The 121,896-nt window shown below is 45.1% G+C and overlaps 5 protein-coding genes across 10 annotated transcripts in view; 2 read left to right on the top strand and 3 right to left on the bottom strand.

Annotated features, from left to right (window-relative positions):
- Positions 1-208: 208 nt before the first annotated feature.
- On the bottom strand, positions 209-26,898 carry LOC149371879 (uncharacterized). The gene is made up of 11 exons (XM_089566177.1): positions 26,816-26,898; positions 24,906-24,941; positions 20,830-20,942; positions 17,797-18,207; positions 16,126-16,357; positions 12,651-12,810; positions 7,360-7,487; positions 5,684-5,810; positions 4,611-4,787; positions 2,484-2,612; positions 209-465 (listed from the first exon to the last, which is right to left on the bottom strand). Exons 3-11 carry the CDS (start codon positions 20,858-20,860, stop codon positions 253-255), a joined length of 1,608 nt encoding a protein of 535 aa, XP_089422303.1. The 5' UTR covers positions 20,861-20,942; positions 24,906-24,941; positions 26,816-26,898; the 3' UTR covers positions 209-252.
- Positions 26,899-30,746: 3,848 nt separating this feature from the next.
- LOC149371878 (chromatin accessibility complex protein 1-like) lies at positions 30,747-36,089 on the top strand. Of its 2 annotated transcripts, none has more exons than XM_089566180.1 (4): positions 30,747-30,951; positions 31,443-31,619; positions 31,694-31,814; positions 34,493-36,089. In XM_089566180.1, exons 1-4 carry the CDS (start codon positions 30,916-30,918, stop codon positions 34,552-34,554), a joined length of 396 nt encoding a protein of 131 aa, XP_089422306.1. In that variant the 5' UTR covers positions 30,747-30,915; the 3' UTR covers positions 34,555-36,089. The 2 variants fall into 2 exon arrangements, with proteins under 2 accessions (XP_089422306.1, XP_089422305.1); XM_089566179.1 differs by lacking the exon at positions 34,493-36,089 and adding an exon at positions 34,206-34,486 and having other exon boundaries at positions 30,749-30,951.
- On the bottom strand, positions 34,379-60,522 carry Ku80 (X-ray repair cross-complementing protein 5 Ku80). Its single transcript, XM_089566169.1, has 20 exons — positions 60,460-60,522; positions 58,031-58,144; positions 56,534-56,714; positions 56,008-56,179; positions 54,345-54,467; positions 53,044-53,158; positions 50,976-51,227; positions 50,477-50,539; positions 48,251-48,388; positions 47,515-47,605; positions 46,372-46,432; positions 43,816-43,885; positions 39,999-40,085; positions 38,382-38,491; positions 37,195-37,291; positions 36,832-36,901; positions 36,285-36,397; positions 36,009-36,102; positions 35,617-35,750; positions 34,379-34,525 (listed from the first exon to the last, which is right to left on the bottom strand). The coding sequence occupies exons 1-20, from the start codon at positions 60,472-60,474 to the stop codon at positions 34,511-34,513; spliced, it is 2,115 nt and encodes a 704-aa protein (XP_089422295.1). The 5' UTR covers positions 60,475-60,522; the 3' UTR covers positions 34,379-34,510.
- Positions 60,523-60,831: 309 nt separating this feature from the next.
- On the top strand, positions 60,832-83,841 carry Cndp2 (Cytosolic non-specific dipeptidase 2). 2 transcript variants are annotated; one of them, XM_089566176.1, is made up of 13 exons: positions 60,832-61,062; positions 69,931-69,999; positions 71,420-71,543; positions 72,891-73,061; positions 74,754-74,909; positions 75,902-76,059; positions 77,609-77,683; positions 78,271-78,415; positions 79,019-79,118; positions 79,805-79,976; positions 80,377-80,462; positions 81,869-82,035; positions 83,523-83,841. In XM_089566176.1, exons 1-13 carry the CDS (start codon positions 60,950-60,952, stop codon positions 83,568-83,570), a joined length of 1,584 nt encoding a protein of 527 aa, XP_089422302.1. In that variant the 5' UTR covers positions 60,832-60,949; the 3' UTR covers positions 83,571-83,841. The 2 variants fall into 2 exon arrangements, with proteins under 2 accessions (XP_089422302.1, XP_089422300.1); XM_089566174.1 differs by lacking the exon at positions 60,832-61,062 and having other exon boundaries at positions 83,523-83,591; positions 83,625-83,841.
- A 4,514-nt stretch (positions 83,842-88,355) lies between these two features.
- LOC149371875 (WD repeat-containing protein 48) overlaps positions 88,356-121,896 on the bottom strand; it is a 55,923-nt gene continuing 22,382 nt past the window's right edge. For 2 of the 4 annotated variants that reach the window (XM_089566170.1, XM_089566171.1), the window contains exons 8-19: positions 121,225-121,344; positions 120,024-120,089; positions 118,019-118,106; positions 114,686-114,783; positions 113,677-113,784; positions 111,472-111,568; positions 110,783-110,860; positions 110,208-110,298; positions 108,497-108,611; positions 107,944-108,020; positions 105,345-105,549; positions 88,356-99,088 (exon numbers count right to left, since the gene is read on the bottom strand). In XM_089566170.1, the coding sequence (XP_089422296.1) occupies positions 98,996-99,088; positions 105,345-105,549; positions 107,944-108,020; positions 108,497-108,611; positions 110,208-110,298; positions 110,783-110,860; positions 111,472-111,568; positions 113,677-113,784; positions 114,686-114,783; positions 118,019-118,106; positions 120,024-120,089; positions 121,225-121,344 (1,236 nt within the window). In that variant the 3' untranslated portion in view covers positions 88,356-98,995. Of the gene's footprint in view, positions 99,089-105,344; positions 105,550-107,943; positions 108,021-108,042; positions 108,417-108,496; positions 108,612-110,207; positions 110,299-110,782; positions 110,861-111,471; positions 111,569-113,676; positions 113,785-114,685; positions 114,784-118,018; positions 118,107-120,023; positions 120,090-121,224; positions 121,345-121,896 lie in introns of those variants that run through there. The other 2 variants (XM_089566172.1, XM_089566173.1) reach the window with 2 other exon arrangements.

The following is a 121,896-nucleotide window of genomic DNA, read 5'->3' as shown; positions in this document are numbered from 1 at the left end:
TGGGTACCATTGCCGATTCAAAGGTCCTGGGTTCGATCTAGGTTGCAGCGGATGCAAACTCTTCGATGGCCGCAACTGATCCAGAATCAAGGCGCGCCTTATTAAACCCTATAGTGTTGCTAAATGTCGGTCGACTGAGCTCCGTCGCCTGTTCACCGAAATCAAGCAAATTCAAATTCCCATTTTTAGAGTACGACAGGACAGCGAGGAAGTAGGCTATTATTTAATGACGCCTCCGAAGCACGGCTGTGGCTAGGGCGGCGCCTGGGCGCAGTCTCGGTAGCGTCCCCCTTGCCGGAACTGCTCGCTGGTCACGTACTGCAAGGTGCGGCGGCCCGCGCGCACCAGCGTGTAGTCACCGTACTTGTTGCGGCTGCTGCACGCGTTGGTCGCGTCGTCCAGCTCGACGTCGAACAGCGCCAAGCCGTACGGGACGCCGTCCAGCTCCCGGCGAGCCTTGCACAGCTGTAAGAGCATAAGTGCAGAGAGACAAGTCTTCATCACGTATCCACTGGAAGACAGTATTCGAGATGGTGCTACCTGTCGAGGTCAAGACAAATAGCATTGTTATCAAGACCTCGTACAACATTGTGTGCGTGTACAATTCAAGGACCCTTGTACTAAAAGGACGAATTCAGTGCCCAGAAATGGGCTGCATGCCTCCAGCTAAGCCAGCACGGTCACGCCTGCCTGGAAAGCAGAAACTCGTGTCAGTCAGTATTCGGCATACAAAACAAAAGACAGGAAACAAGCGCGACGCACCGACGTTTCACCGACGCTGTATTTATTTATTTATTATTCCGGCTGCGCTGTTGGAAATGTTGCTGCGCTGAGCATGGACTGCTTGGTTTCAAAAAAGCGCAAATGCCGAACCTCATGTTTCTCCGTCAAACAATGACACAATGAAAAAAACGGAGGGGACCCTTAAGCTCTGCCTTAAGGTTATGACGCCACAGCGTAATGGGTCAATTCCCATATATGCAGAAGGTCATTCTCTGCTTTCCATTCATAGATCCGTGGGCCGGAGTCCTCAGACCCCTCCTGGCGCAGTGGTGCAGCGATACGCCACTGCCCTGCGATGACGGATGCTCTCAGCGGTGGACCTTGTGCGGCCCAGGTTGCTCTTCCCAAGCGACCAATCACTTATTTAAATGCAGTCTGCCTCGGTCATTGGGCAGTTTGCTCACAATCCGGTGGGCAAAGTGTGATGACGCCGCAAGGTCGCGTGACCTAGGTGGCGCCGCCCTTTCCTCCTAGGTTGATCTCTGGGCACTCCCTGCCAGCGTCCCGGCCGGATTTTCTGGACAACGGGGCATTTAACGCTATCGCGTTATCGTGACGACAGGCAGTCAGTAGAAAATACCAATGGTGCCCACTGACCGCTTTGAACGCTTCTATTGTTGACCTCTAGATGCTGCTATTCACGAAATGTGCACCAGATGTGCACGAGTTGTGTATTCACAAAACGAGGCCCCATTTTGAGCAAGCGTTTGCTTCCTACACTTAGGGAGAGCTTTCTGTCGCTACGCGATCAAGCTACGAGTGCTCGCCGCGTAGCTTCCGCTGCATAGCCACAAAGCTGTTCTCGAGTATAGAAAGGGAAATGCGATTATCAGGAGCAATGTTACGGTACACTGCAATATATATATATATATATATATATATATATATATATATATATATATATATATATATATATATATATATATATATATATATATATATATATATATATATATATATATTACACCCTTAAAGGAAACACAATGACCAATACACGGTGACACCTACAAAATAATAGGACTTTTTATTACACATGCACCCCTAATGCATCCTACGATTATTTCGGTAATCGCGAACGGGTGTAGTATACCTGCGTTGTCTGAGTTCAGAGGGAAAGTGATTAAACAGGAAAAACCTGTCGTGTCCGTTGACCAAGCTACGCAAGGCCGCTCCAGCAGCCCTTGCCTCCTTAGCGCATACAAGCCGGCCGATTACAAGAAACTATAGCACGGGCCGGCCGTTTCCACAAAAAACTAGCAGGCCTCTCCCCCGACGACACCTGACCCCTACAGCACCACCGATTGACGCATTCACCATTCCCTCTGACATTTTTTATGGGCACCATGCCGTGACCGTCTGCACACCCACAGCACAGGAAGTGCTTTCTTTCACACTCTCCCCCTCTATCTCCCCCTCTACTGCAATAAACCTCTCTAGTCTCCACCCAGCAACTGTGTTGAGAGGTTCCTCGCATGCGGAGTGCACGCCCCGAACTAACACAAACATTTAACAACCTACGATGGCTTTGCTCCCAATGGTAAGTGTTAGGGTGCATGTGCCGTTCAGTATTTTTGAGCACATCTCTACAAGCATGTATGCACGCTTTACTCCAATTATCGCTTTTCATTCGGCCAGCATACATTAAAGCGAGTAGGCCACCGAGTCTCGCTGTTATCGCGAGAAAAACTGCGGATGTATACCTTAGCGAAGATAGTGTCTTCACTGTCGAAGATGATGGCCAGCCGACGGGGTTGCGTTCTCGCGATCCGCATCACCTCGTACTTGCGAAGCCGTTCCACACCGTCCACGTATGCCCCGTCTTTGCAGTTCTGAGGGGATAGGCGAAACTTCGTTCAAGCAAGTTAACAATAATCAATAGTCAAAACATGATAATGATAGTGAATTTTTATGGCGCAAGGGCATCTGCGGCCAAAGAGTGCTATGACCACGGTGGCACAAGGTATTTTCGTTTGCTCAAAGTGGGGTCAGAGACTCGTTTCCCAAGCATTTCACCCTGATTAAGCCGAGCACCTGGCCAGGGGAAAGCTTGTACCCATTGTCTCACCGGTGGGTACCCGGCGGCACTGGGGATCGAACCCCGCACCTCCCGCAACCAGTAGGCCACCGTAGTGGTGAAAGTCGAAACAGAAGACATATCTGTTTAACTCTACTTTTATGGCGCATGACAGCCTACAACACAACTCAACTTCGAAATGCGCATCGATAATTAACCTCGCGGCGGAAGGATGCATGTAGTGCTGTGTTTCAATTCCACCAATACCCCGCCTCACCAGAGAGCCAGAACTCAGAGCACACAGTCTGGGAGCTTTTACAGCGAAAGTAGCCCTGCATTCCACCGTAGAATCTACAGCGTCAATCATATCTTAATTACTGAGTGAGTTAATTAAATTTACATTAATTAAGTTAAATTAAATTGAACTTAATTCAATTTAATTCAACATAATTGAATTTAACTTAATTGGAATAAATTTACCTTAATTTGATTAAATTTAGCTTAATTCAATTGAATTTAACTTAGTTATTTTGCATTTGGATGGATGGATGGATGGATGGATGGATGGATGGATGGATGGATGGATGGATGGATGGATGGATGGATGGATGGATGGATGGATGGATGGATGGATGGATGGGAGCGTCCCCTTTGAAACGGGGTGGTGGCAGTTGCCACCATGTATGACTTTTTTTTCTTCATTTTTATTTACTGTGTCGTAAACTAGTCTTAAAATTTTCTACTCTCTTTAAATACGTTTTCAGTTTTACGCTTGTAACCTACACTTGTAACCTACACTTGTAACCTACACTTGTAACCTACACTTGTAACCTACACTTGTAACCTTGTAACCTTGTAACTTGTAATTTGTAACTTGTAACCAATCTTCTAATCGCTTTTTGTTAACTTCCAACGCAGATTTATTACATGACCATTGTAATCTCTGAACCCTACGGCATCGGAAAAATTGACTGCAGGCGCCTCCATCGACATCATGAGTGGATACCGTTACATTCGAGTACAACATATTTAGTAATTTCGACAGAAGTTACCACTCACAGCACATGTGTCATCTTCTTCGTTAAGTTTCTTTTTGTAGCTGCGCGTTCGAAGACACCCTGATCTAGCTTCAAAGACTGCCTCGAGTTATTATAGAACGATTCCTTCCTGATCTGCCTTTTCCAGTCTCGATATAGTTCTACACTGTGCTTCGTTTCCATTGAATAAATCCAGCTTTTACCTTCTGTAGAAAGAATGGGAGGAAGGGGTGGGTGGGCTGGATGTCGTCGGGGTGCGGGGGGGCTCGGCCCCTTCCTTGGATACGTGTCTGCGTTTAATGCTCTTTCTTCCTCCGTCCATGTGTCCTGCATACTTACTGGTTAGTTTCGTAGCTATTTTAACAAATTCAGCAGCCACCGCCTGCATGGTGGCAAAGTGGAAAGGAGAAAATCTCCATCTCCACGTTTAGGAGAGAAAATGGATAGGAAAGTGCGAGAGGGAAGAGAGAGAAGGTGGTAGGCGATGGGTGGTCAGATCAGATTTCGTCGATTCGCCTTAGCACGGCTAGGCTTTCTCTAAGGGCTGACAATGTAGATTCCACGACCAAATGCAAGTCTAAATGGCTAAAACAAAGCTATAACGTCTTTAGCTCTTAACTGTGCTGTTAACTTTAACCGTGTTCAAGGAAAAAATAAATAAAGAAAATGCTACGTCTGTAAGCTTAGCATTAAATTTTTTTTTCTGTCTCCTGTCGTACGCGTTACTAGCAGCATGCATAACACGATCGCGAAATGAACGAGACAGCTGCGCCTACCTCGGCAAAGCTGCCGACACCCAGGCGCTTTTCGGCGTCGTCGAGCGCGATGCACTTGGATCCCGGGTCGAAGGAGTCCAAGGGCGCGTAGTAGCGTGCCGCCACCGACATGGATATCATCGCGACGGACGTCTCCAGCGAGACGTTCTGGACCCGCAGGAACTCTAGCGTCTCCATCTGCAGTAGCCGGAAGGCCCAGCGGCCCCCAGTTTGGCTCAATAAAGGTCTAAAGCGCTTTGCGAGATTCGTGGTATAGGAGAGCGGGGCTAGTAGACACGTGCGTTCTTCGTGTTGTCGTGCCTGACTGCACAAGGAGCTCTGAGGAGAGCACAAAGGCTCGTTCAATCACTACAGTCTCTAGTCATGATCACCTGAGCCAAATAATACACTTCTACACGCAGCAGACAACCCACAATCTCGTGCGAAAGTTGGCGCGTCCTTTCCGGAAACTTTTCCATGCTGGCACCCTCTTTCAACGTTCACACCTGCGCAATTCTGTTCAGAGATGGCTATTAGTTAGATTCTTCCAAGCGTCACACAGCTACCACGGTCGCGGCGTAGGCGATGGGGCCGTCGATCACCAACCTTTCAGCATGCAAAAAGTGACGTGAGAAGAAAAGGCGCGAAGACGCTGAAATTAAAATTTTGGCTACAGATAACTGACCTTCTACAAAACACACTAAAAAGAAATTCTTGCTCGAGGATACTGCACCTTTATTGAGAGCCTCTTTCAGAACCCTTTTAATCAACTCTAAGAATATGGTAAAAAGGACCACGTTAACGATACCAAAGAGCATCGACCAGCGTATTTGGGCTTATGCGACTGTTAGCTTTGATATATTTTGCGTTACTACTTGATCATTAAATTGAACGATGCATCAACTGACTGCTAGGATCTTGGACGAATGGGCACGTTTGGCTTATAGATATAATCAGCCAAACGATCCGAGAAACGACGAAAAGATGATGTTAGCACGTGCTGCGTCAGAAGAGAGAAGATCACAACAAACGCCTGAGCCACGTGATGCATTTCCCCGTGACCTGCAGCAGCGTTGCGTCACGTGTGCACTCACGATGTTCGGGTGGTAGTGGGCGAGTGGCTCCCCCCAGACGCTGGAGCCCGTTATGGTGCACTCCGGGCTCGTGTCGTCGCGACTGGACAGGTGAGTGCGCAGCACTAGCAGCTGCACTTGCGTCAGGCTGAGGACGGAGAGCAGTGCGTACTCAGTTCGACGTATACGCTGAAGGAGAAACCGCTCAAGCGGACTACTCTCGTCATTTCGAACTTTCGCTTTATTCGAACTAACGTAACTCGAACTTCAGCTTCAGCTCTCCCCGCCCGCAGGAAAACTGCAGTTCTCAGATTGCCTGAGGAACAATGAACAACGTGCCTTGTACTTCGCCGACTACGTTTTTCCGAGGTTGAATTTGTCTAGGACATAGTCCGCAGGTCGTTTCCACGGTTATATTTAGAATACCCTGAGAACAAAGCAAGGTGTACCGAGATTAGCGCCGGTCACATATGAGCAAAAGGAGCTCCTTCAACACGAAGGTACAAGAAAGAGACTGGCGCTGTGTGCTTTCGCCATTTCTCTGTGTGTCATTGCGCAACTTTTGCGAGCCCACATCCTGCTGGCAGATGCGAGCGTTCTCGGTGAGCGCGTTCCGCATCACGAAGGAATGAGAAGAAGCGAAGCACGCTCGCATTTTTTCCCAAGTGTTACTACAGCTCTATAGGAGGTGTGCATAGTTTTCCTACCCGAGGTGGTGACTGAAGCTACGGAAAAGCTCGTTGTCGCTTCGTTCCAGGAACGCATTTTTTCCCAAGTGTTACTACAGCTCTATAGGAGGTGTGCATAGTTTTCCTACCCGAGGTGGTGACTGAAGCTACGGAAAAGCTCGTTGTCGCTTCGTTCCAGGAACGCATTTTTTCCCAAGTGTTACTACAGCTCTATAGGAGGTGTGCATAGTTTTCCTACCCGAGGTGGTGACTGAAGCTACGGAAAAGCTCGTTGTCGCTTCGTTCCAGGAACGCATTTTTTCCCAAGTGTTACTACAGCTCTATAGGAGGTGTGCATAGTTTTCCTACCCGAGGTGGTGACTGAAGCTACGGAAAAGCTCGTTGTCGCTTCGTTCCAGGAACGCATTTTTTCCCAAGTGTTACTACAGCTCTATAGGAGGTGTGCATAGTTTTCCTACCCGAGGTGGTGACTGAAGCTACGGAAAAGCTCGTTGTCGCTTCGTTCCAGGAACGCATTTTTTCCCAAGTGTTACTACAGCTCTATAGGAGGTGTGCATAGTTTTCCTACCCGAGGTGGTGACTGAAGCTACGGAAAAGCTCGTTGTCGCTTCGTTCCAGGAACGCATTTTTTCCCAAGTGTTACTACAGCTCTATAGGAGGTGTGCATAGTTTTCCTACCCGAGGTGGTGACTGAAGCTACGGAAAAGCTCGTTGTCGCTTCGTTCCAGGAACGCATTTTTTCCCAAGTGTTACTACAGCTCTATAGGAGGTGTGCATAGTTTTCCTACCCGAGGTGGTGACTGAAGCTACGGAAAAGCTCGTTGTCGCTTCGTTCCAGGAACGCATTTTTTCCCAAGTGTTACTACAGCTCTATAGGAGGTGTGCATAGTTTTCCTACCCGAGGTGGTGACTGAAGCTACGGAAAAGCTCGTTGTCGCTTCGTTCCAGGAACGCATTTTTTCCCAAGTGTTACTACAGCTCTATAGGAGGTGTGCATAGTTTTCCTACCCGAGGTGGTGACTGAAGCTACGGAAAAGCTCGTTGTCGCTTCGTTCCAGGAACGTTATGCCCAGCGCCAAGTAGGGCCACTGGTCGAATCTCCGCGTTGTCATGCGGAGCTGCAGTTCCTTGAGAAGCTGCAAAAAAAAAAAAAACCCAAAAAGTTACGGCCGATTCAGCCGACTTGGTCAAATACGAAGTATGTGCGCAAGCATGTCGCGTGTCGTTCGCTTTCGGTTCGAGGCTAAGGTTCCAAGGTCAGGCTTCAGGCAGAGATCAACGAAATTCGTGATTGGGAACCTCAGTAGCAGCGAGCACATGATAGTAGTGTGTTCTGGATCCAATGCGCACAGATGGAAGTTGATGAAGACAACATGCAATGCACAGCGCTAGAGTGTGGCAGTTAAACACGAGAGGTGATCGGCTGCGGCGATAGCATTCATAGTACTCTCGTGTAGTGGCCACGAAGCTGATCTGTACTGAAAATGCATTGAAAGGTTCAAAACGAATGCCTGTACTTCCTGCTCTGAAAACTTGCTTCTTTAAACTGCATGTCGACGTTCTCCCCGCAAAAGACATGGATGGCGGAAAAGGGAATTTTTGTACCATGGGGCGCCGATTTTCATTTGCGCAGAAGTACGGGGACTGTTGAACACAGACTGTTAAGAAGGGGTTTCCTTTTGGGATGTTTTACAGCATTCTTTGATGAATGATGTCTCCACGGTATTCGATTTTTGCCAGTCTATAATGATGATGTGGCGTATGATATGCTCATGCTATTAAGTTTACATATCATGTGGAAACGCTTAATGGCTGTTCGACATGCTGATGTTGTGGGGACGCTTTCGTCCCCTGCGTTCGCTTTCCCTCAACGCGCTAGTTCCCTGTGGTTAGCTCCTCCGCAAAGCACTCCTCTCGGTTCGGTGACTTTCCACTAACAGGGGAGGGCGCTCGCGTCGCAGCGACACCAGCGCCACGGATGGCGTTTTGCTGCGCGCTCGCGGGGAGCTACGGGGTCTCTTCTCCCTCGGCAACGGGAAGCGAACGGACGTTTCGCTCGCAGCTTCGCTCTTCGTCGACGGGCGCCCCTCGGCCGGAACTTACTCCCGCCGAGCCCGTTCCGCTCGACCTCGGAGTTTATCCCTTTGCCCTACCGTGGGCGGACGTTCGCTCGTAGCCGTGCTGGTGAGTCGGACATCCTAGATTCCTCAGTGTATTTTGTTGCTAGCTGGCGTTATTGTTGCTATAGCAATAAATGCCTTGTTTGTGTCAGCCAGTGTGTCGTTCCTTTGTTCCCGTAGAGCACGGCCCGCCGTGGTCGGCGTGCGCTCAGTAGCGTACGCGACCACGGGGTGGGGTCCGCGCGATTCTGAACTGAGTCAGCCGCGCTTAAACGGGGAGAACGTGTTTATCTCCCCCATTGTAACCCCACATCTGGCAGCCCAACGTGGGGCCTGCTCTTGGAACATTGGACGACAGTCTGTTCGGTTCGAGGAACGCTCTTTGTCCGGACTTGACAAGTGCTAGGCCTAGAGTGAATTTTGATCGCTAGGACCTGCGGCATGCTTTCTTGAGTGCGAGGTCTATTGCGCTGCAGCATGTTTGAACTTTTCGACATGCTCAGCATGTTTTTTTGTGAAGTTTTCTTCCTGGAGTTCCTTCAAGAACCACTTGGTCCGCATCGAGGGAGCGCGAGGCCTAGCGCCCGCGGAGTTGCCGAGCCCGAAGCGAGTGAGTACGGAAGCCGCGTGGGTGGTCCGAGTTTTCTGTATATATTTTCTCGCTGTCTCTTTTTCGACTCTGGGAGTCGCGGCTCTGGGAGCCGGGTGGCCTGGGGCCACGGGTGCCATAACGAGCTCGCTGGTATTGCAGCTCGGCACCGGGCGTTCCGACACCGTCCGATACGGTGGGCGCCGATCACTCAGCAGCTGCTTCGTGCAGTGAGCGGGGAGGACCACCCCACAACGCTGATGTCTCCTCGCGGCTGCGAGCACGAAACCCGTTTCGGGTCTTTCTTTTGTTGGGGGTCGTCGACCTTCACAGTGGCATTGAGGCCTAAGGCTATTCATAGCCGCCTGCACCTTGTCAAAAGTGACACGACCACCGGACCGTGGTATTGAGAGGGGGCGCACTTTGCTGGCCCACCCGTTTTTTTTAACCTCGCATGAACCGAGCATTCTCGTTCAACTCAAGAAAGGGCTTTGTTCACTCGAACTTTGCGTTGCACAGCCGCCCGACACATTTTGCTAGCGAGTTGAGCATTGAGCCACCAGGCCCTTGTGTACACCGTTTCCCCTCCCGTGACCTACGTTAAAGGCATGCGGAGTGTGTTTCGTAAATTTTACAGATCTGGAGCCACTGCGGCTTGCTGTCCTGTGCACATCGTCTCGCTGCCGCCTGCTGCGACGGAGCGGCCTGTATCCTGTTCGCCGCATCCATCCGGGGCAGCCGTGGCGAGACCAGACAGCAGCCACGTCTGGCTGCTGTTGCCCTGGCGACTACTGCGGAATCTTGGACTGCAGTGGTCAACCGGCCCTCCTCTTCGCGGGCCTGCGGGCACATAGCCCGCGGGCCATGCGAGTCGCCCCAGCGGAGACCTTCACGCCGCCTTCGGAATACCGCGGAAGACTGCGTGCACCCTGTCGGCGTGACCTCCGCTGCACGACCTGCCTCAAGTGCATGAAGACCAGGAGACTCCTCCATAGCATGTAACTTGCAGGCGCGTGGGTCTATTTAAGGTTGGGGGGATGTGGGGACGCTTTCGTCCCCTGCGTTCGCTTTCCCTCAACGCGCTAGTTCCCTGTGGTTAGCTCCTCCGCAAAGCACTCCTCTCGGTTCGGTGACTTTCCACTAACAGGGGAGGGCGCTCGCGTCGCAGCGACACCAGCGCCACGGATGGCGTTTTGCTGCGCGCTCGCGGGGAGCTACGGGGTCTCTTCTCCCTCGGCAACGGGAAGCGAACGGACGTTTCGCTCGCAGCTTCGCTCTTCGTCGACGGGCGCCCCTCGGCCGGAACTTACTCCCGCCGAGCCCGTTCCGCTCGACCTCGGAGTTTATCCCTTTGCCCTACCGTGGGCGGACGTTCGCTCGTAGCCGTGCTGGTGAGTCGGACATCCTAGATTCCTCAGTGTATTTTGTTGCTAGCTGGCGTTATTGTTGCTATAGCAATAAATGCCTTGTTTGTGTCAGCCAGTGTGTCGTTCCTTTGTTCCCGTAGAGCACGGCCCGCCGTGGTCGGCGTGCGCTCAGTAGCGTACGCGACCACGGGGTGGGGTCCGCGCGATTCTGAACTGAGTCAGCCGCGCTTAAACGGGGAGAACGTGTTTATCTCCCCCATTGTAACCCCACAATGTTCATGCCAGAATTATTCGTCAGTATTCTGGAGATTGTGTTCGTCAAAACTTAAGAGGTTTTGAAAACTCAAACATGTGTACCTAAGTGGATAAGTGCACTGGAGAAAGTGACAAACTTCAATCATTTATGGTTACAGCAGTTGTTTGTAAACCGGCTCATCCTTTCAATTCGTGCAGTATGTATTTTGTTCTGTGAAATACAGGCAGCAAAGGGAAAAAAAGGCCTGCGTGGCTTAGTCGGCAGTGTGCCTGGCTGGCTGGCGAGCTCGAATCCCGACTACGGTTTATAGAAATTTTTCTTTTCGTAAAGCCAACTACTGTATAAAGTTAAGTATAGTTTGAGACACGCGCCGAGCCTTAATGCACATTACAAGTCGTCTTTTCAATTATTTTCATTCCAGACCTACACGCGTGACGTGGGTTTTTCGACACAACAACGCCGCCAGCCGACGCCGGGTTTTCCGCTGAACGGAAGCCTTAACTTTGTCGCGTTAAAACCTCATTGCGATAGACGCGTACCGACCTTTCGCGGAATCCATGATTTTGAGCGTAAGCTCGATTACTCAACGGGCAGTCTTACAGTGCTGCCACGGACCGAGCCAACGACGCACACAATACAAGAGGATCCATCCACGGCATTCAAAACCAAATATTCCATCCCACAAGTGTAAACAAGGGACTCCTACCCGCACAACCTGTAGAAACTGCAGAATAAAGAAGTACGGCATCAATTCACCATTTAGTATGGAGGCGATCGATTTTCACGGCGCTGTACAGCCTTAACAAAAACAGCGCACCTGGCCTTAATGGCATAACCCATAGGCAACACTTATAACCATCCCGAATAAACTAAGCTTGAGAATCTGGCAACATGCCATCAGAGTGGAAAAAGCTACAGTCATACTTATACCCAAAACCGGCAAACCCCTTCTGAACTAAGCAACCTCAGACCCATTTCTCTTACTTCATGCCTTCGAAAAGTAATGGAAAAAATGGTTTGGAACAGGCTAGCATGACACATCGAGGCATCTCAAGCCCTTCCTTACTCCATGACAGGATTCAGGTCATCACAGGATTCAGGATTCAGGCTTCAAGATTTTTTCCTCCATGGGTTCGGGGCTGAAGATGACTCAGCTAGGGGCTGACATTGGTCTGTGACTTCCCTTACAAGCGGCCACGTCAGCCGCCCCAAAGCGCAGTTGGGTACAAAACTTGGCAGTTGGCCCAGCTCACATGGGTAAGTTGGCATAGTGGGCTGAATTGCAGCTTCGGCGAGAAAGGGTGGCGTTGTGTGAAAATGGCGGGAAAATCTGGTTTCAAGCGGTTCGTGGCGGGAAACGATGGTGCAATATATGTGCGGCGGTGGGACGCCGAGCGTCCCTCAGCCAGGAACTCACGAATAGGCAGGCTGCATGTCGGTGTTTTTCTGAAGTGGTTATTTGCGTTTGTGTCTAAATAAAATAATGATGGCGAAGGGCACAAATTTAATCGCAGGAAACAACGCAGACGACAAAACCGACAACCTAAATGCTACCGCACTTCCTTCGTTAAGAAGGCCCATAATTTTTGTGGTTGTGCACATCGCAAAGCGCTAGTCTACAGCAAGTTTGTAGCGAAGGAGTTCCTTGCAGCACAGGCAAACTAGCAAGAAGCTTCAGCACATGTCTTAATTTTTGGAGATAGTTAAGATCCGGTCAAATGTTTAAGGGAATCCCCCGCGGTGGAGTAAATTTGCAATAACGGAGCAGATTACTCACTGGCATCCACCCAAGATCGGCCATACGGCTACAAAGGAAAGCTATGCAGCTTCCACACAAACTTAGTAGTTAAAGAAAAAATCGTCCTGGTCCAAGATACGAACTCGGGACTACCGCTTCACTGGAGCAGCCGCACTACCAACTGAGCTAACCAGGACGGTTAGCATTTTTCTTTAACGCATAAACTTACGAACATAAGGTCGAAGATGCGGTCCACGTGTTCGGGCGTGGTGCCGTCGACGACTTCGAAGTCGAGCACGCCGAAGTGGACGACGCCACTGTTCCACAGCTTCCGAAGAGTGGGCCACGTCTTGGGCGAGGTAAGTTCCTCCTGCGCCTTGGTGTTTCCCCTTGAGGGGCATGCATGTACAGCGAATGTGCCATCGTGTTAGAGCACATGCGCAGAAGAAAGTGGTCGAAAAAAATAAAAGAAATGAACAAAAAGGCGTATACATTAGAATGGCATGCAGAGAAATTTAAAGGGAGCTCTGAAAGGGGCTCTCAATACAAAGTTGTGACATGCCTTGGACGTTAAAGGAGTATAGACACCTAATTTTGGTGAGATGTTTTCATCTTTGCAGTGATGCGTAAGACGTTACTATACATGGATCCCCTCGTGGTATTCGCCTACGAACGCTTGATAACTTATAATCGAATTTTTCTCTCATGCTGTCTCCGTTTCGGTTTGAACAGCCCTACGACGTCAAGATTGCGTTTAAGTCACGTAAAAACTGCAATGTAATTGCTTTTTCTTTATTCATTGTCATTCCAGCTATTGAGGCAAGCTGACTTTAGCTCCTGCCAGACCCGCCGCCTCGGCCCTCAAAAGCATCGCACGCTGCTTGGGGTTGATGTCGATGAAGTGCAGGCCGCAGCTCTTTGCGAGAACTTCGCGGTCGGGATCATGAACGAGATCTATCGTAACACTTGTGCAAATGCAAACGAAGCGATGGTAGCGACGGCTGATAGAGGCCTTCAACGTCCGGCCGGCGGTAGTTTTTATTTCGGCTGCTGCTATAGCTTGCACATTGAGTCCATGTTTACGCCTGATTACGTCACTTTTAGGGTTTTTCGTCATCAGAGAGTCCCGAGTTTGAGTCAGAACGGCGGGAAAAAGTTTTTCAACTTCGAATCCAAATCTGCAATAAATTCACTCTCGATCCCGGACAAGCAACAACAAAGGCACGAAATGCCGAACTATCGACTTCGCTTTGAAAAAAAAAAAAAATGATACCACAGTGTCCATTTAAAAGACGCACTCATTGTACATACGGACTTCTGGATCGAAGCAGGAAGTTTGGATTTCCCAAAGGACCATGAACAAGTTGGGTATAAACTCCGAAGCAGAAATGACTGCACCAAAAACTCCCGCTATAATGTGTGTCATACCTCGGCGCCGCGCGCGCTTCAGTGTTTATGGAGCGCGGTTTCTCACCCTAAAGACGCAGGTTCGATCCCGGCCGCGGCGGTCGGGTTTCGATAGAGGCAAAATACTAGAGGCCCGTTGTGCGATGTCAATGCACGTCAAACAACCCCAGGTGGTCGAAATTGTCCGGAGCCCTCCACAACGGCGTCCTCCATTGCCTGAGTCGCTTTGGGACTTTAAACACCAGAAACCATAAACCCATAGCTTAAAACCGCGGCGTTAGTCGCAGCTCTAAGAACATTCGCAAATGTACCGAACCGAGTAAGAGTTCCAAAGGCTATCGCTCTTCCCTGCGTATGTGGCATGGAAGTGAGAGCGAAAGCTGTATCGTATCTGTAGCCTTCAATATTTCCCAGTTAGATACCTGGCGCGCATTGACCACCGCCAACATCTAGGGAATAAACTGAACTTCTTGCCCCAAATTGACCACAACTGGATTGCACTCTTTTTGGTGCCGGGTTGTAAAGACGGATATTTTCGGTCTTTGCACACTTACGAATATCCCGACGGGCCAAATTGCCTTGTGTGCGCGCTGCAAAAAGTAATGACTGGGGCTACGAGCGAAAGTTATAGGGTCTGGATGCCTCGATGCAAGAGCCGCCGTTTCGGATGATGACATCAACTGTTCGGTAGGAAGACGCCATTTCGAACCTCAGAGGTTGCCCAGACTTCTGTTATGAACCTTCCACAATTTTTCTTCTCTAGACCCTCCATTGTCTCGTAGTCAATGTATCAAAAATGCTGTCTTTCGTAATATTACTGCGGCAGCAGAAACCCTGGGTTGCTGCATCATAACGGCGTTCATGCGTTCACCTTGAACGGCGCGGGTGCACTCTAAACAAGAATTCCCCTATACGGGAGTGAAAAGGGAGTAAGCAGTCCTCTAGAGCACTCCCTTTCATAAAAGGGAGTGAGCTACACTCTAAAGACGAATACGCCTATATGAGAGTAAAAAGGGAGTAAATCTGTCTCGCACACCCTTCTTAAAAGGTTGTGCGTTAGAGGACAACTTTACTCCCTTTTTACTCCTTTCCATTCATGGTGTAGAGGACAACTTTACTCCCTTTTTACTCCTTTCCATTTATGGTGTAGAGGACAACTTTACTCCCTTTTTACTCCTTTCCATTTATGGTGTAGAGGACAACTTTACTCCCTTTTTACTCCTTTCCATTTATGGTGTAGAGGACAACTTTACTCCCTTTTTACTCCTTTCCATTTATGGTGTAGAGGACAACTTTACTCCCTTTTTACTCCTTTCCATTTATGGTGTAGAGGACAACTTTACTCCCTTTTTACTCCTTTCCATTTATGGTGTAGAGGACAACTTTACTCCCTTTTTACTCCTTTCCATTCATGGTGTAGAGGACAACTTTACTCCCTTTTTACTCCTTTCCATTCATGGTGTAGAGGACAACTTTACTCCCTTTTTACTCCTTTCCATTCATGGTGTAGAGGACAACTTTACTCCCTTTTTACTCCTTTCCATTCATGGTGTAGAGGACAACTTTACTCCCTTTTTACTCCCTTCCATTTATGGTGTAGAGGACAACTTTACTCCCTTTTTACTCCTTTCCATTCATGGTGTAGAGGACAACTTTACTCCCTTTTTACTCCTTTCCATTCATGGTGTAGAGGACAACTTTACTCCCTTTTTACTCCTTTCCATTCATGGTGTAGAGGACAACTTTACTCCCTTTTTACTCCTTTCCATTTATGGTGTAGAGGACAACTTTACTCCCTTTTTACTCCTTTCCATTTATGGTGTAGAGGACAACTTTACTCCCTTTTTACTCCTTTCCATTCATGGTGTAGAGGACAACTTTACTCACTTTTTACTCCTTTCCATTTATGGTGTAGAGGACAACTTTACTCCCTTTTTACTCCTTTCCATTTATGGTGTAGAGGACAACTTTACTCCCTTTTTACTCCTTTCCATTTATGGTGTAGAGGACAACTTTACTCCCTTTTTACTCCTTTCCATTTATGGTGTAGAGGACAACTTTACTCCCTTTTTACTCCTTTCCATTTATGGTGTAGAGGACAACTTTACTCCCTTTTTACTCCTTTCCATTTATGGTGTAGAGGACAACTTTACTCCCTTTTTACTCCTTTCCATTTATGGTGTAGAGGACAACTTTACTCTCTTTTTACGCCTTTCTCTTTAGAGTGTGGATGCATCGAGGCTCCTTTGATAGGGCTTCCCTATTGGGCCCTGCTGGAGTCCGGGGGCGGCGCTCACTCGGTAGCCACGGCGACGCCAACCTCGGTGAGGCGGTACTTGGCCGCGGCCGAGACGAAGCGCTCGAAGGCGGCGCTGTGAGTTCGCCGCGCGAAAGTGTTGAGCAGGCCGGCCCGGTAGAAGGAGTCGAAGTAGGCCAGGTCGCACAGGCCGTCCGGTGGCAGTGGCGCCTGCTGCGACCGCTCGTTGCCCCCGAACACGCACATCAGCGGCATGGGGGGCAGCCGCTTCCCTGGGCGAGGCAGCGGACAGGGCACCGGGCTAAAAATGACACCCAACACCCCTAGACAACGGCCATACGCGGTATCACAGGCGATGTGTTCGGCAGCGCTATGGAGAGCAGCGAAAGAGTTGCCGGCTGCGTCCCGATAGTATATAGAGAGCATGCTCTTCAGAAGAAAAGAAGTTGCTGAGATAATACACGAGGTCGAGCGAAGCCAAATGGGCATTCAAATGGAGGCGCCTCGCCCCTGCATAGCGAAGCAGCTGCGTTATAATTCCACTTCATTTGCTCCGTGGCACACTGTTCGAGAGAAGCGTGTTCACCTCTGAACTCACCTATGAGGCAGAAAATGGAAAGTGAAAATATACATGTAGGTGCAAAGTTATAAGGAAGAGAGCAGAGTGGATATAGAAGAGAGTCAAAAACGCAGTAAGGTTGACGATGACGGTAATAACGGGTGAGAAGAGAGGTTTAAGTTTGGCCATCATTCTCCTCGGCGTCCACAGACTAGCGTGGTGCTGTACTGTGGATAACACGGGGGTCACTATTATGATAACGTGGCGCACTTTCACGGGTGTCGCAACCGAGATGATTGCTTCACTGTCATAATTAAACAGAATAATGCCTAGTAATAGAAATAATGATAAACTTTATTTGCCATAACGGGGCACGATGGCAGCGGCTTGGAGCAAAAGCTGCAGTAGCCTCTATAGCTGCAGTAAGGCAGCTTGATAGAGCCTCAAGCCCGCACTTTGGCAGCGGCAAACTAGCGGTCACAAATACAACTACCAAGAGTATTTCGATCAGAACATGCAAGTACAAACAATACAATGCAATTATGAGTAATGGGGATCACAATCTAAAGCTTACAAAATACTAATGAATACGATGCATGGTGTGTAAGAGTATAATAACTATCATTTCCTGGGATTTGATTCTTGCTGTGCAAAAGAGAAACTTCTAAATAATTTCAGTTTGATCACAATAACCTCAGATATGGAAGACGCGGGCAGGCAAGTAAAGCGGCATGCAGTGACAGTTGGTCACTTTAGCGAGAAGGTTTGTCAAATGAACGTGGGCATGGAGCACCAGGGCACGTTGGTCCTCCAGGTGGTGTGACGCTAGCCAGGTACCCCAAGTAGGGGTAGGGATGGGAGTTTGGAGGGCTACTGGGCACTGACAAGCGCTCTCGGCTGGCTTAAGGTGAGGGGCAGTTGAAGTGAGACCAGTTGCGCATGAGGTGCACGAGGGCCGCGGGGTGAGAAGAGTGCTGGCGTCAATCTTGTGACGCACATGTGTGATATCACGCCCATGCGGTGAGCAAGGGAAGCAGTATATGAAATTTCGTTACCAACTTGCTTGTACGTTAACATCAGTCGCGACGCGTATGTGCATACGGCAGTCAGGTAGTGGTAATCCCGACAATGAATCTCGGCGACATGACTTACGCTTTCGTGATATAAGCTCCACGCCTACTTCGCCGCCAACGTCGCCCGCGGTCGTGAGGTCCTCGGTAGTGGTTGTGGTGGTGGTGGTGGCGTCCGTGGAGGCCGTAGTGACGGTGGTGGCGTTCTCGGAGGCCGTAGTGGCGGTGGTGGCGTCCTTGGAGGCCGTCGTGGCCTCGGTGCTGACGGTGTCCGTGCTAAAAGCTTCGTAGTAGTCGTTCGCCAGCGGTGGGTGAAAATCGTGCGACTCGGATGTCGGCATCGCCGGCAGCGTAACCTCGTCGCCTCGATCACCGTTCCGCTCGAAGCGGTTCTGCCGGTCGCCCAGCCGACGCACTAAGTACATGTCCTTGTCAGTTGCGTCGACGGTAACTTCACTGCCTGCGTCCTGGTTCTGCTGACCTGTCTTTTCAGCTGGAAGCGCGAGATTCGAGAGAAGGAGAAAGCACACCGGGTTAGATGCATGCGGTGACTCATGGACGCGTATTTTGACTTTTGAGTAATGCTAGGCATCCATCCTGTGATGTGCTTAGAATTTTACAGCACTTTCGCGTGAGCACTGCAGAGCTGACATGAAGGACTAAGCGCACCATATCTATAACAATGAAGAGGACATCAAAGGCACAGCCGTGCGGATATACGAATCTACGCTCGTCCTGTCTGCTTCTTTTCTGTGTCCTGCTTCCTGCGTAGTTTTGTGTCTTCAGTATACGAAGACAGCCGACCCCTGCTATCGCGGAAGAATAGGAGAGGTGGAAAAAGTAGTAAACGAAGAAGAAAATAGCTTCGATAGTAACAGTGGATTCTATGGCTAACCGCGGTCGGTTGGACTTTACAGTGTTTTAATGCTTCCCTGTACATTCGAACACCGTCAAAGGTGCCGCTTAGTGCACTCAAGGCCGCGCGACCGATGCCGTCAAACACTTATAAATGCTTTTCGGACGCTTTGCGCGCATCTGTAAAGCCTTCGTGTGGGACGTGCGGTCATTAGGAGCTTCCAATGCCATTCGCTCCGTCGTATGAGTAAGCGCCAAGTAAAAGGCGCAGCATGACCGCCTGGATCGGACGAGCGGTGGCAACAGTGCCCGAGATAAACTCAACCAAACGGGTGCACGAAGATTTGCTTACTAACAACGCTTGCCGTATTCATGCAGTGGGGTAGCTACAAACATATATAGCACGGACTAGACCATTATTTTAATGCGTTCGCATTATATCGGCAAAAATTGACCGTCCGCCATGACTTTGAGGCTTCGGCAGGAGTGGAATACGGAGAGGAGGAAAGTAAAGTCGGAGTGCGGTGCGTGGGACGGGTGGAAAGGGTGATATGAAAGGAGGAGGTTGGCGAGGTGCGACAAAGCGAGTGTGGTGATGGTGGTGGTAGATGGACACCAAAAGACGGGTCAGGTGAGGGGATGGTGCGGTACATGGGAGACGGAGAACTAACTATGCAAGCTCCATGCATTTCCAAGAGCAATGGAGAGGGAGGGACAATCGTTGTCCAGAAAAGCAGGCGAGGAACAGACCCACGCGAAAAAGGAGCAAAAGAGGGGAGGAGGTCGCGCGGAGGCGGCTCTGCGGTGCTTTTTAAGGGGCTTTACCACCGCCAGGCATGGACCGCCCCACGAAGGATGCGCGCCGCGTAGAGAACTCGTGTACACGGCGTGCGCCTTTGCCAGCAGCGGTGGTGGCAGACCGCTCTCTCGAAGTCGCTCCCTTCTTTCCCGGCTGCTGAGCGCGCGCCCTGCACCTCTGAGCACATCGACCACCACCGCTTTCCAGGGTGAAGACTCTGCCACATGCTAACGCATACTTTACCGCATGAATCGCATTGATCATCGATGATTTTTTTTATACTCGATCCCCCGCGGACGCGGAAGTACGCAAGGTGGTGGTGGAATACTGGAAAGCGCACTCTTGTCAAGTACTTAGCGAATGTTTTAGCTAAAACCGGGTTGCGGACGCCTACATTCGATAAAAAAGAGTAGCAGCAAAGGTAGCGAAGACAACGATGAGTCTTGTACGACATAAAACGCGGTTACATGCCTTCGGCTGAAGTGCGTCGGAGCGAGCTGGAGCAGCAGTCGCTGCGATACGCTACCATGTCGCTGTTTACATGGCTGCGCATTGATGCTTCAGAAAGCCGTTGTGCTAGCTTGCTGCGATGCGCTTATGCCACAGGCATGTAACCGCGCTAGCTCATGCTTCGAGAAAGCTATGCCGCCGACTTGCCCGGACCGTCGGAATTTTTTTTTTGTTTACCGCTCCATCAGAGCTCCGCTCCTCGCTTCGCTGCGACGTGCTTTCCCGTTTACATGCATTTCTGGAAGGAGCAGTCGCGCCTCGGTACCTCTGCTGGCGCAGCGACTCCGCTGCGGCTACTTAGCGAAGTGTATCGTTTACATGACATCGACACGAGAAAAAAAAAAATCTGTCGCTGCCACTGAAACACCAGAACAGAAACGACAGGCTATTTTTGATGTGATAGCCCGTGTAATATATATTGTAATCAGCGCGTCCACATACATTTTTATGCGCGGAGTACAGATACCTGGCCCGTGCGGACAATGCGGGTGCAGGAAACCCCCCCCCCCCCCCCCACAAAAAAAAAAAAAGCAAATGTTTTCAGCAAAAACTGAGCCTCGAGAACTATACACCGCGTTCGAAACTGCACACCGGAAATTGGGGCATATTAGTAAAATGTGTAAAAAGGAGTAAAATGTGCGCAAAATGTGCAAAGTGCGCAAAATGTAAAAGGAGTAAAATGTGCGCAAAGGTGAGCATTGAAGGACTAATGCGAGACCGATGACCTTTACGTCAAAGTGAGAATAAAATAGCGCTTTTGTAGCACCAGTTAAAAGCGACTTGGAAGAGAGGTCCGAACGACAGCAGTGCGCATACGTGTTATATCTGCAGCTCCATAAAGGGATCTTCAGATCCGCCATAAAACTAGTGCCCGACGGTTGTCGATCCCGAAGCAGTGTTGTTGCGAGGAACTGCACGCATAAAAGGAGGACCGACAGAGACGTCACTCACTGTTCACGATGCCCATCAACACCACCGTCATGAATCCCGCCAAGGCAACGGCGACGCATGCGAGGACAGCGTTCTTGGGCCAGCTGGCAGTGCCCACTCCTTCCGAGATGAGCCTGCAGTCAGTGAGTGGTGCTTGCCCCAGTGGTGTTCGCTTCGCAAAAACATGGCGACTCTTACAGCCCTCCACCTACCGCTCTTTCGGGGAGTCCATTTAGGGCACTTTTAGAGGAGGAGGAGGCGATCCTCCTTGCCCAAACATGCCGCTACGCCTGCCACTTCTCGCTCATATAATGATGCCTATAAAAGACATCCATGCTCTGTGACGCATATCCAGCTAAAACAGCGCTCAGTGACAAAGAGGCACGGTGAACATCAGGTACAGGAATGCTAATGGATCGCCGAAAGAGCACGTGCGGCTGCTGTACTGAGCTCAGGTGTTCAAAGCAGGATGATAACGTGCGTTTATTCGCCACGTTCAAAAGGTATTCGCGCCGCATTCATGGTTGACTCTTTTTCCATACAGCGATCGTGCGCAATTGACACTGTATACTTATCTTGCAAAGAAACGAATATCAAAAGGCAATGAGCTAATTTCTACTCGTTCTAAATAAATACTTACAAACCCTCTGAAATTGAATCAAAATAAAGTTATAATTCAAAATAGTTTGCATCTTTGTGCTCAATACACAGTGTACAGAATGACCGACATGAATTGCAAGGTGCAAGGCTAAAAATCGATGAAGACACTTTTTAAAAGGATTGGAGGATTTCCCCTCTATACGATTAGCGGTAAGATGATGCATTTTTTTGTATTTCAAAAATTGGACATGCTAGAAACAATAAAAAAGTCACGCAGAAACCATCGAATATGATCAAGTAAACGAATGCCTTCGTAATCTCGTTAAATTTTCCGTGAATGCCCGCAAATCACTGAAATCCGCAGCGTTCTTCCAATTGTGCTTTGATGGTATTTTCAGGAACTTTCCATTTTCTACAGCGGGCACGAACGAACACTACCAGTGCAGCACACCGCATGCAAGAAGACACACAATCGTTCCCTCTCACTCGCCGCTAAACCCCGTGACCTCGCTCACTCCTCCGACTCCGCCCACCATCGAGATCCTTTTCCCTCGGCGCTCTCCCTCGCATCTTGGTGACGTCATTCGGTAAGATGAAAGCTGCCACGGAGTCGATCCCGGCTAATTCGAATGTTGGCTATATCGAACACACAAATTATTCCCTTGAAAATCCTGCGTAAAAGTATAGGAAGGTCTCCCATTACATCGAAATCCAATTTCGCCGGCCACTCGACATATCGAATGACGCGCCGTGCCCCGGCAAGTAGCACTTCTCCTAACGGCGTTTTCGAACACTTTTCGCGTGCGTGGCCCCGCGCATCAGCTGCGAAACCACATTACGAGCTGAATGTGGGGTGGGCTTGAGGGTAGCCTGCAGTCCCTTGCACTCATTTTCCAAGCCTTATCGCTGTCATGGGGTGAAGCCAACCTAACAAGATCCTAGCCGCGGAGCTAGCCTGACGTGCTTGGCTCGTTCCGCTGCCAAAGGCGTTGCGGAAACCAACTGTACCTTTAACCGTTCGGCATTGGTGACGTCATTTGACGCCACAACACAAATATTTCGCTCGCGCCTCAGTAACGGACGAAAATACAATTAATTTTTGCTTTGCTAGGATAGTTGTTCCGAGATTCATGTTGATTTCAGCATCACTGTTTTCGCATTCCCATTGAGCTGTGCGGTCTAAGGAAGAAGCGCAGTAGTAAAGGGTGAAGAAGCCCCTAGAAGCACCCGAGCACTTCGATGTATTGGACACCGCGCTAAGCGTTACAGAAGCGCTTTATGAAGCTCGATAGAAGAGGGCGTTGCAGATATGGGGAAAGCCTTCATCTTGTCATCAGACGCCGTCCAGCATGGCTATGCAAGTTTTTAACACATGTGTTGCTGATCGAATTATCGATATATCGCACTATTTCGCAATCCCTTCGAATTCCGATTATTCGGGTTCGATTGTACCGTTTTGCGTGACAATTAGTTCATTGCCAAAATATTTGATTTTACTGTGTGAATGACTTATGAACAGATCATAATGCAGATATTAGCCAAGTGGCCGTAGAGGACAGGGTATGCCTTATAGACTTGTCTTTATCAGCGATAGTAAATTGGGAAGAAAAAGATGACGGGCAGTGACATCAAAGATATGCTCGCACACAACTGATCAATTTTTATCATAAAAACTATGCTCGCAAGCAATCTGATCAATTTTTATCACAAACACTATGCTAACTTACGAAAATTCGGAGTCCCATTTTTAACCCGTCGTTTTTTAACGCGTCGCCACTTACATCTCTTGTCTCCATCGCAACCAGCTACACTGGTGGTTTCCGGGGACACTTCTTGCTCCACCATCCCCAGGAGGTCCAAATACAGTGACTGACTCTGAGAACTCCTTCTGAATACAATCTATGTAACCATTAATGGGATGATTGAATAAACTTGATTTCATTCATTAAAGCTGTATAGTTGGAGAAACTGGAGCTTTGATCTGAATGCCTCAAGCGGCGTTACAGTCAAACATATGGGATCCGCGTTTTTGATCAATCAGAGCCCCACATTTCACTTTAACAAATCTCTTATGGTCCGGAGCAAATAGTCCGAAGTATCACATCCTCCGTGGCGTGAGACCGAGGATAACAGATGCACCCGACAGACGTTCCCGACACCTTGACTCAGAAGTAAAACGGGTTTTGTTCAATGTTTAGGGAAATCTCCCAAGGTGAAGTGGTTTGGTTCGGTTTATTGGGGTTTACCGTCCCAAAGCAACTCTGGCTATGAGGGACGCCGTAGTGAAGGGCTCCGGAAATTTCCACCACCTGGGGTTCTTTAACGTGCACTGACATTGCACAGTACACGGGCCTCTAGAATTTCGCCTTCATCGAAATTCGGCCGCCGCAGCTGGGATCGAACCCGCGTCTTTCGGGTCAGCAGCCGAGCGCCGTAACCATTGAGCCACCGCGGCGAGTCAAGGTGAAGTGGACCTGAAAGACGCGGGCCCGATCCCGGCCGCGGCGTTCGAATTTTGATGGAGACGAAATTCTAGAGTCCCGTGTATACTGTGCGATGTCAGCGCCCGTCAAAGAACACCAGGTTGGTCACAATTTCCGGAACCCTTCCCTACGGCGTCCCTGAGTCGTTTTTAGACGTTAAACCCCCATAAACCAAACCAAAGGTGGAGTGGTTTAGTAATAAGGGAGCAATTACCCATTTGTCAGCTTACAAGCCAATTACGATACCCGTTCTCAGTGTTCCAGCCCAGTGGTATAAATATTACAGCGAATCTTTGTACTGTTTGTTTGTTCATTCTTCAAATGATGCCAGAACCGACCAGATTTATCTCGATTGATTGCATCCAGGCGGAGCCGCTTCTGCGTTGTTCCAGAATGCTCGAGTAACTTTGCACGCTTTATCTCGAAAATTCGCTATCAGCTTTAAATTCAGCACGACCAAGAGCGGCGGGCATTCGGTTCGACGACCACCTAGCACGCTTGATGCTACGCCGCCGCCGACTCGTTCTATTATTTGCGGGCGCAAGTCAGCCCAAATAAAGAGTTTTGTTTAGAAGCCATTTTCACCGTATTCCTGCTCTCCGGACTGCAGTCGTCACTACGTGAAAATGTTTACCTCTTGTACACCGCACTCCGCGGGGGGCTCATTTTCAGCCTCTATGCATCGCATATAGCGTCTAAACGTACGCACAAGCGTATCCGCCAAGTCATGGATGCCACGCGGATTGGAGAGCTGCCTGAGCACGTTCCCTCTTGAAATATGAGGATTCTGTCATCAACAATGAGTTTGTCACGATTTGTCACGAATTGTCATGATTTGTAAATCGGGGTGTAGGTCTTGTCAGGAGGCATGCATGGTCTATCTCCTTTAGCCTCATGCACCTCGAGGGCATATTGTACATAATATGGCCAAATAAACATACTACTACTACTATACTACTACTACTAATTAAATTAAGCCGTCTACCGTAAAGCCTTTACTGAAATACAGCGCACCTCCGTCCGGTGACGTGTCGTCAGTGCTGGGTTTTTCTGCAAGACGAACAGACGTGGGTTATAGTTAATTCGAGCTGAAACGCATGGTGCATACAAGTGATTCCAACTTCTATGGCGGAACGGACCGGCACTTTATTTTATTTATTGTTTTCTGCCCAAACTAATCTCTGTTCACGAACAACGAGTCCGTAAGCGGTTGCACACATGACGCGTTGTAAGCGTCGTAGCACATGCGCTCAGCCAAGACAATTTTGTATCAATTTATTTTAAAAATTATGAGTACGGAAACATATTGAAAAGTATAGAGGAGCCGTTGAGACACACAGAAAGAGCACAAATCTCTTTTTAGGACCTTCTTTTCGCTGGATTAGAAAAAATTCGTATATCCTGAAATTTCTTTGAAAAAAGCGACGCCATTCTAGAAGTTTTTTTTTTTTTCGTACGCACAGTTTCAGTGTTTTCACAATGCCGTCGTGTTTTGGGGTTCGCGAGGCTATAGACGCCCGTCGATGATGGTGCACTGCGCTTCCGCGTTTGCAAGGTGCAGCTTTAAAGAAATTTGATGCTTTCTGCGACGATTGATTAGCTCAGAGTTATTTGATCAAACCAGTCGCAAGGCTTCATCCGGAAACCCAGCCGTTCCCCGCAGCCACTTCGCAAAAGTTGACAGACGGTAAAGCCTCCTATATATGAGTTGGGCAGCCAGCCGCTGCGGGTGGCATCCTGCAACCTTTTGTTTCTCAATGGGCAGCTTGTTTGAATGGCGCGGAAGGCGCGTCGCTAACCTCCGAGCTTCGGCCTAGCTAGAACGCCAGATTTTGACTCAAAGATTAAATGGGAAGTTTCGCAACTGGCCTATATCGACGTCACTTCTTCGCCAGGGTAGAGGGCGAAAAGTCTTGATGTTCGGTGTGTTTCAATTACATAGCTGGACAGCGCACAATAAAACAGATTTCTTCCGAAGCTGTCACTGCGTGCGCACGAAAGAACACATGCGACACTGAAATGCATACGAGATCGACGACCCAAATTTTTTTTCTCTCTCTTTCTTTTTCCTTTCTTCATAGTAAAATATGCCTTGTACAGTTAGCCATCACTTACCTCCGATCGAGCAATCCATCTCAACTTCGTTCTCTGTGAAAAGTTGCAAAACATTACCCGAAGGAAGAAAACACGCAAGAAGGGGTGCACACCACGGAATGGTGCTTCTATCTTCCTGAGGCATTGTAGTAAGCGAATCCGAGGAGCGCGTCTGCGTTTTTGTGCGCAACGCACAGCAATGACATGCGTTAGTCATATGATTCTGCTGGAACGGCAGGTCTCTGATGATCTGTTCGTTAAGGCTGTTGCGTATTCGTGACAAGCCCATTCCACGCAATGTCGCCCCTCTCGCGATAGTTCCTTTGCGGACATGTTGCTAAACGTTTCGACATGCGCACGGCAGGTCTTGCGTTAGACAGCGGTCGCCGGTTGCCGTTATTTTACAGCGATGATACGTGATATACCTTGTGCGACTACCGCATCACAACTCACCCGTTACAAAGCTAAAGCTATAGCTACAAAGTAGATGTCATGCATGACCTTGTCATGATACCGTTTTTCGAACTGCTTAACACGCGGCAGTGCAGGGACCGTAAAAATGCTTAAGTTGATGGAAAAACATGTGTAGTAATCACCAGGCTATTACAGGCAGGCTGACAGCATCAAAACATGTGATTTCAAGCGCAGATGGCTTAATATGACTAAATTAGCCTCTGAAACTGCACGTAAACAGAAACGCGTCGCAAACGGTCGCCATTGCGGAATATATGCCAGATCACTGCATCTATATGGTGGACGTGGCGCGGATTGTCACGACCAAGGAGCAGCTGCTAGAAAGAATAAGCACTGGTGCGCGCAAACAGACTTACCCATGTCGACGGTCGAAGTGCAGCTCTCGCTGTGCTTCCCGTGAGCTGCAGTGCCCTGGCACGAGACAGCGGTCAGCGCATACTGCCCCAGAGCTCGGCCAATAACGAGAGTAGGACGCCACCTACGCCAACGGAAGCAGAGAAGAAAGAGGAAGGTGAACGTGGAGGAAACTCGCAGTGCGCGAGTAAGAGCGAAGAGTTCTCACAAAGAGCAGAAGCATCGCCATAGAAGCGCTCAGTTTTACGGAACATTTCGAGGCTGCGGCAGAACAGAACAACACAGAAGGGCGCGCTCATGACTTGACGCCACTTTGGCATAGTGTCATTGCAACGATTGTTTTCGCGCTATAATAACTTTTTTTTTAGTTATTTCTTAACGGTATGTGATAGCAAAAAAAAAAAAAAGTGGAGGGCAGATTACACTCTCGTGTAAGACTGATGACACAACGATGCTGTTTGAGTTTGGTTCGACTAAGTTAACCGTGATTATGCTCATTTCTATCATTTCTATCTATTCTAGAAAAAAAAAATACCGATGAATTTTGCAATTGATAGCAAGATGACACCACATCGCGACGTCTGGAAGAAATGAACGATGTAATGGCGAATAAGAATTCATCTGTAACGTGCAGGCTGTCAAGCGAATTTCCAGCAGCACAGGGCGGAGCGCTTCCACAATACGCTGCCCATCCGCTTGCTTCTGTTGCGTCTGTGAAGCGCACCACATTCACACTGATGCTGCCCAAAAAGCACGCCACACGGTCGATAATTCTGTTTACGTTGCTTTGCGCCATCGCAAATATGACAGCGACGGCTCGTTCCAACCTGACGAAATAAAAATGGGGGGGGGGGGGGGGGGGGGGCTTAGCTTTGGTTAAGCCTGGTAGGTTGCGAAAGCAGGTGTTTTATACTGCATATGCAGCGCCTCTTGTGGGAAGAGAGCGGCGCGCCGTGCCAAGCGGTCGCCGTTACCCGACGAGCCAAGTTGGTAGCCCGTCTCTCATCGCTCCTGGTATGACGTCACATTGTGACGTCACTAGGCATGGTATGACGTCAGGGGTCATTGTAAAGGTCAAACGTGCCAAGCGGCCGCCGCAGGCCGTTCTTGGGAGTAGTATTGCTTTCGCAATAAAACTATTTGTCATGTGCACCTCTATTGGAATTATTTATAAAGATATGGGCACAAAAAACCCACCAAAGAAACGAACGAACGTATTCTTCAGCCGTCTTCTGCGTATACGCGGGCCTCCTCCATGGTGCTTGGAATAGGAAGCATACTTTTCGTAGTCGGAAATCAATCGATAGCAGACGTTCTTGCTCACCCGGAAATGCTTTCCGAGACTTCCACTACAGCACCTCTTTCTCTCTTTCACTCCACCTTCCTCCCTTCCCTTACGGCGCGGTTCAGGTGTCCACCGAGATATGTGAGACAGACACTGCGCCATGTTCTTTCCTCAAAAACCAACTGCAACTGCAAGTAAACCACATATTTCATGCGGCAGTGGCCCTGCGCACTACTTGGCCAGCAGTAAACAATCGTAAACAGACTGGTCCTTCACCCCTGTGTGGTCGATGCGCCTGACGAACCCTTTCTACAAACACCATGGCATGAAGGAAAGGGACACCATCCGCTTAGTGCAAGCTTTCGTGATCTCGCGGATAATGTACGGGACGGCATTCCTTAACCTCTCCAGGTCGGAAATTGAAAAGTTGGAGACACTCATCAGGAAAGCCTACAAGACGGCACTGGGGCTACCGAACTCCACGCCAACGGCCAAGCTCATGACTCTAGGAGTACATAATACCCTCAAAGAGATGTGGGAAGCACAATGGCTCTCACAACTCAATAGGCTCGCACTCACAACACCCGGCAGAGAACTGCTCGAGAAGATCCATGTTAATCAGCCCTATACAATTGACCAAAGGAAAGAGGTCCCACGCGACGTGAGAAGACGCATCAACGTGCACCCCATTCCGCGGAATATGCATCCCGCATATAACATCGAAAGGAGGAAGGCAAGAGGGGAAGCCCTGCAGAAGAAATGGGACAAGCAGACTAACACCCTTTACGTGGACGCAGCAGGACCACAGAATGGAGTCATGACTATTGTAGTCTCAACGCCTTCAGGGTCGATGGTGAACTGCGCCTCGGTGAAAACATCTAACCCCACTCACGCAGAGGAGGCAGCTATTGCATTAGCTGCAGCATATAACCCCAACGCCGTTGTGCTCACTGATTCCCAGAACGCCTGTCGCAACTTCAGTTACGGATTAATTCATAAGTCAGGGTTGTCATTGCTGACTAAGCATCCACCCAACCAAGCCTCAATCATCTGGTTTCCCGGTCACCTGGAACTACCAGGAGGAAACGAAGCCGCTCACAGGCATGCCCGAGCTCTTCTATACCGGGCGTCTCCCCCTGATGACCATGAAGGGTGCCGTGACCAATAGGTTTAGCAGTGTATGCTGACAATCTCGCGCCATACAGAACAGCCAGAAAGGAGTACCCAACACCACACAAATCCCTCAATAAGTTAGAAGAGAACACCCTTAGGAGACTACAAACCAACACATACCCAACACCAGCTAAATTACACCTGTGGTACCCTACACTATACTCTCCGCAGTGCCCACACTGTGGAGAGGTAGCTAACCTCTACCATATGGTGTGGGCATGCCAATTTAATCCCTTACTTGACCCCATTCCCAACCCCTCGGAGGAGCAGTGGGAGGCTATTCTGCTCAGCGATGATCCTGACCGTCAGCACTGGCTGGTAGGGAGGGCCACCGCAGCAGCAGCAGCCAATGGACTACCGGACTAGGCGGCCCACCCACATGTTCTGAAAATACTGAATAAATAAAGATGTTTTCAATCAATCAATCAATACGAACTTTCGGACGCTCTTCACCGTACTTCCTTTAGACAAGGGTGATCAGCATGTCGTCTTCTCTAGTTAAAAGAACAATTGGGGCCAATTAGATTTCCAACTGGTTCCAATTGGACCAACTGAGTTTCCAAATGGGGAGCCCAATTCAGTTTCCAACTGGTCTTACCAATTGCATCTAATTGGTCTGTCCAACTGCATCAAATGTATCCATGTGAACATTTGCATATTGTGGTCAAAATTAAATTACTGCTCAGTGGGCAAGCTCCACAGGCCCCAGCATGAAAGCCTCATAAATGGGGTATATAAGTTGTAGAGGAAGTGTATTCTCTGCATGAACACATGGAGTTAATACATGCTATTAGTGTCTGAATGTGTAGTCTTCCTTTTGTGTGGTGTATGCGTGTCCGTTGGCCTACAGTTCCATAAAAGCTATTGGTCTTCAATTCCATAGTAAAAATGTTGATTGGCACTATAAGTGGATTGTCTCCCTGCAGTCTTCACAAATCAGTTTTCCTTTAGCAAATTAATAATATGTCAAGTTGAAGAAATATTTTTCACATCGTGTATTTTGCGCAACTTAATTGTGAGGCATATTTTGTGAATATTTTCAAGATGCAACTGCCTATAGGCCTCATGGGTCCATTTGTTTGGTCCAGTTGGGTATAATTGGTCGGATAGCTAAAAATCCAATTGGAATCAAATGGAATGGCCAACTGGTTCCAATTAAAACTTCAAATGTTTTTTTCTTTATTTTAATTTTTTTTTGTTTTACTGGTTCGCTATCAGACGAGTTTGAGACGCTCATTGATTGCGGCGACCAAGCAGCGGTTGCTTTTTCATAGCCGCCATCTCTCCCAGTTAACTGCGTTAGCGAGCAACCGCAGCCAACGGGTCAGAGCCACCAGAGCATCCGCGGCATAGTTCTTCCTTTCCTTCATGAACCGCGAAATATATTCTTACATCGTGACCGCGGTTTATCGGCTCCGCTTGCGCTGCGCAGTACGCGCGCGCCCTGCGTGAAGCCCGCGCCCCGCGCTGCTTGATGGGACACGGCCGGTCAAGACCGGCCGTGGCTGGGATTGCACCCCGGCGCACCGCCGAATTTTCTTGGTGCGCGACGGGGCAACGAAAACCGCCCCAACAGGGTACGCTTCGGTGATCGAGAATGGTAGGTGCTGGTCGGTGCACACCGGTGCAGTAGATCGAGGATGAATGTGCGCACCAAGGCGCCCCGGTGCGCTGTCGGAGGTAAGTCGGAGCCTTTTTCCTTCCTCCATAGTCGGAGCCAAGTTTTTATATAACCTCCTTGGTCGGAGCATCGGAGGCATAGTAGGAGGTCAAAGCACGCACTTCTCTTTCTTCCACCGTGCACAGAACAACGTTGCGCTCATTCTGCAACAAGTACGCTTTATCCAAATTTTTATACGCCAAAAGTTGAACACATCGCCAACGCGGCTAACGTTCATTTGCGTTCGTTGGGAGCGCAACGGAACGCAGCGCAAGAGCAGAAAACTTCGATGTCTGACGTCACAGAAAATATTTTGCCACTGAATGTGTATTACGTAGCACTTGCTTTATGAAGTTTGTAAATGATGTTTATGTTTTATCCTAAGTATTTACATTATTTTATAGATGTATTGATAATATTTGTTTAATAAAAGACAAATGTGCGTTGACGTCATTTTTTCAAAACAAAAAAAGCCTGCGGCGATAGTCAAAGCGAACGCATCGAAACGCAGACGACGTTTTTGGTACCGGCAAAACTTTTGAAACGGCGTGACGGCGTCTTCGGCATGGAAGCGACTACGACTCACCGAAGTGGTTTCCCAGTGTCTAGGGTGCGCATGATCATGCGGAGTTCTCCGGAGGTGTCGTGCATAGGACAGGACGCCGTGCAAATCACTACCAAAGCGGCGGTAAGTACCGAGAGTCGTCGATCCAGTCGTTGACGCACAGCAGCGATCCAGGACTTTGATTCCTCTGTTTTCAGGAAAAATTTGTGGTGTTCTTGGCTAGGGAAGCCCTCAAGCACAGCAGGGATCACAGAACGATCGAATACTCCGACTTGGCAGCCGTCATCGACGCTCAGGAGCGACTGAATTTTCTGAATGGTAAGCAAAGACCACGCGCATGACTCGTTTGAGGCGGGCACAGAACGATACATGGCGTTGGGCATGCTGTACTGGGCCTAGGCGTTCATTAAAATGACCGCCAACGTTCAGCGTATGCTGTAAACATTCTAGTCACAGTGGCTCACGAGAATTCGGCGGTAGTCAAATGTGTGACATATTGCTGGCCGTTGCGAATTTAATACTCATAAGTTGTGAGCCCACGTTTCATTTCTGCGCTGTGAGCGTGAATGCTGAACTTGGTCTGTGTTGCTCCGCTTCACGTGAACAGAAGAATGAACGCGAACACCTATCTGCCGAGTCTGCGCATCATCGGCGTGTTCTAGCTGAGGCGCTCGTTTTCTCACGGTGGACGTTTTCCCCGATACAACTGCGCAAGTGCTCTCCTGTCTTGTCCGTTCACCCCGTTTTAGTTTCTGTGCGCCGTTTTTAGATGGATACAACTGACTGAAGAGGTAAACGCTCGACCAGTGTTTCAGAGCGTTCGCCGACGATAGCTTGAAGAGCTTGAAAATAGGTCTCATCACAATTAAGTCGTAGCAACAAGCTCAAACTGTCGCGTTAGTTCCAAAGAGCAGCCACTTCGTGCAGAAGCGGTCGGAACGGCAGCGGCGCGGTCATTCCCAATGCTAAAGCTCGCGGTATATATGCTAAATACTTGGACACCATCTCGTGGCATTATCGTGCGCTTTTCACATGTTGCCGAGGTTATTGCCCGCTGCGTTTCTGCGCCAAGGTGCTGGAAAGCAAAGCCGATAAGAAATATAGCCTGCCTGTAGCCAACTTAATGATTACTTAAAGCTGCGAGGCTTATAGTCGAGCTTACGGTTGAGGCCCATTGCAGATTTGTGCAACAAATGTCATTTTTCACGAGGACAACAGTGGTGTCTTCAGTGCGTTGAATCCTGCCAGAGCGCAATGCTTAAATATTGTTGGAATAAAGCATACCTCTCTAAAAATTTCATTTCTATGATGTGCATAGCAATATACAGGTACTAAAGCTGTACGAAAGTCAACACCATATTAACACACAGCCCACAGTTACTGCCCAAGTAATTCTTTTTTAAGCTCAATGTACAATTATAAATACGTTCAGCTCTAAGATATGAATGAAATCTTCCCTTTAATTTTGCTTGTAGGTGTTCAAGCAAGGAGTCATTCCTCAGTCGAATTGCAGCCCACTTTGCCTTCTTGGTGCTTCAGGTCTTTACTGTTACCAAGCAGCTGTTAGCAGTCACAACAAAGTGCAAAATACAGTCACCTGCAGTTTCCCCGACAGGTTGACCCATGGCCTCACTGGGTAATAGAGTGCGGCAGAAACACGCACTTTGACAACACACAAGGGATGGCATGAGGCAGAAATGCAGTGCTTAATCTGTAATGCTGCATTTAAACATCACCCAAAAAAGGAGGCTTGAGAGTAATTTTCTCACAAAACTGCCCTCTATTTAGGTTTTGCATTCACTGTAGAAATTGCTCGAAAGTGGACATTACCCAACTCTCCATTGTCAGCATGAAGGCATCATCTGTGCTTCTCAGGCATGGGGACGAAAGCAGTGTGCATCATAGTTTCAGGATTTGCCAACAAACAGCTGAATTATTAAAGTTGCTCCAAATTATCCTTATAAAAGCTGATGTTTCTTTCACTCAGCCTTTGTCCCTTTTTTAGCACAGGCAGTGTGCAGTTACAGCAACGCGCGCAGTGCCACTCGTGCAGCATGTGCAACCTTCCCAGTCATCGATAAATCTTATGTAGATAAACTTCTAAGAGGGGGACCCTTGCCTTTGAAAAACGAAAAAATTAATGAAGTCGCAATTATGCCATCTTCTGGGATCATTAATTTTTGTGTGCTGATTCTAAACATGTCATTTAATTTTATGTTATACAAGTCTTTGTTCACTTATGCAATATGTAAGTCTTTACAGCAGGGAACTTGCTGAAATGCATGCCGTTTGTTTGTCTTGACATCAAGGAATGCAATAACGGTAAAATTATCATCCTTATGGCTATGAGGTTTTGATGTCATCACTTCAAAAACTGGAAGTTTCTGTCCCTGTTTCTGTAGTGGCGACAAAAATCCTATAGCTCATGTTCTGTGATAGGCAGGATAATAATTTCAAAGCTACTGCATTCCTTGATGTCACATAATATGCATTTAAGCGAGTTTTTTACAGCAATATTTCTTAACATCTCTCCAAAAAATTACATAGCATATATTACATAAGTGCACGAGGACTTGTGCAAGGCCCGGGCTTTCATCCATGATTGTGCTCTGATTAGAAGCAGCTTGGCTTTGTAAAAACAATGCTTCAAAGAATAAGTGCTATTTGCTTTGTATTGAATGACACCTGCCATAAATAATTCTTTTACAGACATTGTGCCACAGAAGATCAAGTACAAGGAATACCTGAAGCTTTTAAAGGAAGCAGAAGGCAGAGAAGCGTTGAGGGAAAAGCAGGCAGAAGTGTAGCTAGAGAAAAAAAAAAGCAGTGCCGTACCCATGTCTCTCCTGGCATTGCAATTGCACCATCATACCACCACTGTATTATATCAGCTAAATAAGCAATTTCTTTATTTTCTTGCTAACAGAGAACATTTTTCTTGCTATTTATCTCTAACATTATACGAAACAAATAAAATGTTTTCCTTTCCACTGCAGTTCTTGTTGCTGCAATCCTCACATCATGTCCAACTGCAAAAGGTAAAGAAAAAATATCTTAATGCAGATGTCATCAACAGCACACAGTGATAACGGTAGCAGAAAGTGCCTTTACACAAGAAAGAAAGGACAGGAATTATATTGCACTTTAATTCAAGTAAAATTTTGCTGCTCAATAACACAAAGAATAAGGAATTTTCAATAATTTCGCTCCACACATGACAAAATGCTGTTCAAAGCCTCTGCTGCTGTCTGTGCATTCACATGAAATCGAGTAGCATTGATGAACTCAACTAGGGGGCGCAGAGGAGAACACAAGTTGGCTTGTATCGATAGGGTACAGTGTTCTAATCGCAAAAGAGATCGCTGTCAATGAAAACAGCTTTCACGTTTCTTAGAAAAGACCAAAAATGAAATAAGGGTGTCGCCATCACCAGCTGATTTCATAAGTGCTTGCGTCAACACCGCATTTTCAGCCTGGATCCGAGTGGCTATGCTAAACTACATTCATTTCCAAACTGTGGTAACCAGCCCTTCTCAACGTGCGCGTCACGAGTGAACCGAGCAGCGTCAACACCGCATTTTCAGCCTGGATCCCAGAGGCTATGCTAAACTACATTCATTTCCAAACTGTGGTAACCAGCCCTTCTCAACGTGCGCGTCACGAGTGAACCGAGCAGCGGAAAAATTTTTAACATTTTCTCAGCCGTAAATTGGGTTTTTGCTGCCGTACAAACATTGACATATACTCAAAAAGAGCCAGAGAATCAATTTTACCAGGAACAACTGTCTGGTGGAGTTGCCGTCGGAATCTTTTTAAGCTCGTGCTACTGTTGTGCACTCAAACCTTCCGCAGCAAAGAAACTTCAAAATATAAAGTGTGGAGAACAAAAACGTGATGTGTTCTCAGGTAATTATTTCCTGACACCGCATTTAGTGTAAAAAATTCTCTCTGACCATGTTGCAAGAAGAGGCTGTCAGTTATTTTGGAACACACTGCCGCTGTCAAGTCGATAAAGAAGTTTTGTTTGTGCTAAAAAAGAGATCTGAACAGTGATGAACTGTGATTGAGGACTCTCGTTCAATTCTTGCTACTACTACAGTGTTATAAGAGTGACACTCACCAAGTCATCTTCGTCTTTTGCAGGCTGTTCCTCTTTCTCTGCACTGTGCTTTTCAGCAGCATAGAACTGTTCAACTTCACTGTCTGGCCATGTGCTCCGTTCACACTCTTTTTTCCCAATAGGTGGCACCGCCTCTGCACAAGAGGGACAGCAGTACACTTTGTAAACACTATTACCACTGGCAGCAGATTTCGTGACTGACTTGCAGTTCCTCACTAATCATGGGAAACTCAACAAAGAAGTTTCCTTTGCAGTGAAGATGGAGTGAGGTTGCACCACCAAAGCTGAGCTAAGAGTCAAACCTAACACTTCAGAACAAGCCAGCAGTACAGAGCAAGGGTCTAGTCGCTGCTTTACTGCAGAGCATGTATTCTGATTCTTGGTTAGCCCACCTTTCTTCAAGAGAGTCCACACATCATCCTGGTCCCCACTGTACAGTTCCTTCAGCTTCTTTAAGAAAGTGTTGAACAAGTCGGGACTGGTTTTCTGCAATGTCAAAGAGACACATCAACATTTCAGATTAATGCCTACAGGACACAGCACTTCTACACAGGCAATCTCAGCTATCTGGGAAAGGCTTCTGTGAGAAGGCACAGAAGCTTGGTTTGTATATTTTTCACACAATATACAAATACTGTCAAGTGGAAGGAAAGAAACAGCAGAGGCACCTCAAGAGCAGATTCCCGGTAGGCACGCAAGCACCTCACTGCTTTGCTGTGAGCTGCGCGCCCAAGGGCATCCTTGAACAACTTCAGGATGACTTCTTCAAGTTGGCGGCAGACTGGGCAACAGTGTAAGACAGCAATCACTACACACACCAAAGGCACTGCTTGTTACACACTTATTCTTTTCCCCAACTGACAGAATTCTTTTTTTTTTTTGCTTCATAGGTCCCACTATGTGAAATACAACAGGCTGTCATCATCCACAAAGTGAAGTAGCTTGCTCAAGATGAACAAGTTATATTCAGCTGATGCTAAAAAGTAGATTACTACAAACCTTTTGTCAGATGTTGCCAGTTCTGTTAAATGGACAGTGAGGACAGCCTATTGAATTCTACAACTTTTCTTATTTTCTGAATTTCAAATAAATTCAAACAAATGAAGTGAGAGTGCATGGAAGCAGCTCCAAAAGTAGGTAAAAACAGAGTCAGGTGAGAGATTGCAAGCAGCTCTTGAAGGCAGACTGCGCTGCTTCTGTCAAAGTGTCTGTTACCTTCTGAATAGGACTGCTCTTTGCTGCTGACTAGCTTCTTAAAGTCCTCCACTGGGTTGACCACGTCGACCTTGAAGAGAGAGAAATGTCTTGACACATGACCGACCCACATCTAGTGCAGAACATTCCCCTGTTGTCAGATCAAACGCAATGTGCTGCTGTTCACAAGGCAGGGCAATTTAGGTTTAACATTACAGTTTCCGGAATTAACGATTTCATGCATTGTTTGCCATAATACTTTTTCTGCACTGCGCCCCTACCTGTCAGAATCATGAATACTTCCCCCCCGACATTCAGGCTCCGATACTTCCTTGAAGACATATGCATACTCTTAACAGTTCCATAAGTGCCCTATGTTCTCACCTTCGTTGTTGCTGTGGCAACCAAGTCAGCCATGCTGACATCGGTTCGTGCTCTCTTAGCAGCAGGCTCATCAGAGTTGGTGACCTGGCCCTTGTCGCTGAAATCGAAAACATAAGGTGCACTCAGCAGTTGCAGAAACACTCACACACAGAAATTGCTGATCAATTTTAACAGCAAATCTCATCAGAACAGTCCAAGAAACTTAGTCCTTTGTAAAGGACTAGACACCAAGTTTTTGCTTGTGTGTTTTCTGCTGTCAAATGATGCATTAGACATTAGCATATGTGGATCACCGGGTGGTGGTAACCTATGACTGCTAAATAATTTACAATTGAATTTCTTCTTGACGTTGTTTCGGTTTCATCAACCAAACGATGGCTATGGCATCTAGTTCACATTTGGTAAGGTGAGACATGAAAAAAAAACGGCAATATAACTGCTGACAAGTTGTTCGTTGTCATTCTAGCTCTTGAAGCAGGCTGGTTTAAGTTTTCACTTTTTGGGCAAGTAAGGCTTATGCCTTAACTACGTACTATGTATCAGCGTTCATATTTCAGGTTTTTTCATGTCTCATGTGACCTAATCAACTGCACGTCACAGCCATCGTTCAGTTGATAAAACTGACACCAAAATAGCATGAGAGAGGAAATTGAATTATAAATTATTTAGGGGCCATAGGTGAACACCATGCGGTGGTCCATGTATTAAGGCATAAGCCTTACTTGCCCAAAAAGTGAAAACCCTCCTCTCTTTTTCTGTCTGCTTCTCTGTGCTGCCTGTTGTGCGGGCTGGGCACTTTTATTCTTATTTCTTCTTTTTTTTGCCCACACTAATTTATGTTCCTCTGTGTGCCCCTCCTAAATCAGTGCCATGACACGATCTTCATGGTACTGCAGAAATCCATGCATGACAAAAGTGTCCATTTGTGTTCTCCGAGAGGCCATACTGAGACCATGACCACTTTTGCTGTTGACAAGGTGCGTGCATGTGCTCGTATCACTGCATTATGCAACTCGAAATGGTGCTTTCGGCAATGTGGCAGAAATGAGGATGCTTCAATTCTCTCTTTGCACTGCTGTAAGGAAAAATAATTGAACCTGAACACATGGTGCCCCTGCTTCAAAGAAAAGGTGTAAAATATGCCTGCAGCTAGTCATATGCAGCAGAGAAACCATGACTATACTTACAGGTCAGCAGGCCCAACTCCGTTGTCTTGAGGGACGATCACCGGTGCAACCTCCTCCAATGGAAACTGGGATGCAATCTTTTGCAGAATGGGCTCTGCCAAGTCCATAACCTGCGCCAACAAATAAATAAAAAGTGGTAGTGCAGTCTATGATGAAACAAAAAGCCTTGAGAGAACACTTAAACTTCACCTTGAGGGTCATATAAAACTGATGTTTTGAACTTGCCACCACAAATTCAAGTCTGCGCTCCTGGACAAGCTGTGCCATCTAGTTTGTGTCTATAAAATCAACTCTTTGATTCCAGTCTAAATTTTTCATTTTATAACGCAAGGTGGAGGTGTGAAAAATGAAACTTTGACCGGACATAGTCCGCTGGTCGGCAAACGTGGCATCCGTTTCACCGTGCGCACCTCAAAGGCAAAAGGCTACACCGAGCACTTTTAGTCGGTTCTGATGCTGTCTTTTCTTTTAGAGCAGCAGTGGTGAGTGACAACAATATAGAATGATCGGATTTCAGTTATGATGAACAGAGTTCGTTTCAGAGGCCCGAGAGATAAGCACGTGCTAGCATGTGTTTCGTTTTACCAAGCAAGTTTTTAATGTAGTGCGCTTGATTTGTAAATGATGAGTGGTTTTATTTGGTGCTTTGGGGCCTTCGCAACATACAGCGAAGATAATTTACCAAATGGGCCAGCAGAATTTCGATTACGATGATGTCAAGGAAGGCCACTCCCCCTTTTCACCCATAGAACCATTCGCTACCAACCAAAAAAGCTAGCTTCTCAAAGATCTTGGCCCTTGAGCCAAAGCATGTAGCACGCTCTAGCGAGAAAGAGCTGCTACAAATGTGCAAAAAGGCGGCGCAGGTCACTGAGAAAGAAGAGAAGGCAGTGAAATGGCCATGAGGTGCATGGAAGGGAAAAAAAAAGGGGTGAACGGGCACAGAACTGTGCAGTACGAAACATGAAGATGCAAGGCAAGATGCAGCAACATGGAAGTTGCTGCTGCGTGAAAAGCTTCCCATGGAATGTTGCAGATTCTCTGTTTTCAATTCGCAGAATTTCCAATTTCCCACCGCAGAAATTTAGGAGCCTTATTAACCATCCACTAACTGTATTTCAAGCATGTTGTAGCCACTGACTGGTGCCAATGACGTCGCACAAAACACCAATCATATCTGACACATGTTAGTACAGAGAGTCATATGAAAGCAGACACCTGATTGGTCCCTTGTTCCTCCAACCTCTTTCACGTCTTCAATGACAGACATCACAATTGGGCATCATGGCTCTCCAAGTGGACATACTTGACAAAGTGTGAAATGAAGACGTTTAATCTCTCCAAGTATGCAGCCCTAATTATGAGGAATGCTAAATGTGCTATCTACATTCCATGCATCCCAATGATTCTTTATGTACAAGAGGCTATACTGTAAGATCAGAACAATAGTTACCTCAAATGACACCGCCATCCCCCCATCCCCCTGTGCCTTGAGAAAAACAAATGTCGCAAATGTGGCGACAGCAGCACTGGAATAAGCCAGCGCGCTGATCAGTGCTTGAGCTGTGACAAAAAGAAAGGCTCCGGGAACAGTTCGTGGTACAATGCTTTACTCACCGCCTTGGGCGTTTTGATGGCATCTGCAATATGCTGAGGCATGGGAGGCAGGGGGTCTTTTGGGTGCATCGCTCTGTGTTGAACACACTGAAAATGAGAGAGACAAAATCTCAATCAGCCAAAGAGGGATGGAAATAACGGCAACCAAAGAACAAATAAACTACCCATGTGGCTTTACACATGCCAACACTACAGCAACAAGGGATTTACAGACACACAGACACAGTATTGTATTACTTGTGATCACTAGCTCCATGGCCTTTCTCACCATCACGTCTCACTTTAGGCACGAGATTATGGATACACCTGAATAGGAATATTGAGAGGAAATTGCAGCAATACATGGATTCTAGGCATGTACGAATATTCTGAGAATATTTGATAATTTCGGATATTCAGTCGAATAGCACGGTATTCTATGCTAGTCTCGATCTGAATGTCTGGTATGTCAAATTTCTCCGTCTCGTATCGAGCTAATAAGGTTTCTGGAACTCTTGCTGCATGTTGTTTCGGCTCAGCGTACCTCCTCCAGAATGGCACCGAGACATAAGGATATAGGTGCCCCTTTCCGACGCCTGACGCAGGTTTCATGGAGTCATCGCTTAAAAGCAACAACTGTGGCACAAATAGATTTCACACCCTGCAAATATGTCGGCATCGCATGTAGGTCGGCTCCTCCAATTTTTGATAGCCATATTTGCAGAAAGTCGACACAGCTTCAATGAGTGTGACAAAGTTTCAATGCACTCTCTCTTTTTTTCATGTAATGAACTTATCTGTTCGAAAAGGACACGTTTTTGAAAGTGCCTATTGTGACGTTCAACCTTTTTTGTGTGCTAGGAGGATTCGAAATATATTCATTTCGAAATTATTTGAAGAAAATTGGCTTCAAACCATAAAACCTGTTCGCCCGTGCGTAATTGGTTCTACTGAATATGTTTCAGTGAAGCGAGGCTGATCGAATGTGAAAGGCAGTACAAATGAGCTCAGCTTCACAAAACTTGATTTTATAAACCATCATCAGCCTGACTACGCCCACTGTCGGACTAATACCTCTCCCGTATCTCACCAGTTAACCCAATCCTGTGCCACCTGCTTACACCTCATCCCCGCAAACTTCCTAACCTCGTCTGCCCACCTAACTTCCTGCCACACACTGCTATGCTTTCCATCTCTTGGAATCCAGTCTGTTGCCCCAAACAACCATCACATAACATTCACTGCCCGTGCATATTTCTTTCTGATTTTGAGCAGGATGTCATTAATTAGCATTTTTTCCCTGACCCATCCTGCTCTCTTCCTCTCAATTAATATTACATGCATCATTTTCCTTTCCACAGTTAGTCATGTTGTCCTCAGATAAAGCAGAACCCTTAGCCTCCATATTTCCACACCTACTGAGTACTGGCAAGATACAGCTGTTATATACTTTTTCTCTCAAGGGATACTAATAAATTTATGATCCGAGAGTATCTTCCAAATGTGCTAGTTATATCTATTATCTAGTTATTTCACTCTTGTAATCCAAATCTGCAGTCACTACCCGCCCTAAGTAGATGTATTCCTTTACCACTTTCAACGCCCTGCCACCTATCGCAAATTGCTCCCTTTTGAGCCTGTTGAACATTACTTTAATTTTCTGCATATTAATTTTAATGACAATATTAACGACCTGTCTAGGTCACTGATCATGCTTTGCAATTCATCCCCTGGATTACTTAGCAAGGCAATGAATGTCATCAGCGAATCACAGACACCAAGCAATTCTCAATTAAGGGGGGATGAGGGTCTTAAAAACTTGTTTACACTGGGCATGCAGGTGTATCATAGAATGCTGATTTCAAATATCTCACCTGGAAGAAAATTTATCGCAAAATAACATCCAAATTAGGCCATTTCTTACGGGCCTTTGCAGTAATTTATCAGTTAAAAAAACGCTTTTTTAAGAATACACAATCATTTCCAAAGGTCCACCGCACATCCTAAAGCTTTCTTTCTTTCTTTAAAAATGATAGCCAAGGCAATTAGGCAATTAGGCAATTAGGCAATTAGCAATTAGGCCAAGTGTGGGCTAATTACTGCCACATCATTTTTTCTTTCCAACTTTGTTACTTATTTATGATCAACAGAATGATTTTATAGACAATTTGTTAGCTTTAGGATGTGCTTTGGGCCTTTGCAAATGTCTGCTTATTCTTAAAAAATCTTTCTTTAACTGATAAATTACTATAAAGGCCCGTAAGAATTGACAATTAGGGCATATGATTTTGCCATGTATTTTCTTCCAGCTGAGATATTTGAAATCTAAATGCATATTCAAAATCAGCATTCAATGATATACATAGGTGCTAAGTTTCAGAAAGCTACGAAAACAAATAAAAAAAAGTTTTCAAGATCCTCATCCCCCCTTAAAGGGACACTGAGGAGAGCACTATTAATATTTTTTTATAGTAAAATTCGATAGTTCGGCATGTCATGGCTTTGTTGCCACTTGGCCGGCAGCGAAAGATGCATTTATTTCTAAGAAATTTGGATTCGAAGTTGAAAAAGTTTTTCCCGCCGCTCTGATTCAAACTTGGGATTCTCCTATGACGACACAGGACTATGTGACGTGAAACATGACGTGCGCATGACGTACCGCAGACTCCGTGATTTCTGATAGCCAGCAGTGCGGCCTAACAGCAGCCGAAAAGAAAGCTACTGCCGGCCGCACGTTGAAGGCATCTATCGGCTATTGCGGCCGTCGCTACAGTCGCTTCGATTACGTTCGCACTGGCGTTTTGCCAGCGTTACGATGGATCTCATTCTTGAAGTCGTCAACGAAGTTCTCGCAAATGGACACCTTTAGCATACCGTGTAGCTTGTTACTGCTAGCGGAATAACGGGAGCCCGCCTACCGCCAGAAAACAGGCGCTGATTGGTTCCGATGCTTCAGGAGCGCGCATAGCTGCCGGGCACGTGGCGCCATCTGGCGACGTCAAGGACATTTGCGCATGCATTCGCTGCACCTCAGGGATTTGTGGCTAATAAGGTCCTAGAGTTGCTAGAACCATTGGTTCTAGCAACACTGCTTTGTCCTATGACGTCATCACGCTTGCACTTGCGAGTTTGGCCTGTGGCGGTGATACCTGTATTTTGGTTCTTGCTCTTTTCTACGTTACAAGAGCTTTGTTGTCAGTATGAGTGGCGTTTTTGTAATCAGGAGCTGGTATTCTGTCGATACAAGCCAACTTCAATTTCTCCTCAGTGTCCCTTTAACTCTTATCCCAAACTGTTCCTAATTCAGGTCTGTGAATACCTCCTATAAACAAGTGGTGAATAGCACTGGAGAGATAATGTCTCCCTGCCTGACACCCTTCCTTATTGGTGTTTTATTGCTGACTTTATGGAGGACTATGGTAGCTGTGCAATCGTTATAAATATCTTTCAATATTTTCACATGACACTCTTCTACACCCTGATTCCGCAATGCCTGCAGGAACGCCAAGATTTAGATTCAGTCAAATGCTTTTTCCTAATCTATGAAGGCTATATACAATTTTACATACTACAAATGCCATTGTTTAAAAAATGCCACTGCTTAAACCACACTGAACTTGATGTTTCCTTGTGTAAAAAAATTCCGAATTTATATTATGTATTCTATTCTGAGGTTGCACCGAATTTCAATATATCAAAATGTCAGTGAAATTATGGAAATAATAATTTATCACTTCAAACTCTTTTTCCTTTCACTGGTGCTGAAACAAAAGTTTAAAGCATGCAGCAGTGCCCAATGAAACACAGGTGGTGCCAGCAACATCCATGTCTTGCTCACCTGATAAAACCGTTGCAGGTACGGGTTCGATGTCTGACTAGACTTGAACAGCTCTTCTTGCTCTCCGTTTCTGTTGGAAAGAATCCTCAGTTCACGTTGGAAATACAATCCTTTTAGTAACTAGGATAATACTAATTATACAAGCTACAGCCCTATAGTACTAAGTTTTGCAGCCTTCTGATGTGGCAACCAGATTATCAGAAGACATCACACCTAGGAGCTCCGAGTTCATCACATCCACATGAGGAATCAGTGGCCCATGGCTAAAGTTTTGATCCAGTTTAGCTCCACTTTGTGATAAAAATCAAACACAATTAAAAATTCACATGCATTGTGTTACGGCAAATTACAGCTGTAACTTTTTTTCACTTACTCTAAAAATAAATGCAGCACAAAACAAAAAAAAAATACTATTTTTTTAATCTTGTTGAAGGACTACAGAAACCTAATTTTAGTTTAGTGTTTTGTTCTTTCAAATGTTACGTCAGAGATTATAACACATGTATCACTGTGCGGTATTATTTGCCTATGACAGATAAAAAAACCCAGTTTCACCAACTGAACGATGGCTGCAATGTGTAATTGATGCGAGGCACGAAAAAACCTGCAATATAAACGTTGATATGTAGTTGACTACAGCCCTTAACCGGCCTGCTTCAAGAGCTGAAATGACAGCAAATGACTTATCAGCAGTTATATTGCTGTTATTTTGGGCCTCTTGTGAGCTAAAGGTCACCTACATGTCACAGCCATTGTTCGGTTGATGAAACAGAAACAGCAGCAAGAAGACATTCAATCTGCCTTTTTCACGCAGGCATGCCTCTACTCCTGCCAGCTCCACTGGTCGAAAATGAAACCACCAGCTTCTACTGCACATGCACAGTTCATGTTAGTGACAGGCGCATGCGACAGACGGTGGTAGCTGTCAAGCACACACTTGCCACTTTGCAGGCACAACTGGCTCCTTGTGGAACCAGTTCTCACCTGCGTTTCTCACGTGCGTCTGTTTTCAAGCCATAGCGGAAGAATTATCGCCACTTCCCCAGAGGGCCCCACATCTTGCAAAAAAGGTGAATTATAAGTTATTCAGTGGCCATAGGCAAATATCATGCAGTGATCCATGCATACCAATGTCTAACGGATCATTCGAAAGAAGAAAACACACAAGCAAAAATTTGGTGTCGATAGCCCTTTAAAAACGCCACAGTACAGTATGGACTAAATTTTGCTTCCAATGCTTCCAATCTTTGTATTCAACAGATCCTGTCTGCAGCAAGCTAGAAAGCGAAACAAGCTTGACATGGCACTAAAGCGCTCCAACTACAAATGACAGAAAATTCTTGCATAGCCTGCTAAGTGATACAGTTGAACCCTGCTGTTACATTCCCGGGTGCTACATTTTTCCAGAAGCTACATTTTCATGGGCCAGCCTCACTCCTGGCTAACACAGAAACCCATGAAATACAAACTCGGCAGTTACGCTGGAATCGTGGCAGCATTAATGCACGAAACACCGCGAATGTCACCTGGTGATGCAGTGCTTTACTTCGTGCCGGCATTATGGCTACCTGTGTTTACTACACAACGGAACAGCAACGGCAAAGAGGGACTCTACACTCTATCGGCGTTTGACTGCTGCCATGTCGGGTAGCTTCCTGCGCGCTCTGCCCCCACCGTTGCAACGCGAGCGTGAAAACGGACTATGCCACGACTGACGGCACGCGGGCACACTATACAAGATGCGGCTGCACGAGTTTGCTCTGATGCTTTTGTTTCTGTCATCCACTTTCCTGTCGCTCGCAGCCTAAAAGACGCAGTTCGCCAACGACAATAGACAATGATTGTGTAAGATTAAGCGCCCTCCAAAAAAACACAGAAGCGCACCCATGCCACAACCTCTCTCCTTCATCGCTGCTGCATCTCCCCCTTGCATCAGCAGCTGCTTAGCCGGATAGAGCGCCATCGCAGGACGCTCTACGCATGAAAAGCGATAGTGAGAGTCGCAAAGCCTCACAAATTCCTGATAAGTACCTTGCGTTTACAAGAGAAAAAAAAATTGGCAGATAGCAATGTACAATTTTTATTTTTTATTTATATTTTTCCATGCGCTGAATTCAACCATACAGCTAAACCTCGATTTAACGAAGTCTGTACAACCTGCAGTTTACTTTAATACTGAAATTTCGCTACATCGAAACTGATCTCCTAACATGCTAAGAATCTGCCAAAAACAGGCTACGGATAACTCATGACGAAAACCTTTATTTGCGATCAAAGTGGTCTTTTACTGCTGCCCTTTCTTTGCATATGTTGTGAGCTCATGGGCCGCCTCAGCATGTCTATCGCGCCAACCCAAAATAATCTCCTGCATTTGTGCAAATCAGGCCAGAAGCTTAGTGCTCGAAATCTATAGTGACCCAGGTCTGTCTTCGGCGACTTCATAGCAATACGATGCCATGGTGCAGCAAATGTAAGCCACCAAAAGCCAGAGATTAATTACTGCACACTCTGAGGAGAGGTGGGAGGAAAGCGGGCTTAAGTAAAACAATGTCTTACATGTCAACAGCTGCAAGGTCCATTGCTGCTATGAGGTCGTCCAAGAGGGACAGCTGTGTGTCTGCAAAGACAAGCTAACCTCACTTGTACGCCATCCCAGGGGATAAACAGGCTTGATCAGCTCACAGGAAGGGAAGCTTGTTGGTGAGGAGTGCGACACATTTAAATGCAAGTGCCAAATGATACACAGTTTACCAGCATTTTGGCATGAATGTAAACTGATCAAAATAAGCAGTAAAACTGAGCCGTCTGCTTCCACTTCAGTGTGTAACCACCAGATGAAACCACAGTCTGCCCATATGCAGGCTTATATATGATCTATACAAGGTTGCAATATTTTGCCGAGCTATAAACTCCCTTTGTTCCTAGCTACTACCCAAATGCCTGGGAACTAAAACCGAAGAATACCATCGAACCGTTGCATATTATGAATTCATAACTAGTCACTTAATGTTGTTTGGGCACACAGAAAACCAATTAATTAATCCATTATGCAGCTGCTATCACAATCGCAGTCCTTTATAAACTCATTTTTTAGTAATGTTGTGAAAGAAAATTTCCAAGTCTTTTTATAGGACCAGTATCTGTGCATTGGAAGTGTGATGGAAACTACATGTGCGGTCTTCAGCACGCCATACACAAGAAGCAGAGCAATTAGCCAATCATGGCTGCCCTTTATTGTCTTTTTTTTTTTGTTACTGCACACCCAGGAATGTATTCTTATTTTCATTAAAGCAAGAAAACTACCTAATGGTGCCATTTTACGTTCAGCAAATGCACATAAATCATATTAGAACCTTTGCGCGCAGTAGGAGTGATGGCAATAAACTGAAACAAACACGGGAATGGGCAAATTTTAGTGCTGCAGGATCCCAAGACCATCCCTACATATTATCTCGTTAGTTTATGCTGTACTTCAGGCACAGGTTCTCAAGTAGTACTAGCCAAACTCTCTCTCTCCTCTCTGAAGCAGCTACAAATGTCTTGCAGAGCAAGAAAATAGAACGCAGGCATTCAGTACAAGTAGAAAGTGATGGTCTAACTCCAATAACTCTCGCTCTGTGTGCAATCAACCTGAAGTAGTCAATTGCACAGCAACAAAGAAAGGCCTTGATAATGGAGGCCAAGCCTAAGACAGCTTACCAGTCGGAATGTTGTCTTTGTTCGTATCCAGGGGCAAAAAAGTGAATCTTCGCAGGTCTTCCATGTAAGGCAGTTGAATGAACACCAGGCACTGTAAGGACATCCCAGCAGATTATACAGGCGCCATACGAGAGGCTGCATTAGCATCACGTGAGACTAACACTCAGTCAATTAATGAGTTGTTAACGGGACCCAGAAATGATTTTGATGATCCTATTCTAGTGCAATAGATCTGTAGAGGTAGTCTCTGTCGGTAGTTGAGTCGATTTTGAAAGCTCTGCATGGATGCTATGATTTAGAAATACTAATTTTTAAAAATCGCTGCCCACAGTAGCTCGCAACCAATTAAGGCGACACACCTTGCCGCGCGTCCCCTACCCCGATGACATCAGTGGGCAGATGAGGTGAGCTTGAAGGCTGGCTTCTGTAGCTTCGAACTTGTATCAGAGCTTTTTTCACGACAGTGTGTGAATATGACTAGCCTGCCTCAAGTAACACGATGCTCACTGTCCCTGGTTATGATGACTGAAAGCAGTTGGCAGCATTTACTGTGACGTAACCACAGTTTACACAATGAGAGTGAAACTACCATACACAAGCTCTGTGAAAACAAAGACCACGCAAAAACAGCTACATGCTGCACAAAATGATGGTACTGCGGCGTGCGCCTATAAAATAACTCTGACGCCGTCACTCATTGGTGATAACCGAGAGAGAACAGCACAAGTAAACTCACTTCATATCGCTCCTTGATACGTGGGCTGAGAAAACCCATACGTGGGGCGCTCTTGTCAGAGAAGGCATACCGCACGATGGCCACCATCTTTGACTTTTTCAGTGCTTGGATCAGTGCAGAGAGAGCAGCACCAGCAGACTGCACAGGTACAGTTCAGTCATCCACAGGAATTAACAGTGTGTGCATGTGACCCAGAGTTTACTGACTTGCAGAAAAAAGAAAGGAAAGAAGGACTGAATAAAACTGAAATTTGGGAGAGTTGGTACGCATTCACACATTTTATTTTTACTATTTACAGACACTGCAATCCACAAGGTGGGAATATAACATAGCACAAAAATAATCACAGGCAACAGAACAAAGTGAAGACAAAGTGCACGGCTAGGTCACTATAACAAATGTCATTTTTCAACACAATTCACTGCAAACTAGGCAAAAAAAAAAAAAGCAATGCACTGCAAAAAAAGCAAGAAAGGTGTATCTGAGCTTTTCCGCTGTCACTCTGCTGACGGTAACAAAGAAAGGGAAGGTTGAGTCAATGTCGTATTACTTAAATTATTCAAGTCAGTTGCTGCCCTGGGGAAAAAGAAGTATTTAAAACAATTATTTTTTACACGGAATGGTGTCATAGTTGATGCTTCTGCCTGGTAACAAAAAAATGTAATTATTTCAGAGATGTTAACATTGTAGTATTTATTTATAATCTCGTACATAAATTTTAGTCGGGGAAACACAAGTTGCGGCTAATAGTTCTGTGACTGACGTGTGGGAGAAATTATTGTAGACAAAGCGAACTGCCTTTTTCTGCAACCGTTCTCAAGCTTTTTGATGGTCGTCTATGTAAAAGGGTCCCAGAAAATTGATGCAACAAGTGCAACAAGGACGAGACGAAATGGAAACAACAGACCAGCGCTGACTAACGACAGATTTATTGCGGAATTAACACAAAGTATTGTTGTTCCGGCTTTGTTTGCTTTTACTTTTACTGTATACACACTTTGTGTTGTTTCCACATCAAATCAGTTGACAGCCAGCGCTTGTCCGTTGTTTACTTTTCGTCCAGTCTTTGTTGCACTGCTGAGGCAATATGAAGGACTGAATGACTACAAGTGACAGTGGGCGCATTTCACAATACCGCATTGGACCACAAGTACCATGGAATCATACACTAAAGGTAACTGAGGGGAACTTTGTACAATTTTCGTTCTCAATAAGTTTCATTGTTGTGCTTTTTGTGGCTATGTTGATGCTTATTTGGCAATGAAGGAGGCATTTATTGCTGAGAAAACTGCATTTAAAAAGGGAACTTTTTCTTTTTCCTCCGCCACTCGATTCAAACTTGTGAACTCAAGAATGGAAAGGTCGCCATGATAACCATTCGGAAGTGAATGGCACTGGTGCCTAACCCCAAGGACCATGTCCAAGAATCAGTCTTGATGCCATAGCAGTCTGCTTTTGAAAATGACCGGTGGCTATGACACCTGTACTTTATCTCCTGGTCTTTTCTAGTTTTTGAAAGCTCCGTGCTCAGTTAAAGCAGTCTTTCAAAAATGATAATCCATCAAAACAGACCAACTTCAATTCATCCTGGGTGTCACTTTAAGCTTTCGTTTCAAGGCTGGCCATGCAATGAACTCAGGTGCTGAACTGTGTGTAACTAAGCTATTTCTGGGAGATAATGCGCGAAACAAACAGCTCTTTATCAATAACTCGAAGTGGGAACTGTGTTGGTCCAATGTTCACGTCACGTCACAGATGTGAATGGCTGCGCTCGGGTGGATGTCAATAAGTAATTACTCCCTTATTACAAATCTACTCCACCTTGAGGGATTCCCACAAACATTGGACCAACACAGTTCCCATTTCGAATTATTGATCAATTCACTCTTGCCCTACCATAAGCTTGCCGTCCAGGCTAGCTCAATTGGTAAAGCGACTTCTCCAGTGAAGCAGTGGTCCCGGGTTCGAACCCTGGACCAGGGCGAATTTTTATTTAGCTACGAAGTTTCTGAGAAAGCTGGATAGCTTTCCTCTGTAGCCGTATGGCTCCAGTCGGCTGGATGTCAATGAGTAATTACTCCCTTATTACAAACAGTTCTTTGATGCCAATCTGCTTCTGCAAGAAATTTTACAATTATCTGACATGCCTGAATGCCGCTCAGAATGTTGCTGCATCAAAACTGCAGCACTAGCTCAATACCATACAATTTCAAAAATGAAACTTACGTCATCTCCTTTTCTGGCAACTATATATGAAGTCTTGTCCCCCATGTAGTAGTGTCTTTTGATCTGAAAGAAAAAGAACAAAGACAAGTACTGGTTTATCAACACGAAATTTAAGAATGCTAACATGTGTCATTCACAGCTGATAGGCATGCTGTGCATATTCAAAAAAGGGACCTGTTAGAGGCATTTTTCAGCAGTGAACTTGGGTGTCTAGAGCCAAGCTTTTCACTCATGCCTATGACTCCCTGCCCTCATGCCCTCGCAATTCAACCACACAGCATCGAATAATCAATTTCACGGACAACACTGAGATGTGCAACTTCTGGCACTGGCACTCTCAGAACATTTGTGTGCAACTAATCAGTCATATAATGTGCTCAGTGTTCGCACTAGGTTCAACAGTGCTCATGCTGGCAACAGAACCAAAGCAGTCATGCGCACACAAATTGATGAAGAGATCCTTAGTGTGCAAGTCTGCCAAGACGTACAAGTAACTCACGTTGACCTCATCGGTGAATCCGAGTACCTGCAGACCACGGCCAGAGCCGCTCTTGCTTCCGTCCATTGCTGCCCGGCTCTCGTCAGTGAAAGGCACCAAGGTGGAGCCGTACCGATACGCAAGCACGGTGCTGTCCTTCTCCACTTCAGTCTCCTTCTCATCGTTGCGGTAGTAGACCGTGTCACAGCGCACTGGGACTTGCGTGCGCTTGGCGACAAACTGCTTCCACGGCTTGGTTTTCACCTCCACCACCTAGGCAAACGTCACCAGTAAGCAGGTAGGCAATCCTAGTGAGCCAAACGAAGCAGCCACATGTACCTCTGAATTAACACAATAAAAATAAATGAGATGGAAGGAAAAAAAAATGCCCAGGAGATCATACGATGTGATGCAACAAATCTGCATTAGCAGTACTGTTTGTACATTTCACTTTTACATTGATCAGCTTCTCTATTATGCCTTTGAACTGCCTTTGCCTCTATGCCTTTAACAGGATTACTTTTCAAAATTTTATCTTAGGGATAAATAAGGCATGTGATACACTGAGACCAAAGCCATCTCTCAACTTTCAGCATGGCAGAAAGAATTTCATCCCAAAGACGCACAGGACTGGGAAGCTCCTAATTTACAATGAGGTTTCCTGCGGAATACCGCAACAAGGGTGTACAGCTACAAATCAGAAATAAATGGGCAGTCCAGACAATGGAAGCCACCAAGGCTGCCACGTCAAAAGAAGGCACAGTGAGGCCAGGCCAATGCAAAGCTATGGTTGATGTTTTTCTATGATCATGAAGGTACTGCCAAAGATTACCGCACTTCTTCAAGCCAGACTAGACTACCTTAGGGATGCCATCAAGAGAAAAAAAAAAAAATTAAAGTCTTAGAAATCCAACAACTCATGTCTTCATCACAACAATGCACCTACCTATTCATCAAATTTTGTGCAGCGTTTTTTGGTGAAGCATGGCATCAGTCTAAGTCTAACTGTCTTCCTACAGGAATATATGTCTATGTACAAGTGTGGCCAGAATAATACGGAGCACAGGAAGGGTCGCGGAGCAGCGGAAACGTGCTTATGCGTGCTGCCTAGCAGTGGCGACAGGAACTATCTTAATTTGGATGCGGCGAGATGGCGCCGGTAGCACGGACCCACTTTTTCCGCAGGCCTATCAACATCACAGTATATAGCATGCAATCCCTTGCTCTATGATCGACTGATACTCTGCTGACAGCGCCATGCGCTTCGTTGCCCTGTTCTCGCATCGAGGAGCGGCGCACGCTGTAAACGGGTGCAAGACGGCCGTTTGGGCATTACGTGTTATCTCGGCCCATCAGTGATAATGGCAGGGTTGCAGCAAAGAGGGGGGCTCGGTGGCAGGCACTCTCGCTGCACGCGGATAGCCAGGGGTGTCTTTGTTGTGCTGATAGGTGGCGCTTAGATGCAGTTTCTGCTAGCTTGGCCGCCTTTCGCGTGCTCCGTATTATTCTGGCCGCACCTGTACCTTTCCCGGTTATTCTAAAATCAGAAGCTCATTCAGAAGGCAAGCAATTTCACACTATCAATATTAATAGATAAAATGATGATATATAAGAAGTTATTGATGGGCATTCCAGAAGTGCATTTAGCAGCATGTTTCACAAACTGAGAGGAATGCTGGGTGCAGCATGTATGCTTCCAAAGGTAGTACATTGAATAGGAATATGAAAATGCTGCCCTAGGTAGCCAGATTTTTTCCAGAACTGCCAAATAAGAAGTTTGGATACTTTCTGGATTCGTTATGCTCTTGCTATATTGAAAAACACTGAGAAGAAAATGCACCAAAAGGTGGGTGCTGCGTAACAGTGCATTCTTCAAAAAGGAGGTGCTTGTCTGGAAGCACGGAACCACTAAAACACACTTTTACACAAATTTCTTTAGTACAGAACCAACGTGTGTGGATGTGAATATCCATGCACTAAATAGTCCTACTGTTCCAAGCAATGCACTCTCTTGTTTTTTTTTTTCATTTTGCTTCAAGACTTGTTCTTGACTGGCATAACAAAAATGTCACCAAATGTGCTGGCTTACTTTGATATATGAAGAGATTGGTATGGAGATGTCGGGCCCTATTTCCAGATTCGCATTCCAAGGTGTCGGACGGGTGCGCTTCTTCTCATACGACATCAGAGCTGGCATAGCCTGGCTGAAGTTCAAGGAATCAGTAAGGACAAACAGCACTGTTTGAAAATATGACTTAATAATGGGGGACTGCAGCTTTCAAATCCCAAAAATTCAGAAAAAAAATCGAATTTTATTAATGTTAGCAAACACCAGAGTTTGTATCTACAAGATTCTTTCTAATTATATCCCAAAAGATATTCCCCGAAAACAGCCAAGAAGAGACTTGAAAAAATGTTTTTTGTGACCACAGGAAGCAGAAACTGGTTGAGATATTCGTGAAAATGCCAGTTTTGCCAGAAAATGCCTGACAATGGTTTCACGGATTTTCATACCGTTTGTTGCATTGTGTTCCCTGATAAAATGTTTATGCAGCAACATTCCTATATTTCTGAATTACCTTCTCATTCTTTCAACATGTAATTAATTTGACATGATGGTAATGAGTGCATTATACAATAAAATCCCGCTATAGTAAACTGAGTTAAAGTAAAAACTTGTACTTCCTAATAAGCACGCCACATTTCATCCCTCTACACCAAAAATAAAAAATTTCGCCTCCAAAACCCGCGTCCCCCTTAAGGTTTTACAAGTGCTGTACCAGCATTGCAGAGGCTAATACCAAATTGAGGCAAAGGAAAAGAGAAGCCTAGAGGGCAAACCGAGGAAACACAAAGTATCAGAAAAAACAAACAAACAAATACTTCAGTTAAAACTTTGGTCTTTCTAGCAACACAAAGCAACTTCCCACAGCATTTTGCAAAAACAACTTGCATATGTTAAAAAAAAGCACAACGGCAGCCTTTCAGGAATACAACCTTGCCTCCTAAAATCTAAACTAAAAAAGTTTATTCACTTATCTTAGTTAATTAATCATTTAATTATTGATCCATATGATGTAGATAATGTGAGCTCTGCAGTACAATCCAGCTCAACAGATTGCACCGATGCATCTCTCACAGTTTATAGAATAAAAATCTGTAAAGGTAAAAAAAAAAAATCACGCTGTGGATGCGAAGTGAAGTTGCACGTGTACTTTGAGTTTCCATTAAAACTAGATAAAAGTGAGCGCTCGTATCAGAAGATATTTGGCTTTCCTTTCTGTTTTGCACTGTTCTGCTACACCAATAACCCTAATGAACAACTAAACCATTAACAACTTGTCCCGTTAACATTCTCAATACATGCTGGCCACACTATCCTGGGCATACCTGAATGTGTATGCATCGCCACCGACTGCCTCCAGAATCTTGCCAACGTATTCAGCTGCCTTTTTCTGACTTCGAGAAAGCTTTGCAGCATCATCCCCAATGTTCTGGACATCAAAAGGACAGCTGAAAAGAAGACAGCAAGAACAGTCAACCCTTTACCAGCGAGAGCATACAAATGAGTTTTCTGCATTGAGCCATTTACAAAGGTCCTGTTACTCATCTTATACATAAGTTATATGGAAAAGTCCACAACAATAAAAACTGGCCAGCATACACATAAGAAGCAGCATGGATGTGTTTACTGTTCATAAGAAGCAATAAATTTAGATGATGTATTTATCCTTAATTCATCAGTTTACTAAAAAAAAAGGAGTTTCTTGTAACACATGTCTGTCACTTTTTCCATCCTAAATACAAAAAAATTACCGACGATTACGTTACTTCCTAATGCGAAATTTGAGCGCAGCAAATAAGCTGTTTCACCTTTTCGATAGTGAGTCAACCCCAGCTGCGGAGTTGGTTTCAGGGACAACGCCGCCGATGCCGACACAAACAATATGATACCCTCGCTTCCGCAGCGCTAAGAACCAGGTCTAGCCGTGGGAAGGTGGTCACGTATTCGTCGACGTGCTGGGGCCTACGTGAAATAACCGGCGCGTCGGCAACTGAAGAGCACCCTATCCGCCACACAAGAACAGGGGGGGGGGGACCCTTTCCTCCTCTTTCTGCATGGCGGCGACGGTGTTCTATGCAGTCACGTTATCTTGACTCTCTAGCGGCGTCAGCGGCATCCAGCGGTATCAGTCGGTCGTTATCAGTCGGTCGCTGCTAGCGCTGGGGGGATGAAAGGGGGGCGGAGCTGGTTATGAGGCCGACGACGACGCGAAACCCAGGAACGGACGCCAAAGAGCTGCGCTCTAAAATAGACATATCAAAGAGTGTTGATCTTTGGTGTAGCATAGTCAACCTCCAAAACAAACTTGGAAGAAGCTGACTCCTTTAATATATAGCCGGCCTTTATTTGCCACATAAATATTTATGCACTTCAAAAAGCACAAGATTAAAGAGTCTAACACTTTAAAGCTTTCATGTTAGGAACAATTCTACAAAGTAGACAAGGAGCAGCACATATACTGCCAGCACAAACTGAAACATGATCAGTGAAGTGTATTGCTACAAGCACAAACTGTGTCCCTTAGCACAAGCATGGCATCCAAGTCTAGTGTGGTAACAATAAGAGTGCAAATAGAGTGCAAATTTGCACCTTACTCTTACATAGCATACTATTAAATGGACAGCAACAGCATTGTGCAGATGTCACTTCTCGAACAATCTCAGCCACTGACTCATACTTGCAGGCACCCACAGAAAGATTAGGAAGGGATACGTCTGTGCCAGCAAATGTTATGTGAAGCCATTTCTGCCGAAGTCGTCACACACATCGCATTTCAGCAGAATGTAAACTCCAGCACTGAAGTCCTGGCCGTTTACACTCCTCAAGCCAGCAGTGATGGAATCAAAACTAGGAGCAACATACTCAGCCATTCCGTTAAATACCCAGACAGTACAAGTATACGCAGCAGTGTCATGGAATAATCACAACTCAAAATTACCGCAGGAACGCACTTCACTACACATCAAAAGCTTTCGACAGTTCACTCACACAATGGTTAGGGACAAGTCAGAGTTCTTCATCCCGTCAGCGATGATGTTTTGCTGGCTGTCATTGAAGGTCCCGCCCAGGTTCGACAAAAGCACCACTCGTCGACTGCTGAACTTCAGGTTCTTTGTTTTGTCTACAATCACATCCAGTGCAACTACGATGGCATCGACAACTTGGAACGTGTTAAGTCAAGGAAACTAACACTGCTGCTCTGCAATATCCTGTCAGTGGCCATACCAAAAAAAGCCTGCCTTGTGTAATCCTTTCTCAATGAAGCCATCAATGTCACTGTGCACCCCCCCCCCCCCCCCATTTTTTTGGTGCCCAACATGGGGGCAGCTCTTGAAACATCAACTGACAGTCAGTTCAGTGCATGGGATTCCGTGCCTGAATGTATGATGGCCAAGGTGAATGCTGAAGTAGCATTAGCACAACTACACACATGCAAGCTGTCATGGCATGCCAGCACTTCACTTATGTGAAGCCCTGCACCCAACTTCCAAACCAAAACAACTGCCAAGGATACAGTCACAAACATGCTGAGTGGCTTTGACCTCAGAAAGCTTGTCCAGCATGTCAAAGGAGACGGGTTGTAGACCACACAAGACGTCAATGTGTTGGTATTCATCATCACTTGACAGGCTGTTATTGGTGCGCTGGCTGCCGCAGATCACCACAGCAACCTCATCTTTAGAGTCTGAGAAGATCTGCATGCCAGGAATAAAAAAATATGTGCCTGCACTAGATTCACCTTTTCCAAAAAAACCCTTTAGAAAAGTCAAGTTGCAAACACAGAACATGGGTCCTCTGTCACTGCTGACTTATTGAGTTGGTATGGTGCCAGCGGCAGTATGTTTACCACACCATGCCAAATACTGCAGCCATGTGATGGTCAGGCAGTTTTTTATGATTACAGTCAAGTTTTCTGCGCGCTTTTGCATACATACTGCAATAAGTGCATATGAAAATATTATGAGCTACCGCTTCAACAAATGGCTCTATTCCACGACAGCCCGGCACTCAGCGTGCAGGCCTAAGAACACAGGTGAGCGATGACGATGAAGAGTATGTACAGGTGAAAGTTTGTGCACCCTGATCAATATATAATAACCCCATCAAGGCAATGAATAAGATGAGGCACTGCACGTAAAATTGATCTGTTTTCCCTTTTGTTTATTTAATCAATAAAAAACCCACCCTTCCAAATAGGCATTGTTGGTTTTCTTATTTCTGAGCAAAAGTGCCAAATGGCTTTAAAGGCATAGCATGCGTGGACTGCCAGAATTAACAGTCATTCAAAGAGATGTCTAAATAAAGCATTAAAAGTGTGCATTGCAGGCTCCGAATAAATGTCCAGCATCATATCGTGATTCTGGTGTAATACCCCTGACCTAAAGAGAGTTGCAGGTCAGAACAAGGAATGACAGACAGGCACAGTTTGTGCATCCTCTATAAGATGGTAATGACTTTTCTAAAGAGACCATTAATTCCCTTTTATTGCATTTTTAAACATCAACAGGAAAAAATTTTAGCTTAATTTAAAACTTAACATAAAGGCAAGCTTACTAACCATGAAAAAGTGGAAGCCAACCAAGAAATAAAGACGGGCAAAAAGATGAAACATCTGCATTTTTTTTAATTTCTTGGTCAGCGTCTGCTTTTTCAGATTTGAATATGACCGTCCACAACCTGACGAGTTTTCTTCCAACTATGAACTATTGAGGCAAGGTTGTTTTAATAGCTTTTCAAATGCATTAAGCAAGCACCAGTGCCACATCTAGACAAAGCAGAGTAACAACATTATGGTGGCCTGCTACTTGTCTCTAGAAAGAGTGATATAGTCAACTCTTTTGCCGCAATATTGTGTTTTACTAACAGTCTCAAGAGCAGTTCTGCTTTTCTACAAGCGACAATACTCATGACAGAGTTTTGTCATGTTGCTTTACTACATTCCTTTAGCACAATTTTAAAAACACCCTTAAAGCCAATGCTCCGTTTACAGTAAGATGATGCTGGTTCTTACCCTTCGCTGGATCATGAGCTCGGCACAGGTCTTAGCCTCTTCGAGATCCGTTGGGCCATTGGGAGGGCCTTGATTCATGTGGGGGCCAACATCCAGAATGATGGCAACAGCTTCCTGAAAAACAGCAAGCACAGTCGAGCCCACTTATAACGACTCTGATGGTGACGCAGATGGCATTTGTTGTATCTGAAATTCGAAGTAAGTGGACTCCCCATATTACAGACAAAAATATAGAATACGGCAAAAGTAGCATTGCTTCTGTAAGAAAGCACGTTACACACATCTATTTCTTTAAAGCAAACCCAATCAAGTTGGTTTCCAAGGTCTCCAGCTCGGTCATTCTCCATGCCGAGACCCTTGCTGCCAACAGTCTGCTTTAGCACTAATTGCGGTTGAAGTGTTCATGGCAGTTGGTGACAGGTCAGTCTCCTTAATCAGATTCCTGGCAGCCAGGGAGTACTAGCACTTCGCACACCACGGCTTCATTACAGCACGTCTCCGCAATGTTGGCGTTCTCACCAACAGAGTCATCCCATCGACATCCGATTAGCTGTGCATCAACGATGTGCTGATGCAAATTCACATGCATCTGATCAGATGGTTTTCCGACAGTGTCATCTGTTGTTCCTGGGCCCATGCAGCAATGAATATAGCGCAGCACATGTAAGCAAAGAATATATCAGCTGCACTTTCTGCTGTATGCTCGCAGTAGTGCACAGAAGCCAACAGCCACAGAAACCAAGGGGCACAGGGGATTTTTTTTAAAAAATTAATTTATCGGATCCCACCGGCAGCATGTGGTTGTTTTTTATTCTGCTTTTCTAATCAATTAGCTTTAAGCGATAGCATATTCAGTAATATTCTAAATTGATCAACACCACAAAAATAAATAAATTAATTAAAAAAAAATTCCCTGTGCCCCTTGGTTTCTGTCATATTCTTAATGAGCCCCTCATTCCCCTTCCCTTGTTTGTTTAATTGCTTAGCGAGGGCCTCGGTTCTGGCAGCCTTGACGCCATAGGAAGCATAAGAGGGTTCTCACGCAGCTTCCACCCTCTCCGTTCGATGACGTTCTACGTCACACCTGCGGAAACTCAGGACATTCTACGTCCGCCGCTTATGAACGTGGGTGGCGCTGATGAACACTCTCAAGGTTAGGTTACTCGTAAACATAAATACCCCCGAAAAGCAGAAGATTTGACAGCCGTCGCCGTAGCTGAGAGGTAGAGCACCGGACGCGTAATTTGGAGGTCGTGGGTTCGGATCCCACCAGCGGCATGTGGTTGTTTTTTCTTCTGCTTTTCTAATCAATTAGCTTTAAGCGATAGCATATTCAGTAATATTCTAAATTGATCAACACCACAAAAATAAATAAATAAATTTAAAAAAATCCCCTGTGCCCCTTGGTTTCTGTGGCTGTTGGCTTCTGTCATATTCTTAACGAGCCCCTCATTTCCCTTCCCTTGTTTGTTTAAATGCTGGTTTTATGGCGTTTAACGTTCCAAAGTGACTCAGGCTATGAGGGATGCCGTAGTAGAGGGCTCTAGATAATTTCGACTACCTGGGGTTCTTTAACGTATCACTGATATCACACAGTACATGGACCTCTAATAATTTGCCTCCACCGAAATGCGACCGCCGCGGCCGGGATCGAGTACTCAGACATATACATATTTTGACGACAGCACCGTTCGTAATAACCGAGCGCTCGTTATATCTGTCGTCGTTATAAGTAGGCTCGACTGTATTAACACCTTCCCGCAAACGTATAAGCTGTAAGAAATAGCCGCAATTTTTTACTCCTTAAACGGCTCAAAGACTGTCAACCTGTCGAAAGTCGCTGCAACTTCGCGCGCCGTGTACATACATGCAGGGAGCGCGCGCTCGACACAGACCGACACCCTGCCGAAGTTTCAAACAGTTGCGGTAGTCGAACAAAAGGTTATCAAAGCAAAACAAAAGCAGAAAGGAGCTCCACAATCGAGTTCGCCGCAACAGCACCTAATTTTAGCGATTTGTGAGCTAACACCTGTGCCGCCGACAGGCGTTATTCGTACGGCCAACAAGTGTTTTCTGCTAGGTGCTTCTACGCGACTCCTGTTCGACTTGCCACTCCGAGGCCTCACAGTAGGTAAGCAGAGTCATCATCCGAGTTACTAAACTGCCGACGTGTCGGGCGTGCTTTTTATCCATGCACGAATACGGCGGGAGCGGCCATTTTTAAAAGCAAGCATGGTGTGTTTGTCAACAAGCAAGCAAGGAGACAGCGCGCGTCAGTGATTTGGGGGCAGCAAACAAAAAAGGGGATATGATACACCTCTTCGAACTTTGTTATAGCTGGCATTGCGCTCGCATGACTGTCTATGATATTCAGAGGCAGCAGAACACGTAAACACAAACTTTTGGCAAGCATTTCACAGAGTACCTACCTTATTTGCCGCCATTGCTGCAATGTGCGTAACCAATAGAGAGAGAGAAAGCAGAGACGTAGAGAGATGGCTTACTGTGGGTCTAAGTGACAAGAAAAGTACAAAACTCTCATTTATATTTCACATAAAACCGTAAAAGAGTTAAAATTTTACGTGTTATTGTAAAAAAACATTAAATAGAAACTAAACAATAAGGTCAGTGTCATTAGTGCTGTACAAAGGAACGCTAAGGTTAGTGCGCCGGACCGCCGGTGGTAGCAGCAGCAAGCAGTTTTACCTACTTTTGGTAGCATATACAGTAACTCTAGTTTTACCCCATGGTGTATGTGGTACTTTTTCGAAGCAATCGGACCGTGAAAGCAGCAATGCGACACGTGTCTCAGCAAGCATTACGTGTTGTAATCGACGATGATGGGGCTGCCCGAACAATAAACAAGGAAACGCTCAAACCGTTCAACTGATAAAGGGATGAAATCACCACAGCAGTACTATGTTTGTCCATATCCGCGCGCTGCTTACGCGCTTACGTGCCGTGTGCAAGAACCGGTGCGGCACGAGACGCGGGGGGCGTGCTGCTTGGATGTCACTCGGCTCTCTGACTCGGTAAGTGGCGGAGGCTCGCGTGCCATCTGCGCGCTACGCGCAGAAAAAGACATCCCTTGCGCATATCGCGCTTTTCTCCTAGCAGAATGCCAAGCAACTGCATCGTTTTGTGATTGCAGATAATACCTACGTCTGGCGATACGCCGATCACATGCTGCGCCCGCGCGCAATGTGCAGTACCGGCAGTTTACGCGTTCTAGCTCCCTTTCCGGCGATGATACTTAAAACCATAGGTTAATAGCGAGCTTTAGAATAGGGGAACCCTATTCTAAGTTCCTAGTTTGTTTTCAGCGATAGTTGTTTGCTCCCCTGAGTTTGTTCGGACACCTTCCGCTATCATCCTGAACGAATAGCTTTCGATTGGCTTGCCTGGTTAATTTAATACGTAACTTGACCTCACCTTTATACCCCTGCTATAACCGTTGAATGCGGCCCGATTTCTGCAAGTCGATCGCTGACACGGTTCTCTCGCGAAGCGTAAAATCGGGCTGTGGTCGTTGCTGACGCGCATACATGATACATGAGACGGAAGTCAGTGTAAGCACATTCAGCAGCTGTAGTCCGCGCTACGATCTGTATGGTGTGCTATAAAAGAACGGGACCATGCCGCTCCGGTCCTTATCGCGTTGCAAAACACCGCGAGGAAGTGGTTCGTTTATTGCCCACTTGACGGTGCAATCACGAGTCTGATGCCAATGAAGCTTCTTGCGCACGGGTATGCTGCAGAGCACGAAGTGGAGATTACGACCGTGGGTGCTGTTTGAAGCAGTTTTTATCAACATAAGTGAAAGCTTGGTATGCAATGAATTCTCGTTATTTCGAAATTGCTTAATTCTACTTTCCCGGTAGTTCGAACTTGCGCTTTGGCCCCCCTCAACACCATGAATATGAAGAAGGCACCTCTTCATCGAACACTGCATAATGTGAACAAATTTTCGGTCCCCTTCGAGTTCAAGTTCATTTGACTATCTGGAGTGAACACGGGAAGTGAAAACTGCTTCACACATTTTGAACAGCATTGTGCAAAACGCATAGTACAGCCGCAATGTATTTTTGTGCAGTTTATCATGTTGCATTTCTGCACTGTCATTTTCATTTGATTGCATACTTCACAGAGCCAGTATATTCTCAAATTTTGCAGTATATTAGCAGGGCTTGCTTCATCACAAATTGCACCATAAAGCTGCAATTGCCATGCAGTATTGTACTTTTATTGTTAAACTAATCCATTATGACACTCATTGTGTGAATAGTAAGTTGCATAAAATGTTTTGCTGCTGTAGCGCTACACAATGCTAGCTGCAAGCTATATACCTGAGCAGCCGAGATGGACAACCATGCGTCATCATTAGTTGTCGAGCGGTGTGAAAACAAATGTTGCAGTGTCTACCGCATCCACCCTCACACTTACCCACCTTCCTTAGAAATTGTGGATGGTAAGCTTTCCTGGATAGATCGCTGTACAAAGCATGTCCAGTGAAACGCTGTATCTCAGCGTGAGCAGAAATGGAGCTGAACACAGTGTATGCCTTCCATCCCCTTCACTCATGTGGCTGCAGGGTCCCCTGTCAATGCAGCGGCTTGTAATGACCGATCATTCTGCTGTTGTACAGTGCCCAGTCCATACACACAGGCATCGGTGTGACAAAAACTGGTAGACATACTTCAAAAAGTTGCAGCACATTGTGGGATGTGAACAGGTGCAAGGATTTGAAGTGCTTCAAGCTTTCCTCAGCAGCTGCAGTCGAGACAGAAGGTCCTTTACATAGAAGCAAAGCTGGGACTGGTTCTATCACATCAGAGAAATGTGAAATAAGCTTGTGTAAAAACAGCAAGTCCTACGGATGACTTGCTGTAACTAGGCGGGCTAGCTACCTCTGCTTGTAGGCTCTCCTTACTCTTTTGTTTGCACTATAAACCTAAAAGATATGTAATGCAGTTCATACATTTTAATTAACCTATTTTTGTATCCAAATATTAGTATGCATACTCAGTACTGATTAACTTTTGGATAATATATGTTTATATCGCATGTGCCTAGTTTCACAAAAAATGTGGTATAATATTCATTTTATTCAGAATGTACTGCAAAAATTTTTGAAGCTAGATGTCTAATAGTCCAGAAAAATTTTATCTAATACTGGTCTGTGCATAGTCTGGAATCTTATCTGTCATATCTGCTACTGGGGAAAAAACATCTGATGTCTGCCAATCTCATCTGTGTTCTTATCTTGCATCCTGTCCTTTTAATTGTTCTATGGCCATTGTGCACATTTTCCTTGTAGTTGTGTCCTTTTTTTTGTTAAACAAAAGCTTCCTAACTGTTAATGCAGGCTGAAAGGGATACACCCTCTACTTTACTTGGACATTGTTAACAACCTGGCTACGCCCACTGCAGGGCAGAGGCCTCTTCCATATCTCTCCAGTTAACCCTGTCCTGTGCCAGCTGTGCACCTAACTTTCTGTCGCCCCCTGTTGCACTTTCCTTCACTTGGAATCCAATTCGTTGCCCTTAAGGACCATCGGTCATCTTGCCTTCGCATTACGTGCTGTGCCCAAGCCCATTTCTTCCTCTTGATATCGACTAGGATATCATTAACCTGCGCTTTATCCCTGACCCACTCTGCCCTCTCTTCCTGTCTCTTAACATTGCATCTATCATTTTTCTTTCCATAGCTTGCTACACTGTCCTTAAGTTGAACCCTTTTCATTAGCCTCCACGTTTCTGCTCTATAGTTGATCACCGGTAAGATACAGCTGTTATATACTTTTCTCTTGAGAAACCTTGGTAAACTGTCTTTCATGATCTGAGAGAACCTGCTAAATGTGATCCATCCCATTCTTATTCTTCTAGTTATGTCACTCTGGTGATCTGATCTGCAGTCACTACCTTCCCTAAGTAGATGTATTCCTTTACCACTTCCAGCACCTTGCTACCCATTGTAAACTGCTGTCCCCTTCCAAGGCTGTTGGACATTACTTTGGTTTTCTGTGTATTAATTTTTGGACCTACCGCTCTGCTATGCCTGTCTGACTCATTGATCATGTCTGCCTGTATAACTCATTTATAGCATTAAACAGCAAACATGTAAATGTAGTCTTCCCTGAAAAACTTATCAGTGGAACTTCATTAACCTTATAACTAGGGATGTGCGAACACTCTAAACTTCGAATAGTTTTCAAATAGTATTCACTATCCGATTTGCGCTTTCACTATTCAAATGTTCAGAAATTATGAATTTCATTAAGCATAGACAGGTGATCTAGTTGATGGTTTGTAACACTGACTCATCTTTGCAAAAACAGACAGAAGAGCTGTTATTACAAGATGAGAATAATCCAAGAAATATTCCAGTTTTGTCTGTCATGAGAATGAGATGTAGCATATGCAAACAAACAGAGCAGAGTACTCATTAGCTTACAACGTTTAATAACTGAGATTTTGTCCTGTTGTGACATAAGTTGCTATCAAAGTAGCAATTATTTTCATAGCAATTACTTGGAAAGCTTAATAGTTAATTTTCCTGGTTTACATATATGTGTCCAATGCTAGGTTTAGAATAAGTGACATATTGGCTGTAACAAGTGGGAGGTAAGCGGCTCATGAACTATTGCATTGCATCGGGTTTTTCTCTGTCCTCGGCATTGGGTTATATGATTCACTTGAAATCAATGACCCTGATGCCGCTTGTGCACAGATGAGCAGCTGCAGAGCACATCTGGAAGCAGCACGAAACTACCATGTCTTGCTCAAAGCTTACGAGCTGCATTTGTTGAACACCAATCTGGCTTTATACGCACAGTTTGCTTGAGCCTGTTTAACTGTATCAGTGCTCATGGACTAAGCGAATATGATGACAATACTGGCTAACCATGCATGGGTACTTAGGAGTATTTTTCTGCTTGAAAGTCTAAGCTGGTGCCACTTTGCATTTTTCGCAAATATAATCAGTTGCAACAAAATGTCTCTTGTGTCCACTTAGTTTCACTTCACGTAGTGCTCTGTAGATCGCTTGTTTGCTGTACTTATGCTTTGTTTCTGTAGAAAAAAATAACTTGTGGCTCTGAGCTTATCTGTTGTAGCAGTAAAAACTCTTTTTTTTTCTTTTTTTTCCTCACTGGGAAGCAATGCCACCCAAATGTGTTGGGAAGCTCGTAAAAAAATTTTTTTCAAGAAATTAGCCTGTGACAAGTATAAATAAAACTGCAGGTCATTTAAATAGGCACACAGCCAGAAACCACTATACGTTTATCCTGTTGGTACGAGTCGCATTGAAAATACAATTATGTATGATATTTTGTATTTTGGGTGCTGTGTGTAGTCACAATAATTGGAATTGTAATATGTCTTCGTGTTATGAATACAGAGGCACAGGATTATTCATGCACATTAAAGTATTAATTTGTGAACACCTAGTTTTGCAAGGCACTTCATAGGATTGTGCATGTAGAGTATAATAAAAGGGATATGTAAGTTGCACACGGGTGCCTCACATTGTCTGTTAAACATCTTTGATGCTTATCCTTATCCTTACCACACTAGTTTGAACAACCATTTAGCTCAGTACTTATTTAGTGTGCAAGGCGGAGCCAGTTGCAGAAGCAGACCTGAAAACAGTCACGAGCACCTTTGCAGCTTTTTTTCCAGAGACTAAGTGGTACATAAGCAGTTGCATCCATATTGAGTGTTGGAATGCTATTCAGCTGAGAGCAGCTATGGCAGGGTTCGGCGGTTGTATCTGGCAGAACAGCTGTGTGTGGCACAGACCATTGTCAATTGTCTAAGGGGGCATATTATCCTGTTTGCTTTTCAAACCATTGTCAATTTCAGAAGGTGGGGAATGTTTCCATTTGTGGTCTCGTGTGGTAGCATCATGGCTTATCTTTCTTCCTGTTCCTGGCTTATCTGCTTGTGCCTATCACTTTATTTACTTATTGTTCCGCAGCTTTGCACAGCTAACACAGAGGAGCATGCAGTGCTGTACTTTGAAAAAGTGCAACTTTATGGGCCTCCCTGAACCTGCTGAAGTGGCTTGTTTTTATCTTCTCTGAGTTTAGAGGGAACTACCACAAACACTGTTGACTTTGAGGCCAGCTTTAAAAACGTATACTTAGTTGCCACTGCTGTCTTGTGTACTTAGTGTTGCTTACTTTTGTGGCTGCATATTTGCTTGGAGATAGTGCCAGGCTAGCAAACATTTGCACTCCAGGAAAGCCCATTGTCTGTCAAGGCAAGCATGTTTGTTTTATACTTCAAATAGGTCCATTCAGTGGCTGCCGAGCTTGCAGTAGCTGTTTGCACTAGCTGATAGCATGGCGATGTGGAATCAGCTTTGTTCTCTTGTTGGCCTTACATTTATCTACCGTTTGAAACTTTCATGAACTGTGGCAGCGTAGTATTTGACCATCAAGATAAGTGAACTACCAGTGGCATGTAGAGAAAGGCTTTTTTTGCAAGCAAGGCTTATTTTTCTCTGGTTAGAAGAAGGCTGGGTGAATTTTTTTTTTTTACATTAGAGTCGACGATCGAAAATTCGGGCCCCTGATTTTTCGGAAGTGCTTGATTATTTGGACTTTTCGCGGCACGTGCATGACGTGGCCCATAGAACCAATGTGTAAGCGCGCCTAAAATTTCTGACCTCGCTCGCACCTGCCGCCGTATAATCTCTACAGAGGAATCGTGTTAATTCAGACTGCAAGGGCGATAGAAAACTTGGTCGAACAAAATTAAAGCTAGAAGGGAGTTCCTTAAAATGGATATTAGATCGGCACACTGCGCCCGCATGGTTTCGGATTTGTGCTGTTCTTGCAGTAAACATCGTCCGCCACACACAGTTCGCGGAACCCATCTATGCCGTTTTTCGTTCCGAATACTGGGAGAGGCAGCAGTGAAGCGCGTGGGAGACGTACGGCTTCACGGATCCCCCTTGTGGGTATGTGCTATTTTATGAGGCCAACAACGACACGGAGACGGCGAGCACGGAAGAAAGTGGCGGTGCATTTCAAAGCGAGTTGAGCGTACCCGCAGCAAAACGCACCGCGACCCCGACTTTTATACTGTAAAGCCGCCAGCAACTTGAGTTTTGATGACAGGCAAGACGCTTGACTTGTCGCTTACGAGTTATAAGGCCTCATTGCGAAGGCCAACGTCGACAGAGCGCATGCTTCGGCCGTTTGTCGGTTCTTATCGTTTCGCCGTCTTCGGTTTCTCGTCCCGGCCCCGTTGCACTGCGGGCACAGCACAGTTACTGCAGCAGCGGGTTCGCTTTCGCGTCTAAACTTTGTCCCCACCCGTGCGTTCATTCGGCGACATGCCGAAGGGAGTAGTCATTTCACCTAGCTCGTGAAAGCGGTCGCCGGCTGTCATCTGTGTACACGACGAGCGGCGAGATGAAGTCATGAGGAGGTTCAGAATGTGCACAAAATTACTGACCCTCTTCCTTCGGCTTATCGGCAGTAAGTTAGTGATTTTTTTCGACGAAAGGAGGAGGAAAGGCAGGGAGGTTAACCGAAGAATAATCGGTTTGCTACCCTACCGGGGGGAAGGGGTTGAGGGGATAAAGATAAAAAGAAAGAACGAAATGAACGAGTTAAACTGCGCGAAGAGAACGGAATGAAAGGCACACTTAAGCACAGGTGCCTTGTCCGTGCTTGTTTGTGCCTTTCGTCCCGTTCTCTTTGAGCAGTTTTACTCATTCTTCTCATATGAACCAACTAGCCCGCCAGGGGGCACCACTTTTCGGAGTGCCCTATTTTTCGGACGTTTTCGCTGTCTTTAAAGAGTCCGAAAAATCGGTCGTCGACTGTAACAGCGTCATCCAGTGGCAGGAAGTATTTTATTAACATCTTAAAATTGAGCCACACTTGTTGGGCAAGTTGGTTTGTTGCCATGTTTCTAAAAGCACAAGAACAAGGAGGCGACAGAACGGCACTTGTGTTTCGTTCATTCTTGTGCTGTGTCCTGAAATCTTAAATTTGTGTTCAAAATGAAGGATTCACCCAGAATTGTTTACTATTTAGCTTGTTTAATCAAACACACGATTTTTTGCTGAATGCTAGAACAATTCTTGGCACTGTAGTAGTTGTAATGATGACCAGACGTTAGCTTCGTTTGAAAATGTGTGAAGAGGTGTAAGGTGTGTGCATGTTTGTGGGTTTATGTGTGGATAAATGTGTGCTTCTCTACCTATGGGCAAACTTATGCAGCTGGTCGAGAAAACAGCAGAGTACCATAACCATCCTTTCCAGATTTCTGTCATTGTTGCTGCTTGTATTTTGTTGATTGTACAAGCAAAGCTGCATTATAGCTTCAAGCATGTCTACCGGAAGGGAGTGCTGTTAATATCCTGTTTCTATAACTAAAAAGTCGGGAGCAATTCTTGGACATTTGTCTTAAGGAGGTCATTTTCGCATTATCCTCTTCCCTTAAATGTGTGTGTTTCTAAAAAGAGAAATTGTCATGTTAGCATGCGCTAGGGCCTATGCTTTCTATTGCCTGTGATAACAATTCTACTTCCACACATAGCATGAACCTAAAATGTAATCAGCTTTACGCGCGGTAGAGGGAAGGGGTTTAATGTTTTGGAATGTTCAATGTTCGTATTTGGCTGTATTTGCCATGGCAGATGGAGCATGTAGCATTGGTATAGTACTCGCAGCTTGCCTGGCAGCCATCTTCTGTGTGGCTCTGACACTTCGTTTATAGTAAAGTTGCTCAGACCAGCAAAAGTCTCTCAGTCACTCAGGACATGAACTGCAAAGCATGATCAGTGAGTTAGACAGGCAGAGCAGAATGGTGGGGCTAAAAATTAACATGCAGAAAACCAAAGTAATGTTCAGCAGTCTAGCAAGGGAACAGCAGTTCGCATTTTGCAGGTAGGTGCTGTAAGCAGTATGAGAATATGTCTACTTAGGGCAGGTAGTGACCGTTGATCCGGATCGTGAGAGGGAAATAACTAGAAGAATAAGAATGGGGTGGAGCACATATGGCACGTTCTCTCAGATCATGAATGGCAGCTTGCCAATATCCCTCAAGAGAAAAGTCTACAACAGCTGTATCTTACCGGTATTCACCTATGGGGCAGAAACGTGGAGGCTAACAAAGAGGGTTCAGCTGAAGTTAAGGACAATGCAGCGAACTATGGAAAGAGAAATGATAGGTGTAACCTTAAGAGACCGCAAGACATCCTAGTCGAAATCAAGAGGAAGAAATGAGCTTGGGCAGGGCATGTAATGCGAAGATAACCGCTGGTCCCTAAGGGTAATGGAGTGGATTCCAAGAGAAGGCAAGCGTAGCAGGGGGTGGCAGAAAGTTGGGTGGGCGGATGAGATTAAGAAGTTTGCGGGTATATGGTGGCCGCAATTGGCAGAGGACAGGGTTAATTGGAGAGGCAATGGGGGAGGCCTTTGCCCTGGAGTGGTGTAGTCAGGCTGCTGCTGCTGATGATGATGACCATAAATGAAAAAAAAATGTACAGTTGTCCATGAAGGGCGAAATGGGATCACAATTTCACTTTTCTATACCCGTGACTTTACTGTATGCGAGTTTACTATAACAGGGTTCTTTAGAAGCACACGAACTCAGTGAGACCTAAGCTTGGGCGCTTAGGTCTCACTGAGTTTTATTAGTCGAAGTGTGAACAATGCCTTTACTTGATAGAGCAGATTTTTCATTGCAGTGATAGCGCATTAAGTATAGTTTTGCAATTTTCACCAAAATCTAATTGTGTAACATAGGCTCGACTAATTCTGATAGAGCACACAGCAATGTGTTGAAGTCCTGTAGGCAGATGCAAAGCTCATCTGTAGGGTTGCTTGTACGTGGCAGTTCCATTGGGACTTCTGCAATATAAAGGCTTCTCCTTGCAGGTTTTTTTACTCAATACAACCAGAGATGGCGCAGCACAAAGTTCCAGAAACCTTGGCCAAAATCTTTGGGTAAGTGTTAAAAAGAGAGATCATGCTCTTTTTCGTGTATTACATTGCACCTGGTCCAGCGTTCGTGTATTACATTACACCTGGTTTAGCGTACATTCAACAAGAATATTTTGACAGAAGTTTTTCTGGTCGGGAGGTGAAATAAAAATGGTCAGTTTGCGTAGTTAGGCCAAATGCGAATGAGGTGCACTAGCACTTGGGTTTTCACTTCGGTTCTGGTGTTCGGATCATTCTCTACTTTACGTTCATGGATTCCTGGGAGTACTACTCCTGACGCAGTGGTGCAGTGCTTAAGTGATGCGCCTCTGCCCCGCGATGGCAGGTGCTTGTGAGACACGGGGTTCTCTTCCCGAGCAACCCCTCACGAGCAGTCATCAATCGAACTGCCACCTGCCACCGTGGGCAGTTTGCTCACAATCCAGTGGGCAGGTTGCCAGGTGTGTGTGTGTGTGCGTGTGCGTGTACATGCACACACGCACACCTGGGCAGGTTGCCCACAACCCAGTGGGCAGGTGGCCAGCCAGCCACAAAGCTGGCTTGAGATAAGCACACAATGGCTAAATGTGGCATATGGCCACTATAAGTGTTAGCACATTAAAAGAAAAGAACATAACACTGACCAAAGCTTTTTCCCATCTTGTCGCCTCTGGAGAAGGAGCCATGCTGGCCCTGAAACATTTGTTCTCACTTCATGAGACTTTTGGTCAGAGTGCTATTACGTTCTTCTCTTTCTAGCATACATTAAACATTCAGACTGGCGAAAACCTAGGTTTTAAAGTTGAAGCCTGTGTTGGGGCCTCTACTTGAACTGCTGCCAGATCATGAGCGTTGCAAATGGCACGTTGTATGTGCGCTAAATTGTAGTAGTAGTGCACAGCTCATTACTTGTAAAGGGCAGTTATATTCGTTATTAAAGTGTATCAATTCATTTATTTTGAGGTTTCGCAGCTTTCTGTAGCTCCTTTGGGTAAAATTACTCGTTCTGTTTCACGGGTTGATTATGAATCGTCACAGTATGATTGACACATGCTTCACAAAATTATTGCTCAAGACTTTATGGAATAACATTTCTGGAAGCATTCTGGAAAACTGCTGGCTCTGCCACGTGAAGAAGTCACGCTGCTTGTATTCCTCGTAGGTTAGAAACACATGCCATGAATGACTTGGCTTTTGTGAAGGCTTGATTTTTGTGGATTACGTCCAGAAAAATTCATACCATGAATGATGAGCACCGATATTGCACAATGCAGTAGTGTCTCTTGTGTCTTGCAAAAATTAGCAAAAATTAACACCTCTAAATTCTAAAGGTGTAGCTTCAAAACAGATGCCTAACTCATGAATAAAAAGCAATTATTTTATACTGTGTACCGAAAATTTCATGCATTGCTAATGCACACATGTTCTGGCCTGTCTTACCCAGCATCGTGGACAAGAGGCAAAAGGAGATGATCGACCTTTTACGCGAGGCAGTTGCCATCAAAAGCGTCTCTGGCTGGCCTGATGCTCGACACGAGGTTGTCCGCATGATCAACTGGATGAAAGAGGTGCGCAACAGCTTGATTTCACTTATGCAGTTTCTGGGTTCTGGAAGTATCTTGCAAGTTACTCTCTTAATAATTCTTTCATGACGTTTTAAAGCTCAGGAATGCGCCAATTTTACACGTTACAGGTTTTGTATGTTTGAGATAGTGCTATTCTGCTTCTAACTTAATGTTCGGTGCTCACAAGTTTTGTGTATGTGTAACAGGTCATAAGCCACGGGGCTTCACTGATGTTTGAGACAACTGCTTTTAAAATATCTAAACTGTCCACGTTGCAAGCAGCATTATAGGAGTCTAACCACATGGCATGATAGCTGCCACTGTTGCACCCAGAATTGCCTGAAAACTAATGAAACCCAATCAATCTGCATGTTTTGTTTTGCTGACAGAAATTAAATTGGCCTAGTCTCTCAGCCTGCAGACTTAAACACCACAAGTTGCCTCACAACCTATAGCTGAAAGGGCCCTGAATTGCCCCTCGAGCATGGCAAGGTAACACAATTGGCAGGCAAATTATGTTGCATTGAATAACTTGACCAAGTTGCTTGGTCTAACGTAGCACTAATAACTCACTGCTGATGCATGAAGGAAGTTCCTTTTCTGTTCTTAGAGCAGCTTTTCCAGCCACTTTATAGGTTCAGAAAGCAGCCGCCGTGGGATGTCGATGCCTGAGTGTTTTGTGGTGCCACTACTGGCCTTAAAGACAAAAGGAAGATGGAAAAGTACCAGCTAAATATTGCCCCCTTCATTTCTTTGTGACCCACCGCAGTGGCTCAGCGGTTGGGGCGCTCGACTACTGAGCTGGAGGACCCTGGTTCTGTCTCAGCCACGGCGACCATGTTTTGATGAAGGGGGAAGCACAAAAGGCACCCCCGTGCTGTGTAATGTCAGCGCACGTTAAAGAACCCCAGGCGGTTTAAATTAATCTAGAGCCCTCCACTGTGGCGTCCCTCATAGCTCATGTGTCACCTCGGGATGCTAAACCCTCCTTCAGTTTACAATCTAGTTTAATTCCTCTGCTTTTGTTGCATATTTGGAGATGACATCAGCGTTTGAAGATAATTTTTCAGGATGACTTCACGTGTAAAGCTTACTGCTGGTACGAACACTTTTCTTGAGATTCAAAACAAAACAAAAAGAAAAGTGTCTCAGGGCCCATCTGAAGCTGGTTTTCCTTGCAGTGCAGTGAAAGCTATTGCTTTTTTTTTATTTATAGAATACAACTTTTTATGAGAAAATCATGCTCAAATTTTTAGTCACGTATCGTTGAGAGAGAAACAACTTTGTAACTGCATCGTTGATATCTTCTGCAGTTAGTTAGAGGCTGTGATGTGTGCCTCTCCTTTGCAGAAACTTGAACGCGAAGGTGCCTCATGTGAGCTGAAGGAGCTTGGCGAGCAGACGTTGGCCGATGGAACCAAGCTGAAGCTGCCCCCTGTTCTTCTTGGCCACTTGGGTGCTGACCCTGCCAAGAAGACTCTGCTGGTCTATGGCCACCTTGATGTTCAGCCTGCCTTGCTGGTATCTTTCCTTCTGTTTCTGATTTGCTTTACGTCAGGCAGTGGATAGCCATATTTTTGGAATCGAACATGAAATACTGTGGTGCCACTGTTATTTCAGAATATACTTCCAACATTGCATTTTTTGTGCTCGGTAGTATATCACCATTAGCCTGCTCTATAGCACTTTTAAAAACTTACCATCTATAACAGTGTAACGGCACATTTTAAATCAATGCCAAAGCTAAATCGTAGTGCTGAGCATCGTTACATTGTTTGCAAACCATTGCAAATGGTTCTGAGAGCTGTCTTGAGCACCAGGGCCCGTATTACGGAACTTTGTCAAAAATCTGTCAAAAGTTATTGACAGTGACGTCAAAATGACGAAACGATGTGACGTCGACGCCTGACGCAAAATTGACGCAACGAGGAATCAGCCAATTACAGCAGAGCGGCGCCCCGAAGCATTTGCCTGCACAACGAGGGACCGTCTGCTAAATTTTTGCTAAAAGAGTAAAGAAATGCACAGCGATAAAAATAATTATTTTATTTTGCCAAAAAATGATGTTTAAAGCTAAAAAATATAAATAAAAACAAGAAGCGCAAGAAGTTAGGCTATTAAACTTCCTGGTGGGTAACTTTTGCTGCTGCGGGGGTGCGCAGACGGCGGTAAAACGTCAACAAGCCGCTTTGCACGTGAACAGCTGTTCCACGCCTTGATACTGTTTTCTTACGTGGCGACGAAAATCAAGGTACTGTGCGGTTGTTCTAAGTGTGGAAAAATCGACGAAGCCAACTTATTAAGGTCTGTGTTGTTCGGCTCTTACGATCGATGAAAAAAGTGTCAAAGCGTGAAGCGTTGTATGTGATGTGTGGTCGTCTGTTTCTTTTTCCTCAACCGGTAAACAGAAGACGGCCACGAAGTGCGATTTGCAGGTGAAAATAAAGTTCTTTGCCAGCATAAGCATGTTTTATTTGTATGTAGCTGTGGCACAGAGGTGTCGTCGGCTGCTGAAGCTTGCATGAAAGCCGCCGGTCGCAAATAACCGCTGTGCACACAGCACCCGCCGCTGCACCGACAGCGCATTCGCATGCAAACGTCCAAATTCATCGGCAAGTTCGTCGCATAGCCACACCGCAGTCTGCCTCTCCAGTCGAAAAAGGCGTCGGAACAGCTCGTCCGGCAAGTCAAACGCGTCTTCGTGCGCCCTCCTTCGCCGTTGCTCGCGTCGCCGCAGCCGCCTCAGCCACATACGACGCCGCTGCCGCCGCCGCCATTTTCTGTCAAAAACGGAACGGTCCAATTTTGACCGCCTCAAAGCCGTAAAAAAAAAATCGTCAAAATGCGCCTGCATAATTAGGCGTGCAACGTCACCACTTCTGTCATGTCCGTGACGTAAACGCCAGCCACCCATGACGCAAGAAAGCAACATGGCCGCCGGACACAGCCGACCAATAGGAGCGCGACTACGGCGGGGCTTTTTGACGAGTTTTTGACGCGTTTTTGACATTTGACAGTTCCGTAATACGGCCCCAGTTTTCAAATATGTTGCATTTTCTTTTGTTGGAACTAGGGAAAAGGCAGGCAGAAACGTTGGCATTTGCCATTCTGACACTGTCTTGATAGCTGATTTTGTTGCTTTCAGCCAAATTAACTTTTTAAGGTTTCAAGGTAGCAATACTGTGTGCACTTGGCTGCATGTACTGTGCACAGGAGGATGGCTGGGACTCCGATCCTTTTGTGCTGACCGAGAGGAATGGCAAGCTTTATGGACGTGGTGCTTCGGATGACAAAGGTCCAGTGCTGGGCTGGTTGCATGCCATCCGTGCCTACAAGGAAGCCGGCCTGGACATTCCAGTCAATCTCAAGGTGCTACCTTTATTGCATGCTTTGTTTTATGGGATTGTAGCTCCAGGGCTCATGGTCAAACAGTGTGTCAAGGAGGGAGGTGGTGATCGGAGGTGAATTTTGTTTTGGCATAGAGTAGTTAAATTTGGCACGCTAATTCCACTGAATGCTTAAATACAAAATGTCACTGGAGTATCTTAAGTAGTTTTTAAATAATGAATTTTTATATGCTTCGTTGCTGTACCAAACTTGCAGAAAGCCTGGCATGACAAGAAAAGTTGGTGGAAGCCTGCAGTCACTCTTAATTTTTACCCAAAGGAATGGATGATGCAGTGACATTCTTCAAATATTTTTAGCAGCGGATTTTTTCTGCACAGAATGTAATACCCACACTTGCTTAATGCACTCATTATCATCCTGTCAAATTAGCGACAGAGTGAAAAAATGAAAAAGTATTTCAGAAGTATTGGAATGTCACTGCATAAAGAATTCTTCAGGGAACACAATGCAGCAAACTGCATCAAAATTCATGAAGCCATTGTTAAGCTACACTTTCTGCAAGCAGGCAAGTTCTATCAAAACACAAGCAGTTCGTGTCCATTAAAGTGGCTCAGGACTGTAATGTTAAGTGTCTTTTTGCAAGAAATATTTTGATGTGAAATCAATGCAGAAAAAAAAAAAAAAAAAGATACTGGCTGTTTGTCTTGCTGTGTGATAATGACTCAGATTTGTGCAAAATGTATACTGTCAGTGGCAAGTTTCATTAGGATACTGCTTGAGTAGGTTATGACATGAGATGTCAAAACATTGTTTTGCAGATACTCTTCTGTCTTTATCTCTTATGCTGCTTGCCAGGGATAAACCATTGAAAAGCACCATGTTTTAAACAACTGTGGCAAGCCTGTGCTCTCGGTTTATATTCCACTGCTGTGCTCAGTGGAAGTAGCAGCCTGCACTGCGTATTTAGGTGTGCATGTCGGCAGTCTTTCTTGACATCATTTGTTTCTGTGCAGTTTGTGTTTGAAGGAATGGAAGAGTCTGGCTCGGTTGGCTTGGACAACCTGCTGTACAGCCTCAAGGATGACGATTTCCTGAAGAAAGTGGACTACGTCTGCATCTCTGACAACTACTGGCTCGGCAAGGAAAAGCCCTGCCTCACTTATGGCCTCAGGTGTGTGTTCTCTGAAGGCATCCGCAAAGGAAATGGTGTGTTCTGTAGCCTTGGATCATAGTGAAGGCTGCTTCTTAAGTTTTTTTATTAAAGCAGCAAGTAGGTAGCAAAGCAATTTTCCAAACTATACGAGACTAGATCTTGGAAAATGTTAAGTTCATATTCTTATGTATAGCAACTGAGGAAGCAATTTCTGGTCAGTTTTTATTTTAATATAATTTGGCAGTTTCTTGTTATAAAAAAAAAACACTGTCCAAATTCACAATAAATGGCCAAAAAATTTCTTCAATATCTTTGCATTCGCTCAAATGCCTCGCTTTCTATGCTGTCTTGAAGTTTCTTTTGCTAAAGTTCACCGGGACATACTTTAAAAAACCATGGTGGCACTGCGTATTGGGGAAATGCTTGAAAAATCTGTGTTTTATGCGAAGCATACTAAAATAGCCCAACCCAGCTCCTCGAGCGTGGCGGTGTCGTTACCATTGACCTTTCGTGACCTCCATGTCATACCACGTGATGTGTGACGTCACAGCAGATGAGAAACGGGGGCCCAGCTCGCGCCGTCGCGCGAGGCGTCGCGACCAATGTGTTTCCTGCTTCTGCCGCTAGGTGCGCTGTAGTGAACACGTGATGCTGGAGCGGCGGTATACAAGGGGGTGCGCCTGCCTCTGCTAGGCGTACACGGGATAGAGATGCCTCCTGGAGACAGGGCTGCTCGTTGGAATGAGAAGCAAAAGTTGCGGCGTGCTCCAGAGACTGATGAAGAGCGTGAAGAACGTCTAGCCAAGCGGCGTGCTCGATATGCAACTCGGCGACAATATGCTTCGCATCTGACTAGGCTTAACCTAAGCTAAACCTCAGCCATTTTTTCCATGTTCCAGTTTTTTGGCTAGATGGTCACCTTGTGCAGGAGATTTCTTCACCAGTGTTGTCTATTTTAACCCCATTTGTTTTGTTGCACAAAACTTGTAGGGATTCGCACTGTCTGGAGTGCAGCCTGTGTTGTTCCCTTTCGACCCTCACAAAACCCTTTCTGCTAACTGAGGCGCAGTACAGTTTTGGATGGAGCGTGATACAGCGAACACGTTCTGTAGCAAACGATACTAAACATTGGTGACACAAACCAGCTGACAGCATGCTTTTGTTAATGATGAATCGACAGATAGACGGGGCAGGCCAGTGGGTGGCAAAAAAATGTATTGGAAGTTCTTCTCCGTGTAACGAACTGCCGCCAAATTAACGTCAACTCTTCTGGAAAAAAAAAAAAAATGGGTTCATTACACGAGTAAATATCGTAATGCTTAAATTTTGTGTTCTTAAATTTGAAAGAATTGCTAAACACGCAGAAAAAGTTTCAAAATCCTTTCGAAAATAAAAATATGGCATTGAAAGGTGCATCCCCCCTCTAAGTAAAGTAAGAATCTTAGCCAGTCAAAGATTTCTATGTTCAAATGTTATGTCATCAGAGCACTTCTGCTGATCTCACTGCTACAAAACATGAGACTGTCAGTGTGTATACATGTTTAGTCTTATATTTTCTTTGTTACAGGGGCCTGTGCTACTTTGCTGTTGAAGTTGAATGTGCTAGCAAGGACCTTCATTCAGGTGTCTTTGGAGGCTCAGTGTAAGTGCTGCTTGCATGAAACAGTGCCTGACTTTGCCAGTTTTATCTTTTGACATGTATATGCTTGAGGACACCCAGAAAAAGTTTTTCGCACTTTTAGATGGTCACGAATGCTCGTGACATTATCTGCCGCAGTACATGGCCTGGTAGTCGTTTTGTGAAGGCTAGCTTTATCATTTGTTTGTTACAGGGTCTCTGATGCACTTAGTCTGGTCTGCACGAGAATAAAAGATCAATGTAACATGCTCAAGAAATACTCTAGAAATTTGCACTAAGCTAAAAGTAGTGGAGCATCAAGTCACAGTGACAATGCACTACAAATCAAAGGAATGGGGAGTTGCACAAATATTATAAAATATACAAAAAAAATATGGATAATTGCATAGAAACAGTATAATCTGATACTAGTTGGTAGGGGTGAGTTCAGGGTTACTGACGTTATATGCAACGCTTAAAGTGAAAGAAAAAAAAGTGCAACCCATAAGTGTGATGATCGCTGTACTCCTATAAGCGGTGGTTCAGGGCCTCTTCTAATGGTGCGTATTGCTTGATGGTGCTGCTGAACATGGCTGCTGTTGCTGTCCTAGACATGAGGCCATGGGCGACTTGACGCACCTCATGAGTCAGCTGGCTGACCGTACTGGCAAGATTCTTATCCCGGGGATCATGGACGATGTGGCACCTCTCACTGAGAAAGAGCGCGACCTCTACAAGAACATTGACTTTGACATGGTGCGTGTGTAGATGTAGGTACACGTGTGGGTTTAGTCTTTCCTTCCTGCCTGCTGATTTAGTTTTTTTCTTGTATTGACAGTCCTATGGTATTGTCTGTGGAGTATAATTTGCAGTGGTCTTGTTTCATTCATCCCGACTATGTAGTGTACACGTCTGGCTGGTTGCCTCTTACACCTTGCTGCAAGGGATGCCACTGGCCCGTTCTCTCTCTCCCCCTTCTTTCCTGCCATTGTTTGTGTTCTTTGAAGTGAACTAAGTTTGTCATGTTGTAAAATAAACCGTGCACTTCTGATTTTAACTGCTCACTCTATGCATTGTAAAACCAAGATTGTCAACCTTAGCCCATTTTCGCGTCTGTGTGATTACTGATTAGTGTGCAGTTCTGTAACAGCACAGGCCACAGGGCTGGCTGGACTCCGTTCACACAAAACGTTTCGGACACCTTTGCTCGTACTGGCAGGTTAAGAGGAACCACAGAAAAAGTTTACATTGAATGGCCGGGGCATTGTAATATGACATGCTGTGCTGTTGCTAATGTCTTGGGTGTGCCTGATTGCCGCAGAGGTACACTTGCTCATCTGACCAATGGCTTCTCCACAGGATGAATACTGCAAGGACATAGGAGCTTGTGGACTTCGGCACCCAACAAAGGAAGACGTTCTGATGCATAGATGGCGATTCCCGTCACTCTCCCTTCACGGTGGGTTCAGGTTGGCTGTCCTGTGTGGCTGCACTTTTCCGATTTCACCAGTAAAGCCCCTGATATGTTGTTTTCTTAGCAAGCCTTATGGGTACTAATACCATTAAAAACTTAAGACATAAGTACAAAACTTGTCAGAAGTTATGACAGAATGTCAGTGCACAAACTGGCAGCATTGAAAGCTGGCAAGGGTGTCTGGCTTACAACTTCATTATGGCTGGCTAGGGGTGGTGAGAAATTGTATGGTGAATTGAAAGTGACAGTCGAAGAAATGGGCATTTTGATTTATTTTGTTTTTAGCGTGATTTGTTTTCCCATAAACTGTTCATAGTATTATCATAAATTGTGTTTCCATAATTCCACTAATGGCGACTGAGTGGAAGCAAGAGTAAAGAGAGAGTGATGGCTAGGTAATATGTAGTTTAACATCCTGCTTAGATTGCAGGTGCATGTGCTGGTATTTGTGCCGTCAGCTTCAGGAAGGTATGGCTAAAAGGTTGCCACTTGTGGATGCATTTGCTCTTGTGCTGTTTGGTCAAACTTTACTGAAAACCACTCCGAGCCTAGTTATCTTTGATCCCAGAGATAAGTCAGGACTTAAATTTTGGCTTGTCGGAACCAAAGCATGGCAACAAAAGAAAAAATAAAGTTTTCTTTTTCTCATCTCGGGTGTTTTTGGCTCGCAGGTGTTGAGGGCGCCTTCTATGGAACGGGCGAGAAGACTGTGATTCCTCGCAAAGTGATTGGCAAGTTCTCCATCCGCATTGTGCCCAACCAGGAACCAGCTAAGGTGGAAGTCCTAGTCAAGAAGTACATTGAGGACGTGTGGAAGCAGTACGGAAGCCCCAACAAGATCAAGTGAGTATGGTCCGAGTGCTGCCATGCGTCTTATTTCTTTCGCTACCAGGGAGCAAGTATGAATGATGACACTGTGTGTCAGTGGATATAGCTATGTTGGAAAAAGTCAACCAAGGAGGCTGAAGGCATCATTGAGAGTCTGCGTTCTAGTTCTTTTACTCATTCTTTGGCGGATGATGTGAAGTGTTCATCGTGTGCACCACGCCTTGGAGACATGGGTAAGGTTCGAATGGCGACACCTAAGTTGTGGGCATAATAGGACATGGCATCGGAATGGAACCAGCACTGAAAATGTTAGAGATATTGCAGGTTTAAGAAACTCTCACTAATTAACTCCTATTGCAGCTCAGTAAGGCTTTGAGGCTTGAAAGTTGAATGTGTGGATTCGTCTTCCCTGCAGGGTCCACATGGCCAGTGGTGGTCGGTGGTGGGTCAGTGACCCTTTTTCTCCGAACTTCGAGGCTGGCAAGGCTGCCACCAGGCACGGTGAGTGGTCTGCATTAGGTGCACTTCTCTGCATTCTTCAAGTGTTCCTTTCCTCTTTTATTTCGCTCTGCTCTTGTGCTTCATTTTGTGTTCAAGGCTGCTCATCTCACATGGCGAGCACATTCACCACACTTGCAGTGTGCGAGGGTCATCATGAGTGTGTGGCATGCGACTTTGGCGAAGAAATTTGATCTCTTTGCATCCAGGGCATGCTGCTTGAGATTCAAAGGTGCAGTGTGTAAGTGCAGTGTGTAATTCACTTACTCTCAGTTAGGAGGCTACATATCACTGACCCTTTTCCCCACACCCCCCCCACACACACACCCTTACCCACAGCCCCGCCGCGGTGGCTCAGTGGTTACGGCGCTCGGCTGGTGACCCGAAAGACACGGAGGCGCCAGCGATCCCGCCAGCGGTGGCCGAATTTCGATGAAGGCGAAATTCTAGAGGCCTATGTACTGTGCGATGTCAGTGCACGTTAAAGAACCCCAGGTGGTCGAAATTTCCGGAGCCCTTCACTACGGCGTCCCTCATAGCCCGAGTTGGACGTTAAACCCCCATAAACCAAACCTTACCCACACTCACAGGCTTCAGGCTCTCCTTTAGAAAAAAACTCATTCATTCATTGCAAGCTGTGTGCAAAAATGGCAGTGGAATTATTTTTTCGCTAATATATTGCATCCCATAAGCTTTTGACTGCAGTTGTACATCTGCGTAGCTGCTAAGTGCTTAAATTTAAGTAAACTTAGTATACCCTTTTACACTAGCAAATTTAGTGTCATTTGATTGTAATGCTATTAGCACCCAATGTCATTAATCGGCTGCTGCACGGGAACATTTAATGTCTAGGTTCAAATAACTTTTGCCATCGCATGAATTGGGGGACTCGTGCACCTCACCAGCATGCACCATGTGTATGCACCAGTGAGAGAAAAAACGGGAACGGCAACTAAATGCTTGTGTTTTTCTCTCACAGCGTGGTTGAGGTGTGCACCAGCAATGTGAGCCAGTTATGTGTCTTTCCTTTCCTCAAATCCAGTTGAGGGTCTAAACCACTTCTAGCATCGTGGTCTAAACTGGGAACTAGACTTCGTGTAAGCGGGCCCTAGTCTGTGCCAGGCAGTCCATAATGCAGAATGATGCCATGAATCAGGTGTGCGTCTATCATCACGCACAGCACTTTCCAGTTGCATCCTGCACTCCACTCGCACACAGTGCTATGCCAGTCCCAGCCGTGGCAGCCGCATTTTAGAACAGAATGTGATCAAGCTGCTCCAGTTCGTGTTGCTGGCCATGCTTTTGCTGTAGGTTAAGCATACCTTAACTTTCCCTTCTTTTTTGTCTCACAATGGGCAGAAGTTGCCCTCAGGTTCAGCTGCTGACAATGAAATTGCTTCCTGGTGCAGTGTATGGGGTGGACCCTGACATGACGCGAGAAGGCGGCAGCATCCCGGTGACACTGACACTGCAGGAGACGACTGGCAAGAGCGTCATTCTGCTTCCCATGGGGGCCAGTGATGATGGTGCCCACTCGCAGAACGAGAAGATTGACAGGCGCAACTATATTGAGGGGGTAAGTACCTTCCGCACTCTTGTGTGTGGTGGCAGGATGTAGGGTTTGATGTCCAGTGCCACCGGGTACCCACTGATTTTCCGGTGGAAACAAGCTTTCTCCTAGCTGCCTGGTACTCAGCTTCTCTGGGGTGCTATGCTTAGAAAAGTGAATCATTGACCCCACCGCGTGCTGCTCAAAAACATATCACGTCATTACTTCTTGGCCAAACTGCCCTGGCGCTTTTAACGCCAAATTATCGTTGTCGTCTTTCCGAGATACCCTTACCCTTGCAGATAAAAGTGGCATTCTTTTCCGTTCTCGCTGATTTTTTAAAAATCCTTGGTGGGTTAATAAGTCAAGGCACACTGTGGCTTCCATAAAAGTGCCATGGAGTTTTTTCATTGTGGCCTTTAGAGAGGTGCTGTGAAAAGGTTGTTTTTGAGGTTCCGCAAATATTCCGATATTGTCACTGTATTAAATGCATGGGGAAATTCTAGAGGCCCGTGTACTGTGTGATGTCAGCGCACGCTGAAGAACCCTAGGTGGTCGAAATTTCCGGAGCCCTTCACTATGGCGTCTCTCATAGCCTGAGTCAGTTGGGGATGTTAAACACCCATAAACCATAAAAATTCACAATTGGGCTGGTATGCCGAATGCCATTAGACTTCCCTAAATGCTTTAAAAAATCCCCTGTGCCCCTTGGTTTCTGTGGCTGTTGGCTTCTCTTGTATTGTCAAGTGCGATTCTTGAACCTAGCCCTGCAGCCATTATCTTTAAGGTGTCCTTTTCTGGCCAAGAGCTTTGAATTTTGAGTGCAACCTGCGCCATGACAGCTATTCTGCATAATTTTTTCCACGCCTGCCTGTTCTGCAGAGAATGCAAGTGACTGCTACTGCTATACTACTTTGTATGCCAAGCATACAAAGCCTACGACTTTTACCCTTATTGTGTAACGAACTGATTAATGGCTGTCATCTTTGTGAAATAGGCTGTGGTTGACTCCCTACAGGAGCCAGTGTTGGCTGCTGACGGGCATGACACCATGCATATGCAAAGTGATGTCCTCCATATGTCACATGTGCGCGTGTCAAGGTCATCTTTTCTAGATCACTTTCAGGATCATTTAAACTACAAGAGAGAGAAAAAAAAAACTATAGTTTGCAGTGCACCTGGCAAAATACTTGTGATCCGTGCTTTTCTAACCCTGCACTTATTTTCTTAGTTCTTGTATAGTCATGTTGCTTAATTAAGTAGGAATTTAAGTACACATACCTTGTCTCTTGTGGCAACCACTGCTGATGCAATTGGAGCATGTGATGATTGGTTTGGTTTATTGGGGTTTCACGTCCCAAAGCAACTGAGGCTATGAAAGATGCCGTAGTGAAGGGCTCTGGAAATTTTGACCACCTGGGGAGCATGTGATGAATTGCAGGGAAGTGTTGAAAGTAGTTGTCACACATTTTTGTGTGTACGCTGACCAACTGCCTGCTCTTTTTGCTTTTCAGTCCAAGCTATTGGCTGCCTACCTTTACGAAATTGCCCAGCTGAAATGAAGATCTTTCTTCTTGCAACCTCTTCATAAAGAATAGCTTGCACTGTTATTTTCTAATGGAATGCACGTGGTTGTGGTTGCTAATCTAGCTCAAATTATATACTTATGAATTTCGGCGTCATAGTCTTACAGGCATGCATAAAGGTAATCAGATTTCCATTTTCTGCCTGTTTCTTACTCAAGCTGTTATTTACATCTGAGATTGTTTTTATATCTATACTGACATCATTTTTACTGAAGACAATGGTTTAAAATAAATATTTTATGTACAACGCTCTGAATTCCCTGCTTTCCTTTTCAATGCTAGAAAATACAGCATATTTTGCAGATAAATTTTTTGGCAGACTGTCAATTACTAGGTCCTGTGCATAGTTATGAGCTGTTATCCTTAGAGCAGGCACCAAGTGCAGCATACATCCACAGCAGTGGCCACTTCGCATGCTATCATAGAAGAATGAGTGCAGCTGTTGGCAGCATTGGGCATGAGGCACTTACCCTCGAGATGTTGCTTCATCTTGGGGAAACAGCCAGAAATCTGATGGCGTGAAGTTCAGGCTGTAAAGTGTCATGACGTGCTGCTTTAATTATGCATTCATCTAGTTCACACCTATGCTTTGACATCAATGATACCACTTGCATGAGGAAAGATTGTCTAACAGAGGAGACTCAATGTTCTTTTAACCCTTTGAAGGTTTTTGCCATATATGTACGGCGGCGGTTTTCTGTCCCGCAAGGTCTTTGCCGTACGGGTACGGTTTCGATCTTCCGTTTGAAATTTTGCGCCAAAAGAACAATGCGTGCTCACTGGGGGGTGCTGCCACCTCTTAGGACTTACAAGAAGTGTTTGAATTTTGTGCTGCCTTCTTACGGAGATAAGCAGAACTTATGTCTAGCTTTAGCGCGGCAGCACAGACTGCGGCAACACCCCTTTTGTAGTTTTGGTTTCGCCGCGTCATCGCAACGGAGTCGCGCGAAATTTGAGTTTTCTTTTTGTCAGCACTATCTTGCAGGGGCTGCCGAAGTTGATTTCTATCTTTATTGGCGCTGCTCTTAGCTTGCTTATCACTGTTGCTCGCGAGGTATTCTCGCCCTCTGTGGCAACGCACCTACGCTGTTTCGATTCCGCCGCAGGATCGCAACAGAGTCGCGCGAAACGTGTTTTCTCTTTGTGGGCACTGTTTTGCAGAGGCGGCGAAAGTTGATTTCTATCTTTATTGGTGCTGCTCTTAGCTTGCTTATCACCGTTGCTATTCTATTCTGTTGAACATTTTCCAGTTGTGAGTGATGCTGTCACCAAAGTACTGTTCCTAATTTTTTTTTACTATTTATTCTCGATTATATACATTTTGTTGATTCAAGATCCGCAATAGAGTAATTTGACCACCTGGGAAAGTTTTCTTCAAAATAATTCGACCCTCAAAGGGTTAAAGGTAGTAAGCCAGGAGGCAAAAGTGCCATAACTTTATAGGCCAATTCACACCTTTGACATTTGAAGCTCAGTCTTGCACAACAATCAGGGGACTGGACTTGGGAAGAACAAAGGCACAAACACTTGGGCACCAGCTACTGTAATCTCAAAATCGTGGAGAACGAATACAGACTAGTTCTTTTTGTTATTGGCAGACTTGACTGAGGCTAGTAGTTTGCAAGATGTGTAACATCCTTGTATGCTAGCAGGAGCAACATTTGAAGCTTAAAGGCCTTGCACACTATACAGAGGACGTGGACACTGGAAGAGAGGGAAAAACACTTGGGTACAGCCAAGTTGTTGTGTGTGCATGTCCTCTGTGTTTCGTGTTTTACGAGCCCTTCTAATCATGTCGTCGAATGTTCCATAAATTGTGCTACAGGAAATGTTGCTTTGATTGGTTGTACTGACAGAGCTGCATGCTCAGATTACACTGATGAAGTATCTCGTATGGCCATATTTGTTGGTTGCACAGGCTGGAAATGTTATTTGTGGAAATCTCAGTGGGCTTTCTTCCTCCCATAGTTTGATAACAGGTGCGTCTACTACTACTGATGCCGCTGGTTATTTTGAGAGAATGCATCAACAGTGCAGTAGTAGATCACACCAGGCAATATTCAGTGTGTCCTATTTATGATGCAGAACACAGCTTTCATGCCTTACTGTATGCTGCTGATTGGCTGAATACGTAAACTCATGCCAGCTTTTACTTGCACAGCAATTCATATGAGTGCACTGCACAAAAATTTATCATTAGCACACTCCTGAACTTTAAAAGAAGACACTGTGTTTTAACTTCCTCATTGGTTAGTGCAAGAAGTTTCCTTATCCACCAGCCTGATCACTGGGAAGCTCCTTGGCTTCCCTAGTATTGCATGCAAGTATTTCCTGGTCAACTGGTTACCCTGCTTTAAATGTAGTGTTCATAAGTTAAAATTTGTTTTCAAGTTTAATGAGCAGAACTACTTGGCAGGTTTTTGGTGTTGCTTCAGCAACTGTTGAGAAAGCCTGCTTTTTAGGTCGGGGAACACCTCTGACGATACATACTTCAGATTCATACAGACCGAATCGGGCAGGTAAACCACTTGGACATAGTATTAATCAAAAATGATGGCCAGATGCGACCTCTGTACAAATTTTGTGTATGAACAAGTTAAAGGCTTATTCGGGGTTTAGTCGTTAGCATTGCATCGTGGCGACGCAATGACCGGTAGCTAGCTCTGGTCTTCAAAAATCATCGTACTGCGGATGTTTTGTTCACTGGTTTCTTTTAAGCAGGGAAGTGTCATCATGCAGAACTTTTTAAAGACAAGAAAATTAGAGCATTTATGGACTCATTACAGTGAAAGAGATAAAAGACTAAGTGAGCATGGCTGCTTGAGAATGCAAGTGGCATTTGACAACCAGATCGCGCTTTGCACTTGGGCTTAGAAAGCAACTGCAGAAGTCAATCGATCGTTGTACACGTAGTTGCCGCTCTTCGTTTTATCATCTCGTGAGTTCACGAGCCACGACATGGCTGGAAGCAGTTGCCTCGCGTTCGTAGCCTCCACTTCGCTGTGAACAACTTATTGCGAACTGGAGTTCATTGCTGTTTTTGTCGCGAGAACACGGCACTCAAGGCAGCCTATCGTGTGTTGCTCCACCAGCAGCCCAGTTTCCTCCGCCTCCCTCTTTAAAATTTTTTTCACTAGCACCTATGCCTCTGCTGTCCTGAAGCATGGCAAATTGGTTCAGGAGAAAGAAAAGATGCAGTAACTTTCTCACTTCTCGGTGGACAGCTCGCACAACACTGTGGAGAGAGAATGGGGATGGGTAAGTTGCTCTCCAAGTGGTGAACCGACTTGCGGAGGTAGGTAGGTAGGTTATTCTGAGATTTCAGGGAAGGGCTGGAGATCAGACGGCCGCAAGCCCTTGTGCCATGGCGGCCTCCAAAGCCCAGGTGACCATCCTCTCTTGAGTAGCGGCTTACGAGCTGTGCAACAGTGTCTATGAGCACTATTCGATTGTGGTAGCATGGTTGGTTGTGAAAATTTTCATGTTGCCGTACGCTCGGGAGTAATGTAAGTGCCCTCCAGAAGTGAAGGAAGCAAACCTGCTCGTATCAAAAAGCAGTCTTGTCCCTTCAAGGTCGAAACGTGGAATGTTAGGCTAATTGCAGGGTTTCGTCCGCAACAATTGAACGTTTTTACAGTAAGTGCAGTTTGTCGTTTTATAGGTTCGTGCACTTTCACATCAATTGGCGTCACAGGATAGAGGAATCTTATACACAACACGCTCAGAGCATGGCATGGGTGTTATGCATAAGATTTCTCTACCCTGTGGACAGATATACATTGGCCAGACAGAGTGGTGCGTTAATACATGCCTGAAATAACATCTCGATTCATTAGATACAACGAAGTGCGCTAATTTAGCCGACTACTGCCAAGATTGCAAATCTTGTTTTTGTTCATTACATCACAGTGACATACGTATTGTTCAAACATCCTGTCCGATTAACAGGAGATTAGACACACTTCCCACATGAATAATAAAAAAAAAACAAGATTGTGCGCGCAAGCCCTCTAAGGAAGTCGTGTTCTTCGATCCCATGTAGCAACAAGTGTGTTATGCTTGGTTGTCTGATTGTTTGCCTGCGCTTCCTTTATATTCACCTTGTTTCCTGTGAACAAACTTCAGTTGTGGGTAAGCGCTCTTCCTGTGTTCTGCATCTTTTGTCCCCCTCAAGAACACAATGTATGGCTTATGCCAGCCATCGCAGTGCTCGGGAACGCTGGGAACACATTGTTCTGTACAATATTTGAAAATATATATTTTTTTGACGGCCGCCTGTTAACAGCAGAAATGCATATGCCACTGAGCCTGGCACTCTGCAAAACCAATCCCCACTCAAATGTCTGTGCAGACAGCTAGCTGCATTAGCAAAAGATATTAAATCTTGTTCATGCCTCATATAGAAATATCGTTCAAATAGCTTGCCGAGCTTTCAGTGCTGAGATGTTAACACACATGGTCAACAGTCACATATGCGTACGGAGTTTCTCATCAATACGTCGAAAATGAGCCACGATTTAATACCACCTGCACAGATTTTATGTTAGCAGCCAAACGTTAAGAAATGACGGCTGAGCTGATAGGTTACTTTTCATCCATAAATGTCGGATACATGACTTAGCATGGGAAAGGCACTTGCACCAGTGCACTCTGGGAAAGAACTGAGCCTTGCCTACATCGCGCAAATGGCTAAAGCAAATTTCACCAACCTGCACCGCAGCACACCATTTGAGTTCTTTAGTGAGGTGTAAAACAAAGATGTGAGTTGAGAAAAAAACAAAAAAGTTTTTATTCAGAAGCAAAGAAGGCAGCTGCTGCTCAGTTACGACACAACATCGCCGTAAGCATGGACAGCACACAGTTCTCGCCATTTCGAGCCCATTTGACTAGTAGTAACATGACGTAATAAAGCTGTGACCGAACCCTCAACGCGACTCCGCGGCTACGCGCACGCAAATCGGCGTAGCGCAGTTCACCCTACCGTTCGACAGCTGCACTGCGCAACACACGACCGTCTCCTTTGGCACGCACATCCTCGCACACGTACTACGCAACAGCCTTCGGTGAGTGATCCGCCCTTCGCGCTTGCAGCGAGCTTCGTTCACAACATGTGCACGCGTAGCTCCGCATCGTCAGCAGTACAAAATCACTGAACGGTAACGATCAGCAGCAGAAACTCCTAAAACACCCCGCAAATTTAAGCATCTTACCAGTGCCCATTTCTTTTTTTGACCACTTTTCATCTCGATGCTGGCGCCAAGTTTTTTTCCACCCTGGATGCAAAGGTTCGGTACTGCCTCGAGTGTGGTACCAAACACGCGTTGGAGCTGGTAAAGAACCGATACCAATATTCGAGTTTGGTTTGGGTGTAATCGGCGTGCACAGCTGACATCTCGGGACACTTTGGAGCCTATCGAGTGAATCGCGCCCCTCTATCGCGACAACCTCGGGACCTATTGGTGCGCGGGTAGTGTTCGCGTCTCGATGCACCTCCGAGTCCATGAGACCAGCCTGACCAGCCCGAGACAGCAACCATAACGCCAGCAACGAAGTCGAAAGGAAAATGAATCAACGTAGTCCCTGTGGCACAAGATCTAGACATTGCTTGTTCGTCTCTAGAAAGTTGGTTGCTCTTGGCAGGGCCCTCATAAAGTGCTCAACAATGGCCACGAGAAACTGGAAAAAAGAGTTGGCAAGCCTCTTGTTAACAATATTAACTCTGCCCAGCACATTACCGCCGGCCAGTCACAAACGAGCTTACGCTTTACGAGTTTTCTGCCAGACACCATTCCCTACAACACCAAAACAGTTTCTCAAACTTAGATGCGAGGCAGAAAAAGTCAAGTGAGCTCGGGGTGAATGAAATGCAATCAACGCTGCACTTTTGAGTCATGACAATGGATCATCCTGCCTGAAATTGCACTACAATTTTTACACATAAATGCCACTAGTGCTAAAGTCCTGCACAGTTCGAGGCATAGTCTGCAAAGAAAGAAAGCACTGAAAGGTACATTACAATGAATGCTGTTGTAATCCACGATTACTGAGCAGTAAAAAAAGAGAACACCCTTATCAGGGACCATCAGTGTCTCAGCACTACAAGCAAAGGCTGGATCCCTGTCACAGATAGCCAACTTTGTCCTGATGAGAACGCAGCTTACATTAAAAGGTGATGCACTGGCATAATGCCTCTAAATTTAAAAGACTTGACAATGAAGACCCAATTAAACCGAAGGCTTGCAAAATGAGACCTAACATGTCACCACACCCAAAACAGCTTCCTCACATAACGTGAAACAAGATTTAAAGTAATGAGAGCTCATTTTGCATGAAACTAAAGCAGCATCCTTAGTGACAGCCTAGTGCATGCAGGAGTGATGCGAATATTAACCTGACACAGTTCTATCAACTACGGCACCATGTTAAACAGTTCCATGTGGTCAAAAAACATTCGTGGCATTTCCTTTTGGTGCACAAGTGGACTGCTATTCCCTCCGATGCATAAAAGAACTGACGCAGTTATGCTCCAGACATAAGTGCATCTGCATTTGCACTAACACATGTGACACTTCTTGTTCCACAAGGTGTCACTGCTGCTCCATTTAGTGACACTGCAGCACACAATGTTAATGATCTGGGCAACAACCAATAACTTTTAGCTTTGTACCACTGAGAATACAGAGCTACACACGCAGGACAACACCACACTGGTGCGGCATACGAGTCAACCACTAAAAGCACAATTATTTAACACACTAACTGAAAAATAGTGAGTAGCATAATTGTTGACCATCCTGCACACAAACAAAGCTGTGGCAACCCGGACAGCGCTTAAGGAGTTCCAAAGATGAATATGAAAGATGGGTAACATTTCCAGAAGCAAAGATTTTACCTGTGTTAAGAAAAGAAATGGCTGGAAAACCAAAAACATCTGCGGGTATCCAACTGTGTCACTAACAAACTGCAGTGGTACAACACTCGCAGCAAAGCAGGAAACATTGCATGATTCAATTTCTGTGCACACGCAGAAACTGAGTGTTCACCGCAGTGACGGTTTCGACAAAATAAATCAACTCAGCACACTGCAAAAACTCACACAAGGCAATGCCACATCAAGACAGTGTTTACAACATCAGTGACTTGCACAAGTGGCTTCATCAGCTGTATGGCGAGCTCACGCTTTACAGCCAGACAAAAGCAGGAAAGCGCAAGCTGCAAGAGTGCTTGTGATGTGCGTTTTGCACAGCATTATGCATGTCACCCTCACAAAAGCCTTCAGGCGCTCAGAATGCATGTTTTACTGATGCATGCACTATAAAGCAGGAGCCAATTGACTACCGTATTTTCCAACTATAGTGTGCAGACTATACATATTTCAAAGCTGAAATTTCGCGTTTTAAGATGGTTTGGCAAAGCATGAGAAGGCTAGTGCGGCAGTCGAAGTAATCAAAATACTTGGCCTCACTGCTCCTGCATATCGCATTATAAAATCGGCTGCCAATATGCAATCAGCTTCGGTATGCAACCTAATGCTGCTTGTGGTGGCTGCTTCTCGATCAGTGCTTGGATTTGTGAGCACAACTGCGAAACCTCAGTGAATAACACCAAGGGCAGAGAAATAACGCCTCGTAATATGGCCGCCGAAGAAGGTATCCGGGAAGTTCACCAACTACTTCATGAAATCTGGACTAGAAACTGCTGCAACAGAGGTGTCGGATCCTGACGGCGATGACGACATGGGCAAGGCTTTGTCAAATCCGACATGCTTGACTTGTTTTATTCCTACAGCCCCAGGGAAAGTGATTTTGATGGATTTTAAGCCTGACTTCTGCGCAGTCTATGCAAGGCCCAGAATTTTTTTGCTTCACAATTGAATTTTTTCTTATCGATTGAATTCTGCTTGATGACAATCTAAAATCAGATTTTCAGCCAAAATTTTTCCCAGCGGACTATACACCTGGTGCGGACTATCAAAGCAAGAACTTTAAATTTTCAGCCGAAATTTGCCTCTGCGGAAATTTGCATTGGGTGCGGACTACTGTTGGGAAAATACGGTACCACAACTACGTTTGATTGACGATCTCGTGAGCACCTGCATGCAACCCCTACCTCTTCCGCATTTCCTTTACAGTTTACAACCGCTTTTGCCACACCACCAGTGCTTTCTGAGCCACTCATATCTATGTACAGAGCACACCAGAAAACAACTTGGGACACGTGTGCAGTTTCAGGACTGCCGATATGAATTAACAGAAATGTGTTCGATAAGCGGAGTGTTTCCCTCTCACATGCACTCACCGACTGGTATACAGATGAACAGAAGTTGAAGGGGCCCGGTGATTACTTCGTTATAGCCATAGCTTTGTTGCAGCCCATGTTGACCAAGCTTCCAAGGGGAATCATTCCTTTACTATATCCATTATTTCATTATAAACCATTTTGTTATCACGAGGTTCGACTGTAGTTACCTTTTTCTGGTGCTCTAACTGTGCCAGGGAAGTGAACTGCCCCTGACAACTTAATGCTTCCACCAGTATTTCTGATGTGATGACAGGCATGGCCTGATTTAGTATGGCAGGCAGAAAGATGCAACAAAATTTGTTTAATCCAGATGCACAAAGCCAAGTCTCATTTGGCAGTTGGCTGTGCTAGCAACAACTTGAGGTGACTCCAGCAAGCCTACTTTAAGCCACCTGAATGGTCAGAGATTACTGGGTGGTCCCTAAAATGCTAAAATTTTGGGTACTGCATCACAAATTTTATCATATGACTTGTTTAAAATGATACACAGGAATTTTCCCCTCATGACCATTTAGCATAAAATGCATGAAATGAACAAGCTCATACAGTCTTTAGCAAGCTGCTAAAAGCACAGTTAGCAAAGCTAAATGCCCTTTTGGCCTAAGTCCAGAAGCCAACATTAATATGTGCACAACACACGCACCTGACACAGTTAGACAAAGTCTGTTTGCTGGTGCAACAAATGAAGACCAGTTTGCTGTCAGCATCCCCCCACACACACGCACGCACATATGCACAGGCAAAATTTGCAGCAATGTGGCTGCACAAACGTATTCACAGTTACATCCAAGCCTTACTTGCAGCACAGATGGCACCAGGCTAGTCTAGAGCACTCAGGCAGTGCACTGGAGCGCAAAAGAAGTGAAATCACAAGGCAACCACCGAGTTTTAGGTTTCTGCTTGGGGTCTGAGTGTTTTATACGCTTTAGTTCCTGCGCTGGTGCATAGCCATTCTCTGGAACACACAGGCTACAGCCAAATGAGGTTTTTCTTTGCCGTGCAGTGCACTGCTTGCTTGTAGGACCCAGTGCCATTTGTACATCTGTTCAGACAGCAACATGTTCATGCAGTGAAACGAAGGGTAAAAGACAAACATAACCTTGATGTGATTGCAGCCTTAGATACTGAGAAGAAAACTCACGGTTGCCATGTGAAGCCACTAACATGCCAGCCTTCACACCAGGTACACATCATACGCAGACAGCACACACACCCCTCTTCCTCAGCAAATTCATACTGCAAACTGAAAGGTATGCATGGACACCACACAGAGGTGCCCACAAAAGTTTTCGGAACATAAAAAAAGCCTAACCGCTCGGTCGTCTAAGCAAGCATCCACAAACTGAGGAGGCTATGCTTAGCACTTTCCCGTGTGACATGCGTAACACAACCCTAAACATATGGTCGCGCCTCAAGTCAAGGAAGAAATTCAGCTTTTTCGCAAATTTCATGTTCCGAAAACTTTTGTGGGCACCTATACATTCTAATGCGATTCATCAGAGGAGGCAATCATTAACATATCTTTCACCAGCACAGCAACTAACTCACAAAACACTTTAATGCTTGGTGAATAACGCTGATCCTAGCACAAGTTTTTGCTGCGTTTCCTGTTAGTTATTCGTTTCCAGCCAGTTAAGGTGGAGCTGGAGTGAGAAAAAAATTGATTTTTAGATTTTGCAACCTTCTGATAGAGTATTATTTATCTTTCAGAAAATGTATAATATTTGGGAATTCGTGACCTCAAAAATGCTTTCCTGACCATTTTTTGTCACGATGTCAAATGGACTAGTGGAGGTTTTCAGAGGCTTTACTAGCATTTTTCTCACCTCACCTTGTTTTGTTAAAAAAAGAATGATTTTTAGATTTTGCAACCTCCTGATAGAGCATTTCTTTAGCTTTCAGAAAGTAAATTACACTTAGGTATGTGCGACTTCAAAAATGCTTTTCTGAATCTTTTCTGCGGTCACACCTTGAATGAAAAGGTGGAAGTTTTGAGAGCATTTACGTGCACTTTTCTCAAAACAGCAGCATTTCTGCAGGTTTATGCAGCTTTTTCTTAGGAACTATCAGGCGTGAGGAAACAAAATCTTCCCGATTTCAATTAATGCTTTCTACACAACTGGAACTAGAATATATAGCCTAAGCCAGTTGGTACATTTATGATTAAGAAATAACCATTCATGGGTGTCAATTATTACAGCACCCAGAAAAAAAAAACAATCTGTTTTTTGCCTAAAGCGCGTAATTTTAGTCCTGGTTGAGTAACATATGGAGCACTGCACAGGCTTGGGCTGCAAGTTGACGTCAGTCCTGTCTTTTGTGTGCCTTCAGTGTCCTCGTTTCTTGCGCCATTACCAGTTCTTTCTTTCAACATGAACCAACTCGCCAAAACTGGAGTTTTACTGGACCCAAGAGCCCTGGGCTTTAAGTTGTGGGTCCGGGCTGGGCTCGGGCCCGTACATAGAGGGGCTGTGGACAGCTTTTGATTCAATATTGCACGGTGGAGTAAACTTGGGGAGTTCTAGCTGCGACATGGATGAAATAGGTTTGGTTTATGGGGTTTAACGTCCCAAAGCGACTCAGGCTATGAGAGACGCCGTAGTGGAGGGCTCTGGGAATTTCGACCACCTGGGGTTCTTTAACGTGCACTGACATCGCACAGTACACGGGCCTCTAGAATTTCTCCTCCAAAGAAATTCTAGCCGCCGCGGCCGGGATCGAACCCGCGTCTTTTGGATCAGCAGCCGAGCATCATAACCACTGAGCCACCGCGGCGGCATGGATGAAATAAGACCATGGTTTTGGCTGAAAAGAAATTACTCAGCACTTGTTTCTGATGTCTGCTGTACCTGCATTTTCCTCACACGAGAATTATTACAAAACAAAACTGGTTTTTTACTTTGAACTGTTGCCCAGAATGCATTGGAAATGAAGGAATCCCGGTGCCAAAATGTTTCCAGTAGTTTACCATTAAACCCCTGCTACTACTTTTTTGTAGACACAGAATGTGACAAAGCTCATTTGTAGATTGGCTTTAATCAGCGCCACTCAATGCGATATGTACAAGTAATTTTGGACGCTCCCGCCTGGCTGCGTTGAACAATACAAAGACTTTAAAAAGTAAAAGCACGAAATCCAGTAGTGGGCTTCACTACAGCATGTCTTAGTGAACGTTGTAATGCCTGACACACATCTTATTTGCATGAGTGCATTCGCCTACTAAGGTACACAACACCACTGGCTTGGGCTCAGCAAGTGACAGCACTCTGCGTCTCCTCAGCTTTGTTACCGCTTTCGACTGGACACTTTAGGTTTCATAAGAACTGCTGCAGAAGGACCTTCATTCATTTGCTCGACGAGCAGCTGTCTGTTCCAAGGTAGCCTTGATTGGCTGCCTTAATCTCCCAAAAACACATCTCTACACTATGAGTAACGCCACTGGAGAACAGCATATTGGTTTAAGACATTTCGGGTCTCCAAACACATACTACGCAATAAACAGGCGCTTTTGCGTTTCATCCCCATCTATTTAAGACATTTCGGGTCTCCAAACACATACTACGCAATAAACAGGCGCTGTTGCGTTTCATCCCTATATTTAGATCATGCAGATCGTAAAAAATGACTGATTAAAAATCTTGAGGTAATAGGAAGTTTATTGCGTGTGTATGTAGCCCTTTTAATTTGGCTATCGGAACTTCGGGGCTATTCACAGACAAGATCACTGTTCAAATAAACCAACAGGGTGTACCTGCCTTCTGTTCTTTTTGCGTTTACCAAACCAATGTTTTCAAATGTAATTGTGATTTAAGTGCCCTTACTGGCCACTTCTTGAACTTGTGTAGCAGGAGACTACTAAAACTCTGTTAGCAATTTACCTATTGAGTTGCTGCAAGAATAGGCCTGGGCCAGGGCTAGGTCTGGACTTGAAGCCGTGGGCCTGAGTCAGGTTTGTGCTTTGAGTCTCGGGCTCAGGCCGAGCTGGTGCCTCAGAATGCAGCCCAAGCAGTGCTCTAGTAACATAATCGTTTCTACTCTTACGCAAAATTTCAGGACTCTGCGTGCTACAGGTTTAAAGAAAAAGGTACACGAGTGAAAAAAAAAAAAATACTAGAAAAAATTTAAGCTCCGCACTCTAATGGAAGCTGCATCCGTTTAAAAGATTGCCTGTAAATTTCATAGCCACAACTTTTATTACGACTATTCGACAGCCAATCTTTGAGAACCATTTTTGAAGTCTCACCCCACCTTAAACATTTATCGGAATCTCCAGTACCAGAGATCTAAACCATGTTTGTTCAGACCATCACGACCAGACAAAAAAAAATATGTATACTATATACATATCACCCCAGCCTCTGCCATTACTGAAGTACTTAGGCAATATAAGAGCTGTGCTATGTGGGGTTCCGTGTCAACTTTTATCTGTTACTTTCGTTACCCACCTTGTCATAACTAATTCAGAAGATCCTGCCAATCTTAAGAGAAATCCGTCAATCATATTCCATGTACCATAAGAAATAAATTCAGGGTAAAAACAAGGCAGGCATTCACTCAACCTCTTTGTATGAACCACAGCTCTGCAAAGAATCCTGTTTTTAACGAACTGCTCCTTAGGAAAGCACAAGGCTGCAAGCAAGAGCACTAACATGCAGTGCGCTGCTTTTTGCCTGAACTTCCACTATCCTGGAGGATGTTGTTTATAGCTGCAGGCAGTTCCTTGCCCTGCAATGCAATGCAAGCAATTGCTCTGCTTGAGTGTTCGCCTGCTTCGAGCAGCTCTGTTCACTGTGGGCATAGCGGATGACATCTATACCACACAACCGCATAAACATGCTAGATGAGGCAGATGGACAGGACGTTTCCTTGGAAATGGGCAGGCCTTTCCCTCAACCAGCCTACCAACTCTGTTTCAAAGCCTGTGAGAAGCACGCCAACTGGACATACAGACAAGACAATAGCGTGCAGTCTATTCAGTTCACCTGCCCAAACTGCCCCATCTGTCAACCTCGCTGAATATCGCCACACGCCCATTAAACTGGCACCAAAGCCACCTTCTTTCTCTGAGTACAGTGCCACCATGAGTAAGCTATGTCACCTGCACTACTGTGTAGCGTCCTGCCATTCTTTGACATCTCCAGAGTAACAACTTGCTGGCAGCCTTATCTATTTGCAAGTTTTCCAAGCATGGATGCACTGGCCCACGAGCGTAGCGCTCATTTCCAGAGTAGGTGTTGGAAAAGAGTACCTCTGTTGCTCTCGACAAAGTTGCCATCGGCATCGTACCGTACAAGCACCAAAGCAGCATCTGCCAGTTTCTGAAGCTTATCACCTTCTTTCGAGACAAGCGCAGTGTTGCCATTCCTTGAGTTTCCGAAAACAATTATGTGAGGTTGTTGTCAATTTTGCAGCCAACAACGATAAAGAGTGCAACTTTTGAAATTGATACAGTGCCATGCACCTCCAATACTGAATTGAAGAAAGCAACACCTCTGAAGCACAACTTTTTCAATGCCTAAATTTGTGACAGAGCCTTAGAGTAATTAATGCAGCTGAAAAATTCTTTAGCAGCAAAGACTTTTTTGCATGGCACATGAAAAGCTGATTACTGTGCAACCTGCATCTGCATGAACGAGAACAGTCTTTTATACTGCTATCAATGGCAAGGGTAAGTAAAAGCAAGGTAAGATGAGAGTTCGTTTTTGGCAATATTTCCAGTGTGCAACAAAACATCCGCACCTCAATCGTAGCTCAGCTAGGAGCAAAAGCAGCCGACAGGTCTTCCTGTTTGCGGCACAAATTACGAGAGAAAAAATAAAATGTTTGAGAATGGTTCAGCAAAAAGAAAATATGGCGCACCAGTCATCAGAAAACATTTGCTTAACAAATGGAGTTACTGGTTCACGCTGATTGGAGAAATAACATGGCTTCATTGGATGACACCAATGTTCTGTTAACCTGCTCAGAAACTTGTAGTACAGTAGAATTGCGATGATACGGATCTCGCGAAAAATTTGCATCATACGAAATTCCGTGTCACACAAAACGAACAAAATCCATATGCAGAAGCATTGTGAATGCTTTCAGAGAGATTTATTTATGGCTGACGGTGTTTTATGGCCATGCTGCCACCACTCACTACTCATGGTGCGCACAGCACAATTAACGACTGCGGAGTCAGCGATAGGCGGGCCACGCATCGCCGCTCACTGCTCGCAGTGCGTAAAGTGCAGCTAGCGACTGCAGCATCGGCGATGTACGGACAGCGCTTAGTGGTCAAAGGTGTGGCCGCGGCTAGCTTGTTCTTATCGACCATAGTAGCACGAGAGTGTGTTCGGAACATACGAATTTCAACACATTGTACACAATGCACTCTGGCTGGGAAATTTTACCAATTCGCATCAACCGAGATCGTATCATCAAGATTCTACTGTATTCTTTTTCCTAGGCCAACCAAATGCCAGCTTTCAATGCTGCCCAAGATGACAGCAGTTGACTTATACTAAGCCTACCATCCGCTAGCAAATAACTAAGTGTGCACAACTAACCCAACCGCCTACAAGCATAATGTCAAAAATCAAGTGCCAAACGACAGCAAACAAATGACCTTGCCAATTCTCCCTTAGCGCCAAAGATGAGAAATGTGAAATTTACTTCTGATGCTTTGTCACCATTGTTTCAGCTGCTCACACGAGACGCTTGCACTTGACAAAGGCCCGTCACTCCTCTCCTTAGACATGGCGCACAACACCAAGCCGCAATCTCCACAGGCACACACAGGATGTTTGGAGGTGTCAAGGAGGGGGATAAAAAAAAAAGCGTCACTGTTCCGCGGGGAGTCGCAGCATTAAGTGAACACGCTTGCAGAAGGCAAAAAAGGTGTGACATCAAGAATGATGGGGAGGGTGGAAGTTGTGCCTGAGGAACACAGACGACCTCATAACGAGTGTGGGATGGGAGGGGGTCGTACGCAGAATAGGAGCGGAGGGAGTAGCTACTGGGCCCCTGTGGTCCAAGTGGAGTGGCTATCACAGAAACATGGTGCCGACGGCACGGTGGCAGCTCTTGCGAAGGAGGAGGCTCCAGGCCAGTGGCCGGTGTCACTTAATTGGCCGGTAGTGGAGCACGAGGTCTGCGCCACTCTTCCACACGAAGTGGCGCACCGTTCGCAGGTCCATGCTTGGCTCCAGCACCTGTTAAAGGCGGGCAAGGGGACACTGTCAACGCTGCCTTGTGACTGATCCTGAGTTCCATTTCTGACACCAATTACTGACCATTAAAATTAACTAGACCAGTCATGAATTTAGGCCGATGACTAGTTATAGGTCTCCCCTCCCATGATTTTGCTGCCTTCCATTCACTGACTCGGAGATATACATGTCGCCAACGCAATATTTGTTACATATAGGGCACTAGTGAACTAAATTTTGTTTTCAATATAGTGAGCAATTCCACAGAAAAAAGAGGGCAGCCGGCTTTCAATTAAGTCAATAGAGAGTAAATTTAAGTGGTTAGCTGAAGATTAAAAAACAATTTACTGCTTCTGTTCTTAATGCTTAGGAGATCAACTATTATTTTACTTTCTTTTTCAGGGCCCTCCAGAACGATTGTAGCGCCGATTGAGACAGCATGGAAAAACATATGTACGTAACCAGTAGAACCCCACTGTTAGGTTTAAACGGGACTGCGAAGAAGTTTACCAGCCAGGCAATGTTGTACCTGAATACAGCATGCAGGGTTCGTACAGGGTACACTGAAAAAAATTCAAGGATATTCAAGGGCTTTCAAGGCCCTTCTAAAAGTTTTTCAACGACCTACAACACAGCTCTATTTAGTAGTTTTGCAGCACAGTATAACTAAGAAAATATAACCATCACATTAATTGCACTCAATGGGCAATGCGTGCCAAGGAAAGCTCAAGAGACCTCCTGAAGCTTTGCCTCAATCTCTTTGGTTGGTTGGTTTATGGGGTTTAACGTCCCAAAGCGACTAAGGCTATGAGAGACGCCGTAGTGGAGGGCTCCGGAAATTTCGACCACCTGGGGTTCTTTAACGTGCACTGACATCGCACAGTACACGGGCCTCTAGAATTTCTCCTCCAAAGAAATTCCAGCCGCCGCGGCCGGGATCGAACCCGCGTCTTTTGGGTCAGCAGCCGAGCACCATAGCCAATGAGCCACCGCGGCGGCCTCAACCAATCTCTTCGTTCAGATTTAGCAACTCTTCAGCCTCAGACTTTGCCGCTTTTCTCATGCAGTTTGATTTGATTATGAAAGCGAGGTCTTTAGCTGTTTCTGCTTTTTCAGCATACTCATCTGCTGATGCATTCAGGTCACTAACAGCTGCTTCGAGGATCTTTCTATCTTTTTTTTTGTTGAAACTGTCAAGGTGGTCTTCAATGCAGCACCTTTTTGACTGCTTAACTCTTTCGCTACCGCGAAAAAATGCACGATTTGGAGCGTACTGAAAGAAAATTTTTTTTCTCAAGAACTAATACACCCAGCACATATTGCAATGCATGAAATTGTAGCTTATTAGTTACACTTCTGAATGAAAGAAACACCAGAGTTGTGTGTGCAAAAGTAAATGAACATTTATTTGTGAAATTTGCTAAAAACACAAAAAAAGTGAATAGCAAAAACAAAAATTACCGGCTGCACTAAGCCCGAACTTGATTAGAAGAAAACTGGAATATACAAACTGTTGCACATGTTTATAGCTGTCATTATTCACAGTTTCAGCTATGAGAAAAATTTACTGCACTTTCCATGGCTTGTGAAGTCAGGGGTCATGACTGTGGTGCCACTGTGAAGAGCAGTCAGAGGTGAAGATGTGAAGTAGAGGTAGACTGACAAGTGCTTCACATAAGGTTTTATCTTTGTTCCTCCCTTGTTCTCTGATAGCCGAGCTTGTAGTTTCTTCTTTTTTTCATTCTTTTCAGTTGGTGTTGAATGGATTCTATGAGAGGATTGGGGGCGTGGACTTCTTTTCCCTCATCATACCCGAAGATTTCTTGAATGAGCTGCTCCCTGAAAGCCAGCTGATAAAATTTGGCATTTTAGGCAAGCTCTAAAACATCAGGATCGATGAAATAAGTTTTATCGATGTGCTTCAAAAGCCAGGACACTTTTCAAGTGTTGCCAATAGAAGCTGCCGCCACTGAATCATCCGGGTCCGTTACGTGCAAAAAAACAAAAACAAAAAAAAGCGAAAAACCAATTTTGAGAAATGATTTTTGATGGCAGAGGGCCAGAATAGATTATTCTGGTATTTCAGTAGAGATACAGTCGTGGCAGGTCAACAATTCCAATGTATATGATGATTCCAATGAACATCAGAATCTCCAACAGATTCACGTCTTCCCATGAGCCGTCACGCCGAATTTGCTGAAAATCTTCATCCATGCATACTTATTAGTGTTTCCGCACACGATCTTCATCATTTCCGCTGTGAAGAGCATCAAAAAAAAGTCGAGAACTCCAGCGAATCTCCGAGCACCGCTCCGCAGCGATGTGCCGATATGGACACCTAGCTGTCGTCTTGGTTGAAAAACGCGACGCGACCTTGAGCATTTGGCAAACTGTCTTCGCCATACGTTGTCAAGACCCTGAAGCACAAAAATAAACCACTGTCATCAATTACAAACCGTATGCACCGCAGAAAACACACAGCGAACGAAAACAGAACTTACATGCAAGTACGCGCTGACGTTCCAGGCTCCCGAGGTGAAGTCTCGCTGCCGAAACCGAAATCCAACGTTTGTACATTGTTGCCCGACTAATAACCGCTGCTTTCGTCGCAAAAAACGAAAACGAAACCGGCCGACGTGCTCGGTGTCAGCTTTCGCTTCCGAGGAGCGCGCGGCGACGCGGACGCCATTTTCTCCTGCTGACGGTGCTGCGGCCGTTCAAAGTTTTATTTTTCACGGCGCCCCCTCATGTCAAAACACTGAAACCAAGGCTGCAATCGAAAGAGCAGTTGTTGAGCTCGCAAACTAGATGGCGGAGCACGTCCACAACGCTCCAAAATTAGCTTTTTTGCGCGGGCGATTTGAATCGATCATATGCGAACGATCGCCTATGGCGCGGTAGCGAAAGAGTTAACATGTTCTTGTTCCTGCTTCTTCTGGGCTTCCAGATAAGCACTGTAATGATGCCCTGCAACTAATACCATCACCATCATCATCAGCCCGACTACGCCACTGCAGGGCAAAGGCCTTTCCCATGTCTCTCCAGTTAACCCTGACCTTTGCCAGTTGCGGCCACCTCAACTAATACAGCCTTCCTCAAGTGTTTTACGATGACAAAATTAAAAATACTGCCTGATTTTCCCACTGCATCACACACAATTTATTACGAAATATAAGACTGGCCTTACAAGTTCTCTATGCAGATCTGTCGGTTTACGCTGGAGGCTCTCTCAACAGTTGCCCGAGGCTCTACACAAGCAACACTTTTACAACCTTCAACAGTTCTGCATGAGCAGTGAACTGCAAAAGCTCACTAAAAAATGTGTCTAAATTGGCGGCTTTCTCGAAAAGTCGCAGCTGATGTCCCTGCCTTTGCAGCAGCTCAGTGTACTGTGCTGCAAGTACTGTGTCTCCCTGCTGGTCTGTTGATCTCTTTGCTGCTGTGAGGGCTTGCAACACTTTCCTGAGGCCTGCCAGGCACTCATCAGGCCTGCAGCACATTTGCCGCAGGTCAAGCGAAGACCTCTGACCGCTTGGAACCTCAAAGGGCTCTTCTCAAGGACCTTCTTTGTCACTCCTACTAGGAACTGCTTGCATTCCATCCTGGACTGAAGTACATTCTTTGCATTTGCTTGGCTCTTCATGATTTGTTCGACTATGCAACCGAGGTCCACTTTTTCGAGTGGTGCGTGATTTTTTTTTTTTTCCGGTCCTCTATATCAATTTGCAGCAAGCCAGTAATCCTTGAAGCTGAGGAGAATGTTGAGCACTTGATAAGCTTTGTCATTAACTTCCTGAAATAGTTTCTAAGTCTCTTGCCAGAAGAAATAACATGGGCTTGTCTGTTTGATACTTCATCAAGAAAGGTTTCAGTGTGGCAGCAACACAAAAAAAAAAGTTCAGCTTTACCACTACTAATGTGTCCCGGCTGAATTCAAGAATATTCTGAAAAGACACACACTTTGGCAGGCTTACTTACTTCTTCCTTGCAGACTCTATGTATTTCTGCACATCACTCCACAGCTCCGGAGCTCTTTCAATGACAACTATATTCTCAACCCAGCGGTGGGCAACATATTTCGGGGGGAACTTTGCCTGCCCAGTGACTGCCGAGTCTCCTTGCTGGGGCATCCTCACACAGTGCGCACAGACTATTGAAGACCTCACCCACACGCTGTGATGCCTGCTTTGTAGGTATTGTGGATTGCGTGGAAGCCGCAAGTGCCAAAGACAGGACCCTGGACTTGATAGTTTTCCTGTAGGTGACATTGCAGAATTTTGAAGAACTTGAGGTTCACATTGGGTCCAGCCATAGAGATTTGAAGAATTTTCGCCAGTGGCAAAGGCTCTAAGGCATTCAACAGTTTTTCTTGGATGTTGCATGCCGTCAAATGCCCCGTAAACACAGATGTGTAGTATCTTGTGACCACTTTTTTTGGCAAGTCCCAAAACCTTGTGTGTATTTCCATTTGCTTCTCTTGCAGGCACTCGTTCGCAGACCCGTAGAAAAGTGCTACAAGGTTTTCACACCGGTCTATATCTCGTTGCAGCGATGAGAGAAAAAAAAAAAAAAGGTCGGGTGCCATGACAAGTCACACAAGCATTTTTCTTTTCACTGCATGAAAAGCCTTTAGCAACCTCACTATCAGGAAACACACGCTTGAACAGCTCGCGTGTTTCAGACGATGACCTGTAGGAGCAGTGGGACAAGAATAACTTCAGCGTCCAGAAAATTTCTGCATCTGTCACCAGCTCGTTGACCTTGCACGCACTGTTGATGTCAGATGACCGTGACGGTGTATCGACAGCTCGCATGCTCGTGCTAGCAGTAAAACATTTGTGCACCAAACCCGCCGCTGCTCTCTTCATACTTGCACCGTGCTTCCCGCTCTTCAAATTGACTTTTCAAAGCACTCTCTCTCACGGCAACCAGGTCGAAGGATTTCCCGCATGGATGGAAATATACATTCCGAGAAAATAAACAATTATCTATTTTGCATAAGTTTTGCGAGCTTTTTTTAGTGTAAATAGCGATTTACATCTTAGGAACAAGAGTTTTCAAGGACTTTCAAGGGTTAAAAAAAAATCAAGTACTTTCAAGGGCCTTGAAAATCGGGTTTTCAAATTCAAGGGTTTCCAAGGGTTTCAAGGACCTGTGTGCACCCTGAGCATGTGAAAAAAATTGTACCAAATTTCCTGCAAGTGCAACATATTTCCCTGTCTTTTGTGGAATTAGCAAGGCTTCACAGTCCTCGCAATCATTTTGCATGAGCAGGACGTATGTCCGTGCGATCGCTCCTCGCCCACTTGAGCAACTGTTGATGGAGCAGAGGCAGCAGCAAGGAGGGAGTGTGCAATGTTGCAGCATGCGTGCACTTTTATGCTGTTTTCGCTGCAACCACTTTAATCCCACACAATCCTCGTCTACCACAACCACCAAGCTGTGTCTTTTAAGCTGCAGAAGACAACAAGAAGGGGATGACAGAGAAATAAGACTCTAAACCAACTCGCGCAACTACACCTCATACAGCACTGATTCTGCACTACCTGTAATGCATGGTTCTGCTTCTGCGCTTTATGTCGTTTGTGCTCAAGTCACAACAGCGATGCAACTGCACCAACAAAATTTACACCTCCTGTAAGCAAGCAGCGCATCGGTACGAGGCAGTGTGCTATGCTGGTCGCTATGCTGTAGGCTGTCAAAATGCTGGCACCACGTGTTATTGTTCTATAACGCTAGGTGACATTCACAACATACTGTGGAAACGCTGCAACAGTTACGACGTAACAGCAGAGACGACGTCCCTCACATGCATCAGGTATGACTTCACTTTGGCTAGGCCTGGACACTGACATCTTACTTAGAGTGGCATGCTGGTGTCCCCTTGGCACTTGCATCTCTTGCAGCCGCACACGATGATGCGGCCGCGTGACGATCTTCGCAAGCCGGTCTTGCGCGCACCTGCGTGCATGCTAGCGGTCTGGCACATTAGGGAGCATAAAATATGCGAGTAAAAGTTTTTTTTTTTTATTAACCCCGGCAATAAAACGGAGGGGGGGGCGGCAATTTATGCGAAGGCACAAATTAGGCGAGTAAATATGGTATGCCACTCAGCTTCTTGGGCATTCACCGGTATCAAAGTAGCAAAGAAGTCACCCCAGCACTATGGCATTCAAGTGGCAACTAGTACACCCTTGCTGGGCACTCTTGGCAATGTTTTAGTGTTGCAGCATCTTGGTGCCAAGTGAATGGCACTCACCTGGTCTTGGCAAAGCAGTTCAACTTTCTCCTCAGCAATGGAGGACCGTTCATCTTCCGCATTGGCTCCCGGGCAGTTACTGTCGCCGTTCCTGTCCTGCGTCTGCGAACTTGTGTCCGAGCCTGCTCCTCCTCCCATAATCTTCTCATATACGTGCTCAATCACTTTGCGTACCTGTAGCATGTCACTTGCAGACAGGCGGTCCCTGTGCAGCACACAGAATGGCACGACACCTGTCACACACTTCTTCTGCTTGTCTCCTTGTCTCCCCATTGCCAGCAATGAAAAAAAAAAAGAAGAAGGGGTCTATCTTCTTACTGTGGGCCAGGTGCAAGCAAACACCCTTTGCAGCAGGAAGCTCAGCACTATATGGCCCCAAGTAAAGAAAATGCACAGTAGGAAACTGCGTGGCATGGCACTACATAGAAGAACTTAGCCACACTGCACCTGTCAACACTGTTAAGCTCCTGCAGGATTAAGCTTTATGCTTTGATTGCTAAGATGCATCAAGTTTCAACATTGTAGGTTGTCAGTCCGATGCTACTAATTGCAGTATTTTTAGCATGAATTTGGCAGTGTCCAACAATAGAGAGACTGAAGTTTGCTTCAGTTTTATTAGCAAGGTTTCTCGGAACCAGCAAACTTCTGCAAGTATTTCATACTACAAAAAAAGAGGTGGGTTCAGAATAACATAAGCAGCATGGACACAGGACGATGGTGATGAATGACACAGCCACTGTGTCTTCATCCACATCATCCTGTGTCTGCACTGTTCTTTTCTGTCATATCAAACCAACTAGCCAATATCAGTACCGTTGTGTTCCAGCACACTGGCCAAGCCCATCTGGAGGTGATAAGCGCAAATACTACTAGTATAAATTCAAGTCAGATGTCATAATGATGCAACTCTGAAAGGCACTACACTCCAAACAGTCTGTTACATTTCTTCTATTGCAGCTAGTTTAGGTTATATAAACATTTTTAATGAACACAGACAATGAGTAATTACTCCCTTATTACAGACATAGAAAATGTAGTCATGCGGAGTCCCCCCCCCCCCCCACATACATGCCATACAAAAAATAAAGAAAGGAAACAGAAGTCGAATATCCACAGTACACCTCACAGAACCAGATAAAATGATATGATCGGTAAATTTTAAATGATAATGTTCGCGAATTTGCTAGAAAAAAGTGGCCATGGCCGATGTAAGACGGAGGTAGTAACTGCACATCGCGGCAAAAGGGCATTTGCCTTCCAATGGATTGAGCTTGTCTGGTGATGGCGATAATGAACAAGGAGCTTACAAGGGCCACAATCTCACACAGGCTCAAGCTCACTATACTTCGCTTCATACATAGCAGTCGACGCTGCCAAAGCTAGCGTGCCTGTTCATGCAGGCTAAGTCTGTGCCAAAAAAAAGTAATTTACCATACAGCCAAAGAGAACACTAGCATAATTTGTTGTGACAAATCTGAAGTACCGTGATTGGCAACCTTCTGCCCTTTGTTTTACCTCTTACTACATGTTCGTCCTGTGACTCATCGAGACTTCGAGAAGTAACAATGACAGGTGGAAGCATGATAAGCGGCTGGTACGGTGAATCGCTTTGACTCTATCCACGCCTAAAACATAGTAGTAATCAGCGAAAATTACAGCCAGAAGGCCCAAACAGCCCTCACCTAACGACTGTAACAGCCAATGCTAGCACTTCGCTTTATACTGCTCTTTGTTTTCGTCCAAACACTCACTGAGGCTTCAAGAAGACCGAATGGTACGTGGTGGAGTAATGTGGTTTTGCGGGCACACTATTTCTGCAGCCTCTGCAGTGTTATGATGAAACAGATTATAGGACTCTCTATAGTTCAGAACCGCATGAGCTGAAACACACTTAGAGGCACTTACATGCACACTTGCAAAGGCTTAAGAGTTTTCAACTTGGGCGAGCTGGTAATCCATTGAGTAACACAGCACAATTTGAAACTGAAAAAAAGGAATACACACAAGGGCAAGCGCTGACTTAGAACTCAGTGCTCGGTTGTGTGCACCATCCGTCATCTCAGTTTCAAATCATGCTGTATTACTCATGACCTTGACTCAAACATCAGTAACTCAAGAAAGCGCAAGTAAGTGGATCCATGAGTGAGCTTGCCAACCCACAGCTAGGTTGGTTGGTTGGTTTATGGGGTTTAATGTCCCAAAGCGACTAAGGCTATGAGAGACGCCGTAGTGGAGGGCTCCGGGAATTTCGACCACCTGGGGTTCTTTAACGTGCACTGACATCGCACAGTACACGGGCCTCGAATTTCTCCTCCAAAGAAATTCAGCTGCCGCGGCCGGGATCGAACCCGTGTCTTTCGGGCCAGCAGCCGAGCACCATAACCACTGAGCCACTGCGGCAGCCAAACCCACAGCTAGAGTGTAGCCCATGCTTCCAATCTGCCAGGCAAGTTGTACGTGCCCTGCCTACTATACTTTCGTTGCAGGACTGCTTCAATACATCAAAAAGTGCTCTCTGACAACAAAGGATGTGCTTATGGTTTCACCTCAACAGAATGCCACAAGAATAAAAGCAGCAAAGAGTGAACAAGGCACGCACCTCCGAAGTGGTTTCACACCTGAAGAAGAGTGTGGGAGCAGGTAGAAAGGGATCTTGCTGAGACGAGGAACATTTTTCTGAAAGCAGCCAATATGCTCCAATTAACACTTGTCTCGGACATAACCCAACATATATAGTCTTTTGCATTCCTCCCAACATGCTCTGCCTCCTTTCCTCTAAACGCATGTTACAGACTTGCATAACAGAAAACAGCAGAGAACTTTCATTTCATAAGGGAGAAGAAATTTGCTGATAAACAGCTAATTTTTGGGCCCGTGAATGTAACTGACACACAGACGGGGCAAGAAATTTTGTCTCGGTTGGCTTCTTGCATTTTCCCTTTCTGTGTGCCAAGAAATTGCGGTCATATTTAAAAGCAAAGAATTCAAAACTCGAGCAGAGTAAGCACACTCAACCACTACTACCCAAGCAGATTGGATCCTGTGCTTTGCTCATCCTAAAATTGGGAAGTTCTGGAAAAGAGGTACTTTCAGTAAGCTTAATGAAATACTTATCAAGCCAAAGACCAAAGTAAGCAGTGCATGGAACTCACAGACATCACAACATCAAGCGCCCACGGTGGGATTGTCTCTTGAAGTAATGACTCCTCCGCATCTCGGCCAGCATCCCCGACCAGGAACCTTAACAGTGTTCGCCCTCCGACTTCGCTGCAATGCAAAAGGTGGTTTAAGCAATGCCAAATCTTTCTTGAAAAAATTTTGGAAGATTTAGGCTGAATGAGCGCAGCCTGAAAAGTACGCGTTCAAGATCAACCTGGCCAAGTATGCTACTCTGGACTTGTCAGAGATCCCAAAAATTAAAAACAAAAGGCCGTGCAAACTTAAGTCTGTGCATTATATTTTGCAGCATTTTCAGTATTGTACAGTAATATTTTTTTCAGCTTAACATAATACTTATAGAATTCGTATTCAACTCCTAAGATTAAAAGCCAGCAAAGTTTACTGTGAATTATACTGTGGACTAAGCCAACAACTTTTTGGAAAACAAACAAGCTTATGGATGTGAAAATTATTGACACACAACTTAACTATTTCATACCATGTGCACCAGATCTGCACGACCACTTCAGATCTTTTTTTTTTTTTTATAAATTGTGCTCAATTACCTAATGGTAGTGACAGCTTCCTCAAATGAAAATGTGTTTCTTGTCCCTTTAGCAAGTAGTAAATCAAATTCAAGGAGGCAGTAAAAGCATACTCCTCAAAGACCCAAATTATAAATACAGTAGACTGGCGATAATTCACACTGATAATTTGTACTTTTGGTTAATTCAAACAAATTTCAAAATTTTGGTTGGCGTGCCACTGGCACTTTTTTTTTCCCCCTTTTAGAAGGCGTCTCGCTGCACAAACATGTGTTCCCCTCGCCTCGGTCCGCATGGTCCTGTGTGTCGACAATGTGTGCTCATTACGAGCTGCTCATTGTGTGGCGAAGCCTCCTTACACGGACACCATCACGTGTAAGGAGGCTTCACTGCTACTGAGTCACTGAAGCAGTTCCGCTTTGGTATTCACAACAGTGGGCATGCACTTCAATATGACGGAATTGCGAAAAAATTGTCGCTGCCGCGCAGTTTTTCACTTAAAAGCAGACGACCACTGCTCATTGTTTCATCGTTTAAATTTGCTATGATGCAATACAGTTTCAGGAAGTTTTCTGTAGCCCTTCAACTTTTCGCCGTTTAGATGTTTTGGACCTTTTTTTCATCCCTTGAGTTTTTTTTTTACTCTAATGAGAAACCAGCGCATTATTCATAACCTCTTTCAGCCAGATTCCAGTAAACAAACTTATCGCTGACTTTCACCCATTCTTTCTGTTGTGCTAAAGCATAAAGTTACATTTGGATAGAGAAATAGACACAAAATACTATTCGTATGGATAGATATCGATACAGCAAATTACATTCAGTCTTGAATCACATTAAGGTGCACTAATGATAATTTTAACGAAAATCTCTGGTCCCTTGAAGTTTGCATTAACGAGAGTTTACTGTATAAGTTTCTTGCAGCCCTACAAACTTTGTCAGACAACTCAGAAAACATTAATTTTTGATGGGCAGGTGTTTATAAAGCTATCTGTAGATTTTTCATTGTATATGTGCTTGGATCAAAATGTTCAAAATGTGCCGTTTTTGCGATTTCCTTGCAACAACGTAGTCCTCATGGGCTTGTGACTTATCTACGGTTGACTTAGGAAATGGTTAAAACGATCACCAGTCATCTTCCCTGGTGAAAGGCACTCACCCGAAGGTGACCGGAGTGTGCTCTGGAACACTGAAGTACCCATTGGCAGGTTTCTGCCTGTCCCCGCCATTCATCATGGGCGCAACAGGACCTGGGCAACAAGACAGAAGGAGTGCACTCACTAGCAGATCTACTTCTCGCATCACAGTTAAACTGGTACGGGCCTTCATTATACGACGTATAAACTTACTTGGAAAATAGGTAACCATTAAGAATTTTTGAACTTGTCTTCCAGTTACACACAATAAAAAAAAAAAAAAGCTGCTCTCACACTGGCTGTGAACAAAGTGTGAGCTAGCATGCTATGCAAGACATAAAATGTGCACTGCCCATTACTGTTTTCTGAGCACACAACTGGATTTAACAGAAAAAGATAAACGTCTAAAAAGAAAAGAGGTCCCAGCTATGCAATACCTGTTTACAAGTACAAATAGAAACCCAGGCAAGAGAGAGAAGTAACAGTGTCACAGTTTTCCTCAAGAATGTCTCCTGCAAGCACAGTGTGCTGCCCAATTTGTCCCTGTCCCTTAACCGTAACTGGTTGTGACAGCCACCTTTGATAAAAAAAAACGCACCATTTTCGGGTTCTCCCTCGTTTCTGTGAATTGTCCAGTTCTCAAGTAAAGCTTGAAGCACCAGGGCTCCCAGGTTGACTGGCGCAGCAGTGGAAAAACAAACAAACAAAAGAAACCTAAATGACAGGTGCAACACATATGTCAGCATCAAATACATCATCAGCCTAACTACGTCCACTGCAAGACAAAGGCCTCCTCCACAGACCTCCAATTGGATAAACTCCATCCTGGCACCACAAGCTGAGCCAGCTTACCCACCGCAATCCTTTATTTCATTTCTTTTCCTCATCCCACCTTACTTTCTGCTGCTGTTCTGCTCATTTGCCTCCTCTTAGAATAGAGTTCTATGTGAGCGCTGAAGTTCCCAGTTTCATGATACACAAAACTCAAGCCTGATTGTAAAAGTATGATTGAATGAACAAACAATGAAATCAGCAGGCAGAGAACAGACAGGTGAGCGAATAAATGACTACACACACAAAAAACCCACAAGCCAGTCAAAAAAGAAAGTCCTCAACACTGGCAAATAGTGGATGTGGTACAACTTCGGGTAATAAATGCCTGGTAAATAGCAGGTAGTGGTGACACCGACCATTTTCATTATATATAGCCACAAAGACAATGTAAAGAAAAAAGGGAGGAACAATGCTGCTGCATGGACAATGCACTCCCAGTCCGTGGGCACTCACCCTTAGGATCAGGACCATCAGAAGGGCCCAAGCCAGCCTCTTTGATAGAAACCCAGGCTGCAAAGCAATCTGGGTCATCTAGGTGAATGCACAACATCTGGCAGAAGAATAAAAAGACAGCATGCAATGCTATTTGCAAAATGAATGACAAAAGGCACAGTAAGAGTTGCAGGCACATTTACTGCACTGGTGCATTGACACGCATAGTCTGTTGGATGTCCACAACAATGCACACGCCCAATGCATGCAAGCACAACATGCGTTTGCTCACACTAAGGCTGAGACTTGTGACAGTTAAGGTATTTCCAAAGCCCCTGTAAGCTGCTAATTTGTGGCCAGCTGTTTGTGATGCCAGAAATGAACTGCACAGTTTCCCAGCAATTTTTAAACAGGCAATGTGTCTGAAGGGGCCACGCATCAGCTTTTAAGGGGGGACAAGGGTCTTAATGCTAACTTTTCTATTTATGGCTAGAATCTCATGAAATTCTGCACACAGATGTGTTTTTCTCTTCTGGTTCCAAATATGTAATCATAATTGAGCTGGTGGTCTTAGATCTTACAAAGTCTAGAATGTGATTAGGTAATTTCTTGCCCAGCTTTAATGAACTTTCTCATTGCATTTTGTTGCTCTTATTTACATGAATTGACAGCAAGAGAGTTCCCATACCCGGTGACATTCTTCGTTTTTCTCTAAAGGCATGCCATCCTGATATACTACGTTGAGAGCAAAAGGTCACAGTATTTTACACTGCAACTCGTTAAGCTAATTGTAAATTGCTATTTATACGTGGCCTAAACAAAAAAAGTAAGAATGTCATCGGGTATGGGAATTTGCTGGCTATCAATTCATGCAATTAAAAGCAACAAAATGCAATGAGAAAGTTCATTAAAGCTGCGTAAGAAATTACCCAATTACACTCTAGAATTCAAGATAACTTTTGATATAAGACCACCAGCTCAATTATGGCTACATTTTTGAAATCAGAAGAGAAAAACACATCTGTGTTCAAAATTTTATAAGATTTTGGCCACAAATAAAAAGGTCAGTTTTAAGACCCTCGTCCCCCCTTAATGCTTTCCTTCTTTTTCTTCTTCTGTGCGAGGTGCCTGTTGACCCAGCAGTCGTCATAACAGTGCATATAAGCAATGCTAACAATCAAGTGTGCCCCCTTTTTGTAGCAATAAGTTTTCACTGTGACTGCTGAGAGAATGGGGCCCAGTGCCGTGGCACGCAAGGTGCCTCAACATGGCTGGCGATCGATCAACTGCCATACTGGCACAGCAGGTGGCATTCAACATGCGCTCATGTCAGAACAGACCATGACCTGTGTTGGCCACGCTGGGGTCTGCCAGACCAGCAGACTGCGTGCCACAAAAGATCATCAAATCAAAAGTCAGAAAACACACCAAGTTTTGATACGGCTCTCAACACAACTTTTCCGTCCACATGCGTGCAGTTAACAAAATTTTTTGTGCATGCTGGGCAGTTTATATGAGTCGGGCTGCCAGGCCTTGCTTTTGCAGACAACCATGGTAGTGCACAACAGCACATCTCATGTAGAGGACAAATTGAAGTTGGCCTGTATCATTAGGTTCCAAGTTTTAATAACAAAGATACTACTTCAACTGAAAACAGAGCGCTCTTTTTTAGGCAAGAAAGGTCATAAAAAGATAAACGGGTATCTCCACCACCATCTGTTTCCCACAAGTAAACTGCAATGCATCATGGCAGTCTTCTTGTGTGGATCCCCGAGGCTAGACTAAACTTCTATTCACTTCCAAACGGAGATCACGGAGTCCTTTTCAGTCTTGACATCATGAGTTTGAATAAAGTGGTGGGTGAAAAAACATTCAATTTTTAAAACCAATTTTCCCAGCTACAAAAATGCCTTCCGCAGCAGGACAAAATCAAAATAGACAGAAAGAGCCATCCATAGAATCAATTTTCACCAAGAGTAAAAGTTAGATGCAGTGTTTCCCAATGTCCCTGTAACACCGATGCCAGAGCAAGGACCAGAAGCAAGTATGAAATTGCTTTGAACAAATTTCACGCAACATTGCCTGCCTAGAAGCCCATCAGAAAAGGTAAGCCTCAGTTTTTATGCACAAAATTCATGTTTCCTACACTGTGAACAACAAACTGAACAGCTAAGCACTTTCCAGGCAAAAAAAAGCTGCTCATGCAACACACAGCAAGGTACTTACGCCTGTTTTGAGGTCAACCGAAAACCAGTTGGGAATGTACACCATTTTGAAGCGCTTTTTGACTTCAGCCTCAAAGTCAACTGTGCCAAGATCTTCCACTTTACAGGCCTGACACAGGAAGCAAGAATGCACAGAATAAAAACCAGGAAGGACCCATTGATGGGTTAATTATATATGCTTGTAGTGAAATGTTCGTGCAAGCACACAAACACATAGCGGAAACAGAACAAGCACTCACTCTTTTGTTTCTGTAATGAATTTTGTGCCGGCTCTTGTCATTTTCGTATGAATGAAAAACACTTTTTATAGAAATTCTCATCGTATAGAGGAAAAAAATAGAACACGATGTTTGCCTGCATGCGAAAGCGGCGGCAGCGCATGTAAGTAAGTATGTCATTTAATTTCACGTAAAACAAGTCTTTATGCACTGTGCAATATGTTATGTAATGTTTTTGTAGTCAGATTTTAGGAAATTTTGTTACAAGGACCTTGCTATAAAATGCATGCTATTGGTTTCCCCGAAATAAGGGAAGAATTATTATCCAGCCTATGAAAGAACTTGAGTACTGAAGTTGCCACTTCAGAAACGGGAATTTTTTTTTTTTTTTCCCAGTTTCCAAAGAGGCAACTTCAAAACCTTATAACTCAAGTTCTTTGATAGGTGGAATGAACTTTTTTTTTTTTTACTGAATCCTTTGACGTCAGGAGAAACCAAGTTCTCTGCAAGTTCACTTTAGCAAGTTCACTGCAGCCAAATTTTGCAAAAGCTCACAACATAAACACCACATAACTTGTTACAAAGTGCATAAGTATTTGTTTTATATGAAATTAAATGACAAACTTAGAATCAGCACATAAAAGTACATGTTCCCAGAAGAATACATACTTGTAATGTCGCCAATAAATTTTTTTTAGACCTTCTTCCCCATTTAACAGAACAGCGTAAAAATATGTACTTTCAAACGCTGTCGCATGTACTATGTCCTTTGAAAGCCACTGTGGGACTCACATTGAGCACATCCCACACGGCCACGTTGTTGGAAGTGTCCTTTGTGAGAACATGGCGCTTGTCGTTGAGGACCGCATAGTGCCTGATACTGGGGTTGCCTGAATAAGAAAAGGGCACTCGTATCATATGCACAACAGAGCTCATTTTTCTTACGTCTGCATGAGTTGAGTTGACTGAGCCTGCAGCTCAAGTGGCAAGCAAGAGGAAAAATAGTGGCAGAACGATGCGCTTAACTTTAGCTTTTAGCACGCATCTTCTGCTTGCAAGGCTAGAAACAGACATGCATTCTAGCAGATGAACAAGGTGAATCCTGATCATTACCATGTTGAGGTGCTGTGTTGCTTTAAATTACCCCTGCTGTGCAAGCTGCCATGTAGGTGGTGCACACCGGGCCACAGCCACGCCACGGTGCCGTGGTGTATTGCCACTGGCTGCTATGTTTGGTGTGCACAATGCAGACGAACTACTGCTCCGCAAGCATGTTTTCTTCATGTGTTGCATTCAGATTGCTGCCTGTAATCCGCGTACATCGCAGATTCAGCAGGTAGTTGCAGGGCATGATAGCAAACTTCACCATAAATGAACGCCACTTCGATTAAGCAGCTGCGCTTGCTAGCGCTGCTCGAGAAGTGGGCATAGCCGCAAAGTGACTAAAGTTGGGCACAGGTTGGGTTCCCCTCGACAATGGGATCGAAGCTTGAATAGTGGTCAGTGACAGCAGCACTTCCGTGAAACAGATGGGCCGCATGTAGTACAGATACATTTACAGGGAAGGGATCGGTGACCCGGCCACTTGATAGCTGCGGTGCGTCTGCGGTGCTCCTTGCCTAACTGTAGACTGCGTATCTATGCACAACCCTTGATTTGTGACCTACGTATCTGACCTTGATACAATGCTTCAGGTTTTAATCTTAGGGTGACCTGTGAACTTTTAGATGGAGTGCATTCCAAAAAAGCGCGGGATGACCACCGAAGCCTGCTTAAAAGCTGAATGAAAGGATGTGACCTCGTGCTGGCTTAGATCTTGAAATAAATTCTTGGGGCATCTGCATCGTTCTTGGTGGAGCCTTGGCCATCCAAGCACGTCTTCTTGTCATGGACAATGTGAAATCTGCGCTTGTATCAGGGTGATACTGCAGGCTCACGAGTGGTGCAGCAACCTGATCCCTACCAAAAGAGCACGCTAATTTCTGCATCGTGCACTGTGTTGTCAGCAGCCGATATGAATGAGAGACATGACACTGATGAAGTGCGGACTATCAAATGTTGACTACCACGTACTCACATCGAATTCTGTCAACATGGGGCACAGTGCAACAGTGAACAACTACCGCCCAGTTTGCTGCCTCTTGAGAAGCCGTTGTGACAACCAACGATCACACTTGTGCAAAAAAAAAGACTCCTCCAATGTGGCAACAAGACTTTTCAAGTTCGGTAATGTCTATACATTATGTGTAGAGGACTTCCACACAAGACAGAATCGGCGCATTTTCTCAGAGATTTACCCAGCGTGATCAGGCACCGCAGATGCCATAGCGAGTGGCCAGATCACCGATCCCTTCCCTGTGAATGTGCCTGAACTACATGTGGCACACTGGTTTCACGAAAGCTCCACTGTCATTGAACACTACCCAAGCTCTGATCCCTGAATCGAGGGGAACCCAACCCATGACCAATCTTTGTCGCTGCTCCTGTTCGATTGGCCTGAACAGTGCTAACAAGCGCAGCTGCTCAGTCGAAGTGGTGTTCGTTTACGACGTAGTTGCGTATGGCTATTGTGTTCGGCGACTGCGAGCCGAATCTCTGATGCACGTGGATTCCAAGCAGCAATGTGACGCACAAAAACATGCTTGCGTAGCAGAAGTTTGTCTGCTATGTGCACCCGAAGCATGACAGCCGGCCACGCCGCAACGCAGCTGTGCACCAGTGTATACCACCTATATTCTGGATGGCCCCGCATGCATTTCCCTCCTCTAGTGTCCCTAAATCAGTGTCAGGCTGAAAAGTCTGCTCCTGATTGCAAGTTCTTGGAAGCAGCTAAAACATAAAGAAAACATGCTGGTAAAATGAGAGGTCGAGGACAAGAATGGTGATCAAAAGAATGCAGTGGATTGCAAGCAGTGCTGCCTTAAGTTTTGAGCTCTTCAATCCGTTACTGAATTCTCGGTTTGATACAGCTTTCCAAATCTTCAACCACAACACTAAGTAGACCACATTCACAAAGCTGGCACAATTACAAGTAATAATAAAACATTCACCGATTCATTCACTCCCCATACATGTATAGAGTGGAATTGCCTTCCCTCCTTTGTTGCAATGATCACCCAACGTTCATTATTTCAGTCGGCTGTACACAATATACAGTATGCTAGCAATCTTTATTACTCTATAAATGGAATCACTTTCTTTGTGTGTTTCATATATATTTTTGCCACTCTGTGTACTTTTACATGTGACAACACAAATAAAAATTCCTTATTAGGCTACACACTTTCATCCTCCTGTATGTAATGCACGCTTAGGAGCATTCTTGCGGTGTTTATATATATCATTATATTTAAGGGGGGACATGGGTCTTTGAGCATTTTTTTTATTTACCGGCCAAATGCAATGAAACTACACAGACGTATTCAGTTTTTTCTGCTGATTTCAAATATGCAATAAGTTTATTTCTAGGCCAATTAGTTCCTGAGATATTAATATATATCATGCCATTGTCTGCTGAAACAATAGAAAAAAAATGGGCTACCAGAAATTTAATTTCAGTATGTAGGTAGATACTACAATGTGTGAGGAATGCAACGCTGGAAGCAGTTTTCAGTTTTTTTGTCCGTGTGGACAAATGGGCTTATAGTTAGTTTCATGTGTGTCATGTGTTTTCTGGCACTGTATGTCTGGTTAACTCACTTGAAAACTAACTTTTAAGCCCATTTGTCCACACGGACAAAAAACTGAAAACTGCTTCCAGCGTTGCATTCCTCACACATTGTAGTATCTATCCACATACTGAAATTAAATTTCTGGTGGCCCATTTTTTTTCTATTGTTTGAGCAGACAATGGCATGATATATATTAATATCTCAGAAACTAATTGGCCTAGAAATAAACAAATTGCATATTTGAAATCAGCAGAAAAAACTGAATAAGTCTGTGCAGTTTCATTGCATTTGGTCTGTAAATAAAAAAAATGCTGTAAGACCCATGTCCCCCCTTAACCCACTTCCTTCTGTAATGTTTATATCCTGAGGGTATGAATAGAAAAAAATAAAATGAAAAGTAACAGCAGCATAGTCGTTGTGCTGTGAGAAGCTGCGAGCAATGTTATCTGCTCACCTTTGATAACTGCCTGTGGCTTCTGGCTGAGTGGGACCAGTATGTCAACATCGTAGTCTTCAAGTTGGGAGCATCGATTGTTCACAGGCTGCACAATTTTGAGTAGACATGAAAAGAACATTTAAAAAAACTGCACAAAGGCCACGAATGCATGAAAAAAAAGGCTGCCTATAGCTTTGACTCATTTTTTTTTTTTTCATCACCTGAGCCCTAACCTAATGATTGTTTTTCTTTCCCCCTGATGCGAGGCGATCAGCTAACCAATGCGTCAACAGTTTTTGGGCATAAAGTGATGTGAAATGAGGTGAGGATGTCAGGAGGTGAGCTGCAATTGCATATCTTCATTTGTTACTAGCTTAAGGTATGACGCCACTTTTTTCAAAATTTTTTAAAATTTTGAGCATTAAATTTTTATTTCACATTTACCTTATAAAGCACCATTTTATATGATATTCAAAAGCACAAAAGAGTGAAAAAAGCCATGCTGGCATTTATTATTCACAAAAAATTGCCCAAACATGGCTGTTATGCAAACATTCATAACTGGTGAATGAAGAGCAGGAATTGCAAACTTTTCGGCACAGCGTTAGCCAACTAACCATACTGTGCAACCAACTAGGATCTTTGCCATGCGATAATTAAGAAAAAAGTTATAGCAAAAATGCTAAAGAAAACAAAAAAATGTGTCATTTTTGCCTACATTCCTTGACATAAAACATGATTATATCAAAACTCACGATTCGATTTCATTTATCCTAGTTCATTGCACAGGCTAGTAACAAAGGAACGAGCCTGCAAAGTTTCATTGAAAAATATTTATGCATTTGGAAGTTATCACTGTTTGCGTAACACAAAAGTGCGAGAAATAAAGTTCTGAGAAAAACAAGATTAAAGTTTTTCAATCCTTGTAGAAACAAGATCATCATGCCCTAGGAAATTAAAATCCTCCAGGTTCATAGCTAGGGCCCTCCTTAGCTGACACGAGCTCTCTTTTGGCATGTGTTGCTGCCCGTCTTTTCTTGCGGAGATGTTTTGCCTCGCCCGTTGATTGACGCTGGTCCTTCGTCACACGGTAATGGTCACTGGTGCAACATGCTACGAGAGTGTCATGGCCAGATTCGATGCCTGCTTCCCTCAAAATATCTGCTGTACTTCTGCTGCCATCATTGAAGGATGAATCCGGTACCATTCAAAGCGATAGCGTGAAGTGCGCGCAAAGTAAACAACTGAGACGCTTGTAGCGTCTTGCATCCCTCTTGTGGAAATTTAAAGCATTGTTTTAAAAAAAGGAAGCCTTACAAATTGCCTTTGAATAATCTTTTACATATCAGACTAAAACAAAACAGGAAAATTTTCAATATACGCCGCTGATTATCGCTGAGTTATCATTTTCTGTTACCAAACCATATCAGTTTCGGTTTCAGAACTGTACACCACCTGTTCGAAAGTTGGCTATAACTTTTGAACAAATTAAGATACGAACATTATTCATGCTGCAAAACATTTTCGAATGTTTTGGGATTCCCGAAATATAAAAAAAGAAAAAATGTCATTTTACAAAAAAACGATTTTTCAAAGGTGGCGTCATACCTTAAGCTGCCTCAGTAGTCTGAAATGAGCTTTTGTGTTAATTTTTAAAATTTGCATACATAACAGACAAGCACATCCGGTTTACAAAAGCTTAACACCGCCACATATTTTGACATGTGCAGCCCAAATAAGATGGCCAAGGCCAGGTGAAAATGCAATTAGGAGTGAAGGTAAGCAAGCAAACAACACCCGAGGTGCAACAACAAATAAAACAAAGGCACTAGACAATACTGATGCAAATTAATAAAGAAGACCCAAAATAATTACACCGTGCACACTGCTGTGTTATACGAGCGTGTCATCAACCAGCAGCCGGATACCAGCAACAATGCGCAATATCTTATGCAGGCACAACTGAGCTGCACAGAGTGAAAAATAATGCGATGTTTAAGCACAAGTTTACAAGTGCACTCACCCAGTTTTTGATTGACGAGTCTGTAGTGGCAACCCACAGGGATGATGTTTCACTGCAAAGGGTCATCTGTAAAATGAACCGGCAGATGTCCAACACGATGCAAGGACACTGTTTTGAAAAACAAAACAATAGGAATGCCAGAAAATTTACAACTTCCTCATATAAGAGCCACGGGTGATAGCCCCAAACTATATGTGGAATTTTACAAATACTCAGTTAAGTGTTCTGCAGTACACTTGGCCCTAACAATGGCTTGCTTGTAAAGGTGACTCAGCCAGGTTTTTACACCCATGGTCACGAGGTCCAGGTGGGTCTGGGAGTAGGTGCACTTCAAGTGGTCGCAGGTGGGTGCGTTAAACCTGCTGCTGTCAATTCCACAAAGTGACGAAGGGCGGAAAGTCTGACAGTTATTAATATCACTTTCTTATCTATTTACTCTCAAGCATGCAGTGTAAGAGAGGTGCCCATGCACATAGTACCACATCTTTCGCAGGTCTCAGAAATTATTTCAATTTCACTTTGGCACATGTGTTGCATGTTTTGAAATATGATATACCCTAAGTGTACCAGTCTGATTTATTTAGCAGACAAAGTACAAACTACTTTAGGAAAGAAATATTCCACAACCTTGCAAGTGGTCACGCTGTACCAGCAGTTCATGGTAGTCTCATCTGAAGTTCACAACCAGCCTTTGGAGTAGTCATACTTCTAAGCAACTCAGGTCAGGTGCATTTGAAAGAGTGCGAGTGCAGAGCAAATGTGTGATACCGGATTACTCAATTCAGAAGGGCGTGCTGTTGGGCTAGTTGGTGTGCATTATGCAACGAAATCAGCACGAAAAACAAAGATAACAGACAGTGAAGAAGGCACATGAGATGACTAACAAGCACTAGTTAACTGTCGCATGTGTCTGGTCCATTGCCCTTTATCTTTGTTTTTTGCGCTAATTTTTTTACATAAGATTATTTAATCTTTGGTTGCAAAAAATATATCTGCGCATTTTCAGCATCCCTCTTCTCCTTCATTACGCACTGAGTAACTATTTGCCCTTTTCACACACTCAACTTGTTTCTTGTTGTGTGCTATGAATACACCTCCATGTCTCTGATCCATGTCCTTTGGTATTTCACTTTGAACTGGCACTGTGTGCAGTGCACAGGAAATGGAGATAGGAGATGAATGTCCCTGCTCCCTGTACTACCTTGAGAACTGGTGCTGTCTCCTCACAAATGAGTGCGCGGTTGTCGGGGTTCCTCAGGTCGGTCATGAACACCTTGCGGTCCCGGCCACCAGAGAACACCGTCGTGAAGCTTTCGTTTACCTGTAGAGGCCAGTTCAGAAACCATGCTGGCATACAGAGTGCAAGGCAAGCAGGAACAGAAGTCTAGGTAATCTAAAAGCCACTCCCTGCCTTTTTGGGTCCAGCATTTGGCTTCAGCAAGCTAGGTCACGATGGCATGTATTCTGCCCGTGAAAACTTGCAGCCAAAGCATAAGCATCATCCATGCATCATCCAGATAATAGTCACATGAAGGCTGCTGCCAGACAGCTTATTAAAGATTGCATGAAGATAAAAATTCGACAAAAATTAAGTGCCGCAAGCCCAAAAATAACAAAATCTGTGCATGGACGACCTATGGCTAAACGGCGTTTACAACGAAATTAAAACAAGATGCAGAACTACTTGGCACAACACCAGGCCTGAGAATGCTGGCAGCCCTAGCAACTTAACCACAAAGTGCTTTCCTTATGTATTTATGCGTGCATGTTGAAAGACATGCGCACCAGACGACACTGACTGGCCTGTCAATCTCAATGTGCACTCTGCTTAGACTGTTTTCTAGCTGAGGTAAAAACGGTTAGCGACACAAAA

Source organism: Amblyomma mixtum, chromosome 1 (assembly GCF_055824585.1).
Source record: "Amblyomma mixtum isolate Tamu chromosome 1, ASM5582458v1, whole genome shotgun sequence".
In the NCBI taxonomy this organism is placed as follows: Eukaryota; Metazoa; Arthropoda; class Arachnida; order Ixodida; family Ixodidae; genus Amblyomma; species Amblyomma mixtum.
The sequence above is the reverse complement of the archived record's forward strand: the minus strand, read 5'-3'. Positions and strand labels throughout refer to the sequence as shown.

What these genes read in the sequence shown, in the direction of transcription:
- LOC149371879 (XM_089566177.1), bottom strand. Translation starts at nt 20,860, where the DNA reads ATGACGGTGGTGTTGATGGGCATCGTGAACA. An exon ending in GTTGATGGGCATCGTGAACA is followed by an intron (nt 18,208 to 20,829) that starts GTGAGTGACGTC and finishes TCGCGCTTCCAG; the next exon opens with CTGAAAAGACAGGTCAGCAG. An exon ending in GGAGCTTATATCACGAAAGC is followed by an intron (nt 16,358 to 17,796) that starts GTAAGTCATGTC and finishes TGCCTCGCCCAG; the next exon opens with GGAAGCGGCTGCCCCCCATG.
- LOC149371878 (XM_089566179.1), top strand. Translation starts at nt 30,916, where the DNA reads ATGTGCGCACCAAGGCGCCCCGGTGCGCTGTCGGAG. An exon ending in GCCCCGGTGCGCTGTCGGAG is followed by an intron (nt 30,952 to 31,442) that starts GTAAGTCGGAGC and finishes ATCGAAACGCAG; the next exon opens with ACGACGTTTTTGGTACCGGC. An exon ending in GCGACTGAATTTTCTGAATG is followed by an intron (nt 31,815 to 34,205) that starts GTAAGCAAAGAC and finishes ATTCTTTTACAG; the next exon opens with ACATTGTGCCACAGAAGATC.
- Ku80 (XM_089566169.1), bottom strand. An exon ending in TTGCCAGAAAAGGAGATGAC is followed by an intron (nt 48,389 to 50,476) that starts GTAAGTTTCATT and finishes GTACCTGTGCAG; the next exon opens with TCTGCTGGTGCTGCTCTCTC. An exon ending in ACCGGGAATCTGCTCTTGAG is followed by an intron (nt 36,103 to 36,284) that starts GTGCCTCTGCTG and finishes TTGACATTGCAG; the next exon opens with AAAACCAGTCCCGACTTGTT.
- Cndp2 (XM_089566176.1), top strand. Translation starts at nt 60,950, where the DNA reads ATGTTTGTCCATATCCGCGCGCTGCTTACGCGCTTACGTGCCGTGTGC. An exon ending in TGCCTCACTTATGGCCTCAG is followed by an intron (nt 76,060 to 77,608) that starts GTGTGTGTTCTC and finishes TCTTTGTTACAG; the next exon opens with GGGCCTGTGCTACTTTGCTG. An exon ending in GGAAGCCCCAACAAGATCAA is followed by an intron (nt 79,977 to 80,376) that starts GTGAGTATGGTC and finishes TCTTCCCTGCAG; the next exon opens with GGTCCACATGGCCAGTGGTG.